The sequence below is a fragment of the Moschus berezovskii genome, chromosome 11 (assembly GCF_049115385.1).
Source record: "Moschus berezovskii isolate FMDL1 chromosome 11, NW_MosBer_1.0, whole genome shotgun sequence".
Classification (NCBI taxonomy): Eukaryota; Metazoa; Chordata; class Mammalia; order Artiodactyla; family Moschidae; genus Moschus; species Moschus berezovskii.
In genome coordinates, this window is record NC_142470.1 from 106,999,208 (window position 1) to 107,128,714 (window position 129,507).

General features: G+C 46.0%; 3 protein-coding genes across 8 annotated transcripts; all 3 read right to left on the bottom strand.

The window, feature by feature from the left end:
* Positions 1-11,378: 11,378 nt before the first annotated feature.
* On the bottom strand, positions 11,379-41,485 carry MALL (mal, T cell differentiation protein like). Of its 4 annotated transcripts, XR_008682456.2 has the most exons (5): positions 41,154-41,443; positions 18,544-18,711; positions 14,288-14,410; positions 13,347-13,521; positions 11,457-11,590 (listed from the first exon to the last, which is right to left on the bottom strand). XR_008682456.2 is itself a non-coding variant. In XM_055400093.2 (4 exons), exons 1-4 carry the CDS (start codon positions 41,256-41,258, stop codon positions 11,528-11,530), a joined length of 459 nt encoding a protein of 152 aa, XP_055256068.1. In that variant the 5' UTR covers positions 41,259-41,426; the 3' UTR covers positions 11,379-11,527. The 4 variants fall into 4 exon arrangements, 3 of the variants coding, with proteins under 3 accessions (XP_055256068.1, XP_088697809.1, XP_088697808.1); XM_055400093.2 differs by lacking the exon at positions 13,347-13,521 and having other exon boundaries at positions 11,379-11,590; positions 41,154-41,426; XM_088841683.1 differs by lacking the exons at positions 13,347-13,521; positions 18,544-18,711 and having other exon boundaries at positions 11,379-11,590; positions 41,154-41,473.
* Positions 41,486-55,069: 13,584 nt separating this feature from the next.
* NPHP1 (nephrocystin 1) lies at positions 55,070-121,493 on the bottom strand. 3 transcript variants are annotated; one of them, XM_055400426.2, is made up of 20 exons: positions 121,382-121,493; positions 117,516-117,589; positions 113,021-113,081; positions 111,920-112,044; positions 104,286-104,514; positions 103,858-103,959; positions 100,142-100,242; positions 99,772-99,814; positions 98,644-98,728; positions 96,747-96,841; positions 96,522-96,650; positions 80,920-80,994; positions 77,772-77,882; positions 76,344-76,426; positions 73,977-74,053; positions 72,679-72,778; positions 61,285-61,397; positions 59,215-59,288; positions 58,050-58,094; positions 55,070-56,012 (listed from the first exon to the last, which is right to left on the bottom strand). In XM_055400426.2, exons 1-20 carry the CDS (start codon positions 121,448-121,450, stop codon positions 55,740-55,742), a joined length of 2,064 nt encoding a protein of 687 aa, XP_055256401.2. In that variant the 5' UTR covers positions 121,451-121,493; the 3' UTR covers positions 55,070-55,739. The 3 variants fall into 3 exon arrangements, with proteins under 3 accessions (XP_055256401.2, XP_088697810.1, XP_055256399.2); XM_055400424.2 differs by having other exon boundaries at positions 55,072-56,012; positions 98,644-98,731; XM_088841684.1 differs by lacking the exon at positions 103,858-103,959 and having other exon boundaries at positions 98,644-98,731.
* Positions 121,494-127,321: 5,828 nt separating this feature from the next.
* On the bottom strand, positions 127,322-128,331 carry MTLN (mitoregulin). Its single transcript, XM_088841763.1, has 2 exons — positions 128,003-128,331; positions 127,322-127,415 (listed from the first exon to the last, which is right to left on the bottom strand). Exon 1 carries the CDS (start codon positions 128,308-128,310, stop codon positions 128,140-128,142), a length of 171 nt encoding a protein of 56 aa, XP_088697889.1. The 5' UTR covers positions 128,311-128,331; the 3' UTR covers positions 127,322-127,415; positions 128,003-128,139.
* Positions 128,332-129,507: the final 1,176 nt, after the last annotated feature.

Below are 129,507 nucleotides of genomic sequence, written 5' to 3' on the forward strand. Positions count from 1 at the left end.
TTAGTTAAAGAAACATCTTCTGGCATTGAAAACTGCGTTTATAAGTTTAACAGATGTGTTTTCCTTAAGTATTTCAATGGTCTGATAACAAAGTCATTTTGAATGAATTTGGAATATGAGGAAACTTATATTCTCTTAAATGTTCCAGCACTGTTTATAAACTTAGATTTCAGCCTAAGCCACAAATTTAAAGCAGCTACACACCAGAGTGTGAGTCCCCAGTCTCTACTTGCAAAAAAAATTCCAGACATGAGATCCCTTCTTGACACCCAGACCTTAATACTGAACCATTTCTGAATTCATGCCTAGTCCTTCTGATCTGAGTATCTGGGTGCCTGCTGGGAAGAACAGTTCCTGCCCCAGTTACCTCCAAACCTTGGGGGCAAATGCACTCACTCAACTGAGGAATCAATTAACAGCCTAGATCAGGAGCTGATTGTAGCCAGTTCAAACAAACAAGCTTACCCCGCAAAGCATGTACATAAACGCAAGAGCAAGTTTTTTTTGGAAAACATATTTTGATGTTTCATACCAATTCCACACTTTATATCTCCTCCAAACTTTTAGATTTATCTTTATCATAATTGTTTATAAAGATAACATAATGAATTTTTTCCACTAAGCCCTATATAGTTATTCAGTTTATCCCAATGTGCAAAAAGTTGATTATTTTCTGTGTTCCGTGATGTGGAAAAGACTGGGAAGCGGGACTCCCTGGTGGTCCAGTGTTTAGGACCTCACCTTCTAAGGCGGGAAAAGTGGTTTTAATCTCTAGTGGGGAAGCTAAGGCCCAACGTGCCTCTGGGCCAAAAAACCAAAACATAAGACAGAAGCAATATTGTAACAAATTCAATAGAGACTGTACAATTGGTTCACATCAAAAAGTCTTTAAAAAAACGATTGGGAAGTAAAATGTAAGGAGGTTCTGATATGTGCCTGTCTGTCAACTCCATGTTACCTTGCTTCTCACCTGACAGCTGAACACCTGGCTGTCAATAAACCTTTGCTAAGGAAGGAATGACCCTTGTCTGTCATTTACACTTTCAGCCAGCCAGGTCAGTCCCCAGTCGTGTCTGACTCTTTTCAACCCCTGGACTGCAGCACGCCAGGCTTCCCTGTCCATCATCAATTCCCGAAGCTTGCTCAAACTCATTCCACAAGTCAGTGATGCCATCCAACCATCTCATCCTCTGCCATCCCCTTCTCCTCCTGCTTTCATCCTGCTTCTTTCAATCTTTCCCAGCTTCAGGGTCTTTTCTAATGAGTCAGTTCTTCACATCAGGTGGCCAAAGTATTGGAGTTTCAGCTTCAACATCAGTCCTTCAAATGAATATTCAGGACTGATTTCCTTTAGGATGGCCTAGTTGGATCTCCTTGCAGTCCAAGGGACTCTCAAGAGTCTTCTCCAACACCACAGTTCAAAAGCATCAATTCTTCAGTGCTCAGCTTTCTTTAGTGTGAATTTATTTATAAGGTGGTATTTCACTTCTTGGTGGGACAGGAAAGGCAAAGGTTTTGTTTACACTGCACCAGTAAGAGATGCCTATGGGGCTGACTGGTTTCAATCAGGCAAGTGTTTAGCTTAGACCCAGAGCTGCAGAATACTCTGAACTGATTCAGCACCAAATACAGAAAGTTTGTCGATTTTGGGCGGATGACTCCACCTGCCTTGGGACTCATGACTGCATTTCAGGCCAGAAGGGAACCAGCAGCTCTGTGTGGGAAGTCCAGCGCTTTGCAGACAAGGTTGCTCCTCCCTCGCTTTTTCCCCCTTTCTTTTTTTCTTTAATTGAAGTATAGTTGATTTATAATATTATATTAGTTTCAGGTGTACAGCACAGTGATTCAGCACTTTATAGATTTTGTGTCATTAAAAGTTATTATAATAAATGCATATTATATAACATAATATATACAGAAGAACTATACAAAATAGATCTTCATGACCCAGATAACCAAGAGGAGATAAGAAGCCTTCCTCAGTTATCAATGCAAAGAAATAGAGGAAAACAACAGAATGGGAAAGACTAGAGATCTCTTCAAGAAAATTAGAGATAACAAGGGAACATTTCATGCAAAGACGGGCTCAATAAAGGTCAGAAATGGTATGGACCTAACAGAAGCAGAAGATGTTAAGGAGATGTGGCAAGAATACACAGAACTATACAAAAAATATCTTCATGACCCAGATAACTATGATGGTGTGATCACTCACCTAGGACCAGACAACTGGAATGCAATGTCAAGCGGGCCTTAGGAAGCATCACTATGAACAAAGCTAGTGGAGGTGATGGAATTTCAGTTGAGCTATTTCAAATCCTAAAAGATGATGCTGTGAAAGTGCTGCACTCAATATGCCAACACATTTGGAAAATTCAACAGAGGCCGCAGAACTGGAAATGGTCAGTTTTCATTCCAATCCCAAAGAAAGGCAATGCCAAAGAATGCTCAAACTTATGCACAACTGCACTCATCTCACATGCTTGCAAAGTAATGCTCAAAATTCTCCAAGCCAGGCTTCAACAGGACTTGAACCGTGAACTTCCACAGTCAGCTCCTGGTCTTGTTTTTGCTGACTGTATAGAACTTCTCCATCTTTGGCTGCAAAGAATATAATCAATCTGACGTCAGTATTGACCATCTGGTGATGTCCATATGTAGAGTCTTCTCTTGTGTTGTTGGAAGGTGTTTGCTATGACCAGTGCATTGTCTTGGCAAAACTCTGTTAGCCTTTGCCCTGCTTTATTTTGTACTCCATGACCAAACTTGCCTGTTACTCCAGGTATCTCTTGACTTCCTACTTTTGTATTCCAGCCCCCTATAATAAAAAGGACATTTTTTTTTTGGGTGTTAGTTCTCGAAGGTCTTATAGGTCTTCGTAGAACTGTTCAACTTCAGCTTCTTCGGCATTAGCGTTTGGGGCATAGGCTTGGATTACTGTGCTATTGAATGGTTTGCCTTGGAAACGAACAGAGATCATTCTGTCGTTTTTGAGATTGCACCCAAGTACTGCATTTCGGACTCTTCTGTTGACTATGATGGCTACTCCATTTCTTCTAAGGGATTCTTGCCCACAGCAATGGAAGGGGATGACAGAGGATGAGATAGTTGGATGGCACGACCGACTCGACGGACATGAGTTTGAGCAATCTTCGGGAGTTGTAATGGACAGGGAAGGCTGGCTTCCTGCAGTCCATGGGGTCACAAAGAGTTGGACATGACTGACCGACTGAACTGAACTGAACTGAATCCCATACCGCTAGTCTGTCCCTCCTCACTCCCTTCTCCCACTGGTAACCACTAGTTTATTTTCTATTTCTGTGAGTCCATTTCTGTTTTGCTAAATACATCCTTTTTTTTCTTTTTTAAAAATGTGGACCATTTTTAAAGTCTTTATTGAATTTGTTCCAATCCTGCTTTTGTTTTATGTTTGGGTTTTTGGTCCTGAGGCATGTGGGGATCTTAGCTCACCTGCATCTCCTGCATTGGAAAATGAAGTCCTACCACTAGACCCCCAGGGAAGTTCGTGCATTTGTTTTAATTTTTAGATTCTACATCAACACGTGGGGACTAAACAACATGCTGCTAAAAATCCCAGTGGGTTAATGGAGAAACCAAAGCGGAAATCAGGAAACACCCTGAGACAATTGAACATGGGCACACAGCTTTTAAAAAATCTAAAACCTATGAACCTCAGCAAAAGCAATTCACAGAGGGAAGCTTATAGTGATACAGGCTGGACTCAAGAAACAAGGAGCCTCGCAAGCAGACACCATAACCACGACGCCCTGCTCTCTCTTGCCTTTTTGGGATGTACGCGAGGGGCCACTAGCCTGTCTCTCACATAAGCCGTCTGAGGTTAGTGGAGGAGTCCTGCACCTCTCCACCTTCCCTTCAACTGTATAAGCCTGGGTGCAGGGTGGCTGCGCTGGTCAGATCCAGGCCTGAACCCCGTGGCCCCACTGGTCACAGGTTGTGGGCTGGCCGTGTCCCTGTCCCTCCTCCCACTCATCCAGGAGGGAAGCGGGCAGGGCACACCTTTAAAGAATGACATAGCCATAGGGCGTGACACAGACAACAGGTCCACGATGGTGCAAGACACAATTTCCAGTGAGCCCTGAGCTTCAGCAAACGCTCATTGTAAAGCATTACCATCTAAATGACTCACCCACAGGTGCCAACACAGTTCTGAAGCCAACCATCAGAGGCCAAAAAGTGGGCAGTGGCCCAATTCCTGGAACTCCCCACCCCTTCCTGAAATAGTTGGAATAACCCTACCACTCATTAACTGTGAAATTACCCAGCCCATAAAAACTAGTCGCCCCACCTTCTGAGATGGCCCACGCTTTGTCTGTGGAGTGTGTTTCTCTCTAGATAAATCCACTTCTTACCTATCACTTTGTCTCTCACTGAATTCTTTCTGTGATGAGACATCAAGAAACTGAGCATCATTAAGTTCTGAGACCACGTGTGATCTCAATTAAAAGACAGTGGGTTCAAGTCCCAGAGTTAGGTGGTTTTACTACCACCCATGGGGCTTCCTAGGTGGCGCTAGTGATAAAGATCAGCCTGCCAATGCAGGAGACATGAGAGGCTCAAGTTGGATCCCTGGGTCAGGAAGATCCCTGCGGGAGGGCATGGCAACTCACTCTAATATTCTTGCCTGGACGGAGGAGCCTGGTGGGCCAGTGTCCATGGGGTTGTAAAGAGTCGGACACGACTGAAGTGACTTAGCACACACGCACACCACCCATGAGCCCTCAGCGCAAACCGAGTGAGGCCGACCTCCATTCCAGCGAGATGGGCGGCTGACTCCCAGGGCTCCCGCCGGTGTCCTGGGAACACGGCCACGTGGAGCAGGGCTGTGCTGGGGGCCGCCCCGTCCTTTTCGACGTTCTTCCATGTTGCGCTGCTCCTCACCTGGCCCACCCGGCCCCTCCCTCTCGAACACATGCCGCTGCAGGTGGAAGCCCCTGCAGGTGTCCCCTGCAGGTTCCAGCCGGTCCCCGCAACACAGCACTGGGTAACAGCTCTTCTTTGCCTGGGGGCCTTTGCTCAGGGGCCGAACGGAGGAAGAAAGGTAGTTGGTGTCCGCAAATGCAAGTTCAGGCTCAGAGATCTCTCTGTGGGCAGCACCCCATGCTGAGGGTGTGTGTGTGTGTGCAGGTGTGTATTTGTGTGCAAGTGTGTGGGCGTCCCAGATGGCACAGTGGTAAAGAATCCGCCTGCCAATGTAGGAGACACAGGAGACATGGGTTTGATCCCTGGGTCAAGAAGGTCCCCGGCAGGAGCAAACGCCAACTCACTGCAGTATTCCTACCTGGAAAATTCCATGGACAGAGGAGCCCGGCGAGCTATAGTCCATGGGGTCGCAAAGAACTAGACACAACTGAGCGACTGAGCACGCATGCACACACATGTATCTGTGCAGGGGTGTGTGTGTGTGTGTGTGTGGGTATGTGTGAGCTATGCAGGTTGTAATTTCCAAAACTAAAGTGGACTTTTTCCTTCTTGGCACATTCTTTTAGATGAAAAAATTTTACAGAAGCATAAAAATGAAATCACATTCAGCTACAGTTCCAGTGGATTGCCTCTGAAAAAAAAGAAGAAAAAATTACCTTCCATGAAATTAGGGCTCTTCTAAGAAACTCCAAGATTCACAGCAGTAAAGATACCAGCTAAAGACAAACTCTGCCGACGGTCAAACGGCTGGAATGGTCACAGGGCTCACTGTGGTCCAGAGCATGCTGGTCGGGGGAAGCTTCCGCCTTGGTGCCCTCCTCAGAGCAAGCCCCCAGCTCCTTGCTCAGTGTCTTTTCCCTGGTTTCTGAGTCTGTGAGCTCCTCAATAGCAGAGGCTGTTTCTTATTCATCTCAGCATCCAGTGCCCAGACTGGATGCCGTAGGTGCCCCAAAATTGTCTAAGAGCATCTGAGACAGGATCCTGGGTTGGTTGGAACACAGATGGCCCTGACTCAGTGCTTTGACCTTCCTGAGATTCAAACTCTTCTCACTCTGCTCCTTCACATCCCCAATTACTTCCAATCAGAGCCTGATGAGAAGAACTGACTCATTAGAAAAGACCCTGATGCTGGGAAAGATGGACGGCAAGAGGAGAAGGGGACAGCAGAGGATGAGATGGCTGGATGGCATCACCAACTCAAAGGACATGAATTTGCGCAAACTCCAGGAGATGGTGAAGGACAGGGATGCCTGATGTGCTGTGGTCCATGGGTCACAGAGTCAGATACTACTGAGTGACTGAACAGTACCAAGGCCTCCCAGCTTCCTTGGAGACTCGGGCTCCAGGTGGACTTGGGAGAGGGCCATATTCGGAGCAACCCCCAACCCCCTTCTGAGCTGAAGCCTCCTAGGAACTCCGATGTGGGGGTGCATCTGAGGGCCTTGGTGGTATGGCCCTGGCGTGAGCCCTCACCCCTGCCTGGAAGCCCCGGGCAGAAGACAGGACTTCCCACTCACTTACAGTGAGGGTGGCACTTAATACCTGTCAGGTCTCCTCACAAGTAGACACTCCCATGGCCAAGGGAAAGGAGGCCGTGTGAGGGCTTGGGTCTATCAGCTTCTATGACAGTGTTGGCCATTATTCTTAATTACTGATAAAAATGACCAATTTATTGCTAGTATGAAGAGTGTGATCTTCCTTATAGTTGTACCATGATGGGGAATCCATGGTAGTAGTAGTGTTTTGTTTTTGAAAAATTCAAAGATACAGATTATTATTTTGTTTTGGTCACACCTTGCAGCTTGTGGGATCTTAGTTCCCTGCCCAAGATTGAACCCAGGCCCTTGGCAGTGAAAGTGTGACGTCCTTACCACTGGACTGCAAGGGAATTGCCAAGGATGTTGTTTAGTCGCTAAGTCGTGCCTGACTCTGCGACCCCATGGGCTGCAGCCCACAGGCTCCTCTATCCATGAGATTTCCGAGGTTAGAACACTGGAGTGGGTTGCCATGCCCTTCTCCAGGGGAGCTTCCTGACCCAGGGATCGAACCTGCATCTCCTGCACTGGCAGGCAGATTCTTTACCACAGAGCCACCAGGGAGCTCCATTCCCGAGGATATATATTCTTAATGAAGACACGTCTCCAAAGATGCTCTGGTTGCCTCTCGAGAGGGTGGCCAGTGTGGACACAAGGATCTGCACTCTGTGCTTAACCCCCAACTCTCCCCCCAGCTCCTCATCTCATCAGGAGAATAAAGGTCACAGCTAATATCTGCAAGCCCAGGTGCTATCACAGTCACCCTGGCCTGGCTGCTGTTGGCTCCTGAACCATGGCCGCTGTTGGACTCAGAGCCCTTCCTTACACTGTTGCCTATCCCGACTGCCCTCCCCACCTCAGACTGCATATCCCCTTTAGACCCCCAGCCTGTGACTCCAGGCAGGGGAAGGGCAGGTGGCTGATGGTTCTGATAACTTCCTGGAGGTCCCATTTCCTGGGAGGCCTTTTGTAAATCCCTCCCTGCTTCTTCCAGTTTGGGTCAGTGCCCCATGGCCCTAAGAAACGAGCCCTCTCCCCGTAACACACCCCACTCCCTGTCCTTGAGAGCAGAGCCCCGCCCAGACACAGAGCAGATGCTCAGCAAACACTCAGGCGACAGAACCAAACCTGTGAGATGCACTTTTGGCAAATACGGAGGCTGCCCTGCAGAAGGCAGGTGCCCTGGCCTGAGGATCTCCACCACACCCACCGGTATTTGCTGCGTCTGCACCAGAGAAGCCTGGCTAGGAGGGGTCCCCCGGGTTTGACTTGAGCTTCACGATCTGCCCTCCCACTGCACAAAAGTGGCCTGGGATCTCCCTCTTTGATTTTCTCCTCCGCCTTCCTTATCTCTCTAGGAGGAAGCAGTGACCCCAGAGGGTCGTCGAGGGCATCTTTGCCACAGAGAAGCAGGTCAAGGCCCAAAGAGAAGGCAGACGCCCAGGGTTGTTGGGTGTTAGCACACTCTGGGGGCCCCTCTTTGGACCCAGCTGTAGAATTTCGACAAAGGTGGGGCTACATAGCAGGTGTGTGTGTGTGTGTGTTCGTCACTCAGTCGTGTCCGACTCCTTTGCAACCCCATGGACTGCAGCCCACCAGGCTCCTCTGTCCACGGAATTTTCCAGGCAAGAATACTGGAGTGGGTTGCCATTTCCTTCTCCAGGGGATCTTCCCGACCTAAGGATCAAACACACTGGGGCCCAAAACCCCTACATAAAGGTTTGTGGTGCTGGAGGAAGCTGCGGCGCTGGGTGGGCAGGGTCAGGGGTGCCCCTGAAAGCTTCTGGAAACCTAGGCATATACCTGATAGGCAGAAGCTGACGAAAGGAAAGGCTGGGTGTTAACACTGTGCCTTAGCCTGGGATCCCCCACGCTCTGCCGCACTCCCTCGGCGGTCCCTGGGAGCAGCCTCGGGTCAGCTCGGGCCAGCGTGTGCCCCTCCCCAGCACAGGCGCATCACTCCAGGCCCGGGAGTCCGAGCGTCCCGGTGAACACGGCCGGGCACAGAGGGTGCGGTGGGCAGTGACGGCTGGAGGGGGATCAGACAGATCGCGCCCGCGCCCCCACGCCGCAGGCGGAGCAGACCTGTCCGCGGCTCGGGCGCAGCCATCACCCGGCCACAGCGAAGGCGGATGGGCCGGGGGCCCCCGTGTGGCACCCGCGCCGCACCTTCAGCCTCAACGCAGCAGGTCAACTGCCAAGGCAGGGCCCCGGGCCTCTTTCTGCACGTGGGAGACAGGGAGCACCCCTGTCTCCCCCCGCGGCAGGCGCAGCCTTCTCTGGCAAAGTCCCCAAGGACGCCCCGGGGTCGATCGGGATCTTGGCCTCCTGCGCCCTGACCACCGCCCGCCGCTGCGAAGGCCCTCGGCTTCCGCACCGGAGGGGAGCCCGCGCGCCGCCCGGTGGAGGGCCTGGGGACCTGCACCGACCGCTTCAGTCCGTTTCCCGCCTCTGTCTGGCTCCTTCAGCACCTTCTCTTAAAGGGCGTCTTGGGCTGCCCTGGTGGCTCAGCTGGTAAAGAATCTGCCTGCAGCGCAGGAGACCCGGGTTCGATCGTGAGTTGGGAAGATCCCCTGGAGAAGGGAACGGCAACCCACTCCAGTATCATTTCCTGGGAAATCCCATGGACAGAGGAGCCTGGTGGCTACAGTCCATGGGGCTGCAAGAGTGGGACACGACTGACTAAACCACCACCACCACAAAAGGTGTCTTCACACTGAAAAGAGAAATAATTTCACAGCCTTAATGGTGGTGGAGTCATCTCCTGTGCTTGCGGAAGAGAAGGACCTTAACTCAAGGGGGCCGTGGTGCGTTCCTGCCGAGTTTGATGAGGCAAGTCTCTAATGACCCCACTTACAGGGATCGCAGGTTCCATCCTGCTGCTGCCGCTGTGAATGCAGGCGCCCCAGAGCTGAGCGACACCTTGCAGTAACTTGCCGTAAGTGCTCCTGAACACAAGGGCGTCTTGGTGTAACTCCTCTTAACCCGCCAGCACCTTGACATAGCACCTCTTGTCATATCTGAGTCTCGCATAACTGCATCTTGACGTGACGCCCCTAACGTAACCCCAGTTCCGCGTAGTTATGGCCTAGCCCACCCGTGTGTGTGTCAGTCACTCAGTCGTGTCCGACTCTGCGACCCCATGGACTCTAGCCCACCCGGCTCCTCTGTCCATGAGATTTCCCGGATAAGAATACTGGAGTGGGTTGCCATGCCCTCCTCCAAGGGATCTTGGATCAACCCAGGGATTGAACCTGTGTCTCCTGCACTGGCAGACAGGTTCTTTACCGCTGAGCCACCAGGGAAGCCATTCTTACTGAAGTGGAAATGATGCCACAAACCCAAGCGCTGGAGCCAGATGTGGCATCTCGGGGCAGCTGCCTGTGAAGCAAGGCTGGGTGGGCTGGGCCTTGGACCCCTCCACGGGTTGGGAGTGTGGGAGTCTCGGTACAGCTGCTGTTGGGACCTGTGCCATGGTGGCCAGCCCCAGTGGTGAGGCCACAGAAGAGGTGAGCTCCAGGCGTTACACTGAAGAAACCACTTTTATTTGGATGTGACTGCTCAGGAAATACTGAACATCCCAGACAGATGACAGGCCGAAAAGTCACAGATGCATGGTGGCTTTTCAAGCTATAGGGTGATTAGAAGGTGAGCCGCCAAGGCATGAAGCCAATTTTCTCTCTGGTGATCTCCCCGCCTTCCTGACCCGCTCTCCCCCAGGAGCAGAAAAAAGTCGATCCAAAACTGTAAGCCCTCGAACCGGGTCAGACAAATCACTCCCACGTAATAACTTATTGTGTTTCACAATGGCAGCATGTTCATGCAGCTGCGGGCTGAGTGCTGACTCCCCTCAGAGACTGAGGCGGACAGATGCCTGGACGCCCGGAACAGGGCCAGAACTGTCAGGCAGCACAGCCTTCCTTGGAGACGATTCATTTGGGAATCCAGCACCAAGGTTTTACATTTCTCTGGGCCTTTTCTTTGAGAATGCCCTGGAGCACAAATGCCTTTGCCCTTCCTGGCCCCCTGGAAGCCCTTCACTGCAGAAGGCTGGCTGGACAGTCCAGGCCCCACCCAGCTGGACCACTGTGGGAGGAGGCTCGCAAAAGAGCAGGGACCCTGGGATGGGGTCCTTTCCAGGCTCCTTGATATCCTCTGTGTGACCAGAGCCCAGAGGAGAATCCTGGCATGTAATGTCTTCTTGCTTCCTTGATGGTCTTTTCTGAGGGACAAGGAGTGGGGTCTGGAGAGCTGACCCAGGCGTCCTGCAGCCCTGAAGTTCTCTGAGCAGCCTGACTTATTGAGAATGGAAAAATGGGTTACAGCCTTCCTTGTCCGACCCCTCCTCCCCTCCCTGGTCTTGGTATACAACAATTTTGCGGTCAGTCCCTTATTTTCCCCACAAATCTACCCTCAGATTTCCCTTGGCTCCTAAAACTGTAGAGGAAAGAGGAAGGGGACATGAATTGGAGTCAGGCAGTGTGGGAGGGGGTAGTGGGTTTGTACCACCGCTGCAGTGAAAAGGCAGGATCCCGGGACAGGAGTAAGGTCTGTGGTTCTTCAGAACTGAAGGCGTCGACAGCACCGTTTTGATTTTAAGAAAATAATGAAGGTTCTCATCAGTCAGCTGTGGGGAAGCTCGTTGCTGAGGCCGATACCAAAACAGGCAAGATGGTGGTAGACCTGGAATTTTCCGTGTAAGATGTTAGTTTTCTAGAAGAGCGAGGGTCATTGTCAGATAATCCCAAGAGACAGTTACTTTCCCTGGGCAAAACAAAACAAAATGAAACAGCAACAAAGTCCTCCCCCCACCAGCCTTTTCATATTCATCACAATGAATTAAAACGTCCAAACAGATCTGCCAGCGTATGATTTCATCGCTCAGTCTGAAAAGATGGTCTGTGGATCCCGTGATGTCATCGTTGGTGAGCTGTTTATCATCCAGATGGCGAAGGTTGAAAACCAGTTTTGGGAGCTGACAGTCCTGGTTTTGAAAGAGCATCTTCCTCGTGGCCTGGTCCCCTGCTTCTTCAGTGGTAATAGATGCTGAAGGCATGCAGGATGTAGAGCAGGGTGGTGATGAAGGCAAAGAACTGGAAGAGCTGGGGAGTTACTGCCTTAGAGATGCTGGCAATCACGACCCCCTCCCAACCCCACGCAGGCCCACGGCAGCCTGGATGGCCCCTGTTTTGACCCTGCTTCATCCGCTGTCTGCCTGAGCCCTGCCTGGCCTGAGGGCAACAGCCACTGGGCAGCCCCTCCATCCTCCCGAAGCACTCCATCCCCTGTCCCACTGTGACTGTGCAGCATCACTCACCTGCAGACCTGGGCCCTCTGCCTGCCGTACAGTGGGCCCGGCTCCAGGCCTGCCCTGGGCGCCCTCACCTCTTCCTGGGCCCTCTCCCCCTCCTCCACCTTCAGCCACAGTCTGCTCAAATGACAGTTTCACTCACAGGTCCAGAACTCGATTCTACGTGCCCACCTTTAGATCTTCAGAGGCTCAGAGGCCCCACAAGCTCTCTGGTCAAACTGAACTCCTGAGATTCCCTCAAAAGCCCAGTTGATCCCAGGATCCTCATCTCGTCCAGCTGCTGCTGCTGCTGCTAAGTCACTTCAGTCGTGTCCGACTCTGTGTGACCCCACAGACGGCAGCCCACCAGGCTCCCCCGTCCCTGGGATTCTCCAGGCAAGAACACTGGAGTGGGTTGCCATTTCCTTCTCCAATGTGTGAAAGTGAAAAGTGAAAGTGAAGTTGCTCAGTCATGTCATAGCGACCCCATGGACTGCAGCCCACCAGGCTCCTCCATCTACCCAAGCCCAAAACCTGTGCTCCCCCCGCCTCCCCCACGGCCATGTCCAAAGCCATTCCCAAAGATACCCGGCTATACTGTCTACTGATCTCTCGGCCCAACAGAGGACTTCGTCTTCCCTCTGCCCAACTCTGTCCAATCACACTCTGTTTCATTCACTCATTCAACACATGTCTTGTAAGCACCTGCTAGGGGCTTCCTTGGTGGCTCAGTGGTAAAGAACCTGCCTGCCATGTAGGAGACACAAGAGAAGCTGAAGACACAGTTCAGTCCCTGGGTCGGAAGATCCCCTGGAGGAGGGCATAGCTACCCACTCGAGTATTCTTGCCAGGAGAATCCCATGGCCAGAGGAGCCTGGCGGGCTAGGGTCCGTGGGGTCACAAATTGTCAAACGAGACTGAAGCGACTTAGCATGAGCACAACATGAACATGCATGCCTCAAGCAGAACCGTGGATCTAATGGTGAGCAAAAATTCAAGCATTCCTATCTCATGGTACTTGCGTTTTAGTGGCACATGCAGAAAAGACCCAAGATAAACCCAGAGAGAAGCAGGAGCTACTGCTCTGAGTGGGGCTGAGTGGCGGCCTCACCGGGAGGCGACAAGTGAGAAAAGAACAGAAGGAGGCGAGGGAGCCGGGAGCCGAGGCCCCGGTAACAGGGTCCAGGGACAGCAAGGAGGCTGGTGTGACAGGGCCCTGAGCGGGGCGAGCCGCACCCCGAGCGGTGGGAGGCAGAGTGGTGCTGGGCTGGGCACAAGGAGGCAGCCAGGCAGGAACGGCATCCTGGAGGGTCGCCGCGTCGGCCTGGCATCTTTCTGACAAGGGGACAGCACCCCATATCACACCCCCTCCTGCTGCTGCCTGATCCCTGGGGAGCCCGACTGACACAGGGCTTTTCTGGCCACAGAGACTGGAGCTGATGGGCTGGGAGCCAGCCTGGGCCTTAGATCTTCCTGAGAAGGAGTAAGGAGGGTTAGGAGCTCTTGCGGGCACACACACACACACACTGGAGGAACCCACCACCTGCCATGTGAGCCACCTGCCACTTGAGGGCGCCATCCCCCCAAGAGAGGGAAGCGGCCACACTCAGGGCCTGGAAAGGCTGTCCGGCGGGCAACCAGTGAACCCGAGGTCCAGAAGTCCTGATCGGCCCACAACTCGTCTGGACCACCTTGCGTTGGGTTCCATCAGCCAGTGTGTAACCCCGTGGATGTCTGTCAATGAAACAGAAGGACACGGGAACTTGAGCTGTGATGAGGAGCTGAGCTCCATTCCACCAGCAAAGGGAGCCACTGAAGGATTTTCTTTCTTCATTTTTTAAATAAATTTTTATGTGGACCATTTTGAAAAATCTTTAGTTAATTTGTTACAATATTGCTTCTATTGTTTATGTTCTGGTTTTGGGGCCATGAGGCATGGTCTTAGCTCCCAGACCTTGGAAGGTGAAGTCTTAACCACTGGATTGCCAGGGAAGTCCTAAGGATTTTCAATAAGAGATGTACGTTTTGGAAAATTTATGTTTTGGAAAAACATATTCTGAGGGCAGTGAAGTTGGTGTGAGTGAACTGTTAGTCCCTCGGTCATGTCCAACTCTTTGCGACTCCATGGACTGCCAGGCTCCTCTGTCCTGGAATTCTCATGGCAAGAATACTGGAGTGGGTAGACATGCCCTTCTCCAGGGCGTCTTCCCAACCCAGGGATTGAACCCCGGTCTCCCTGCATTGAAGGCAGATTCTTTACTGTCTGAGCCACCAGGAGGAGAGATGACACCTAAACGTGGGCTTGGCACCCTGTGAGCTTGGGCACACCTGACTGCCAGTGCACCTGCGTGCACGCACGCACGCTCACACACACACCCCTCCCATCCCGCAAGACTCCTTCACTCTGAGGATGTAGGGTCGTCTGTTCCAGAGGAGACAGAATTGAGCCCCTGGCTTTCCCTCTCTGGTGGAGCCTGCCGTGTTCTCGCCCAGCACTCACCGAGGCCGCGGTGTTTATGTAGTAGTTTTTCAGGTCCTGGGTCTCCGACAGGATGGTGGCATGCACTTGTAACACGGCGGCACTCATGTACAGGATGCCTGTGGTCCCGTGATACAGGCTGTCCTGGAAAGATGCAGCAGAGGCCACGGCCACTGTCACACGGGCACACAAGCAGGCAATACCTTCCCCTTGACTCAGCCGCTGGGCAGAGGGGGCCAAAGAGACAGCCTGCTCCCGAAACTCCTGCTTTTTTCTTTCAGTGTTTCTAGTGAAATTTCTATGTTGTGAGCGATAGTGGATTAAATAAATGGCAATACCTGTATGAACCAAGATTTATTAAATGCTTTTCCCGGTCAAACTGTAGGCTAAATCTTTTCCTTATTTATCCCATTTAACCTCGTGAACTATGGGGTCGGTTCTGTTTATCGTTAATGCCATTTTGAGGCAATAGAAGACCAAGGGTAAAGTCAGTGAGTACAGGCTGAGCCAGGATTTGAAACCAGGCCACATTAACACCAAGCTTGTGCTCCCCGACTGTTAGTGCTATGAAGGCCTGCTGTTTGCTAGGTGCTTTCCTAACTGTGTACACTGTGTCATTTCATCTTCACAGCTAATTTCATAAGGCAGCTACTATTAACATGCCCACTTTAAGGATGAGAAAACCGAGGCTTAGCTGACACGTGGCAGAGTCGGGCTACTCTGACTCTAGATTTCCATCCATCTTTGAACCTTTGTGCTAAACTCTCAGCAGTGTTCTTTAACAGCATAAGAATACCACAGTATTCTGGAAGGAATGTCGTAATAGGCAAATTGGCATTTTGCGACCGCTAAAGAATATTCGTCAGAAGATGAAAGAGGACACTGGAGAAAAGAGTGATGGGGGAAGGTTGTCACAGGGAAAGAAGGACCACCAGTCACCATGTGTGATGTGACCTGAAGACACTTATGACGCATCCTTGCCAGAAAGGTTTAACCCATTTCAGTTCAGCCTTTAGATGCTAACTTCTGGCTTACAGAAAATTCAGGAACTAGAGGAGCAAATCACACCAGGAAGAAGCAAACAAACCAAAACGTGGGACCTTCTGCAGCAGTGGTCCCCAGCCTTTTCAGCACCAGGGACCAGTTTTGTGGAAGACAATTTTTTTTCATGGACCATGGCTGGGGGTTGGTTTCAGGATGATTTAAATGCATTGTATTTACTGTTCACTTTATCTCTATTATTATTACATCAGCTCCACCTCAGATCATCAGACATTAGATCCCGGAGGTGGGGGACCCCTGGTCTACAGCACAGCTGACCACCCAGTTTTTTCAGCAAGTCACCGGCAGGGAGAATCATGATCCTGAGAGGGGAACAGGCAGGAAGGCCAGGGGTCTCCAAACGGAGGAAATAGGCTGCAAGTGTCAGACAGTTTTTATCTCTCTCTTAAGCAGCAGGAGGAAACAAGTGTTAGATTTTTTTCCCCTTCTCTATACAAATTTAAAAAGAGGTTTCTCTTAAAATTCTCTGCTGCCATGAAGACACCTGGCTCCACCTGAACTTAACTTTTCTCAAACCTGGAGCTATGCAATGAGGTTTTTCTCAGGGAAATGTTTGTCTTAAGCTATGTTAATGAGCTATGTCTTTACCCTAGACTCTGTCTTCAAGTCCGTTCTGCCTAAGACTCAGAACCGACTTGACAAACCAGTATGTTTTTACTCATGCAAATGTTCTCTTAAGCTATGTTAATGAGACTGTTTTTGCTTGGAAACCTGCCTTTCTTCAAGATTCATGTCAATCATTTTATGGCCTGGTGAGGGGCCTGGCGCCACTGTCTGAGTTTTGAGACATCTCCTTTCTCTAATTAACAGCTTGTTGATAGGTATATAACGTACCACTTAAAGTCTAGCAGGGGCACTCTTTCTGCCCCCTTCTGATGTCTATGTCAGAAGGTTTCTCTATCTCTTTTATACTTTAATAAAGCTTTATTACACAAAAGTTCTGAGCCATCAAGCCTCGTCACCAGCCCCAGATTGAGTTCTCCTCCTCCAGAGGCCAAGAATCCCAGTGTCTTTCGTGGTTCGGCAACCACCTATTGAAAAATAGATTAGAGGTACTCAAGAATCTCCACTACCAAGTGCAGGTGGGCCTGGTAAGGACCCTGATTCAAACAGGCCGACTGCAGAAACATACTTCAGTTATAATGGGAAAGAAAGTGAAGTCGCTCAGTCGTGTCCAACTCTGCGCAGCTCCATGGACTGTAGCCTACCAGGGGCCTCCGTCCATGGGATTTTCCCAGGCAAGAGTACTGGAGTGTGTTGCCATTTCCTTCTCCAGGGAATCTTCCCGACCCAGGGGTCCACCTGGGGTCTCCAGCATTGTAGGCAGATGCTTTTACCATCTGAGCCACCAGGGAAGTGACTGTGTTATAATGGGGGACAGGTATAATTTTCCAGGACTGTGACCTGTGCCTCTGATGATAACGAGGAATTATCATTAACTTTATGTAAGCTTGATAATGTAAGAAAGCTTGTGTATTTTTTGGAGGTATTCTGAAGTGAGGTGTGTAGAATGGAATGACATGGTGTTGGGGATTTACTTTAAGATTCTGTAGGGGAAAAGAAAGCTAGGTGAAGCAAATGTGATAGTCTTAAAAATGCCGGAATCTGGGTTATGGTTACACGAGGATCCATAACATCAGTACAGTCCTCCCTACTTCTGTTTGGAATTGTTCAATAGAGAAATATCTCCAGTGGTTATCAGGACGGTGTGATGACATGAAAAATATTTAATGATGGCATAATAATAAATGAAAGACTCTACATCTAAAATGATTGGTTCAGTGAGATTTAAACGTTTTGGATAAAATTTGCCAGGAATAGGGAAGAATGAATTGTGATGGGTGATTTTGGTAAGACCTTGAGATCGGGGTTATTCTTTTCCTACTATATTTCTTTCAATACTGCTCCAATTATTTTGCCATAAATTAAAATTAGAGGGAAAATGCATGAGGATGTGCTTGCTACGGGAGAAGCTGGGCTGTGCGTATATACCTAAAAAGGGAGGCAGTGGAGGGGAATACAAAGCAGTATGGATTCCGGCAGAGGAATGCTTTTATTCCCATCTAATTGTTGCTGTTGTTTAGTAGCTAAGTCGTGTCTAACTCTGTGACCCCGTGGACTGTACTCCACCAGGCTCCTCTGTCCATGGGATTTCCCAGGCAGGAATCCTGGAGTGGGCTGCCATTTCCTTCTCCAGGGATCAAACCCCTTGTCTCCTGCAGGCTCCGCCGTCCCTGGGATTCTCCAGGCAAGAACACTGGAGTGGGTTGCCATTTCCTTCTCCAATGCATGAGAGTGAAAAGCGAAGGTTAAGTCGCTCAGTCGTGTCCGACAACTAGCAGGCCCAATCTAATACTTGTCGTTGTTCAGTCGCTAAGTCACGTCTGCCTCCTTGGACTGCAGCATGCCAGGCTCCTCTGTACCTTGCAGTCACTTGGAGTTTGCTCAAACTCATGTCCATTTGAAGGAGGAAACAGACAGAACAGGCTCCATCTTGAAAGCAGGACTCCATCTTGGGCAGAACTGTGGACTGTGAGCTATATGCCCAGTATTGATGGAAACGACATACCAATGGGAAACCAGACCCCCCAGATGAAGGAGCCTCAGGACTTGTACCTAGACTCTCTAAAAGAGTATGGTAATTGTCTCTGTAACAGAACAAGGTCATAAACCCCATTATGCTTATGGGGTATCACCACAGGCCTATTGATAAAAGTCTACTGTTTAACTATCTAGGCTTATGACACATGAATCATGGGTTAACTTTGACCATATCTCTCTTTTATCTTGTCCAGACTAGTTTCAGAGAATTTGGGGAGGTGGGTTTGAGCATGTACGCTTAGGGTATATAAGGTTTCACAAAACTGGCCGGGGTCCTTGGCTAAGAGGAGACTCTGCCTCGGGCCCGCCGGTGTAATGAACTGCACTCCACTGTCTGCATTGTCCTTCGGAGTGAGTTTGTTTCCCAGAACGCGTGGCTACAACACATTGAGTCGATGATGCCATCCTCCTGTCTCATCTTCTGTTGCCCACTTCTCTTCCTGTCCCCAGTCTTCCCCAGCATCACGATCTGATAGTAAACACATTCAGATAAAATGTCGAGATTCTCTAGGGGCCCAGCCCAGGAAGCTTCTCTGGTTCCTCCCCCTACCCTGCACCCAGGACGTTGGTCTGGGAGAAGCCTCAGGCCCTGGGTCTCTCTCCCTGATTCTTACCAGAATTTTCCAGGACTCATATCTTTTGTAAAATCCAAACACGTAAGACAACAGGAGCATCAGGGAGATGAGGAAAGAGGTGAGCGAGACGTACATCACCCATCCTTGAAGCAGCGGGCTTGCTACCTGCGTGGCTGCCACCAGGATCCATACCCAGACCCCAAATATCTGTAAGAGAAAAGCACAGAAGAAGGCGCTTTATTGGCTGGTGTTGAGTGTGACGCGCTTTGCATATTTCCCATCTCTGTCCTCCTCTGGCTTAGGTGAAGCACTCTTCAGGGACTTTCCTGGTGGCTCAGATGGTAAAGAATCCGCCTGCAGTTTGGGAGACCTGGGTTCCATCCCTGGATTGGGATGATCCCTTGGAGAAAGGAGTGGCTACCCACTCCAGTATTCTTGCCTGGAGCATCCTATGAACAGCGGAGCTGGTGGGGTCACTACGAGTGGAACACGACTGAGTGACCAGCACGTTCACTTTCATTTTGGGTCTTCTACAGTTTCTGCAGTGGTGATACAGTGTGTTGAGGTGTGGATATCTTTTTATTAAATATGCTTGTATTCATTTTATGTTCACTCTGATGACACCATTGTCTTGGTCTTGAGAGACTGATTCTGTAGCTTGTGGCTTCTGTTAATGCTCATTCCTGTTCCCATTTTCCCTCCTGTATTTGTTGAAGCTTGATTGTGATCACGACTGTAGGCTTAGCTCAGTTCTAAATGATTCTCTTAGAGACTTTCTGTATAAAGGGCTCCACTTACTTCTGTCTAGCTCGGATGAAAGATATACAACTTTCAGGTCCTGGGACTAGCAGCTCTTATCTTACAAATAAAACACATATCTTACACATAGACACAGATATGGGCTTCCCAGGTGGCTCAGATGGTAAAGAATCTGCCCATAATGTAAGAGACCTGGCTTTGGTCCCTGGGTCAAGAAGATTCCCCAGAAAAGGGAATAACTAATGACTCCTGTATTCTTGCCTGGGAAATCTCATGGACAGAGGAGCCTGGCAGGCTACAGTCCATGGGTTGCAAAAGAGTGGGACTCGACTGAGCGACTAACACTTTCACTTTCAGACATAAATAAGTCACCCCATCCCTTATGGGGCTCCCACTGCTGTTGTCCTGGAGGTAAAAGCACTTTTGAATTTATGGAGAATTCTCAGGCTCTTCCGAAGAGAAAGGCAACAGGAGGAAAAGCCAGGGAGTGTAACACAAGGCAGAGTGTCTTAGCCTCTTGCAGGGTTGGGAACATCCCTGGAAGCCTGGCTGCCTCTGACAGCACACTGCCCCAGGCCTCAACAAACGATCTCCAGGTGAATTGTGGAAGTCCTAGGCTGGACCCGGGACTACCCATGAGCAAGCCGGGGCCGCCTCATTCCAAGCAGGAAGAATAGAGGAACAAGAGTTGCTGTCCTCCTTAGCTGGGCTCTTGCGTGTTGATTACAGTGACCAGGTGGCTGATGCTGAGGGAGGTGCCAGGGCATGGCTTGGGGACACCTGCCAAGCACCTTCCCCACAAAGCCATGAGAAATGCCTGAAGATGCTGGCCCACTGCCAGTACCCAGACAATGCTGGTTGTTAGCAGCAGTGGCATTCAGAACTTAGTGACTGTGGAATCTATAAAATTTTACACTCACATGAGACCTCTGAGGGCAGAGAATGGTCTGTGCCATTCACCGATGTATTCCTGGTGCCCAGCCCAGGGCCTGGAGAAAAGCAGGTAGGGAGGGTGTCAAAGAGCATTCTTTGGAATGACTCAATGATATAAACCCATGGGCTTCCCTGTTGGTAAAGAGTCCACCTGACGCAGGAGACCCAGGTTCAATCCATGGGTGGGAAGATCCCCCTGGAGAAGGAAATGGAAACCCACTCCAGTATTCTTGCTTGGAGAATTCCATGGACACAGAAGCCTAATGGACTACAGTCCATGGGGTCGCAAAGAGTCGGACACATCTTAGCATCTAACCACCACAGTTATAAACCCGCCATCACTACCTCTCTTTCACGAGGGGCTTAAGTTTATAAAGTGCATTCACAGAGGTGCATGCACCACTGGTGGTCCAGTGGTTAAGAAGCCAGCTGGGTATTCAGGGGACATGGGTTCCATCCCTGGTCCAGGAAGACCCCACCCACATGTCTGTGTACTACAACTGCCGAGCCCCATCTTTAGACCCGCACTCCGCAACAAGTGTAGCCCCTACTCGTTGAAGCTGGAGGAAGCCCGCACACAGCAATGAAGACCCAGCACCAAACAAACTGATCTATAAATGAAATGCATTCCCTCAGATGGCCTCATTTTGTCTGTACAGGAATTCAAACTCCCATGGGCTTTCTACAGAGAGCTGCCACTTGGTACCTGCCGCCTCTTACTGCCAGCTTCCCTGCCTCAGCCCTGCCAGGCCCATCAGTGCTGGCAAAGGGTCTCCCCACCCCAGCTCCCGCCATCAGAGGCCGCCCAGGGCAGACACTACCACACGCGCACCATCTGTGTGTCCGCACTTCATTCTCACAGTGTGTGAGACGCTGCCCTCCTGGGGAGCATCTGGAGCAGGAAATGGAAGGAGGGACTGGGGTCTGAGGCCACGTGGGACGCAGAGCAGCGCCGGTGGGTCTCTCCTCCTAACTAGGTTTCACGCCCCAAAGGCGGGGCCCCTGAGCATTTGGGAGAATCTACTCAAACTGCCCACTTCTTCTTGGCATAAAGGTTGCACAATCAGCTTTACGCAAAGGAATGTTATTTACTTTTTATTTCCACACCCTCTATCTTCTGAACATTAGAAGGGAACAAGACCAAGGCCAAACTCCAGGTGAATTAAAACCAGTGGCGTTTGCTATCTGTTTCTGTCTCAAGCAGCCTTGGTTGGATTCATTACAGGGAAAACAATTTTGAATATTTGTCTTGACTCTTTTTTCTAAACTTATATTTAGCTTTCCAAATTTGCTTGGCAACCTAAATCATTCTCTCCTTTTAACCCTCATTTTTTGATATCTCAAGAGCTGGAGACAGTTTTAGATGTTGGGGGCTGGCCTTCAACGTGGAAGAAGATTGTATTAAAGGCAGATATTTCAAGCAAGTGTATTTCAAGTATGATTTTGGCAGTCTGTTTCTTAAGAACAAACACAGATTACTCACCTGTGCGTTTTCTAAAGGTTGAACTGAAACTGGAAGGGATCACTTAAGGGAAGGTGGAGCTTAACAGTAAGTTTATTTATTACTCATTCTTCTCTAAAACATGGAGAATAGGCCCCTCACATTTAGAGAGCTGGTTAAAGAGCTAGAGGATGAGAACTGGGGTAACAGCACCCGGATGCAGTCAGGAGCAATGGCCAGTTCCAGATCAGTGCTGGGGAAGCTGACATATCATCAGAGCAGACAGCAAAATATTTTCAAAGGCTCTTGGGGTTAGGTCAGAAGGATTCAGAAGGCTACCGCTGACCAAAGATGGGGCAATTTGACCTTCAAATAAATATAATAACTCCTGTGGATTGCGCCTAGTCGCTCAGTCTTGTCCAACTCTTTGTGACCTCATAGACTGTAGCCCGCTAGGCTCCTCTGTCCATGGGATTCCCCAGGCAAGAATACTAGAGTGGGTTGCCATTTCCCTCTCCAGGGGATCTTCCCAACCCAGGAATCGAACCCGTGTCTCTTGCATTGGCAGGCAAATTCTTTACCACTGCACCACCAGTGGATTGGACTATATCAACCAAGCTGAAGTCCAGGAGTTGAAAATGATGCTTTTTAAAAGCCCTACTTTGGTCACTTTTGGAGGATACTTATTATTTTGGAAGGCAACCATGTTCACCACTATACTGCCAATAATTATTATTTTGAAAAATGCTCAATAAAGGAAAAGAATTATGCCAAAAGTGTGGCATAAGGGTAAGGAGCTTCTAAAATACATAAATTCCTGAACTTTAACCCTCAGAGCCACACCCTGAGTCCTGCTGCTCCTGGGACCATCCGGGGACTTTGAGGATGCCCCAAGGTCTGGATGTTGCCCCCGAGATGATGAGGGAGGCTGCATTGTTAAAATTTTCCCAGATGAAGCAGTGAAGACTGAGGAGCCCCAGGGCCCATCTTGTTGCTTCCAGGCTCTTCCACTCCAGCTCATGCACAAGCAGTACTGATGCTTCTGGGTTCAAATCCTAGCTCTGCTAAAGGGGCAGATTGTTTAACTCATCTCTGCATCCATGTCCAGGTTCATCAAGCAGAGGAGGTGGGGAGGACTCCTCTCTCCTGGTTCCTGTGAGCATTAGATGAGTCTGTCATGCACAGGGTGAGTGTTGAGCAACCATTGTTGGCCGTGTTATTGGTTATAAGGACTTGGGAGGGACTCTTCCCCGAGAAAGACCCAGGAGAGGGAAAGTCCACGGCCAGTCTTCCTGAGGAATAGGAGGTTCACTTCTGGAAGAGCTGGAACACCAATCGGCGAGGAGATGTGATAGCACTGAGGGGCACAGACCCTTCTAAGGAGCTGATGAAAGCTTTGGTCACCTAGAAAAATGCCCCTGTGTACATGCGTGATTTTATCTACAGATGTGGGGACTCACAGTCCCTCCAAGCCCACCTGCAGCTCCCAGGTTGAAGTCCGTTAACATTTCCAGGATAGATAATGGTGCCATCAGCCAGTCTACTATTTTGATGATGTTGATCAAGATATTAGATGCATAGACTCTTCGACCCAGCAATTTCACCTTGGGAATTTGTCCTACAGACAACGCACATGCACAAAATGGTGAATGCACAATGTTGTTACTGAAGCCTGCTGGTTATAGAAAGATAAAGAAGCGTCCCAAGTGTTTCATCCAGTGTGAGGCGGGGGTGGGGGTGGGGGGTGGATCTTGAAAGCAATTATGTCATACAGTGGAAAACTCAGCAGCCTTCAAAGAGAATGAAAAACTGTATATCAGAATAGAACAAACCCTAGAACTGTACAAGGCAGAGAGCAGCCTGCCCAGTGTGCTATGATTTACATAGAAGAAGAAGATATGTATGTGTATATGTGCATTGGTTTGAATATTTCTGGAATGAGACCCAATAAGCCAATCATGCCCTGGCCTCCCAGGAGGAGAATTTCTTGACTCACAGACAAGATCTTTTAAATGAATCCAAATCACCAACATACACATTGAAAAAGAAGGAAGAAAGACAGTGGGCTGGGTGATGGGGGCTCCCTTCAAAAGTCAAGGTTATGCAGCGAAAGGAATGGACCTAGAGACCGGCAAGCTGAGTGAGGCAAGTCAGAGCAACATGAATACCATGATACCACCTATATGCGGACTCTGAAAAAATGGCACAAACAAACTCATTTACAAAATAGAAATAGAGTCACAGACGTAGAAAAGAAACCTATGGTTACGAAGGGAGAAGGGGGAGAGGGAGAAGTAACTTGGGAGGTTGGGGCTGACACATACGTACTACCACATATGGACAGCTAGCCTGGCGGGCTGCAGTCCACAGGGGCGCGGAGAGGCGGACACGACTGAGCGACAGAGCACGCGTAGTACAGGGAGCGCTACCCAGTACTCTGTAATGACCTGTACGGGAGAGCGATCTGAAAGAGTGCATCTACGCTGCGTATGACTGATACACTTGGCTGGACCCCTGAAGCAAAGACAACACTGAAGATCAACTCTGCTTCAACAAGGATTTTTAAAAAGATTTTGAGTGGGAGTGACAAGAAGAGGATTGCCTTTCCTTTGGGGAGCGTGAACTGTCCTGAGAGGACGGCGCAGGAGGAGAGCCAGGGGGCCTCCGAGGGGCTGGGTGCAGGGGCTGGGTGCACTGCCCCAGGGCAGCGAGCTCCACACTGATCGCCTGTGAAGACAGAGCTGCCCTCGCAATGACCCCGCGTGAAGGGGAGGAGGGGCAGAGAGACACCAGGCTCAGGGCTCCTGGGCACTGCTGGGAGGCGTGGTCCCGGTGGGGCCAGTCATGGGGTTGAGAACAGGAGGAGACGCTGGCCATACGATACTCCGGGTGATACCAGTGGCAGGTTTTTCTGCATAGCTGGGAGTTATTTCAGCCTGGCTGGTCCACTCACCACTGACACTGCATTCCTTTCCTTTCCACTTGGCTCAATCTTTAGGAAGCCTTGGCGGCCCCTCCTCCCCTTCACTAGGACTCAGGTGAACACAGCTGCAGGAAAGAGCCAGACCCCCGGGGCTTCCCTGGAGGTCCAGTTGTTAAGAATCCACCTTGCAGTGCAGGGGACGAGGGTTCAATCCCTGGCCAGGGAGCTAAGATCCCACATGCTGCAGAGCAACTAAGCCCGCACACGGCAACTACTGAAGCTGCACACGCTGGAGAACTGCAGCTACTGAACCTGTGTGCTGCAACAGAAGACCAACGAGTTCAAATAGATAGATAGACATTCAAAAAGCAGAAAAGAAAAGGCCAGACTCGAGACAGGGAGGCCCAGGACGTCAGTGGGGGGCTCCTGCTCCCTCTGCTGGCCCGGGAAGAGCTAGCTAAATGAAGGACGAGGTCCGGTTTGTCCATGATGGGAACCAGGACCATTTCGGGGCCCCTTCTGATGCTGAGATGTTTCAAGATGAAGAAAACTATTGTCCCACACATTCAAGTAGCCACAGCCCATATTCTGTGAGTCCAAGTCCCTTGGCCATTGTTTACCTTCCCAAAATTGTGATAAAACACACTGAACAAAGTGTGCCATTTTAACTGCTTTTAAATGTATAGCTCAGTGGCTTCCCTAAGGGCTCACACTGTAAAGAATCTGCCTCCAATGCAGGAGACCTGGGTTCAATACCTGGGTCGGGAAGATCCCCTGCAGAAAGGAATGGCTACCCACTCCAGTATTCTTGCATGGAGAATTCCTTGGACAAAGGACCCTGGACAAAGGACGCTGGTGAGCTACAGTCCATATGGTCACAAAGAGTTGGACACAACTGAATGCTTACCTTATTCAGGGGTATTAAGAGCACCCACAAGGTTGTGTACCATCTCCACCATCCATCCATCTCCAGGACATTTTTCATCTGGCAAAACTGAAACTCTGTCCCATTCAACACTAACTCACCATACCCCGCTCCTCCAGCCCTTGACAACCACCATTCCTCTGTCCCTAAAAATTTGACTATTCTACTTTGTATGAATGGAATCATAGAGTATTTGTTCTTTTGTTTCTAGCTTATTGCACTCAGAGTATTATCCTCAAGCTTCAATCATGCTGTCAGAATTTCCTTCCTTTTAAAAGCTGAATAATATTCCATCATGGGGGCTGCTCAGATGGCTCAGTGGTAAATATATATATATATATCTGCCTGCTGATGCAGGAAACACAGGAGACTTGGATTCCATCCCTGGGTCGGGAAGATTCCCTGGAGAAGGAAATGGCAACCCACTCCACTATTTTTGCCTGGAAAATTCCATGGACAGAAGAGTCTGGCGGGCTACAGTCCATAGGGTCACAAAGAGTCAGACACAACTCAGTGACTGAGCATGGCAACATTCCATTATATGAATATACCACATATCTATTGAATTTTATTTGTAATATACTTATTTACTTACTTATTTTTGGCTGTGCCAGGTCTTAGCTCAGGCATTCAGGCTCTGGAGTGTAGGCTTAGTTGTCCCACGGCATGTGGGGTCTTAATTCCCCAACCGGGGATGGAACCTGTGTCCCCTGTTTTGGAAGGCAGATTCTTAACCACCGGACGACCAGGGGAGTCCCCTCATGTCTATTTTATTTATTTATCCTTTGATGGACACATGGGCTGCTTCTGCCTTTCAGCTACTGGGGGTAGTGCTGCTGTGAACACGAATGTGCAACTATATGTTTGATGCACATCCTTTAGAAGGGAAAATAAGACGAGCCCCGTGCAGGAGCTGTTGTTTGGAGCCCATCTGGCAGTTCTGGTGCAAAATGCCCAGAGAGTCACAGCCCCTTCAAACAGAGCATCCCCGTTCGTGTCACCGAGGCCAGCACAGGCATCCCTCAGGACTTTGGTACCGCCCACTCAGAATGCCTCAACCCCAGGGTGATTTAATGGTTTAAATGGCACAACAGGAATTAGATCTGTGTTTTATTCTGATCGTGCATCATGTGGAGTCTTAGTTCCTAGACCAGGGATCAAACCCGTGTCCACTTTAATGGAAGCTTGGAGTCAAGACCACCAGGGAAGTCCCTAGATCTGTTAATCATTTTTTCAATCCTAAGATTTTAAATCGATTGTAAAAATAAGGTTAATGTTATCAGCAGAGGAATTCTGTATTATGTTATGTTCCTTTTGGGACCAAGTGCTGGTTGCAGATTGTGGGGAACATACATTTTGTATTCAGTTTTTTTTTGTATTTTTCCATTTTGCTACATGTCTTAATGATATAGTCGATTCTTGTTGTTCTAGGTAGTTCTGTCAAGTTGCCCTGAACACTGGCATGTTTAGGTGTGAATCGTGAATCATTGTTCCTTGGGAAATACAGACTACGTTCCTACAAGCTTGTGGTCAAAATATCGTCATCAACTGATCAACATATAACTTTGTTTTATGTGTCTTTCTGTTTAAAGACACATTATTCAATATAGTTAATATGTAATGTTAATTCATTAATATCGATCTGTCACCAACAGCTCTATAACTATATGCTGATGGACAGGGAGGCCTGGCGTGCTGTGATTCATGGGGTCGCGGAGAGTCGGACACGACTGAGCGACTGAACTGAACTGAACTGAACTGAACCTAACACTTACTTTCTATGTAAGTCAAGTCACTGCCTTGCCAAACTTAGGAACAGTAGACATAACTTCAGCAGTGTACTTGGGCTATTTTGAATACTAAAATCACCAAAAACGAGCACAAAAATTATCAAGATGGGGCATTAAACAAACTTGGGAAAGGACCCTGTTAACACTATGAGCTGTAAGAAGCAAGGGCTTCCCCGCTGGCTCAGTGGGTAAAGAATCCACCTGTGATGCAGGAGACGTAGGTGCTACGGATTGAATCCCTGGGTTTGGAAGATCCTCTGGAGGAGGAAATGACAACCCACTCCAGTATTCTTGCCTGCAAAATCCCATGGTCAGAGGAGCCTGGCAGACTATAGCCCAAAGGGTCAAAAAGAGGCGGACATGACTGAACAACCAAGCATGCATTTAAGAAGGCAGGCATTGACCTCAGGTTGAAATGTGTGTGTCTCCGATTTGTGACTCGAATGTTTTTCCGCTCTGCCTCGAATGACGCATGTCCTCAAATCTGCGTGACAACACTTCAAGTATTGATGTGGGGTTCCAGATAAAGTCTGGTGAGCAAGGGAGCTTGGAGACGCAGAGCCGGTGAGCAGTGAGGCCCGCCTGCACTCTCACGGCCACCGTTACTTTCCATCGTGCTGGTGAAACTTCCTGTAGTCTGTGAGACCCCAGCGCAAAGGGGGTGGCTGTTTCTCGCTCTTCCCTGTTATGGATGATGCCGCAGCAGGTAACGCCGCAAAGAGAGTTGTCTCTTTTTAATTCTTTCCCTGGGGCTTCCCTGGTGGCTCAGTGGTAAAGAACCCGCATGCCAAAGAAGGAGACACGCGTTTGATCCCTGATCCGGGAGGATCCCACATGCTGCGGAGCAACTAAGCCCATGCACCGCTACTGAGTCTGCGCTGCAGAGCCCGGGAGCCGCAACCGCTGAGCTCACGTGCTGCGTCCACTGCAGCCCGCCCGCAGCCCGCGCTCCACAGCAAAAGAAGGCCAGAGGGAGGACAAGGGGAGGAGGGAGGTGGGAGGGGGGTTCGGGAGGGGGAACTCACGTACACCCGGGGCGGACTCATGGCAATGTATGGCAAAACCAACCAATATAATATTGTAAAATAATTATCCTCCAATAAAAATTAAAAAAAAAAAAGAAGGCCCTGCAAAGAGAAGCCTGAGCACCACAACTAGAGGGTAGCCCTGCTTGCTGCAACTAGAGAAAAACCTGAGGAGCGATAAGATAAATAATTAAATCCTTCCTATGGAATAAACTGCCCATTGGGTGTACTGGCAGGCAGTGAGGTGGGGGTGGGGGGTAGGAGATGTAGCAGGTGACTTTCCAGCATCCGTTAGGCTCAACATATCTCTTGGCTGGGACACACACATGACCACCCTGGACAACGAGATGCAAGGCTTCTGGGTCCTGGCAAGGTTTCTTCCTGCCTCGAGGATGAGACAGTTCTGCCCTTGCTTTGGCCATGGCTTGTCTGGGTTTAGGCCTGGAGCTATGATGAGGAAGAGGAGAGAGACGGGAAGAGGCTGGGTTGGATGACACAATTGTGCTGCCAAAGAACCAGCCCAGGCAGAGCCCGCCAGCTCCTCCAGGCTTCCGGGGATGTGAGGTCTTCCACTTCCCTTCTGTTCCAGCCGTTCTGAGCCAGTGGCAGCCCTCATCACAGCACTGCTAAGGACCTGGGATGACAGTCTACTTACATGACCTAGGCCCTTCCCACCTCTTAGAATCCCCCAATTGGCTTCCCGGAATCCCCAGGCCAAACTCAGCCAGCACCCAGCAGTCTCCTGAGCCTGTGCAGTGGCCCCAACGCCACTTGAAAAAAACAGGTAAGTAGACTAGTGAAGAAAATACAGTGCACTGTTCATAGGAAAGGGAAATACTGTTTCCTGAATCTTTTAATTAGTCACACAGACACACACACACAAAGTTGCCACGGAAACACACTTTTTCCGTGCATCATGGCCAGGAGTGGACCCCTAGCTCCAGTCTGCCTTTTTCTGTCTGAGAGCCTCAGTCTAGGCTGGTGTGGGCCCCCTGCCGCCCACATTTCCCCTGTACCCTCCCTGGCGTCAGCTCACAGCTGTGGTGGCTACGGCAGCGGGAGCCTCAGCCCTGGTCCCGGGGGATCACGCTGAGGTCTGTGTGGCAAGCGTGAGCCTCTGAGAGGAAGCGAGAAGGGACCAGGGGCTGTCAGACACTCAGAGGAGTTCCTGGAATGTCCTCCATCTGCGGTGATGGAACTTGACATAAAGGCACCAGGGCCTCCACAGCTGGAGGGTAGGGGCCCAGCCTCTTTCAGGCCCTCCCGGAGGTGGGGGGAGGCACCCGTGAAGTCCTCACCTGGCTGAGGCCCTCCCTGTGGGTGGCGCAGGCACCCCAGCGCCCATGTAGGTTCTGACTACCACCATCTCTGCAGCCTGTGAAGCTCTTTGGGCTGGCATGTCACCTCCTTTGATGGGGGAGGTAGCTGGTTCTGAGAGATCAAGCAACTTCTCGTAAGTACCCATGAGCAGGGGGCATGTGGCAGGCCTGGGCTGCGATCCGGGACTCCCAAACCACCGGCTTTATGTGGAAGCTCTAGGTGCCATAATTCAACCCAGGATCCTTCCTGACTCTTGCAGTGAGAATTTTCTCTCTGTGGCTTTAAGGGTAACAGGAAATTGCCTGCCCAGGCCCCTTGAACTCCCACGAGGACCCTGGTCTTATCCGGTCCACTCCAGAAACAATGGTGCAGGCCAAAGCTCCGTCCACCCGCCCCCTGCAGAACGAGCCATATTAGGAGCTCCTGGTACCCTCAAGGGCTCTCAGGCCTGGGCTGGCCCTGCGCCAGAGAAATCAGTGACTGCCCTGGGGTGTGAGCCCGGGAGGGGCAGGATGCCGTCAGGAGGGGCTGGTGAGTCAGTGGCCAGGCCTCCTTTGCTTTCCTCCCCTCCCTCCATCGCTTCCCCTAGGACCGCACCCACCCATTCAGACCGCCCTGCCCCCGCTCCCACTGGCCCAACTTCTCATTGACTCAACAGCACAGATTTATAATGTAACATAAACTAGGATAATAAAAACATTCTTATTCCTCCAAAGTCTAAAGGGCTTTTCCTTCCAGTCTCAAAAAAAAAAAAACAACTAAACGTTTTGGGGAAGACATTCTCCCCCACTTTTAAAAAAAAGCTTGTGTACCTTGGAAAAGTTAGGAAGACGTAAAGAAGCAGTATACATGCATACTGCTCCCCACAGTAGCCTCATAGACAGAATTCCCCATTCCCCAGCCCCACCATCTCCCTTCTTTGCTCCACTATGCTTATTAACCTTGTGACTCTTCACATTGTCCCCAGGAAGTCCCCCGATGAGCCCCTGGGCTCAGGGGAGGTCCCCACCTCCTCCTTCCCCCAGGATCTGCAGACATCTTGTGACCAGTGGCCGTGTTCCTGCCCTCCGTCGGGCACCGAGGACCCAAGGATGTCAGCGTTCACTCTAGTCCCCGGGGACTCCTGCCCAGCTTGCTCCTTCCCTGCTAGTCTAAGACCAGATCCTCAAAAACAGGTACTGGACCAATGTCACCTCCTCCAGGAAGCTGCTCTTGTTTACTCCTCCCTAGGTCCTGGATGGAGGACTCTGCCCTGTGGTCTTCGAGTCCTTGGTGTGGGGCAGGGAGCCTGGCATGACGCACAGGTGCCCAGCATGTGCTGTTGGTCGCCTTGAGCAGGAGGCAGGAGATATAGTCTGCTAGACTCTCCACTCTCTGGCAGCTCAGGCTCGCCTTTGCGGGCCTGATGCCCACCCAGGTGGCTGCCCCCGACGCCTTATGGGCCAGCCACTGGCCCAGACATGGACAGGCATTTCTGCCAGGTTGATGTTGTTTAGTCGTTAAGTCATGTCTGACTCTTGCGACACCATGGACTATAGCCCGCCAGGCTCCTCTGTCAATGGGCTTTCCCAGGCAAGAATAATGGAGTGGGTTGCCATGGGGATCTTCCTGACCCAAGGGGGGAACCTGGGTTTCCTGCCCATTTCTGCCAGGAGCTGGGGCCAAATGGGAACGAACACACATCTGTTTTATCTTCACCCATACCCTCACACACAGGAAGGACTAGCCAAGAACATGCTGTCAAAGAGGACAGTGTTCAGGGAATCCCTTGGCGGTCCAGTGGCTAAGACTCTGAGCTTCCAATGCAGGGCACCTGGGCTTGCTCCCCGTCAGGGAACTAGATCCAACATGCCGCAACTAAGACCCAGTGCAGCCAAATAAATTGAAAAAAAAAGAGAGAGAGGGGCGGATGTTCAAATAAACACGCCACTCCTCCCACCCAGCGTCACCTCCCACCCAGCGTCATGTGGGCAGAGAGAGTCAGATGGGCAAGTAGGGGCAGAGAATCCCTCCAAGGGACGGGGCTGGGGGAGGGGGCGTGTGCGACCTCTTTGAAACAGATCAGAGGACTCCGGAGCCCCACACCTGTGTTATCTGGCCCCCTGGGTGGGAGTCCACGGAGACCCTACCCTGGGCTGCACTCTGGGTCCAGCCTGAGGCAGGAGTGACGGAGCTGGGCGCCCGAGGAGCTGTGGGCCTGTGGCCTGCCGCAGTAGAGCTGGCCGAGACAGAGAACTTCTGACTAGGTGGCGGCAGCTGAAGCAGGGAAGGGCTGGTGAGACCAGTGAAGGACAGGGAACCCGCGTGGGGCCCCTGCGTCCCGCCCCGCTCTGTTCTCCTCCCTGCCCCTGCCGGTCCTGACGACACTCGAGAAGCCTCTCCTCGCCCCGGGGAAAGTTCTCCAGGCAGAGCACCCCTGGTAGGGCGCTGGCTGCAGGTGGGGCCTGCTTATCTCTGAGACTTCTTATCTGGGGCTCCACGGTCCAGGGGGACACAGCGTGCCAGGTCACCCGGCTGTTTCCTTCAGGGCACCTGCTGTGAGAGGAATTCTCCTGGGGACTGGCCTTCCAGCAGCAGGCTTGGCGACCTGTCTTGTCCGAACCAAGAGAGGCCACCAGCTCAGGGAAGGCTGCATGTGGTTCCGCCGAATTCTTGGAGGAAGAACAGGGCCTGCAGGAGGGGAGTGTGCAGTGACGGCGTGGGTGTTAGTTCCGAGGGTCCCTCAGCTCAGACCTGTCCTGCTGTGGTCTGCTCTGCCGGGCGGGCTGGACTCTGCCAGCCACGGCTCCCAGCTCCCTTCAAAGCTGGATTCTTTTTCCGTTTGTTTCTTTTAACCTGCACCAGGTCATAGTTAGGGGCTTCCCAGGTGGCACAGTGGTAAAGAATCTGGCGGCCAGTGCAGGAGACGAAAGAGAGGCTGGCTCGATCCCTGCGTCAGGAAGACCCCCTGGAGTAGGAAATGGCAACTTGCACCAGTACTGTTGCCCGGGAAATCCCACGGACAGAGGAGCCCGGCAACTTACAGTCCATGGGGCCACGAAGAGTCGGTCATGACTGAGCATGCACGCACCCAATTTGACTAGGTCCTTAGTTGTGGCGTTTGGGATCTAACTCCCTGACCAGGGATCGAACCTGAGCCCACTACACTGGGAGCATGGAGTCAGCCACGGACCATCAGGCAAGTCTGGAACCTGGATTATTGCGTGGTTCTGGCACTGGGAGGAGTTGACGGCGTTCCTGTCACCATCACTCCTTGGGGTTTTCTCCAATAAGGTCCCTGTGCCTCTGCTCTGGAGAGACCACTGGCCTCAGTACACCCCCTCCCCACAAGGCCCACAGCCCGCTGGGCGGGGCCCCCTCTCAAGTGACTCCCGGATGCATGGCAGTCGCTTTGTGTACTCACCAGCATCTGGGGCTTCAGCGTCTTCTCTCTGCCCTTTCAGCCTTGCAGCAATGGTGCAAACAATCCCCTATGCTGCATCCTATCTGTGGGCAGAACTTCCTGAGCATTCCATTCTCTCCCAAACATGATGGGCACCACTGACTGTCCTTCCCACCTAGTCTCCATCTGCCCCCATCAGGCATCAAACTCCCCAAGGCGGGGGCCATGTCTGTCTTCTGCCTCTTTACAGTCCTGTGGTTGCCATGGGGTAGGGGCTCAATAAATATTTGTTGAGAGAATACATGGGATTTAAGTGGGATCGTCTTCCTCTTTCCTTGAAGTCTGAGTGTGCACGTTTGTATCCATTTCCTTACAGTCTGAGTGTACACATGCCTCTGAGTCCTGGGAAGCCCTGGTCTGAATAAGCAAATATCTAATCCCTTAATCTAAACCCTGGAAAGAATACCAAATTCTCACCCTGAGCAAGCTTGTCCTGACAGCGTCTCTAAACTCCAGGAGCCTTTAACAAGTGAGGCTGTGCACCCTTACTTTTCCCTGTCTTGGGGTGCTCTTTAATGTTCATGCGTCGCCCCTTTAAGACAGGATCCAGACTTACCATCTCCCTTTTATTATTGTCTTTTCATTCTTGTAACCCCCTGAAAGCAAAGCATGGGTCTAGAATAATAGTCACACCTCAGTAAATATTTCTTGGTTTGCAGCTGAAATTAGTTCATGAGAGACTCACACTTTCTAAAACATTGTATCTATTTATTTAACTGTGCGAGGTCTTTAGTTGTGGCATACAAACTTAGCTGTGGTGTGCGGGATCTAGTTCCCTGACTGGAGATTGAACGTGGGCCCCCTACACTGGGAGTAAGGAGTATTAGCCATTGGACTATCAGGGAAGCCCGAAGACCCACGCTTTTTAGTAAGAGGTTTAGACAACCACCAACAATAACGTGGTGTGGGCTCACATTTCTTGTGCGGATGCTTCCAGGAAAGTCCTTACTACAAACCCAGAGTTGTCTTAGGAGATCTTTGCTGATGCTGCCCTGTCGTTGAGGCTCAGAATGGTTAAGTCACCTGCCCAGGGTCTCACAGCCAGTAGGCAAGAGAGCCAGGCTTATCCCTCTCAACCGACTCTGAGTGACTGAACCTGAACACATCAGGAGCCTCCGAGGGTAAGGGCTGGGCCTGGGGCCAGGCCGCTGGGGCGGCTGGAATCTGGGTCCTTCTTACACGGCCCCTCTCTGCTCCTGCTCCGCTCCTCCGTCGTTCTTCTCAGAGGCCTTGCTGTCTCCCAGCCTCACACTTTTTCTTCCCTGTTCTCCCTGTCACAGTTTCCCAGGGCCTCCATGGGCATCATTTTGTTGGGTCTCGGTGGTACCTGGCCATGGAGGCCTTTGATCCCCTGGTCCTGCAGGGCTGGGCGAGCTCAGAGGTGGGGAGGCTGGGGATCAGGTATGGAATGAAGGGAAGGAGCAAACTGAGTTTACTTTCGCTGCTTCCCAGAAGTACAGAGAATTGAAAGCGGAGCAGAAGGGAGCAAGAGAAACGATTTTTCCTTTAGGAAAACTCAGCTTCTAAAGAAGTGCTGTAACAAAGAGGAAGGAGCCTGCTTGTCCGAAGCCAGGCCTGAGATGAGCCCTACCTCCCTCTCTCAGCCCCACGCAGTTGACAGGTGGCTCCAGGGTTCAGTAAGTTCCCAAACAGGATTTTACATACAGTCTTGCCTTACGTGTTTGCTCTGTCGTGTCCAACTCTTTGTGACCCAGGAACTGTAGCCTCCAGCTTCTCTGTCCTTGGGATTTCCCAGGCAGGAATACTGGAGTGGGTTGCCATTTACTCCTGCAGGGGTTCTTCTAGACCCAGGGATCCAACCACATCTCCTGCATCGCAGGCAGATTCTCGACCACTGACAGCCACTAGGGAAGCCCATTTACAAATAGAGTAGAAAAAGAAACCGGCTGGACTGCAGGTGAGACTGGGGTGTGGATAAGAGCAAGGTGAGCGTCCCAGCTGGAAGGTTCTGGAGTGAGCTTCTGGGGGAGCGGGAGGGGGAGCATGCGTTGGGAGAGGGGGTGGGGGGGTCAGAATATTTCCTTCTGACCATTGTGCAGGCAAGTTAAAAAGCTGAAGACATTGAACACCGAACAGAGTGTTCAAATCATCTTTCCTTTTAATCAGCTGACTCTCTCGAAACCTTCTCAGCTTTATAATTAGTCAAGTATCTAATGAATAAGTGAACTAGTGAAAACATTGAACGACTTCCTTGGACTCTTATTCATAAAACTCTCCCTCAGTTGTAGTCTCTGGGGTTAGTTCTCTGTTCACCCTTTCATCTTGTTAAAAAAAAGCTGATGAGCCACCTTAGAGCAGGCAGGGACTCAGGGGGTCACGTGCTCCCTGCCCCAGGCTGGACACCCGCACAGTGTTTGCTCTTAAGAGCCAGGGATCGAGACTGTGAGTCACCTGGTCCCCTGCCCACCCAGCGCTGGCACCAGCAGACTCCCACACTCACAGAGAGATGGAGAGAGGAAATAAACAACGTCTGCTCTCACCTTAAAATGCACTGATTCAAAGCCTCCTCAAGCTTCGAACTTAGGTTTTGAAATTAATACTGTTTTCAGATGAGAAATCTGATTTTCAACCGTAAACCAAACAAAATGCAAACTTAAACATTAAACTCTCTAAAGGGTCATTTGTTGTCCGTGGAAATGTAAAATGGTCCAGCCACTCAGGAAAACAGATTGTCCATTTCTTAATAAAAAATGAAGCAGACACTTACAGAAATCATACTCACTCTGGCATTTACCCAGAAAAATGAAAATTACATCCACTTAAAAGCCTGTATGTGAACACTCATAGCAGCTTTGTCAGAATAGCTAAAAATTGCAAAAGACCAAAATGTTTCTCACTGCGTCAGCAGTTAGACAAACTGTGGTAAAGCCACACTGTAGAATATTACACAGCAATGAAAAGGGACACACTACTGAAATGCACAGAATATGGATGGACCTCAAAGGCATTACGGGGCTTCCCAGGTGGCACAGTGGTAAAGAATCCACCTACTGATGTAGGAGATGCAGGGAACTTGGGTTTGATCCCTGGGTCAGGAAAATACCCTGGAGGAGGAGATGGCAACCCACCCCAGTATTCTTGCCTGGAGAATCCCATGGACAGAGGAGCCTTGTGGGCTACAGTCCATGGGGTCACAGAGAGTTGGACACCACTGGGTGACTGAAGCATTCATGCAGACATTATGGTGAGTGGAAGAAGCTAATCGTTGAAGACCATGTACTGTATGATCCTATTCATTTCTGTGACTTTCTTGAAATAAGAAATTTACAGAGATGGAATTAGTGGTTTCCAAGGGTGAGGAAGGGTGGTGAGAGAGGATAGGGTAGGGTGACCATAATATGGAAGCAAGGGTTTCCCTGTTGGTCCGGTGGTTAAGACTCTATGCTTCCACGTCAGGGGGCCCGGGTTCAATCCCTGGGCAGGGAACTAAGATCCTGCATGCCACCCAGCATGGCCAACAAAATTTAAAACCGAAGCAGGAGGGAGGTCTTCATGGTGACGGAATGGGTCTGTGTCCTGATGGTACTGGTTACATGAATCTACACATGTGAGAAAAGGGCATGGAACATAGACATGGCCTGCGGACAGCAGTCACCTGGTCGATATTGCATTAAATGGTAGAGAGGTATTATGAAAGCTGTGACTTCTGGGGGGAGCCATGGGGAAGGGTGTGGGAGACCCCTCTGAAATGTCTTTGCATCTGCCTATTAATCCATAATCATGACAAAAGTTTTAAAATGTGCATTTTAGTGTGAAAGACTCTAAAATAAAGTTATTTGGGCACAGATCTGTAAGAGCAGTCTTCGGGAGCAGAGCTAGCCGGGAACATGCAGACCCCCGGCGTCCACGCTGTCCCAGTCTGTCATCATCACTGATACAAAAGAGATTCTTGGCAACAGAGGTGGTGCGAGGACTCAAGGACCCTTGTTGAATTCTGCATGCCTAGAGGTTTTGGTCCCTCGCTCCATGGGAAGACCCTCGCTGTCTTGGGGTACAGCGGCTGGATGGAAGTACGCCTGCAGTCCCCACGAGTGTACAAACCTTGCCAACCCATTATGGACTGCCTGTGAATCCAGGTCACGGATTTTGCCTTCTCTGCCCCTTTGCCTGTCCTGAGCTCCCAGTTTTGGAATCCACTCTCTGGAAAAATCCGCTCTCTGCCTTAGAAAAGCACATGCCTGTCTGTGATGCCTGAGGTCCACAGACTGAGAATCTGGGACCCCAAGGCCTGGGCTCTGTGGCCAGTTCTGCAGGTAGAAGTGGCCAGCATGCTCAGGAGGCCCAGGAAAAGGGACTTCTGCTCGGACGGCTCTGCTGTCACCCCTCTAGCCCAGCGCATCTGCTCACGGTGATCAGAATCAACCACCAAGGACTTCCCCAACCATCCAGTGGTTAAGAGTCCAAGCTTCCACTACAGGGGGCTCAGGTTCGATCCCTGGCCGGGGAACTAAGATCCTGCGAGCTGCTTGGCATGGTCAAAACAAAACAGAAACAATCACCAGCCGGAATTCTCCCCTCCTCTCCTGTTTAGCTCTCCATCCGCGCCCCAGATACAATGCATGCTTAGTCTTATACTCCATGCTAGGAGCACTCATTTAAGGAGCAAGCAGATGCAAAAGAGCATGTACAGAATCAATCCATTAAATACACACATATGTGTATAAATGGGCTTCCCTGGTGGCTCAGCTGGTAAAGAATCTGCCTGCAATGCAGGAGACCCTGGTTCGGGAAGCTCCCCTGGAGGAGGGCATAGCAACCCACTCCAGTATTCTTGGACTTTCCTGGTGACTCAGATGGTAAAGTATCCACTGGCAATGTGGGAAACATGGGTTCAGTCCCTGGGTTGGGAAGATCCTCTGGAGGAGGGCATAGCAAACCACTCCTGTATTCTTGCCCGGAGAATCCCATGGACAGAAGAGTCTGGTGGGCTACAGTCCATGGGGTCACAAAGAGTCACACATGACTGAGTACACATGCATACATGCATGTATATGGATTATATTTCTTTCTGTAATCTTCTAAGTGTTCAATAATGAATAAGGAGGATTCCTTGAGAATTAAAACTAAATTTTTGATGAGGAAACATCAGACAAGGCTAAATGGAGCGACATGGTACACAATAATTGATCAGTATTCTTCAAAATACTCAAGACAAAGATGGTGGGAACTGGCCCAGATTAAAGTAGATGAGGGGCTTCCCTGGTGGTCCAGCGGTTAAGACTTCACCTTCCAATGCAGGGGGTGCAGGTTCAATCCCAGGGAGATTGAGTCCACATGACTCGCGGCCAAAAAGCCAAAACATAAAACAGAAGCTATACTGTGACAAATTCAATAAAGACTTTAAAAATGCTCCACATCAAAAAAAAAAAATCTTAAAAAAAAAGTATTGAAATGGTCACGTACACACGGCCATATTTAAAGAGAATAACCACACAGACCTATCGTGCAGTGCTCGTAACTCTGCTCAGTGTTGTATGGCAGCCTGGACGGGAAGGGGGCTCGGGAGAGAATGCACACACGTATATGTATGGCTGAGTCCCTTATAGCTTGTATATGGCTATACCCCAATACAAAACAAAAAGTTTTTTTTTTAAAATGAAATGTAACCAGAAAATCAAGTTAAAATTAAATCTAGTTAATAATAAAAAAAGAGTAGATGAAGGAATTATGGCCATCAAATGAAACTCGGAATTCTGAGCTGGATCCTGGATCAGGAAGAAGACATTTGTGGGGAGTTCAGGACAATCTGAACAACTGATAGTCTAATATTGATGCCAATTGCCTGATTTTGACAGTTGTACTATGTAAGATGTGGCCCTGAAGGGAAGCTAAGTACGGAGTACCTGGGAGCACTCTTACTATTATTGCCAGCGTTGCTGTAAATCTAAAATTATTTCAAAAGAAAAATAAATGAATGAAATGCAATCAGAGACAGTACCCCACCCCCTAAGATGCCTAAAGCCCTAGAGCCCAGCACAATCATGCACTTTTCTCTCCCCAGAAATTCCATCTGCAGGAGCCACTACCCTGGGGGTGACTGATCAGATGGCCCTGCATTCCTTACTCTGGAAATCCCTTCCCTCCAGCCTTCTGCCAGCTGGTCTCTCCTGGAGTCTAGGCCTTCCCCTGTCCTTCCCCGCAACCTGGAGACTCAGCCTGTCTTTTGAGGTCTAACTGCAAAGTTGCCTCCCAGGTGATAGGCCAGGACTCCTCCCTGACTTGACAAGGTTGGATGGCCTCTTCTTGCTTGTACCCAGCCCAGGACAGTGGCTAGCTCCCAGGCATTGACTGACTGTATTGTGGAAGCGCTCATGGGCCTTCCTCAGCAGATGGGGACGCTGGCAGGGTAGTGGTCCTGTCACCAGTGGCTGGTGTGATTGGCATGGAGCACGTGCTCCAAATAAGTGTGGGAGTCCACCACCACCCCAGCCATTCTTGTGGTTGTTCCAAGGCGAGGGGCACACCCGGTCCAGAGAACTCTCGGGAGCATAAAGATGCATTAGTCTGGTAGGACGCCCTCCCTTGTACACCCAGGCCTGGCAGAAACCTATTCTTGGCTGTGGTTTCAGCTGGAGCCACCCAAATGCCGGACCCACTCCGCCTGGCTTTCCTTTCTTATTGCCACCAATGGGCGTCCTTTAGCTGGCTAAGGTGCTCAATCAGGCTGGCCTTCTGGGCAGACGACAGGACGAGAGGACCTTCCTGTTCCTTGGATGCTGGAACCACCCTTTGTCTTTTCCTCCCTGCCTAAGGCCAGTGCTGCCAGTTCAGAGCAGCACCACAGAGGTATGGGGAGAGTAACACGGCAACAGACATTACCACAGGTAAAATAGATAGCCAGTGGGAACTCATATCAGCCACAACCTACGGGGCAGGATGCGGAGGCAAGTGGGAAGGATGTTCAAGTAAGAGGGGACACGGGTAAACCTGTGACTGATTCATGTTGGAGTTTGGCAGAAACCAACACAGTACTGTAAAGCGATTATCCTTCAATTAAAAATAAATAAACTTGAAGAAAGAAAGAAAATACCTCCCACAAGCTCGATATTTCAGAAGGTGTTCAAAGAGTGAAATAAACTCCTCTGCCCTAAATCGTTCCGGAGAAGGCAATGGCAAGCCACTCCAGTACTATTGCCTAGAAAATCCCATGGATGGAGGAGCCTGGTAGGCTGCAGTCCGTGGGGTCGCTCAGGGTTGGACACGACTGAGCAACTTCACTTTCACTTTTCACTTTCCACTTTCACACATTGGAGAAGGAAATGGCAACCCACTCCAGTGTTCTTGCCTGGAGAATCCCAGGGACGGGGGAGCCTGGTGGGCTTCCGTCTATGGGGTCACACAGAGTCGGACACGACTGAAGTGACTTAGCAGCAGCAGCAGCAGCCCTAAATCGTTCACCAGGCTTGTGTCCCCGTCAGTGAAAAGGACATGGTGACAACGGGCTCAGAGTGGACTCAGGTTCTGATGAACATTCTGGACTCGGCAGGGGTTGGGGCCAATTTGGCCATAGAGAACCGGAAAGGAAGGCAGTGAGAGGTCGCTGAGAGCACCCAGGGTGTCTCACTGTTTTATGGCCCATGTCGTCATAAGCAACCTCCCCTGGGGAGTCCACACAAATCAAAGTTCAGTGTCAATTAGGAAAATACTGGAAGGGTTACTCTCAGAAAGACAGACAGAGTGCCCCTCCCTGTTTTGAACTTCACAAAAGTACAGAAGGCAAGTAGTTGGGGGAAAGAAACCACAGAATAGAAGTCTATCCCTAACACCTTCTTGAGGATCCAGGACGCTTTAGCGATCCCTTTAGGTCACCAGGTGTCCTGCCCAGTACCCAAGCTGGTTTCGTTTTGAGAGGAGCAGATCCACTCACTCTGCAGAAGCCCAGAGGCGCTCTGGGAGGGACTAGGGGACCCCGGGCCCTGAGCTCCACGGGAGACGAGAGGCCACGGCAGCTCTGGACCCGGGGCTCCTTCCCCAGGGACCTGCTTCCAGCTCCAGGCCAGCCCCTCCTTGCTCCCTCCCACCCCTCACCCGGCCACACTTTGTGCAGGTGGCCCCCGTGGCTGCACTCACCAGCTCGGGCAAGAAGAAGGCGTACGGGATGGTGAGAAACAGCGAGACCCCGGAGGGCACGTCAGGGGGGGCATGGCTGGTGGCGGGCGGGTCCCGGGAGGCCATGCTCTCACCCTCTGCCTGGCGCCCTGGCTTGGCAGCCCGTGCCCGCAGCCCTTCAAATATCACCTCCTGCCCGACACACCCATCAGACGTCGCCTGGAAGGGAAAAAAAAGTTCCAGCCAAGCAGGTCCTTCCACTGGCTGCAGCCAAGAGAATCCTCAGTGAAATGCGGTTTGTGCATCAGACGAGCCCTCTACCAGCTGCGGCAGAGCCGCTCAGGAAGGCGAGCAGGAGCCTCTTCCTAGACTTTTTCCTCCAAGGAAGTTCTGAGTCCCAGGCATGCTATTCCAGGGGAGGCCAGGGGCAGCAGCCGCTTCCACCTGGTGCCCAGGACGGGCTGAGCTGCCCGCTGTGACAAGGACCGTTTCCTGAGGCCCCACTGTGAGCTGTGCTCAGTCGTCTCTGACTCTGCCACCCCAGGGACTGCAGCCTGCCAGGCTCCTCTGTCCATGGAATTTCCCAGTATACCGGAGTGGGCTGCCATGCCCTTCTCCAGGACATCTTCCCAACGCGGGGATCGAACCAGGTCTCCCGCATTGTAGGCAGATTCTTTATTGTCTGAGCCACTAGGGAAGCCCCGAGGACCTCCTAGGAACCACGAAAACTTCAGACACCTCTGGGACTCCCTACAGCCCAACTCATGGCTGCTTTACTTCTTTTCCAAGCAAGGAGACCCAGACTCTGCCTGGTCAAGTCAAGGCCACAGCTTGCTCCGTTTGCCCTGCTCCACCTTGAGGACCCCACGCCAGGGCAACCACAGCCCGGCCCCGGCAACGTGGCGCTTCCTCCTCTGTCTGCACTCTCTGCCGCCATCCGTCTTCTGGTTTTCTCACCCAGTAGATGGAGGCCTCTGTCTCTGGGGTGAATCCACCCCAGTGGGCACAGAGCCCTCTTCCCCTCCCTGCCCTGGCCCCCCGGCCGAGCCGGTGCCCGGGAGCTGGGCTTGGAGCTGGGCCAGTTCCTTCCTGTCTCCTGCCTGCCTGCCTGCCTCCAGGGCTGTGACCCAGCTGGGAGGAGCCAGGAGGCGCCTTTCCCACTAAAGACAGGGCCTCGAGATGCGGGCCCTTCGTCTGTCTGCTTCCACTCGGCCACCCTGGAGAAGGCCTAGTGCCCCAGAGTCCGATGGGGGTGCTAAGGGTTGGGGTGGGGGGTTCCTTCTCGCTGGAGTGGAGGGGATGTGAGAGGACTGGCCTGAGTGCTGGGGTCAGGAGACGTCCACCATGAAAGGCCAGTTCCTGAGCAAGGACAGTGCCTGCCAGGATCTGCCTCCCCCCACCTCCCCTGGGTGGGGGAGAGCTGGGAAAGAACCAGGGAACAGAGGAGATGGGACACATGAGCCTACAGCAAAGGCACCGCAAAGAAAGGCAAAGTGTTCGTGGAGCAAACGTTGAACAAGTCTGGTTGTGCCCTCCTCCAGGCCAGCGGGGATCTGGCAAAGGGAGTGAGGCCTTGATCCCACCTTCCTTCCAGCCCCAGCTCGTCTGCAGGTGGATGCAGCACACAGTGCTAGGACTCCCACCTCTTGCCACTTCTCCTGACTGCTATAATTCACCCGTGGCCACTGTCTTGGGCTGTAGTATACCTTGTACTTGGCCAGCGACAACGCAGCATTCATGGGAACAGCTCAGGCAAGGCAAGGAGGACAAGAATCTTTCTCCAGCTCATTTCTCATCTGCAAAGCGAAGCTGATGCTTGAGGCTGGAGCTCCTGAGAGGCTGACAGAGCCTGAGCCACTTCTACCTCTGAGACAATTCATATATTAAGAAGTGAAGATGTGACAATGCAAAGTTGTAAACAAATTGGCATATTTTAAATATTCTACAGGGCTTCCCTGATGGATCAGTGGTAAAGAATCTGCCTGCCAATGTGGGAGACGCAGGTTAGATCCTAAGGTCGGGAAGATCCCCTGGAGAAGGAAATGGCAACCCACTCCAGTATTCTTGCCTGAAAAATTCCACGGACAGAGGAGCCTGGCGGGGCTACAGTCCATGTGGTTGCAAAGAGCTGAACATGACTTAGTGACTAAACTACCACCCACAAACATTTTATATTTAGCCAAGTCATGTTTTATTATATGCAACAAAGTATGGCATACTCACTGGGATTATATGTATTATAGATGCATATGTTGAAAATCACATCAGATAATGTTATGATTTTTGCTTTCAACCATCATACATATTTTAAGAGAAAAAAGTTAATATGTTTACATAGATATTTACCATTTCTGCTGCTCTTCCTTCATTCCAGATGTCCCAAGCTTTCCTCTGGTGTCTTTCCCCTTCTGCCCAAAGAACTTTATTTATTAATAGCATTTGTTTCAGAGCAAGTCTGTTGACAATAAATTCCCTTAGCTTTCCTTCATCTGAAAATGCCTTTATTCCATCTTTGTTCCTAAACAGTATTATTGTAGAATATAGAATTCTGGGGTGTCAGTTTTATGTTTTCTTTCAGCACTTAAAAAATGTTCTACTACCTTCTGACTTCTGGTTTCTGATGCAAAATTCTCAGTAATTCAAATTGTTGTTCCCTGTATTGAAAGCACTGTTTTTCTTTGGTTGCCTTCAAGACTGTTTTTCCTTTGTCTTTCATTTTATGCTTTGATTCTGTTACAACTGGGCATGGCTTTCTCTGAGATTATCTTGTTTTGGTATTCACTAACCTTCTTTATTGGTCTTCCCTGGTGGCTCAGAGGTTAAAGCGTCTGCCTCCAATGCGGGAGACCCGGGTTCGATCCCTGGGTCGGGAAGATCCCCTGGAGAAGGAAACGGTAACCCACTCCAGTATTCTTGCCTGGAGAATCCCATGGATGGAGAAGCCTGGTAGGCTACAGTCCACGGGGTCGCAAAGAGTCGGACACGACTGAGCGACGGAACGAACGAACGAACCTTCTTTATCAACCATTCAGTATCACAGTAATCCAGGCCTATGCCCCAACCAGTAATGCTGAAGAAGCCGAAGTTGAACGGTTCTATGAAGACCTACAAGACCTTTTAGAACTAACACCCAAAAAAGATGTCCTTTTCATTATAGGGGACTGGAATGCAAAAGTAGGAAGTCAAGAAACACCTGGAGTAACAGGCAAATTTGGCCTTGGAGCACGGAATGGAACAGGGCAGAGGCTAATCGAGTTTTGCCAAGAGAACGCACTGGTCATAGCAAACACCCTCTTCCAACAACACAAGAGAAGACTCTACACATGGACATCACCAGATGGTCAACACCGAAATCAGATTGATTATATTCTTTGCAGCCAAAGATGGAGAAGCTCTATACAGTCAGCAAAAACAAGACCAGGAGCTGACTGTGGCTCAGATCATTAATTCCTTATTGCCAAATTCAGACTTAAATTGAAGAAAGTAGGGAAAACTACTAGACCACTCAGATAAGACCTAAATCAAATCCCTTATGATTATACAGTGGAAGTGAGAAATAGATTTAAGGGACTAGATCTGATAGAGTGCCTGATGAACTCTGGACGGAGGTTCGTGACATTGTACAGGAGACAGGGACCAAGACCATCCCCATGGAAAAGAAATGCAAAAAAGCAAAATGGCTGTCTGAGGAGGCCTTACAAATAGCTGTGAAAAGAAGCGAAGCGAAAAGCAAAGGAGGAAAGGAAAGATATAAGCATCTGAATGCAGAGTTCCAAAGAATAGCAAGGAGAGATAAGAAAGCCTTCCTCGGCGATCAATGCAAAGAAATAGAGGAAAACAACAGAATAGGAAAGACAAGAGATCTCTTCAAGAAAATTAGAGATACCAAGAGAACATTTCATGCAAAGATGGGCTCGATAAAGGACAGAAATGGTATGGACATAACAGAAGCAGAAGATATTAAGAAGAGGTGGCAAGAATGCACAGAAGAACTGTACAAAAAAGATCTTCACGACCAAGAGAATCACGATCGTGTGATCACTCACCTAGAGCCAGACATCCTGGAATGTGAAGTCAAGTGGGCCTTAGAAAGCATCACTATGAACAAAGCTAGTGGAGGTGATGGAATTCCAATTGAGCTATTTCAAATCCTAAAAGATAATGCTGTGAAAGTGCTGCACTCAATATGCCAGCAAATTTGGAAAACTCAGCAGTGGCCACAGGACTGGAAAAGGTCAGTTTTCATTCCAATCCCAAAGAAAGGCAATGCCAAAGAATACTCAAACTATCACACATTTGCACTCATCTCACACACTAGTAAAGTCATGCTCAAAATTCTCCAAGCCAAGCTTCAGCAATATGTGAACTGTGAACTTCCAGATGTTCAAGCTGGTTTTAGAAAAGGCAGAGGAACCAGAGATCAAATTGCCAACATCCACTGGATCATGGAAAAAGCAAGAGAGTTCCAGAAAAACATCTATTTCTGCTTCATTGACTATGCCAAAGCCTTTGACTGTGTGGATCACAATAAACTGTGGAACATTCTGAAAGAGATGGGAATACCAGACAATCTGACCTGCCTCTTGAGAAACCTGTATGCAGGTCAGGAAACAACAGTTAGAACTGGACATGGAACACCAGACTGGTTCCAAATAGGAAAAGGAGTATGTCAAGGCTGTATATTGTCACCCTGCTTCTTTAACTTCTATGCAGAGTACATCATGAGAAACACTGAAAAATTGTGTTTTTCACTGGAAGAAGCACAAGCTGGAATCAAGATTGCTGGGAGAAATATCAATAACCTCAGATATGCAGATGACACCACCCTTATGGCAGAAAGTGAAGAGGAACTCAAAAGCCTCTTGATGAAAGTGAAAGAGGAGAGTGAAAAATTTGGCTTGAAGCTCGACATTCAGAAAACTAAGATCATGGCATCTGGTCCCATCACTTCATGGGAAATAGATGGGGAAACAGTGTCAGACTTTATTTTGGGGGCTCCAAAATCACTGCGGATGCTGATTGCAGCCATGAAATTAAAAGACGCTTACTCCTTGGAAGGAAAGTTATGACCAACCTAGATAGCATATTAAAAAGCAGAGACATTGTTTTGCCAACCAAAGTCCATCTAGTCAAGGCTATGGTTTTTCCCGTGGTCATGTATGGATGTGAGAGTTGGACAGTGAAGAAAGCTGATTGCTGAAGAATTGATGCTTTTGAACTGTGGTGCTGGAGAAGACTCTGGAGAGTCCCTTGGACTGCAAGGAGATCCAACCAGTCCATTCTAAAGGAGATCAATCCTGGGTGTTCATTGGAAGGACTGATGCTAAAGCTGAAACTCCAATACTTTGGCCACCTCATGGGAAGAGTTGACTCACTGGAAAAGACTCTGATGCTAGGAGGGATTGGGGGCAGGAGGAGAGGGGATGACAGAGAATGAGATGGCTGGATGGCATCACCAACTCGATGGACATGAGTTTGAGTGAACTCCGGGAGTTGGTGATGGACAGGGTAAGCCTGGCATGCTGTGATTCATGGGGTCGCAAAGAGTCAGACACGACTGAGTGACTGAACTGAACTGAACTGAATTGAACCTTCTTTAATCCATAACCCTAAGTCTTTTACCAAATTTAAAAGTTTTCAGCCATTATTTCTTCAAAAAAATTTTTTTTTCTGTACCAGAATCTGTCCTTCTACCGAGACTCTGGTGATGAGAATGTTAGATCTTTTGGAATTGTCCCACAGATACTTAAAGATCTGTTTATTTTTTCAGTCTATTTCCTTTCTTTTGTTCAATTGGACAATTTGTATTGATCTGTCTATACTGATTTATATTGATCTATTGAACTATAAGTTTACTAAATTTGTTTTATCGTCTCCATTCTGTTGTTGACCCCATCCAAATTAATTTTTTCATTTTGGTTTCATTTTCTATTTCTAAAACTTCAGTTTGGTTCTTTTCGTATCAAATGTTTCTCCAGTGAGACTGTCTATCCATCTATTCATTTTGAGGGGTTTTGTGCTGACTTCTTGGTGCACGATTGTAAGTAGCTACTTCAGTGTCTCAATCCGACTGTGTCATCTGAGTTGTTGTTTCTTACTTCTTGTTTCTTCCCTTTGAAAGATATGGAGATTTCCTAGGTCTTCAAATATCAAGTCACTGTGGATTGTGTCCTGGAGAATTTGAATATTATGTTATGGGATTATGGGTCTTCTTTAAATTCTGTTGGAAATGTTGGGACTTCTCTGGTGGTCCAGTGCTTAAGAATCCACCTGCCAATGCAGGGGATGTGGCTTTGATCCCTGGAATGGGAAGATGCCACATGCCACAGGGCGGCTAAGTTCATGTGCCACAACTTCTGAGCCTGCGCTCCACGAGAAAAACACCACAATGAGAAGAACTCGCACTCCAACCAGAGAACAGCCCCCACTCGCCTCAACTAGAAAAAGCCCGTGCACATTGATGAAGACCCAGTGCAGCCAAAAATTCATTAATTTTAAATATATTGTTTTGTTCATTTTAGCAGCAGTGGGCCTGATTAACGCAGGCTGCAGGTCCCTGCCTACCTTCTCCGGTGTGAAACCTCCTGAGCGATGTCAGTTCATCTTTTAAGGTTGTACAGCGCCTTTCAGATCCGTTTGGTGTGTGTGCTCGTGTTGGGCCTGGGGTCGGTCTGAGACCATGCTGCTCAGCTACACAGCCCTCCAGTGTGCTGTTTAGGGGCAGCTATGCTTCCCTGGTTGCTCAGCTGGTAAGGAATTTGCCTGCAACACAGGCCCACAAGCAGCGAGGTATGTTTATACAGAAGGAAATCGAGAGTGACAGAAAGAGGGCTTTGCCGCCATGCTGTTAGGACCACAGCCCCTCCGGGCAGAGAGAAGGCTCTCCTCCCCAACGTTTACACACCTGTCTGGCTGCCACTGCCCAACACTCACTAGACTGCCTAGGGTTGAGGGCAGGAAAAAAGTACAAATGAACAGAGGCTTTCTATACTTTGTCCAGTGGTGGTGGTGGTTTTGTGGCTAAGTCATGTCTGACTCTTTATGACCCCATGGCTTCTCTGTCCATGGAATTTCCCAGGCAAGAACGCTGGAGTGGGTTTCCATTCCCTTCTCCAGGGGATCTTACTGACTCAGGGATCAAACCTGGGTTTCTTTCATCACAAGCAGATTCTTCATGATGAGCCACCAGGGAAGCCCCCATCTGACCAGTACAGGCTCTCTTTCCCAGTCCTCAGCCCAAAGATGGAGCACTTTTTGAAGATGTGTTTTGTCTGTATCCCACGCATGTTTTGGACTTCATGTTGTTCTGAGCCCAGGCCTGGAGATACTAGAGCGGGGGAAAAATGGGAAACCCACCACTAGTTTGGTAGTACTTGGAGTTCTGTTTTCTTTCCCAAATCTTCCACTTCTACTTATTTTCAGAGTTCTCAGAAAGCTGTTCTGTGCATTGTGCCTAGGACTTCTGTCACATTCAGTGGGAAGAAAACGCTGAAATACCCATGGCTATTTGACCAGAACCCAAACTCCACCAACCTATTTTGATTCTCTGTATAGCACTTACTCAAAATTTTTAAAAAATTTATGCCTTTATTTATTTGGCTGCATCGTTGCAGCATGGAGAATCTAGCTCCCTGATCAGGGATAGAACCCAAGCCGCCTGCATTGGGGGCTTGGAGTCTTAGCCCCTGGACAACCAGGGAAGTCCCACTCCCTCATATTTTTGTTTCTTGATTCATTTGCCTATTGCTTATCTCCCACCCCGCCCCTTCTTAAGATGTTAGCTTCAGAGCAGCTGTGACTTTATTCATATTGAATATTTCTGGGCACAAAGCAAGCACTCAATAAAGGCTTTCAAATGACTGACTCTACCTTCTTGGTCAGAAAGTCTTTGAAGACTACTGCTTCTCTCTCTCTTTTTTTCTCTTTTCTTCCTTAAACTGTCTCCTCTTGAGTAAGTTACCTTCTGCATTTTTCAGAAAAGATCTATTGGTTGCCCAACAGATAAGGGGCAGGTCAGGAGAAAGCCAGAGATGCTTGGGGAAAGAACAGACACTGTACCCATTCCTCCTACTACAAATGTTAGAATAACCCATGCCAATTGGTTTTAACAACCAAGGAGACTTATTACCTTGGGTAGGTGAGAAGTTGAGGAAATGTTGGCTTCAGGTGAGGCTTGATCCAGTGGCTAAACAAAGCTACAAAGGACCTAGATCTTCTCTGTCTGTCAACCCTGCCTGTTGCTGTCACACTGTTGGTTTTTTTCTCAACCTCACTTGGCACACCTCCCATGCACACAGCTCTAGGCTCTGGATTTCTAAAAGTGAAATTGCTAAGGGACACTCATGTCCCACAGGCTCTGGCCTGTTCACTCAGACACAGTTGCATTGCAGTTACTCTCTCAACCAATCAAGGTCACTTCAACCTTCAAATGAGGGAGTTAGGATACACATGCCCAAAGGACCAGGCTTGGGAGGAGGCTGTGGTTAATGCTGTGTCTGGGGCCATCTGGTTCCCAGTGCCCTTGCGGTCTGGGCAGGCACAGAATTCTTCAAGGTCAGAGAGCAGCTGGCAGGAAGAGGACAGACTCATGGGACAATTTTGGGGTCACCCAGAGAGCCCTGCCCAGTGAATAGCTCAGAAAGCCTCGAGTCCTTTTTGTTATCGCCCCAAATGGCCTCTTCAAAAGGACAAAGTTCTGCAAAGTTAATCTTTGTTGGCAAAGTCAGACGCAAACGAGATTAAGGTTCAGTCTGCCTCCAGAGCATGAGAAATGGACTGCACGTTAGCCATGTTTCCAAAGTCCCGAGTTCAAACTGTCTTCCCCCCGTGATTTCTGATCCCCACCTCACCCCCACATGCTCTCATTCAGGGTCAGCCGCTGAGGCATAAAATCCGAGGCTTCCATTGGCCTACCCGACACAGCACAGCCCTTCACTCACCATTCATTTATCACTCCTCCCATTCCTCCCCGTCCAAATCTGAATGATTACTCAATTATTGCCTTCAAATATCAGAATTTCAGAGGATGAGATGTCTGGATGGCATCACCAACTCAACGGACATGAGTCAGAGCAAACTCGGGGAGAGTGAAGGACAGGGAAGCCTGGTGTGCTGCTGCAGTCCATGGGGTCGCAGAGTCAGATACAACTTAGTGACTAACAACAACAATCAGAGAATTTAAACCAGCAAGTCTGGCTCCTGAGGGAGCCACATGTTATTAAATCCACGTATTCGTGAATTTCAGACAGCGAATGGTGGGAGTTCAGAGAGCAAGGGCTTCATTCAAACTGAGCAGATGGTGGTCCCCAACATGGGATGGTGGTGTTTGGAGAGTGACACTGCAGTTTAGAAGGATCACCTATGCTGACCCTTACTTAGCGCCTGTTGCAGGGCTCTTAATAACCAGCTACAGGACTGTTGGGATTTAAATACGTCAGCAACAACAGAAAGACACAGCGGGAGGCCCTTCTGGCGGTCTGTGCCCTTCTTCACGTTCTCATGCACGATCACTTCCACACTGTGCATCGTGAAGTCAGAACAGGGATCCCAGTGGGGGCTGCTCCCACCAGGTCCTCAAAGCCAAATGCTGTGCCTGGAGGGTAGTGTGCGCTGGGCCATTTCAGTCGTGTCCGACTCTCTGCAACCCATGCACTGCAGATCCCTGGCTCCTCTGTCCATGGGGTTCTCCAGGCAAGAATACTGGAGCGGGTTGCCAGTCTCTTCTCCAGGGGCTCTTCCAGACCCAGGGACTGAACCCAGGTCTCCTGCATTGCAGGCAGCTAGTAGTTGCTCAGCAAACACGGAGGGAATGAGTGAATGAACAAGTGAACACACGGGCGATTGTAAACCTCAGACACAAGGCGTCCTGAGTCAGTAGGGTTCTGCCTCGGATTCTCTGCTTCGAAGAAACAGAACACAAAGCAGCTAGGTGACAGCCAGCTCTAGTCACCTCCACGGCCCGAATAAGCCTCTCAACTTGGAATGCTTCATACCAGAGGAAGTGAGCGAGTCCACAGTGAAGGATATCCTGTAGAACCGTGGACTGACAAAGCCCTGGGCTGGCAGCCGACAGCTCCAGTGCCCACCCGGTTCCCTTGCGGTTACCCAGATGCTGACTGCACTGGCAAGTCAAACCTGCTCCGTTTGTATGTGGTGTCACGCATTTCAACCAGCCCCTTGTGAGTTGTCCTGGCCTCAATCTGAGACCATAAAACCCACTGGACTGAGGTGGCACCTGCTCTGAGGTGCCCCACCCATCACCGTGCAGCCCAGGCCGGGGAATTGCAGTGTTTTCCACCTCCAGCAGACCCACTGGATGTGACACCCCATCTATTGTATGAGGCTGGAGGTGGGGGCGGTGGGGCGCATCGTCTACAGTTTAGAACCCTGCTCCCCCACATCGGTTCTGATGTGGGGACTCCCCTCACAGGGGCACCCCGCACTGGGTGTCCCCCACCACTCCCCGACCTGAGTTCACAGTTAAGCCACTGTGTTGCCCAGTCACACTCTTGGACACAAACTGCCCCCCGCTCCCCGCGCCAGGACTCGCTTCCAGAATGTCTTTGGCTCCTTGACAACCTCTTCCTGTTTTGGAAGCTAAAAAGTGGCACTGAAAAGTCAGAGAGGTTTCATTGTTTTGTTCTCTTTCTTAAAAAATCCTCTGCTGACTGAAGCGAGAACTTCCGTTTCTTGCTGGCACAGCCGCCCTGGCCCCTGCGGAGCCGGCAGCTCCGTGCGGGCTGACCGCCTTTGCGTCTCGCTTCTGGGCCCAAGCCTTACTGAAGCTGTTTGCTCTCCTCTGTTTCTCTTATGTGTCAGAAACACTAAAGTTGGCTACATTCGTCAGCCATGACACATCTCAGTCTGTGAAAACACCCTCTAAAGGGAGTCCCCTCTCTACACTGTGCATTCACTGAAAGGAATCGCCGGCCACCATTTCTTTCATAGAACGCCCCACCTTTGACTGGACGCTAAGAATAACCTAAATGATTAGAAAAATGAAAAGGTGGCTGTTAGGAATGAAAGATTCTACAGAAAAATGACCTTCACGGTGGGCAGTGACGGGGTTTCGTGTTCTTGCATATAATACAACAGCGGCCTAAGCTGAGACGACCCTGACAGAATGGGAAAACTCTGTACACCACCTCCATTTGCAAAGGTGGGAGCCCCTTCTTGTCACAGGAGCTGGGGACAGTCAGAGTCTCAGAGGAGGGCAGGCATAGCCTAGGGAACTGGAGAGGCAGCTCGTTATGTTAGACAAATGAGTGGTGCCTGGACATGCTGCTTCCCACACACTACCGAGGGTGGGGCTGGGGGCAGAGACATAGTGAAATCTCTTTTCCAAGGCCACATTCTCGTGACATATGTGCCCCTCTCACACGTGAACATCTGAGATGAAGGCCCAAATTGTTTCCCTTAAGGGTTTAGCAGAAGCTAACTGAGATGTTAGCTTCCGAAATCACTGCAGACGGTGACTGCAGCCATGAAATTAAAAGACCCTTGCTCCCGGAAGAAAAGCTATGACCAATCTAGACAGCATATTAAAAAACAGAGACGTTACTTTCCTGACAAAGGTCCATCTAGTTAAAGTTAGTCATGTATGGGTGTGAGAGTTGGACCATAAAGAAAGTTGAATTGATGCTTTGGAACTGTGGTGTTGAAGAAGACTCTTGACAGTCCCTTGGACTGCAAGTAGATCAAACAAGTCAATTGCAAAGGATATCAACCCTGAATATTCATTGGAAGGACAGATGCTGAAGCTAAAGCTCCAATATTTTGGCCCCCTGATGGGAAGAACTGACTCATTGGAAAAGACCCTGATTCTGGGAAAGACTGAAGGCAGAAGAAGGGGACGACAGAGGATGAGATGGTTAGATGATATCACCGACTCAATGGACTTGGGTTTAGGTAGACTCCGGCAGTTGGGAGGCCTGGCGTGCTGCAGTCCATGGGGTCACAAAGAGTTGGACACGACTGAGTGACTGAACTGAAGTGAGATGCAGCCCAGGAGTTTCATAATACAATGGAGCTCTAAAAGGAACCCCCTCCTAGAACACTGCCCTGGTAGTTCAGGGGTTAAGACCTATGAGGGGGACCTGAGTTCTATCCCTGGCCAGGGAACTAAGGTCTCACATGCTGCGTGGTGCAGCCAAATAAAATAAAATAAAGTAAATTCCTCCTTAAAGGCAGTACGTTTCAAGACAAGTTCCTCAGTCAGCACTCTGATAATTTAGATTAAACTCTAATTTGATTGTATTTTTCTTCCAACAGACTTCTCATGTTATATTTTCATGTACAATTTTTAAATGTCTCCACTGAGGAGGGGAACGTCTTCGGTTGTAGAAAGTTATTCTTGACGTCTCTTACTACCTCTGACCTTAGGAGAATTACCAACTTTGCTTGGCCTGTCTCTTCAGCAGCAGTATTGATAACACTGGAAAACCCAGTGCTGGCCTCCTATAGCACTTGTGAGCTGGAAGTGTTTTTTGTTTGTTTGTTCTTTAATGAGCACTAATTATACAGACTTGAAAAAGCAAAACTGGATTTGTTTAGAATAAACCTGGGCTTCCCAGGTGGCTCAGGGGTAAAGAATCTGCCTGCCAAAGCAGGAGATTCGGGTTTGGTCCCTGGGTGGGGAAGATCCCCTGGAGGAGGAAATGGCAACCCACTCCAGTATTCTTGACTGAAAAATCTCGTGAACAGAGGTGCCTAAAGGGTTACAGACCAGAGGGTCGCAGAAGAGTCGGACATGACTGAGCGACTGAGCAAAAGAGAGAGCACGTGCACATGTTAGACTGAAATGAGTGATCAATAACACAGTTTTCTCAAATAGATTATCCCGATTTCCTCTTCATTTCACAACATAAACTTTATTAGCAAAAATCACGCGTGCATGCGTGCTCAGTCACTTCTGTTGTGTCCAACTCTTTGCAACTTCATGGACTGCGGCCTTCCAGGCTCCTCTGTCCATGGGATTTTTCAAGCAAGAATACTGGAGTGAGTTGCCATGCCCTCCTCCGGGGGATCTTCCCAATTCAGGGGTCAAACCATGTCTCCTGCATTGCAGGTAGATTCTTTATCACTGAGCCACTGGGGAATCCCCATTCTGGATTCTAGACACTTATCAGATATATTATTTGTAAATATCTTCTAATATTCTGTGAATTATATTTTCACTTTCTTGAGTAATCATAAATTGGACTTTTGATAAAATCTTGCTTTTATAAAAATGTATAAATATAGTCAACTTAAATGTTAGTTGCTGTTACATATAGAAGGGCTTCCCTGCTGGCTCAGTGGTAAAGAATCTGCCTGCCAACGCAGGAGATGCAGGTTCAATCCCTGGGTCAGGAAGATCCCCTGGAGAAGGAAATGGCAACCCACTCCAGTATTCTTGCCTGAGAAATCCCATGGACAGAGGAGCCTGGTAGGTTACAGTCTGTCAGTTCAGTTCAGTTCAGTTCAGTCACTCAGTCGTGTCTGACTCTTTACGACCCCATGAATCACAGCACGCCAGGCCTCCCTGTCCATCACCAACTCCTGGAGTTCACCCAAACTCATGTGCGTCGAGTTGGTGATGCCATCTAGCCATCTCATCCTCTGTTGTCCCCTTCTCCTCCTGCCCCTAATCCCTCCCAGGGTCTTTTCCAATGAGTCAACTCTTTGCATCAGGTGGCCAAAGTATTGGAGTTTCAGTCTGTAGGGTCGCAAAAAGTCAGACATGACTTAGTGACTAAATAACAACAAATTACATATAGAATGGATGGACAACAGGTCCTACAGTATAGCACAAGGAGCTACATCCAATATCCTATGATAAACTGTAAGGGAAAGAGTATTAAAAAAGAATGTATATACGTATGTGTAACTGAGTCACTTTGCTCTACAGAAGAAATTAACACAACATTGAAATCAATTATACTTCCATTAAAAGAAAGCAGCAGACACAGAGAAAAGACGTGTTACCAGTGGGGAGAGGAGAAAGGGGATGGGAAAGACAGGGGTGGGGGTTAAGAGATAAAGCTATTGAGGATAAAACAAGCATAGTGCACGGATATACTATGCAACACAAGGGATTTGGCCAGTATTTTATAAAGCTTTAAATAGAACATAATTGTTAAAATTGTTAGCCACTATGCTGTATACCTGAAACTTTCATATCTCACATCAACATGTTGCTGTTGCTCTGCCACTAAGTCGTGCTCGACACTCTATCACCCCACGGGCGGCAGCACGCCAGGCCTCCCTGTCCTTCAGTGTCTCCCAGAGTTTGCTCAGACTCATGTCCATTCAGTCAGCGATGCTATCTGACCCTCTCACCCTAAGTATACTATACTCAATTATACTCAGTTTTAAAAGAAATGTAGCAGTTGTTTTCTGAAAAAAAAAAAAAAGAAAAAAATCTCTTTAAACTTATACAATATTACTTACAAAAACTTGTTTTACTGTACTGACACATATTCAAATTGTCAGATAAATGCTTCCTATAGAATGTGGCCCGTACAGAAAAGTGACGGGGCCGTCAGTTCTGGTTTGGCCATGTGACGCGGGGCGTCGTGGAGGGTCTGTCCGGCTCAGTGGGGAGCGGAGGGTCGAAGGCCACTGCTGTCAGGCTGCGTTCTTCCTTCTTTCACCCAAGAAGTCATAGGTCTGCTCGGAGATGTCGAAAGGTTCATGGACCCCTTCTGGCGACAGCAGAACCTGGAGGGCGCCCTCATTTTCCTGGTTTTGCTTGAGGAAGTCGGCGATGACCTTCCACCGGGCAGCCTCAGTCTCTTCCTCTGCCCATCTAGACGGGGGCAGGAGCGCAGAGTGCAGCAGGGGCAGCGCACAGTCGTGGTAAACCAGCAGGAACACCGCCTTCAGGAGCTCCCTGTCTCCCTGGGAGAACACCCGCAACGGCAGTCAGTGTGAGCGGACCGGGGCTCAAGTGTTACTTCTCAAGTGTTACATTCTAGGGACTCTGCTAACTAGAAGCTGTGGAGGGAGGGGTGGGATGGAGGCGCCGGGGTGCCTGCCAGGTGACGGGCTCTGAACCGCTGTTCAATCAGGACACGGGCAGCAGGAGTCACCTCGGGGGCAAGCGACAGGCGGTCTCTGAGGGTCTGAGAGGGGCTCCTTGAAGCCAGGGCGCCCACCGAGCTCCACGGAGGATCTCGCACGTCCCATCAAGGAGACTGGGGCCCTGAGTCTAATTCTGGGGACAAGGGTGCGGTTCCAGGTGAATGGAACTAAGAAGACAGTGCGAAGCCAGCTGGGTCACTGGCTTAGCTCAAGGTGTTACAGGAGAAGGGCAGCAAGGGCCCTGCCTGAAATCCAGAGGAAGAGCCCGAGGAGTAAAGGATGAGCCGTCAACCCCAGCTCCCCCAGAACAGGAGCCGGGTGACATCCCAAGGGCAGGTAATCCAGCTCCACAGCTCAGCTGGGCACTGCAGGGGTGCAGGCGGTTTGCAGTGAGACACGACCCCTCCAGGGGGAGCTGGAGAGGCCGCTTTTACAGGCCCGAGGCCCGGCACCTGTCCACTACTGAGCAAGAACCTGCCAATTGGGGTCGAATGGAAGCTCAAATAAGGATACAATATATACACCCATTTTTTTCCTTTCAGTTTTTAGTGTCTTTCTTTGTTCTTCCATGTTCCTTTAGGATAATTAAAAGTTCAGATTAAAAGTCCAAAACCATGGACCATGGGCCCCATGCAGCCCACCTCCATCTCTTTTTATAAGCAGTGTCATAGAACCAGCCCTACTGAGGTGTTTAATACCGCCTGTAGCTGCCTTGCATTACAAAGGCAGAGCTGGGTCTTTGAGACAGAGAGCATGTGGCCCACAAAGCCAAAAATATTTACTCTCTGGCCCTTTACCAAAACAGTTTGTCAGTCTTGGACTAGAGTAGTCACGCCACTGCACGCTGACGGCTGCAAGTCTGTTTGGTGATGGCACGCGCTGGGCCACGGACACACAGTCACGCGTGCTCACGGGTAAGCTGCAGCTTATGCCAAGTCTCCTCTCACTTCTCTGTGCCGGATGTGGACTTCGAGAGCTAGGGATTTTCTTTTTTTAAATGAGAGAAATCTGATAGGCAGCTGGAACATTTTGGCCTAGAAACTTCCCCTCAATTCAATAAAACTCAGTGGTCTGACTCTCGATAAATGTCACATTGCACTTGAAAATAGGTGGGTTATTTTCAAAGGTTTTTGGTATTGATTTCTAACATAATCCAACAGTTAGCAAGAGAGAACAGAGAACAGACTCTGATGGTTTCAGTGCCTTTAGACCATCAAATGTTTGTACTTGTTCTATGTCTCTGGGTATGTTCCAGTGTCTCCTATAGTCTATGGGAAGCTGAATAGGACTTGGAGCCTACTGTTGTGTGAAAACTGTGTACATATTAATTATGCTGAATTGGTTCATGGTGTTTTTCAGGTCTACTATATCCTTCTCCTTTCCTGCATATTCATTCTATTAATTTTTGAGAGCTTGATATTGAAATACCAACTAAAAATCTTAATTTATCTACTTAAAAAAATAACTGTAATATACAGTGGAATTGCATGTAACTTTGCTCTATATTTCCAAGTTTCCTGTAAATGTGTTATCATGCTTTCATAATTTAAAAAATAAAAAAGAAACTGAAAAAAAAAAACCTCCCCAAGGAACATGGGAAAGATAAAGACACTAAAAATGGAAGGAAAAAAAAAAAAGCGTGTCTGAAATGACTGTGCTGATCAAGCGTTTTTTAAATGCTTAGAGTCGTTCAGCCGCGCCCTCTTCGAAGGCGCCTCTGGAACCGTAACGACACGGCTGCACTGTCAGCAGGGCTGGTGAGCACGGCTGCTCCAGCCTAAGCAGGTGTGTGATCGGGCCGTGCAGTGAGCACTGAGCACAGAACATGACGCTCGGGACGGGCCGCCACGTTACCTTCTCTGATCTTTTTAATGTACTCTCTTTCTCAGCCCAGGAACTCTAAAAAGCAAACAGAAACACAAGATTGAGTATTCGCAAGTCTTTGCCACATCTCTGCAACTTCACTCTGTAAGTAAGCTTGCAGACAGCTAAAAACCATGTATAGAACCGGCACATGTAAGAAGTGGATCTCTAGTTAGGCATCAAGTCCTAAGGACCCAGAACCAGACGAAGTAGGCGGAATGTATCAGCAAGCGATTCTTCACAAGCTACAAGTCAGAACTAATTTAACAGGTTTCCCTGGTGGCTCAGTGATAAAGAATACGCCTGCTAACACAGGAGTGCAGGAGACATGGGTTCAATCCCTGCTCCGGGAAGATCCCATGTGCCATGGATCAACTAAGCCTGTGCACCACGCCTATTGAGACTGTGCTCTAGAGCCCAGGAGCCACATCTACTGGAACCACACACTCCAGAGCCTGTGCTCTGCAGCAAGAGAAGCCACTGCCATGAGAAGCTCAGGTATTAGAGAATACTGCTGCTCACTGTAACTAGAGAAAAGCCCATGCAAGCACCCTGCCCAACCAAAAATAAATAAATACATAAAAATTAAAAAAAGCTAATTGAAGAACAGAATCAGTGAAACACTAACATATCCATACAAGCTACACCAACATAGCACTTGAACAGTAAGGTATCATTAAGCTTTTAAGGTAAGACAGTCATGAAAACAGAAAACTCTGCCAAATACCATACTTCTGTACAATTGTATCTGCTGAGGTGAGGAAATGGTCAGGGAGAGACAGAATGAAGTGCAGGTTTCCCTGGTGGCTCAGACAATAAAGAATCCCCCTGCAGTGCAGGAGACCGGGGTTCGATCACTGGGTTGGAAAGATCCCCTGGAGAAGGGAATGGCTACTCACTCCAGTATTCTTGCCTGGAGAATTCCACGGACAGAGGAGCCTGGAGGGCTACAGTCCACCGGGTCTCAGAGTTGGACACGGCTGAGTGACTAACATTTTCACTTTCACTTGCAAGTAAATATTTCTAATTTGTGCACAAGGTTTCAGAAAAGCTTCTTTAAAGAAATAAACACCCAGAGTTCAATTAGCGCCATGAAAGGATGAATTGAAGACCTTCTGGGGCCCAGCAGGCCTCCATCATGACACATACTACCCACCCTGAGTGCATCCATTATGTCTGACTCCTCTAAGAGCTTGGGGAAGGTAGCCAGCACCGGATTACTAATTAAATCTGAAATACAAAAGAACAGGAAGGATTTTATATAAGCTTCATCCAACGTAACTTATGGCAATAGACATACAAATTCATTCGGATTGAAATTACTGTGCCACATGATTTGCTGATTACACACTCCACCCACTTCAACCTCTTGTGGGGCTGGAAGCTGTGCTCCCCTCATCCCCACCTGTCTCCATATCCACACTCTGGGGGTTCCAAAATGAGTCTGGTATCAAGTAGAGCTTTCAGGATGAGAGTAAGGTGGCTCTGAACAGAGTAAGACTGGAAAATCCTGATTTTCTTTCTGTGTTTTTTTTCCTACCTCCCTTTCCTCCTCATGACTAAAGTGTGGTGTGGTAAGAGGCATCTTCCAATTATAAGGCACTCATGCTCTTGGAAGGCTGAGCGGGAACCAGCAGGCGCCAAGGGAAAGGAGGCAGAGGGCGGGCGGGTCAGGCCTGACTCCAGTTTCCCGTTGCTCGGGAAGGACCTCAGCCTGGGGCCAACAGATGGTGGTGGTGACGTTGAAAGGACTCAGGAGATGGCCATGTGCCTACATACTATGCAGGAGAATACTGATATTTCACAATGAATAAGGGTACGTGCCAAGATGCACACCAGGAAGGACACTCCACAAATGGCAAGGGCAGTGACGTCTACGATCTTGTGCTCTCAGTTGAGAAAAATCCTTCCTCTAGGTCTTACTAGGCTCATTCAGATGCTCAGATCCAAATAAACTCAATAGTTTTGAGTAGCCTTCTTACTTATAAAAAACCTAATAAGCCTTACCCTCTTTAAGGCGTCATGTCATTCAGGAAGTTTTTCTAGAGTCACCGAAACAAATTCAAAGGCGTGTGATGACTGAAAGGCTTAAAGTGTGCCTCCTTTAGAGCTGTGATTATTCCTTGAGGAATGCTGGTGCTTCTCTGAGTTCCGTTTCTCCTTGCCTACTCAGGTAGTGCGTCTCCGGGAGAGAATGTGTGGCTAACGCGAACTCCGCTTGTCCACGAGTGCTAAGCCACCCTGGGGTTCTCTCTCCTTCCTCGACTCCGGCCACACGGCCTGCTTTCACTGTCCATTCGGCCAGTGCACTCAGCACTCTCTTGCCTTGGGTCTTCAGACATGCCGGTCCTTCTAGCCAGAAGGGATCCAAGCCCACCCGTCTCCCCTGTATGTCTCACTCCTGTCTCAGGCCTTGTCTTACACACCCCTTGCTTGGAAAAGCCTTCCTTCATCCTTCAGGTTAATGCAGGTTTTCCTAGTGTACGCTCTTATTGTGCATTTCCCTTCAGAACATTTCAGGTTAAAAAGGATTACTCACATAATTTTGGGTTTGAAGTTTGTGGCTCCACCAGGAAAAGGATGACAGTGCCTGTCTCATTTGTGACAGGGCCCTGGTGTATAGTACCCACTCAATAAAGAATATCCAACAAAATGAAACTTTTCTAGAGGTAATTCTTACAACACATGCCAATCTCTGGCCAAGTTCAATCATGGGTGACAACTTGCTGATTTTTTTAAAGTTACTTTTTAACATTTTACTCGGGAAAAGTTTCAAGCTGATGAAAAAGCTGCAATATAGAGCCCTTGAATACCTCTCACTTGGTCTCACCAATTTTATTGATGTTCAAACCTCTTGCATTAAAAGTTATCTGGGGGTAATTTGTTCTCTTCCCAAAAAGAGGATATGTATACCAAACAGCCAGTAAAAACATTATTAAAGACATTAAGGGAAAAACATGATTAGATATGAAATTTGGATCTCAAGTCTCCAGAATTTAACATGTGGAAAGTGTATTCGGTAAAGAACAGAACACATATTGAACTCATACAGGACGCACACTGAGCACAAGACTTCGCACAGGAAGTCTCTGATGGCCACTGACGCTCTTCTAAATAGTTTATTCCAGCTGTCACCATCAGAAGCAGAAGATACAGGCTGGCAGAGGTTACATTTACTCAAAGCATGGGACACTGTTACAAGTAAGGAACTACAAAGATGTCTCACCTGCACTGTTCAGGCTCATCCTGTCTTTCAGGAGAACATCTCCAAGAATCTGGCGATAAAATACCAACAAATGAACGCAGCACATGCTTCCGATTAATGTTTCCGGTAATAGACTATTAAAGAAGAAAGAATACACTGTTTAACGTATTCATTAAACAACCCCCTATGATCCAACCTATGGTGCTGAAGCTGAAGCTCCAATACTTTGGCCACCTGATGCAAAGAACTGACTCATTGGAGAAGACCCTGATGCTGGGAAAGATTGAAGGCAGGAGGAGAAGGGGACGACAGAGGATGAGATGGTTGGAGGCATCACCAGGTCGATGGACATGAATTTGAGCAGGCTCTGAGAGTTGGTGATGGACAGGGAAGCTGGATGTGCTGCAGTCCATGGGGTCGCAAAGAGTCGGACATGACTGAGCGACTGAACTGACTGAACTGAACTGATTGTGCTTTTTAAATGTATACTCATCACTCTAATGAAGAGTTCTGAGTTTTGCTTAATTATTGAAAAGAATGTTAAGGAAAATTTCCTTAATGTTAAGTATGTTATATAACTATAAGTTAACTATAACATTAACTATACGTTGGCCATTTTAAACTTCAAAAACTTTTATTTTTATGTATATACTTTTAAGTCACAACTTTGAGTTACAATTTCCACGTTTGCATATACATCCATGTCAAATGTCAAATAAAAAATAAAAGTCGTCAATTATAAAGAACGGGACTAGGATTAGAGAGCTAAATGTAAGGCCAGATACTATAAAACTCCTAGAGGAGAACGTAGGCAAAACACTCTCTGACATAAATCACAGCAGGATCCTCCAAGACCCACCTCCCAGAATATTGGAAATAAAAGCAAAAATAAACAAATGGGACCTAATTAAAATCAAAAGCTTCTGCACAGCAAAAGAAACTCTAAGCAAGGTGAAAAGACAGCCTTCAGAATGGGAGAAAATAATAGCAAATGAAGCAACTGATAAAGGATTAATCTCCAAAATATACAAGCAGCTCCTGCAGCTCAATTCCAGAAAACTAAGTGACCCAATCAAAAAATGGGCCAAAGAACTAAACAGACATTTCTCCAAAGAAGACATTAAGATGGCTAACAAACACATGAAAAAATGCTCAACATCCCTCATAATCAGAGAAATGCAAATCAAAACCACAATGAGATACCATTTCACACCAGTCAGAATGGCTGCTATCCAAAAGTCTACATGCAATAAATGCTGGAGAGGGTGTGGAGAGAAAGGAACCCTCTTACACTGTTGGTGGGAATGCAAACTAGTACAGCCACTTTGGAGAACAGTGTGGAGATTCCTCAAAAAACTGGAAATAGAACTGCCATATGATCCAGCAATTGCACTCCTGGGCATACACACCGAGGAAACCAGAATTGAAAGAGACACATGTACGCCAATGTTCATTGCAGCACTGTTTATAATAGCCAGGGCATGGAAGCAACCTAGATGTCCATCTGCAGATGAATGGATAAGAAAGCTTTGGTACATATACACAATGGAGTATTTTTCAGCCATCAAGAAAAATGCATTTGAATCAGTTTTAATGAGGTGGATGAAATTGGAGCCAATTATACAGAGTGAAGTAAGCCAGAAAGAAAAACATCAATATAGTATACTGACGCATATATATGGAATTTAGAAAGATGGAAACCTGAAACCTGTGTACGAGACTGCAAAAGAGACATAGACATATAGAACAGTCTTTGGGACTCTGTGGGAGAGGGTGAAGGTGGGATGATTGGGGAGAATGGCATTGTAGCATGTATATTAGCATATGTGACCAGTCCAGGTTCGACGCATGATGCAGGATGCCTGGGGCTGGTGCACGGGAATGACATGGGGGGAGGATATGGGGAGGAGGGAGGTGGGAGGGGGGTTCGGGAGGGAGAGCACATGTACACCCGGGGCGGATTCATGTCAATGTATCGCAAAACCAACCAATATATTAATGAAAGGTAATTTGCCTCCAATAAAATAAATTAAAATTAAAAAAAAAAAAAAAGAACGGGACTAGTCAGCTGCAAGTGTTAACAAAGCCATGTTGCACCCCCACCCGATGTGACAAATGCAGAGGAAATATGAGTTCAAGCTTTTCACAGTGCTGGATGGAACATGGGAGGGTGTGACAGATCAAACTGAATTCTGACTTTGCTACTTCCAAGCTATGTGCTTTGGAGTTAATTTTATCCTTGAGTTTTGGTTTCTTCATTTGTAGAACACAGATAGTCATACCTGCATTTCAGGTTACTAAAAAGATTAAAATGAGGTAAATGTGGAAAGTTTAAGGGAATGCCTGGTACATAGTAAATGTTCGAGAACAAAAAAATTTCAATATTGAAGGTAAGTTGATATCAGTTTAAAATAGACTAAGAACTTTAGGATGTTGAATGTAATTTTCATGGTAACCACAAAGAAAACAAATCTATACACAAAAAGTAATGAAAAGGGAATCAAAACGGATCACTGTGAAAAAGTCAATTAAAAACAAAAGATGCCAGTAAGGAAGGAAATAAGGGACAAGAAAAATAAACTTAAGATGTACAGAAAATGGATAACAAAAGACAATTGAGTGCTTCCCCATTAGCAATTACTTTAAATGTAAGTGGATTAAGCTCCTCAGTCCAAAGACATAGATTGGCAGAATAGATTTTTTTAAAAACAAGATCCAACTGTATTCTATCTACAAGAGACCCACTTTAGATGTAAGGATGTTCAAAGGTTGAAAATAAAAGGATAGTTAAAGATACTCCATGCAAATAGTAAACAAAGAGAGAAGATATACTACTCAGATATACTGATATCAAACAAAACAGACTTTAAAGCCAAAAAGCTGTTCAGTTCAGTCACTCAGTCATGTCCAACTCTTTGCGACCCCATGAATCACAGCACGCCAGGCCTCCCTGTCCATCACCAACTCCCAGAGTTCACTCAAACTCATGTCCACAGAGTCGGTGATGCCATCCAGCCATCTCATTCTCTGTTGTCCCCTTCTCCTCCTGCCCCCAATCCCTCCCAGCATCAGAGTCTTTTCCAGTGAGTCAGCTCGTCGCATGAGGTGGCCAAAGTATTGGAGTTTCAGCTTTAGCATCAGTCCTTCCAATGAACACCCAGGATTGATCTCCTCTAGAATGGAGTGGTTACAAGAGACAATGAAAGATGTTATATAATGACAAGAGGGCCAATTCATTAAGAAAACATAACAATTACAAACGTATACAATAAACATCACAGCTCATATGAGGTAAGCACTGACAGAAGTGAAGAGAGAAAAAGACCTACAGTCACAGGAGGAGACCTCAACCCTCCACCTCCAATAAGGGACAGAACAACCAGCGTGCACGCCACGTTGCTGCAGTCGTGTCTGACTCCGTGGGGCCTTCTGGACTGCAGCCTGCCAGGCTTCTCTTGCCTGGAGGACAACCAGACAGATCAGTAAGGAAAGAGAACCTGAACTACGCTGTAGACCCACTGTAGCTGACAGACATATACAGAACACTGCTCATCAGTAGAATATACATTTTTCTCAAGTGATTAAGGAACACTCTCCAAGATAGCCATATGTTGGGCACAAAATAAGTCCGAACAATTTAAAAGACAAATTGTATAAAGTATGCTTTCTCTTTTTCCCCCAAAGCATCTTTTCTGATCACAATGGAATGAAGCTAGAAATCAACAGCAGAAGGAAAACTGGAAAATTCACAGCTGTGTGGATATTAAACCTGAAGCCTGGGGCTTCTCTGGTGGTCCAGTGATTGAGAGTCTGCCTTGCAATGTAGGGAATGTGGGTTCAATCCCTGGTCGGGGAACCAAGACCCCCGCATGCTGAGGAGCAACTAAGCCCGCGTGCCACAACTGCTGAGGCCTGTGTCACAACTGGAGCATGCACAGAGACCCCAAATGACAATGAGATGCCTCAGCCGAGGCGCGGCACAGCCCAAGCGACAACGGGGAAGCCAGACGCCTGGCGCGCACTAAGCACTCAGTGGGGATACTGAGCCCTGAGGTCAACCTTAGCAGGTACTCAAGAAAAGCTCCTGTATCATTCCAAACATACATTTTCTGAGTGTTATTTTTAGAAACACACAAACCTGTCACTAGGCATGAAAAATGACTATAGAAGAAATCTCAAAAACCTGGCAAACAATGTACTCTTATCAAAGGGGAAGATGTCTTTGAGCTAAGAAAAACCACCTCACGTTACAAAGGAGATCTTAATTTCAGAAATTAATCCTTTATTCTAATTTCTAGGATGAGAATTTTAGAAGGGAAAGTTAATCACACAGGTAACATCCAGGCTTCCAGCCAGTGGGAAGAGAACAGAATTAATGCGACCCCCGTGGGGAGTTTCACATAATTTAGGTAAGAAACGTTGACCACTCCATAACCCTTGCATTTCTAGAAATGTCAAACATGCAAGGTAGATTCTCTTACCACACTTAAATTCATACACCACATTTGGTACACAGAGTCAGAAATCATCTTTTTCCAACCCTGCTAAAATTCTGATCTTGCATATACCTGACCTAGGTTTCAAGGACTGGCTGCAGAGGAACATGGCAGCTGCCTTGATGCCACCACATGCCTTCTTGTTTTTACGCTGTGATTCCCAAGGCTTGTCCTACCTCCCACCCTCTGCTCTGTGGCTCATGTGGGCAGTGTTTCAGATGCTGCCCAAACTCGTCTCATGCTGAAAAACAGCCATTAATTCTGTGAGGGGAAGGGGTGGAACCTTCCTTCCATTCTCCCCTCCCCTTCTCTGAGACCAGCCTGCTCCATCTGGCAGGCATGACGGCCAGCCTGCAGGAGAGGCCTTCAGCGCCCACTGTGTGGGCACTCCTTTCCTTCTGGCACCTCACCGTAACACAAAGCAATGTTGCTGGCTCTTTATCAGAGTTTCCTTTAGGGAAATTCTTTGATTTTCCCAAACCCAAGATGGCCAGAAAGCTCTAAGCTGAAGAATTAAAGATATACCTTTCTGACCTCACAGACAGACCAGCAGAAGTACAATAAACATGATAACAGGCCCCAGGCAAGTAACTTCCTGGTGCTTCCTTGGTGGCTTAGATGGTAAAGAATCTGCCTGCAATGCAGGAGACCTGGGTTTGATCCCTGAGTCAGGAAGATCTGCTGGAGAAGGGAATGGCAACCCACTCCAGTGTTCTTGCCTGGAGAATTCCATGGACAGAGGAGCCTGGCAGGCGACGGTCCATAGGGTTGCAAATAGTTGGACACGACTGAGCAACTAACACACACAAATAACACTACTATTTCCTTTATTTTTAGCAACAATACAACGGAAGTAAAGGAGAAAAAAAGATGAGATACATCGCAAAGGCAAAGGAAAATAAATTTATAGCAAATTTATACCCAGGCATATAGTCTACTCCCATAGACCAGTGTTTCTCAGGATTCAGAACGCATGCACTGGGAGCCTGGGTCTAAATTTAGGGCTTCCCTCATCAGGAGTTTAAAAACATGCCTTTGGTTTAGGATTTGACATGTACACATGGCTATGTTTAAAACAGATAACCAACAAGGACTTGCTGTAAAAAAAAACAGAAATTAAAAAATAATTTAAAAAATTAAAAGTCATAAAGCAGAGAGAGAGAGAGAAAAGCATGCATTTGGTCAAATCACATCAAGTTACAGCCCATCCAAAAACAGCTCCAAAATCAGAAAGCCAAGTCTTGGTGAAAGGTAAGGACCTATTTGCTCCCTGTTTTGTCTCGGCAGAGGTGCACACAATCACAGTTGTGTCTGTAGAAGGAGATCCAGGCCCAGGATTCCAGTGCCGCTTCTCTAGTCAAGAAAATGAGTCCAGGGCGTCTCCGGTGGCTCAGTGGTGAAGACTCTGCCTGCCAATGCAGCTGACATGGGTTCCGGGAGGATCCCACTTGCAGCAGGGCAACTAAGCCTGGACGCCACTACTGAGCCTGTGCTCTAGAGCCCCGGAACCACATCTGTTGAGCCCACACCCCAGAGCCCTTGCTCTGCAACAAGAAAAGCCATAGCAATGAGAAGCCCATGCACTGCAACTAGAGAGTAGCCCCCATTTGCTGCAACTAGAGAATAGAAAGCCCGTGTGCAGCAACAAACAGCCAGTGCAGCCAAAAATAAATAAATAAAAAGAAGACGAGTACACATTGATTCACCTGCTCCTGACAGCCTAGGAGACACACAGGGAACGCTGCTGGCTTGTGAGAGGGCAGGATGAAGCTGGCCAGCAAGGATACTGGGGAAACTGGGCACTGATGGAGATTATAACTGGGCTTCCTGCCCTTGGCTCTACCCACATTGGTGTATGGCGCTTGGCGTAACAAAAAAGAGCCCCTGTCCTTTCTGTTCCAGGCAGAGAAATTTGGCTAAACAAAGTGAAGCTGTTTTTTTTTTTTTTTTTTGCAGCATGTGGGACTAGTTCCCTGACCAAAGATCAAACCTGTGCCTCCTGCAGTGGAAGTGTGGTGTCTTAACCACAGGACTGCCAGGGAAGTCTCAAAAGATGAACTTTTTAAGCACTGGGGAGTGGGGACAGAGGTGGGGTAGACTTTTGGAGCAGAGGAGGAGGCTGGCTATAGGTAGCATTGTGTGTGTGTGTCTGTGTCTCTGTGTGTGTGTGTGCTCAGTGATGTTCGACTCTTTGCCTGGACTCCATCAGGCTCCTCTGTTCATGGAATTTTCCAGGCAAGAATACTGGAGCGGGTTGCCATGCCCTCCTCTAGCGGATCTTCCCGACACAGGGATAGAATCCAAATCTCCAGCATCTCCTGCATGGCAGGCAGATTCTTTACCACTGAGCCACTGGGGAAGCCCTGTTGGTAGCATTAATGCCTTCTTTTTCCACCCACTATGAGAGGCAGGTCAGGGAGAGGAGACTGAGCAGGGTTAGTTCCACCTCAAGGTCCACCTCCAGGGCACACCTGAACCCAGCCTCTCACCTTGAACCCACAGCACAGCCATTGCACCATAGCCCAGGACTGATCTCCTTTAGGATGGACTGGTTGGATCTCCTTGCGGTCCAAGGGACTCTCACAGTTCAAAAGCATCAATTTTTCAGCACTCAGCTTTCTTTACAATCCAACTCTCACATCCAACTATACATGACCACTGGAAAAACCATAGCCTTGACTAGACGGACCTTTGTTGGCAAAGTAATGTCTCTGCTTTTTAAAATGCTGTCTAGGTTGGTCATAACTTTCCTTCCAAGGAGTAAGCGTCTTTTAATTTCATGGCTGCAATCACCATCTGCAGTGATTTTGGAGCCCAAAAAAGTAAAGTCTGACACTGCTTCCATTGTTTCTCCATCTATTTACCATGAAGTGATGGGACCAGATGCCATGATCTTAGTTTTCTGAATGTTAAGTTTTAAGCCAACGTTTTCACTCTCTTTCACCTTCATCAAGAGGCTCTTTAGTTCCTCTTCACTTTCTGCCAAAAGGGTGGTGTCATCTGCATACCTGAGGTTATTGATATTTCTCCTGGCAATCTTGATTACAGCTTGTGCTTCTTCCAGCCCAGCGTTCCTCATGATGTACTCTGCATATAAGTTAAATAAGCAGGGTGATAATATACAACCTTGACGTACTCCTTTTCCTGTCTGGAACCAGTCTGTCATTCCATGTCCTGTTCTAACTGTTGCTTCCTGATCTGCATATAGATTTCTCAAGAGACAGGTCAGTGGGTCTGGTATTCCCATCTCTTTCAGAATTTTCCACAGTTTATTGTGATCCACACAATCAAAGGCTTTGGCATAGTCAATAAAGCAGAAATAGATGTTTTTCTGGAACTCTCTTGCTTTTTCCATGATCCAGCAGATATTGGCAATTTGATCTCTGGCTCCTCTGCCTTTTCTGAAACCAGCTTGAACATCTGGAAGTTCACAGTTCACGTATTGCTGAAGCCTGGCTTGGAGAATTCTGAGTATTACTTGCTAGTGGGTGAGATGAGTGCAACTGTGTGGTAGTTTGAGCATTCTTTGACATTGTCTTTCTTTGGGATTAGAATGAAAACTGACCTTTTCCAGTCCTGTGGCCACTGCTGAGTTTTCCAAATTTGCTGGCATATTGAGTGCAGCACTTTCACAGCATTATCTTTCAGGATTTGAAATAGCTCAACTGGAATTCCATCACCTCCACTAGCTTTGTTCATAGTGATGCTTCCTAAGGCCCACTTGACTTCACATTCCAGGATGTCTGGCTCTAGGTGAGTGATCACACGATCGTGATTCTCTTGGTTGTGAAGATCTTTTTTGTACGGTTCTTCTGTGTATTCTTGCCACCTGTTCTTAGTATCTTCTGCTTCTGTTAGGTCCCTACCATTTCTGTCCTTTATTGAGCACGTCTTTGAATGAAGTGTTCCTCTGGTATCTCTGAACCCTTGGTGTCCCTTGGATCCTCAAAGTGGAGCCCAATTTCACAATGGCCCTCAGGGCTCTCTCTGGGTTCTGGGAGGAGAGTCACGTGCAAACAGAGACAAGACAAGGGAGGCCAGGGTCCACAGACGGCAGGGCAGAGGTTTTACACTGGCAGGAAGAGCTCTACCTTGAAATCACTTCACAATCATTTTTCAGGTGCCTACTATGTGCTGTAACCAACAAGGGCCTCTATTCCTGAGGTCGGGGCTGACAGCTGGGGGCCCTTCTTTGAGAACCCAGTACGCAGAAGAACATTCGTGGCTTTGGGAGAATGGGTCCATCGATCTGACCACTGCTCACCCAGTCAGATTGATCTCTAGATTGTAAAGCATATCTCCAAGCCAGTATTTGAAGCCAAAGAAACACTATTAAAAGCTGTACTTGAAAGATAAACTTGGAAGTGTTTTAGACTCTGGAAAGTTTATCAACCAGAGAAGCAGCAGGTGGTTGAAGAAGTAGGAAGAATGAGGCCGAACAGGATTCTAGCTTTCCTTTTACAAAGACCGCTCCTGTGCTGCTGCTTCTTTTTTTATCTTGAAAAATAAAAATTGTCCAAGAAAAGATTGGCCAAAAAGCGGGAGTTTATAGGCTCTATGGACATCCGGGGTGGCGGGCAGGGCGGGGCGGGGGGGAGCCAAGAGGGAATACTACCCATGAGTACACAATTAATGGTTGTTGAAAGATTGAACTGTTAACACTATCATTATAAAACACATTTCAGTACTAGTGATAAGAGCCAGGGATAGATATTTAAACCAGGAGCATGATCTCAAGTGAGGAAAGCAACCACTCATAGAGTGCTCCAAGTCTTCCTGAGACCTGAGCATCCGCCAGCAGTCAGCAGGTCCCGGCGGGGCTGCTCCGCTGCCTCCACCTCTGTTCACCAGCCACGCCCTCCCGTCCGCCCTCCCGCGTCCTGTGTTCCCCACAGCCCCACATCGTCGCATGGCACCTCTTTCAAAACTTCAAAGCCTGATTTGAATTTCTCTTATCTTACCAGCTACATAGCACATCCTCACTTGAACAAACTTTATGACAGCACTGCTATCTGCTATTATATTTACATTTATCTACACATATGACAATACTAGGGCTTCCCTGGTGGCTCAAACAGTAAAGCAGTGCAGGAGACCCGGGTTCGATTCCTGGGTCAGGAAGATCCCCTGGAGCAGGAAATGGCAACCCACTCCAGTAGTCTTGCTTGGGAAATCCCATGGACAGAGGAGCCTGGCGGGCTATACAGTTCACAGGGTCACAAAGAGTTGGACATGATTGATCCACTGAGTACACATGCACACATACGATAATAATAGTAATAATTATTGTGATACTTCTTACCTATCACTGTGAGGCATGCACCATAAATACTAGGCAAGTGCTTTATTTATTTTCATTTCCTTAAACCTCATTAGAGCTTGACGGGCTTGATATTATCATGTCCATTTTAAAGACATTGACCTTGAGACCCTGAGAAAGATGGCAAACGGCTTGTCCAAGAGACTGCTGAGTTGGAAACATATAGACCTGGAATGCTACCCATGTAACAGCTCCCTGAAGAAGATGCAAGCCAGAGCCACCATGAGGTACCACTAGTCACTTATTAAAACAGGCAAAACAGGAAAAAATCAATCATGTCAAATGCTGTCAAGAATACTGGAGTAACTGGAACTCTCACACATTGCTGGAGAGAGTACAGAACAGCCTGGTCATATTGGAAAACAGTTTGGCAATTTCTGATAAAGTTAAGCAAAGGCCAGATGATCCAGTAATCTCACAAGAGAGGAAGACATAAGTCCACACACAAAAAAAACCTCTTCTTTGTTCATGATTGCCCAAACCTAGAAACAACCCAAATGTCTCCGAACTGGTGAATAAACAAACACATTGTGCATATCGACCAAATGAAATACTAGTTAGAACAAAAAGGAAGAAACCACTAACACATGGGGCTTCCCAGGTGGCTCAGTGGTAAAGAATCCTCCTGTCAATGCAGGAGACACAGGAGACTTGGGTTCGATCCCTGGGTTGGGAAGATCCCCTGGAGAAGGCTATGGCAACCCTCTCCAGTATTCTCGCCTGGAAAATCCCATGGACGGAGGAGCCTGGTGGGCTACAGTCCCTGGGTTGCAAAGAGTGGGACACGACTGAGCGGCTGCGCGCAGGCAGGCAGACAGTAACACATGCAACTGCAGGGACACACCTCAGTTACGCCACGCTAGACGAAGGAAGCAGGCTCAAGAGGCCATACACTGTGTGGCTCGATTCACAGACCGTTCTGGAAACGGTAGACCGGAAAAAGAAAACCGATCAACTGTCGCCTGAGACCAGAGCCACAGATCTGATTACAAAGGGCATGAGATCACTCTTCAGAGTGACAGAAATATCCTTTATCTTGGCTGTGTGGTAGCTACATGACTGTATACACTTGTCAAAACTCAAAGAACTGAAAGTAAAAGGGGTACATTTTACTTGTGTATAAATTATACCTCAATAAACCTGACATTTTAAGAAGTTCCCCAGGGAATTTCCTGGCAATCCAGTGGTTAGGACTTGAGCTCGCACTGCTGAGGTCACGAGTTCAATCCCTGGTCTGGGAACTAAGATCCCACAAGCCATGTGGTGTGGCCAAAAAAAAATTCATGATGTTTTTTTTAAAAAGTTCCCCAAAGTTCCCTAAGGGAAGGATCATGGAAGATAAGCCCGGCTTAGTCAAAAGTATCTATACTACTTTTGACCACATCTATCATTTGTACTAACTGGTAAACTGAAGAGTAAGTTAATCTGAAATGTATTATTATTCCATTTCCCTACCGATCCTTGGCTGAAGAATCAGTGAGGAAAAAAAAAAAAAAACTAACAAATGGTGACTGAGCAGGAAGAGAAGCTGGAAGCAGAGACGGTCCATAAATGCTGAATGAGCCCAAGTTCACCAGACAGGAAATGGCACGCACTAACCTTAGCGTGCTCCGTGATCTTCTGTTCAAAGATCTCAGTTTGACTAGAAGTTGAGGCTGCCTCCTCATTGTCATCAACTGATGGAAAACACTACCATGTGCTTTTAAAAATGAGAAAATAAATATCAAAACAGTGCTAAGGCAATGAATGTGATAAAACAGCATTTTGCATAAAATTTTATAATAGAAATAAGACAAAGTGTTTTCAGCACCAGGAGTGCTGAATTGTATGAAAGGCAGCAGCTGCCCATACACCCTTAATGAACTAATGAAGTACGATATGCCCTAAAGACCTTCAGAGGTCTTCCCTGATAGCTCAGGTGGTAAAGAATCTGCCTGCAATGCAGGAGACCCCAGTTCGATTCCTGGGTTGGGAAGATCCCCTGGAGAAGGGCTAGGCTACCCACTCCAGTATTCTTGGGCTCCCCTTGTGGCTCAGCTGGTAAAGAATCTGCCCGCAATGTGGGAGACCTGGGTTTGATCCCTGGGTTGGAAAGATCCCCTGGAGAAGGGAATGGCTACCCTCTCCAGAATTCTGGCCTGGAGAATACTGGACTGTATAGTCCATGGGGTTGCAAAGAGTGGGAAATGACTGAGCGACTTTCACTTTCATTTTCAAAGACCCTCAGAAGGTTCCCAACTGGCCCACCCCTGGAACTGCCACTATAGCACATTCTTAGACAGCATCACCGCTGCTAGATTACAGAGGAAAGGGGAGTTTAAAAAGCATCTTTGACTTCAAGTGGAACTAACTGTATCCCGGACGCCAGGACCTTCCTGTTCCAAGATGGTGGGGCTGGCATTGCTGCATGTCTTAAATCATGAAACAAGGAGACAGCTGTCTGAGGAGCCAGAGGGGAGTTTCAGATCTGTCAGGCTCTGAGATCCGAGAGGCAAGTACCATAAATGTTTGCCCGACTCTCCATGTTCCCATTATCTAGCACAGCACCTGGTCAATGGACACCTCAAAAGATGCTCCGTTTTTCCAGAGGGCAGCCTGGCATGTATCCCAGTGACCAAGCAATCGGAGATCACTGAATTGGCCTGTTCTGTCAGTTCTGAGGCCCTGTGCTCAATGAAAAGGAGCCAATACAGAGTCCCTACGCTTCCTAATTTCCCAAGGAAATGTTCACTTAGATGAAAGTGATTAAGATTTTAATATCAAATGGCACACTTTTAAAAATGTGAATTCGGGTGAAAAGTGTTAGGCTTCTTAGACTAGAGCTGTCTTCTGTGGTGCATCTTCTGCTTGTTTAAGCTTTAAGGCAAGGGAAGAAAGCAACAGAGAGAAAGTGGTACCTCTTCTGGATACTGAAGGGTCCACTTCAACACCTTTCTCATAAGGGGTGCCTCCATTCAAGAAGAGCTTGTAAGTCCTACAAAAGAAAAGTACGTTTCCTACAAAAGAAAAGCACACAGTGTACACGTGACGCTGTGTACAGTGGAGTCGGCAGTAGAACATTATTTTAGCACAAGCACATTCACAGACATTTTATTTATGTCTCATTCATTGGTAAATGAGAATGAAAGTTGTTATCCTTCCCTAGGGTTAGCCTCTCAGTAAACTGAGTCTCCTTCTTAACTATGAACTATAGAAAATACATTTTCTACATTAAAGTGAGAAAGATTAACTGATGTCATTTTGAGACTTTAATGACTTGTGCCATTTAAATGTCTTTTTCAAAAGTTTTGAATCATCATTGAAAATAAAGCTATTATGAATTTACACTACTTTTAAAATGCAAAAGTCACATGTAGATTGTTGTAAAAACTTCAGATGACATAGAAACGATCAGTATAAACCCGAAAACTTCCTCCCTGTCCTTTCCCCCCTGGTCTGGTAAGCCCCTTGTCCTATCGTTTTCTGTACAAATTATTTTGAAACAAATTCATACATACAATAAATCTCAAACTGACACACGTTTCCTTTTAAAGTTTCCTCTTTAACCCTGTGGCACTGCCTCCCCAATTCTGCTCCCCAGAGACAACCTCCAGGAACAGTTTACACAGGCACACGAGCACAGTCCTCCATGAAATGAAGGGGCGTCAGCACACACGTGATTCTGCACCTTGCTGGTTTCATCTAATAACACACACTGGAGATGTTTCTGTATCAATACACAGGCCTCCATCTGTTTTAAAATAGCTTAAGACTTTAAGAAAGATTGGCTAGACACACTTTTCCCTCCTAGTAAGCACAACTAAAAACCCTGAACATTATTAAAAACAAAACAGAAAAACAAAAAACCCACAAGAAGCCTGGGATTCTACATCTACAGGCAGTATTGGGATGAGGGGGTTGGGGTGATAGGTGCCCGCCCCTCCCACCAGAGTGCCAGGAGGACTTTTACCTCTGTTCTGTGCTAAGGTCACACCCACCCCTGTGTCAGTAGAGGTGGAAGGGGGCAGCATTATCTGAATTAAACCTTAGGGAACTATTATAATCCCATTTTAAAGATGGGGGAAATTGAGGCTTGGAGACATTAAAGAACTCGTTGACAGTTACACAGACAGAGTCCAGGCTGTGGCCCTCAATTCTACCATTCCAAATCTAGGGTCTCCATCATCATCCTACTGACTGCCCATCTGCATCCCTTCTGTGAGTTTCTTGTTTATATCCTAGCCTTATATCTGTGTATGTGCACCCACTTTCAAATTTGGATTCTCTTCTTAGTTTTTAAGAGCTCTTCTTATATTAAAGATAATAATCTTGTGACTGTTAGATACTGGATATATTAGAAATACATTACAAACATCTGCTTTTGGTCTTAAATTTTTAATTTGTTTACAGTGGCTGCCACTACAATTTCCACGCACAACCTATAGAAGAGAGCTGGGGTCACAGAGACCTGGGGACCCTTCACCGAGCTTTCCCACTCTTTGGTGAGAATTAGGCTCTATTTTGGGCTTCCCTGGTGGCTCAGCGGTAAAGAATTCACCTGCAATGAAGGAGACTTGGGTTCAAACCCTCAGCCAGGAAGAGGCTCTGGAGGAGGACAGGAGGGGACAATCCACTCCAGTATTCTTGCCTGGAGAATCCATGGACAGAGGAGCCTGGTGGGCCATAGTCCATGGGGTCACACAAAGCTGGACATGACTGACGTGGACGGAGCACGTATACACACAGGCTCTGTTTCAGCACTGTGAAGTGTGCTAACACCCCAGGAAACTACTGAAAGAATACTCTCCGCAGACAACTGGGGCAACCATATTTTAAGATACCTTTGCTATCTGTGTCATTTCTCCCCTGCTAGGATTAGATCACATATCTGTTTCATATACTACCTTAAAAGAGTTTAAGGTGAAAGTCAAAGTGTTAGTCGCTCAGTCATGTTTGACTCTTTTGCAACACCATGGACTGCAGCCTGCCAGGCTCCTCTGTCCAGGAGATTTCCCAGGCAATAATACTGGAGTGGGTAGCCATGCCCTCCTCCAGTGGATCTTCTTGACCCAGGGATTGAATCTGGGTCTCCTGCATTGCAAGTAGATTCTTTACCATTTGAGCCACCAGGGAAGCCCCCAAAGAACATTAAAATCAACATTAAAAAGCCCTCTCCCCTCAAGTTACTGAAATGTGAAACCTCTGGAAACTTGAGGTGTCTAGATTCTAAAAAATGAATTTCCACAAAATTACCCGCTTGGAGGGACTATATAAACCCAACTTACTTGGCTGGAATAGGAATTCCAGAGGCGTCAAAAAGTTTCAGAAACACCCAGCCACAGCTCAGCTCTCCTCTTTCACCTGTGGACTAGAAAATAAAACTGGGTATGAACCTTCATGTCTGAATCAGTCAAATCTATAAGCACATACCAAGTTCTTCTAAAAGGAATAAAACTAGTATTTGCCTTTAGAACTAGAAAGTTCTTCACAAGAAAACAAAGTGAAAGCCAGGGGAGGCCCACTGGACTTGCAGGCAGATGGCAGGGTAAAGGCAGAATGTCAAGTGAAAATCTTACCTTCTTAAGTTGCTCCTGAAAAAAACCCTAAGCCTGATGCTAGGACAACTGTTGCTGTTGTTTCTTGAGTGATATAAATATGCTGGGAAATGATCCCAGATCACATCAATGCTGCTTACATCAGTGCGAGAAGGAGGCTTTGGGTCTCAGTGAGAAATGCAATGAGTCAATTAAGTCACTGAAGGGGGTCCCTGCTCAAAACTTCACCCCCTGCCCCCGTCAATCGTCAGAGGCCAGTGCATTCACCTGGGGGTCCGGCTCCTCGCTCCTGTCCTACACAGCAACACACACGGATTAACGTGCCTTAAAGAAATGCGAGGGCAGGACTTCCCTGGTGGCGCAGTGAGAACCCGTCTGCCAACGCGGGGGACATGGGCTTGATCCCTGGTCCGGGAAGATTCCATATGCCACGGAGCAGCTGAGCCCATGTGCCCCCACCGCTGAGCCCGCGCTCCGCAGCAAGAGGAGCCGCCGCAGTGAGAGGCCCGGCACCAAAGGAACAGCAGCCCCGCCCGCAGCACCGGAGACCCAGTGCAGCCAGAAATAAACAATGGATGAGTAAGTTTTTAAACAAGAAATGAAAGGACAGCACAACACCATTAATGGAATTTAACAGCCGGCTCTCTGGGTTACCATGAAGCCAAGCACACACACCACACCTGTAAAGCTATTATTAAAATATGGAAACATATATTACCACAGACCCACATCCCTGATTCAAGAGTTTATATGATGTAAGTTTCTGATGTTCCCTTAATAAAAATGACCACTCTGCCAGGTCCCTTCATTAGAACCCCCATTTACAAGGTTAATGGGACAGAGGTACAGCTCTGTGCTGGAAAGCCACTGAACATCTTCTATCACTTCCTGTAAAGTCCCATCTTTTTCAAATCTTCATTCTTATAAAGCACTGGAGTTCGCTCCAGCTATAAATACAAAGAAAAAGACTTGCTTTAAATGCTGCTGAAAAAGCAGCATCTTAAAAAAAAAAATTAGAATCACTGTCATTCCCATTCCTCAAGAGGTTAATATTCTATTACATAGAAAAATCTCAATTATTGTTACTAAGAACAGCCATTTAGAAAAAACTTCCCTTTTAACTGATAATCAGAAAGCTTTATCTTTCAACTGACATACATTACGAATATAAGAAATTCCAAGTTCAAATAATATTCCAAGATCTGGAGATGAAGAATTGGACCTGATGAAACAGTCTCCATCAAGCAGGCAGGGCAAGATGCCAGTAACCTGAAACAGTGCAGAAAATGGAAGTTACTAACAAACACGGAAGACGGAGGGAGGGAAAACCATGAGGTCCTACTGTGGGACAGGGAGCCAGAGTCGCTGCCCTGTGATGAACCGTAATGGGCAAGAGAATGAGGAGACTGAATACACACGCGTGACCTCAGCACTTTGTTGTGCGGCAGTAACTAGCACACACTGTGAATCAACCACACGTCAATAAAGTAAACGTTTTTAAAATGGCAGGACAGTTCAGCTCTATCATCGGCATCATAATAAAGGTCTTTTTTCTTTTAAGATTTTAAAAAATGTAGACCACTCCAGTACTGTTGCCTGGAAAATCCCATGGACGGAGGAGCCTGGTAGGCTGCAGTCCATGGGGTCGCTGAGGGTCGGACACGACTGAGCGACTTCACGTTCACTTTTCACTTTCATGCATTGGAGAAGGAAATGGCAACCCACTCCAGTGTTCTTGCCTGGAGAATCCCAGCGACGGGGGAGCCTGGTGGGCTGCCGTCTATGGGGTCGCACAGAGTCGGACACGACTGAAGTGACTTAGCAGCAGCAGCAGCAGACCACTTTTAAAGTCTTCATTGAATTGGTTACAATACTGCTTCTGTTTTATGCTTTGCTTTTCTGGTTGCGACACCTGTGGGATCCTAGCTCCCTGACCAGGGATTGAACCCACAGCCCCCGCATTGCAAGGCCAAATCTCAACCACTGGACCATCAGTGAAGTCCTCAAGGTCTTTCAAAGGAAACAAAAAGCAGATGGATTAGACTCGTCTATACCAATGGTTTGAAATTTTAACATGTAATTTTTGTGCTAAAGAAAACTACCTTTACGATCACTTACTCTTTGCTTAGAGAAGAAGCTAATGCAAAACAAGCACTGTACCGAGGTCTTCAGAGGTATGACAAACATAGTTTGATATATGATAAGATTTTTGGAGGGGAGGGGGCATACTGCATGGCACACGGGATCTTAGACCCCCGACCAGGGGTCAAACCTGTGCCCCTTGCAGTAGGAGCTTGGAGTTCTAACCACTGGACCACCAGGTAAGTTCTTGATGAGACATTTATATTAACCACTGTCCTTTGCAGACAGGGCTAAAACTATAACCTGCGTACACACTTGCCCAGCTTCCCTGAGGCAGGCACTGGAAATTTTCCTTTCCTTTCACTCTCCCTGGACCACAGCATCCCTCTTCCTTGCCTATAAAATCCCACACACCCTTCAAGATCAGTTTCTCTTCTATAAACCTGCTTCTTTATGGCTCCACAGTACCAAGAGCCCCACAACCATTACTCTGCCTGCGTCACAGTGGCCCATAGCACCCACTGCACAGGGTGAAACTCTGAGGGTTCGGAGAGAAGACACACTTAGCGGCCTGCCTCGGTGCCCAGCGCACAGCCCGAGCGCCATGCACAGCGGAAATCAGCGCTATGTATGTGTCTGTCTCTTGTGCACCAACACAGAAGCTCCCACCGTGTCCAGGAAGCATGCCTCACACCTAAAGGACGGATGGCTAATTTCTCTCACAGAGGAACTTACACGTACTAGTTATCCCTTTCATCAGTTCATCTTTATATCCAGGAGAACATTAGAAAAGTTGTTGGGCCAAAATGAAAGCAGAAGGATGCTTAAAGACCAAACTGGAGGACTTCTCTGGTGGTCCAGAGGGTTAAGACTTCACCTTCCCATGCAGGGGTGCGGGTTTAATCCTGGGTCGGGGAGCTCAGACCCACATGCCTCTCGACGAGAAACCAAAACAAAAAACAGAAGCAATGTTGTCACAAATTCAATAAAGACTTTAAAAGTGGTTCACATAAAAAAAAATTGTAAAGAAAAAAGATCACACTGGACTTGGAGGGGCGGTGCCGTGGACAAGTGTGGGCCTGTGCAGCCCACAGGCGAGGTGGCCAGGCTCCTCCTCGTGCTGCGCCCACGTGGTGAGCCTCTACCTTGCTGTGAGATCGCCTGACGCGACAGAAGTCTAACGAAGGGTTCTTGGGGCAGTGACACAGGGAGTGAACCGTGGGAAGGAAGCAATGAAACTGGAGGCAGAAAAAAGTAAACAGAACTATAGACAACTAATACTATTACGAGAACAGAAAGACATCTTCATCTCCCCTGGCATCTAAGTGACACTGACTCAGGGGCTCGAAGCCACCTAACCTCATTCCTGTCTTTGTTTCTCTCAATCTTGACAGTCCCTGGACGTCAAGGGATGATCGGCTCCTTAGGCGTCACCCATGAGTTTATCTGAAGAAAGCACAGCTCTCCTGAGCACAGCTGGAGACGGCAGTTTTTTAAAAAAGCACTTCTTAAGAAGTGTTAAGATTCTCTTTTAAGGTTTCTCTTTTTGTTTTCATTTTCCATCAGACAGAAGTTTCTAAAATTGAACTTTGTGGTTCATTGAATAAGATGATTCATAGGCATGGTAACTTTGGTGAGGCAGAAACATGAGTGATTTTTATCAAAGTCCTCAGAGAACATTAAATAATCTAAAGGTTCAAACCCGACCCCATATACTCTGTCTTAGACAGGAATACGTTACTTCAGGAATTTGTTGTTCTTGTTCAGTCGCTCAGTTGTGTCCTACTCTTTGCAACCCCATGAACGGCAGCATGCCAGGTGTCCCCGTTCTTCACTATCTCCCAGAGTTTGCTCAAACTCATGTCCACTGAGTCAATGATGCCATGCAACCATCTTATCCTCTGTCACCTCCTTCTCCTCCTGCCTTCAGCATCAGGGTCTTTTCCAAAGAGTCAGCTCTTCGCATCAGGTGGCCAAAGTACTAGAGCTTCAATTTCAGCATCAGTCCTTTCAATGAATATTCAGTGTTGATTTCCTTTAGGATTGACTGGTTTGACCTCCTTGCTATCCAAGAGACTCTCAAGAGTCTTCTCCAGCAACACCAAATACACCAAAGTGTATTACCAAATACATTGTGATAATCTTACCTTAGAAACTGATTGCATATTACTTAATGTGTAAAAGAAACTCATGTTTCACTCAATTCACTCAGCAGATTCCTTACCTGGGGAGAAAAGGTCCATGTTTTGGGCTTCTTAGGTTGCCACGTGGCCCTGACTGTGTGAATGTTGCTCAGAACCTGAAATGAGATTTTCCCATTTGGAATCATACTGTTGAAAGCTCTCAGGAATGTCACCACCTCCATGCTCCAAACAGTGAACAGCAGAGCAGAGGGAGAGGCGGGTATCTTTCTTCTTTGGGTGATTCTGTATTTCTTTTTTTTTCTTTTTACACCAACTACATACATAACTTTTAAAATGATTAACAAAAGGGAACATGTGAATGCTCATGGAATGGGATGGGGTGCGGGTGGGTCCGTGGGGCCTTGGGTAACCGGCAAGCTGAAGTGTGGCCCCACGGGCTGTGCCCTAAGTATCCCATCGCTGAGACAATCCCACATCTTCAGGAAGAGGAATATGTTGGGCTAAAGGGCTGGGTGACTAGGCGGGGCAGAGGCTCAGTGGAGGGAAAAGGTGAGCCTGGCAGGGCATCCTTGAGGAACAAGCTACTATTAGTCACTCGATCATGTCTGACTCTTTGCAACCCCATGGACTGTAGCCCAGGAGGCTCCTCTGTCCATGGGATTCTTCAGGCAAGAAGACTGGAGTGGGTTGCCATTTCCTTCTCCAGCAGATCTTCCCGACCCAGGGATCAAACCCAGGTCTCCTGCACTGCAGGCGGATTCTTTACTGTCTGAGCCTCCAGGGAAGCCCTTGAGGAACAAATCAAAGTGAAGTGAAAGTCGCTCGGTCGTGTCTGACTCTCTGCGACCCCATGAACCATACAGTCCGTGGAATCCTCCAGGCCAGAACACTGGAGAGGGTAGCCATTCCCTTCTCCAGGCGGTCTTCCCAACCCAGGGATCAAACCCAGGTCTCCTGCACTGCAGGCGGATTCTTTACCAGCTGAGCCACCAGGGAGGCCCAAGAATATTGGACTGGGTAGCCTATCTCTTCTCCAGTGGATCCTCCTGACCCAGGAATCAAACTGGGGTCTCCTGCATTGCAGGCAGATTCTTTACCAGCTAAACGAACTAAGCCAACAGTAAATCATACTGATCCTCTGCACACCTTGTTACATTAATAGTGCTATTTCAAACATACCCTTATACATAAACATATATATGCAGCCTCGTGAGCGGTCCCCTGTCTGCTGCAAGCTTCACTATAATCCTTGGGCACTTCATTATCCCTTTGAAATACCCATTTGTTTGTTCATGCAATATATAATTGAGATAATTTTGTAAACCAGTACTGTTCTAGGCACTGGAAATATACAGCAGTGAACACAACAGGCAATGAGAAATAACCAGACAGACTCATGAAAAGCGAACAAATCTGCCTGGCGCTGATGAGCGCCGTAAAGTAAAAGCTGAGGAGGAGGGTAAGAAGCGGGCTCGGGGGTAGGGGAACAGCGATTAACAAAGCCAAGTGTTACAGCACTTACAAAACAACAAAAGAACTGATCAATGAATTCAGACTCTCTGCACTAATAATAAACTGTACTAAGTGAAATACTTAATATTTGAGAGAGATTAACCAGAAAATTAGGAGAAATTTTAGGTACAACTGACTTTTTAAGAAATAAGGCCCACAGGAGCATTTTATGTGCAATGATAACAAGATGGGGCAGTAGGAAGTTAAAGCATGTGAGTATCTTGGTGTGTTAAGGTGGAAGATAGAAATATAGAGTGATTTTAGATTTATGAGAATAATCTACTGCTAAGTAGGAAGCCTAGAAATTTACATACTACAAACTGAGAGGCTTCAAAAGAACTAAGTGACAAGGTCATGGATAGCTATTTTTTTTTTCTGCATGTTTCTATGTATTTGAAATAGTTCCTAATTCAACAAATATTGTTAATTTCAATAACAGTCAGACTGTAAATACATGTAAAAGGAAAAAGAATAAGCAAATTGGAAGATTATAATGTTCAAAGATAAGAGTCTAAACGTGAGATTTAGATTTGTTTTTTATTTCTCTTATTATTGGCAAAATAGGTATCTAGTTTGTTGATGTATTATTTCTTACTGAGTTCTTAAGGCTTTTTAATCACTGTTTAAGGATGAAACACACAATTATGGCTGATTATAAAATGTGTCAAATATGCCAGACAAGTTAAAAGAAACTTACAGTACACCCTAAGCTTATCACCTAGATCCTGCGGTCAACATTTTACTACACTTGCTTTATCACATATACCATCTAGCCATCCATCAGTTCGTCTTATTTTTTGATACACTACAAACTTGCAGACATAAGTAAACTTTTCTCTAAATATGTTAACATGCATAGCATAAAGTCCATTATTTGTTCACAGTTCTTTTTTTGATGGAAAATTTAATACAATGAAATTCTGAAACCTTATTTTTATCCTCTTGTAATGTCAACAGTGGGGAAAGGAAGTGGGTTGGCTAGGGATCACAGGTCCTAAGGAATGACATGGCAAGTGCTGTCACTAGAGGCCTACAGAGGAGCCTGAACCTCATCAGGGTCCCAAAGTAAGGAGACACGCCTTTCCCCAGAGGTGTGTGCAGAGGCCAGGAGGGGAAGCGGGCCTCGTTCTCACCTGGCAGGAATGGCGTCAACGTGTGTGCTACAATAGGAGCAAAACTTATCAAGATCCAGACTCCCCACTCTCAAATGTCTAGGATACAATTTTTAAAGAAAAAATCATTCCTTATACCAAATACCAGGAAAATCTCAACTTAAGTGAGAAAAGAATCAAAAGATAACAACACTAACTCTGCTCAGTGTTATGTGGCAGCCTGCGTGGGAGGGGAGTTTGGGGGAGCATGGACACATGTATATGTATGGCTGAGTCCCTCTGCTGTCCACCTGAAACCATCGAAACACTGTCAATCAGCTATATCCCAATATAAAGTTAAAAGTTAAAAAAAAAAGATACAAACACTAAGATGACAGATGTTGGAATTATTTGAAAAGCAACTTAAAGCAGTCATCTGAAAATGCTTCAATAAACAACTATGGAGAAGCTTAAAATAAATTTAAAATATAGAAGGAAATACGGAGTCTCAAGAAAGAAATAAGGAAATTTTAACAACAAAGAAAGAGAAAGAGGACCCTAATGGAAATTCTAGAACTGAAAAATACAACGAAAGTGAAAGTGTTAGTCACTCAGCCCGCCAGGCTCCTCTGTCCATGGCATTTCCCAAACAAGAACACTGGAGTGCGTTGCCATTTTCTTCTCCAGGGATCTTCCTGACCCAGGGATTGGACCGGTCTCCTGTATTGCAGGTCCATTCTTAACCCTCTGAGCCACCAGAGAACCCCAAGTTTGAAAACAGACACATACACACACCTACACAAGTCACTGAATAGACTCAACCACAGATCAGAAAAGAGACAAGAATCAGTGAGCTTGAAGAGAGGCAAACAGAAATTACACAGTCTGAACGACTGAACAGACTAGATGGAAAGTAAATGGTCACAGCCTCAGGAACCTATGAGATTATGACAAAAGATCTAATGCTCACGCTATCTGAGTCCCAGAAGGGAAGGCAGTTTAGAGGTGGAAAAGTATTTGAGAAAATAATGGCTGAAAAATCCCCAAATCTGGCAAAAGACATAAGTCTACAGTTTAAGAAGCTGAGAAAACCCTAAACAGCATAAATCCAAGAAGCCCATGGCAACATATATAAACTTCTAAAAACTAAACACGATATCCTGAAAGCAGAGAGAGAGGAACGCCGCCTAGATTCACCCCTAGGGCAAAACCAATCCCAGTGAAGCGGAACGTTATTTGCTGAGTGCCTAAAGAAGAGAACTGCCAACCTAGAGTTCTGTACCTAGAGAAGATGCCCACCGTGAATACAGGGAGAGCAGGCACTCTCAGATAAAGAGAGACCGAGAGAGTCTATAGCCAGCAGACCTACCCTAAAAGAGTGGTTATAAACGAGTTCTCTAAATAGAAAGGAGCATGACAAAAGAGGAAATCTCTGAGTATCAGGAAGGAAGGAAGAAAGAACAATGGAAAGAGTGAAAACAAGGGCAGGGCTTCCCTAGTGGCTCAGCAGGAAAGAATCCGCCTGCCAATGTGGGAGACACGGGTTCAATCCCAATCCCGGAAGATCCCACATGCCCTGGAGCGACTAAGCCCACATGCCACAACTACTAAGCCTGAGCTTTAGAGGCCAGGGGCTGAGACTACTGAGCCCATGTGCAGAAACTGCTGAGGTCCCCGCAGCCTAGAGGCAGTGCTCTGCAACAAGAGAAGCCCCTGTGATGAGAAGCCCGCACATGGCAACTAGAGGAGCCCCTGCTCTCTGCAACTGGAGAAAAGCTTAATGGTTGAGGCAAAATTATCATACCGTGTGATGTGGTTCTCAATGTACGTAGAGGAAATTCTTAAGATAATTATAAAGCAGTGAGACGTAAAGTTTCTACTGATCACTTGAATTGGGATGTTGACAAGCAGACTGGGGAAAGTTATGCAGGTATAAAATAATACCTACTTATTTTAGTTCAACTACTGAAAAAGCTGTACAAAGAGAGCCACTCAATAACATGGCAGGCACTTCAGAATGGAGTTCTAAAACAAATGTTTAAGTAATACACAGGAAGACAGAAAAAAGAAAATAGAGGGATGAAAAAGAGAGGGAAGGAAGGGAAAAAAATAAAACAGCAGACTCAAGAGTTAAGACTCCCCTCCAGGATCCACCTGCTTTGGGACGCTTGCCAGAGACTTGAGGGAGTGGCTTTTTGTATATTACTCAAAATTTACAGCTGTTATCCCTAGGCTAGTTATTTGAAGAGGAGCTTATTCAGTCATTATTGGAAGCAGTGTCTTATTAATTAGTTTTAGTAATTTGTGACTTGGCTTAAATTTACTAAATAAGTATTCTTAAGTAAATAGATTCTCCAGGCAAGAATACTGAAGTGGGTAGCCATTCCCTTCTTCAGGGGATCTTCCCAACCCAGGGATCAAACCTGGGTCTCCCACATTGGAGGCAAATTATTTACCAGCTGCCAGGAAAGCCCAAATAAATAGAATGAGCATGTAATTATTAAATACATTCTATAACTCCATGATTTGGAAAATTTGACATAAATTTGCTTCATAAACTAACCTCTATTATTTTTATATAAAATAACTTCTATGATTTTGATGTATTATTCAGAATAAAATTCCAATCTTTATTTTATGTTGTCATGTATGAGAACGGCAAGATAGAGCAGAAAGTATAGACCTTTAGAAGAAGGCAGTTCTCTCTCCTTGAACACTGATGACACCTAGCGGTTCACTCATGGCAGTGGTTTTGTCCGGTTCAGATGAGACAAAGGCGCTTTCCTCGTGCTGTGAGTGAGAAGTGTACTCTAGCTGAGGTGTGTGCGCTTGTGTCTGACTCTTTGAAGCCCCTTGGACTGGGGCCCACCAGGCTCCTCTGTCCATGGGATTCTGGAGTAAGAATTCTGGAGTGGGCTGCTATGCCCTACTCCAGGGGATTTTCCACACCAAGGGATCCAACCCACATCTCCTGAGTCTCCTGCATTGACAGGTGGATGTTTTACCACTGCGTTGCCTAGGAAGCCCAATAAATGCTGGAGAAGGTGTGGAGAGAAGGGAGCCTCCTGCACAGTTGAGGGGATGTAAACTGGTGCAGCCGCTATGGAGGACAGTATGGAGGTCCCTTAAAACTGAAACAGAGCTACCACACGACCCTGCAACCCCACCCTTGGGAGATATCCAGAGAAAAACATGCTCTGAAAACACACGTGCACCCCAGGGTTCACTGCAGCACTGGTTACAACAGCCAGGACATGGAAGCAACCAACATGTCCATGACAGTGCTCAGCCCTGCAGTTACATCCTGCTGCTTGTAACCCCGTGGACTGTAGCCCACCAGGCTCCTCTGTCCATGGGATCTTCCTGGCAAGAATATTAGAGTGGGTGGCCATGCCCTTCTCCAGGGGGTCTTCCAAACCGGGGACTGAACCCAGTCCTGCATTTCCTGTATTGCGGGCAGATTATTTACCGGTGAGCCACAGGGAAAGCCCCACCAACAGAGGACTAGATAAAGAAGGTGTGATACATACACACAACGGAATATTACTCAACCATCAAAAAGAATGAAATAATGCCATTTGCCGCAACATGGATGGACCTAGAGAGTGTCATAGTGAGTGAAGTAAGTCAGAGAAGGAGAAATGTTGTATGACATCCACCCTATGTGGAATGTGGAAAGAATCACACAGATGAACTTACAAAACAGAAACAGACTCACAGACTTTGAGAACGAGCTATGGTTGCTGGGGGGAAGGACCAGGGAGGGGAGAGTTAGGGAGTTTGGAATGGACACGTGCACACTGCTGTATTTAGAATGGATCACCAACAAGGACCTTCTGAACAGCACAGGGAGCTCTGCTCAGTGTTCCGTGGCAGACTGGATGGGAGGGGGTTTGGGGAGAATGGACACATGTTTGTGTATGGCTGAGTCCTTTCGCTGTTCACCTAGAACTATCACAGCATTGTGTGTTAATCGGCTATACCACAATACAAAATAAAAAAGTTTTTTTTTTAATAAGCATACTCAGCAGGGACCAAGATAAACTCCTCCACACCTGATCTATCAGTGCTCTCTGCCTCATGGCGGGTCCCCACCATCCACCCAGACATGGGAGTCAGAGACCCGGCTTCATGTCTGATGCCCCGCTCCCCGCACTCCCCACACTCAGCCCACGACCAACCAAGCCTCCTGAATCTCCCTCCAGTCACAGCTCTCCTCTCCACTTCTCTCATCAAGTTACCATCATCACTCTCCTCAAGTTACCATCACAGTCTTACGATGTTCCATGTATTGGTGTAAGTGCTTTGTTGTTGGGTTGTTCAGTTGCTAAGTCGTGTCTGACTCTTCGACTCCATGAACTGTAGCACGCCAGACTCCCTGTCCATCACTATCTCCCAGAGTTTGCTCAGGTTCATGTCCATTGAGTTGGTGATGCTATCTAACCATCTCATTCTCTGCCATTCCCTTCTCCTCCTGCCCTCAATCTTTCCCAGCATCATGGTTTTTTCCAATGAGTCAGCTCTTCACATCAGGTGGCCAAAGTATTGGAGCTTCAGCATCAGTTCTTCAAATGAATATTAAGGGTTGGTTTCCTTTAGGATGGACTGGTTGGATCTCCTTGCAGTCCAAGGGTATCTTAAAAATCTTCTCCAACACCACAGTTCAAAAGCATCAGTTCTTCGGCGCTCAGCTTTCTTTATAATCCAACTCTCACATCCATACATCACTACTGGAAAAACCATAGCCTTGACTAGATGGACCTTTGTCAGCAAAGTGATGCCTCTGTTTTTTGATATGCTGTCTAGGCTTGTCACAGGCTTTCTTCCAAGGAGCAAATGTCTTAATTTCATGACTGCAGTCACTGCAGTGATTTTGGAGCCCATGAAAATGAGATCTGCCACTGCTCCCACTTTTTCTCCTTCTATTTGCCATGCAGTGATGGGACCAGATGCCATGATCTTAGTTTTTTAAATGTTGACTTTTAAGCCAGCTTTTTCACCCTCCTTTTCACCTCTATCAAGAGCTCTTTAGTTTCTCTTCACTTTCTGCCTTTAGAGTAGTATCATGTGTATATCTGAGGTTGTTGATATTTCTCCCAGCAATCTTGATTCCAACCTGTGAGTCAACAAGCCCAGCATTTCACATGATGTACTCTGCATATAAGTTAAATAAGCAGGGTGACAATATACAGCCTTGACATACTCCTTTCCCAATTTGGGACCAGTCCGCTGTTCCATGTCTGGTTCTAACTGTTGCTTACTGACCCGCACACAGGTTTCTCAGGAGAGGTAAGGTGGTCTGGTACTCCCATCTCTTTAAGAATTTTCCACAGTTTGTTGTGATCCACACAATCAAAGGCTTTAGCACAGTCAATGAAGCAGATGTTTTTCTGGAATTCCCTTGCTTTCTCTACGATCCAACGAATGTTGGCAATTTGATCTGTGGTTCCTCTGTCTTCTCTAAATCCAGCTTGTACATCTGGAAGTTCTTGATTCACGTACTGCTGAAGCCTACCTTGAAGGACCTTGAGCATAACCTTGCTAGCACAGTTCTGAAATAAGCACAATTCTGTGATAGTCTGAACATTCTTCAGCATTGTCCTTCTTTGGGAATGGAATGAAAACTGACCTTTTCCAGTTGTGTGGCCACTGCTGAGTTTTCCAAATGTGCTGACATATTGAGTGCAACACTTTCACCGCATCATATTTCAGGATTTGAAATAGCTCAGCTGGAACTCCATCACCTCCACTAGCTTAGCACTTAACTTCACACTCCAGGATGTCTAGCTTTAAGTGCTTTACTTACACTAACTTATCTAGTCTTCACATTGACCCTAAGGAAGGCACCCCAGAGAGAGCAAGGTAGAGTCATTTGGTCGGCATCCCACATTCAGCTGGTGGAGCCTGGGTTTAATTCCAGGCACAATGGCTCCAGATTTCAGATTTCATTTTCTTGGAGGCATGGATACTTGCTGCCTTTTGACTATCACATTGTGACACAGCTTCCAAATGGTCTACTGGGGTCCCTCTGGCTGCCCCTCTAATCCATTTCCAGGGAGGAGCCAGAAATCACCCTCAGATGCACAGCTAAGTCATGTCCCTCCCTGCCAAGCTTGCGGCTTACAAGCCTCTTACGCAGCGTCCCCCACTCGCCCCAGCCTGCACTTCCTCGCTCCCTCGGCTCAGCCACACCAGCGCCCCTTCCACACCTTTCCTCTCAAGGCCCTGCCTGTGCTCCTATTCAGTCAGGAGCACGCCGCCCGTCTCCTTAGAGTCTATGCACCCCTCAGATCTCATGGCAAGCATCACCCCCTCAAGAGTTTAGATTATGGAAGCGAGAACTCTTTTCTAGTGTGACAAATTTCCCTCTAAGCAACGCTTTTCTTAACTCATTGATTATTTAGAAATCTGTTGCATAATTTCCCAAGGATGTTTTCCTGTTCTCTTTCTGTTTTTGGTTTCTAATTCAACTCCATGTGATCAAAACCCTACACTGCATGATTTCAAAATCTGTTCAGGACCATCTATTTTGGTGAATGTTCCCTATTCACTAAAAAGAATGCAATTGGGGGGTGAAGTATTTTACAAATGTTAATTTGATCCAGTTTGTTCGTGGTGTTATTCTGTTCTTTTATAATCTTACTAATCTTCTGTTTGTTTTACAGTATTGTAGAGAGAAGTATTAAAATCTGTAATTATAAGTATGGCTTTGCCCATTTCTCCCTTCAGTTGTATCCATTTCTACTGCATGTATCTTGAAGCTCTGATGTTGGGTGTATACACACTGAGGACTGTTACATCTTCTTGCTGAATGGTCCATCCTATCACATAATGTACCACTTTATTCCTAAGTATACTTTGACTGATGTTAATATCTTTTGAATGGTGTGTCTCTCTGCTCTTCACCTTTTAACCTGCCTGTGTTACTATGCTTAAGGTGGTTCTTAGTCTAGAGTTGGATCTCTTTCACTCTGGTTTTCATTTGCATTTCACAGATGACTCACTATGTGCTCAGTATCTTTTTATATGCCAGTTGGCCTGTCATATTTTCTTTTTTCAAGTGCCAGCTCAAGTCTTTTGTCAATTAAAAAAAACCTAAGCTATCTTCTTATTATTTGGGTATCTGGATTGTCACTGACCATGGCGGACAGTGTTCAGTCTTTACATGAGGTATGATGGTACAAGCTTCACTTTAGTTTTCTCTTGTTGCCCTTCAACTGAGATGACCACTGCCTCTACTACTGTGGGCAGGAATCCCTTAGGAGAAATGGAGTGGCCCTCATAGTCAAGAAGAGTCCAGAATGCAGTACTTGGAGGCAGTCTCAAAAATGACAGAATGATCTCTACTCCTTTCCAAGGCAAACCATTTAGTATCACGGTAATCCACCTCTATACCCCAACCAGTAACACTGAAGAAGCTGAAGTTGAATGGTTCTATGAAGACCTACAAGACCTTCTAGAACTAACACCCAAAAAAGATGTCTTTTTCATTACAGGGGACAGGAATACAAAAGTAGTAAGTCAAGAGATACCTGGAGTAACAGGCAAATTTGGCCTTGGAGTATGGAATGAAGCAGGGCAGAGGCTAACAGAGTTCTTTCAAGAGAACGCACTGATCATAGCAAACACCCTCTTCCAACAAAACAAGAGATGACTCTACACATGGACATCATCAGATGGCCAACACCGAAATCAGACTGATTATATTCTTTTCAGCCAAAGATGGAGAAGCTCTATATAGTTAGCAAAAACAAGACCGGGAGCTGACTGTGGCTTAGATCATGAACTCCTTATTGCCAAGTTCAGACTTAAATTGTGGAAAGTAGGGAAAACCACTAGATCATTCAGGTACGACCTACATCAAATCCCTTACGATTATACAGTGGAAGTGACAAATAGATTCAAGGGCCTAGATCTGATAGACAGAGTGGCTGAAGAACTATGGACGGAGGTTTGTGACATTGTACAGGAGACAGGGATCGAGACCATCCCCAAGAAAAATAAATGCAAAAAGGCAAAATGGTTGTCTGAGGAGGCCTTATAAATAGCTGAAAAAGAAGTGAAATGCAAAGGAGAAAAGGAAAGACATACCCATTTAAATGCAGAGTTCCAAAGAATAGCAAAGAGAGATAAGAAAGCCTTCCTCAGTGATCAGTGCAAAGAAATAGAGGAAAACAACAGAATGGGAAAGACTAGAGATCTCTTCAAGAAAATTAGAGATAACAAGGGAACATTTCATGCAAAGATGGGCTCGATAAAGGACAGAAATGGTATGGACCTAACAGAAGCAGAAGATGTTAAGAGGTGGTAAGAATACACAGAAGAACTGTACAAAAAATATCTTCATGACCCAGATAACCATGATGGTGTGATCACTCAACTAGAACCAGACAGCCGGAATGCAATGTCAAATGGGCCTTAGGAAGCACTACTATAAACAAAGCTAGTGGAGGTGATGGAATTCCAGTTGAGCTATTTCAAATCCTGAAAGATGATGCTGTGAAAGTGCTGCACTCAATATGCCAACACATTTGGAAAACTCAGCAGTGGCCACAGGACTGGAAAAGGTCAGTCTGCATTCCAATCCCAAAGAAAGGCAATGCCAAAGAATGCTCAAACTACCGCTCAATTGCACTCATCTCACACACTAGCAAAGTAATGCTCAAAATTCTCCAAGCCAGGCTTCAACAGGACGTGAACTGTGAACTTCCAGGCATTCACACTGGATTTAGAAAAGGGAGAGGAACCAGAGATCAAATTGCCAATATCTGCTGGATCACTGAAAAAGCAAAAGAGTTCCAGAAAAATATCTACTTCTGCCTTACTGACTATGTCAAAGCCTTTGACTGTGTGGATCACAACAAACTGTGGAAAATTCTGAAAGAGATGGGAATACCAGATCCCCTTACCTGCCTCTTGAGAAATCTGTATGCAGGTCGGGAAACAACAGAACTGGACATGGAACAACAGACTGGTTCCAAATCTGTATTTGGAAATGCTGTATAGTGTCACCCTGCTTATTTAACTTATATACAGAGTACATCATGAGAAATGCTGGGCTGGATGAAGCACAAGCTGAAATCAAGTTTGCCAGGAGAAATATCAATAACCTCATATTCGCAGATGACACCACTCTTATGGCAGAAAGCGAAGAAAAACTAAAGAACATTTTGATGAAAGTGAAAGAGGAGAGTGAAAAAGCTGGCTTAAAACTCAACATTCAGAAAACTAAGGTCATGGCATCCGGTCCCATCACTTCATGGCAAATAGATGGGGAAACAATGGAAACAGTGAGAGACTTTATTTTCTTGGGCTCCAAAATCACTGCAGATGATGACTGCAGCCATGAAATTAAAAGACTCTTGCTCTTTGGAAGAAAAGCTATGACCAACCTAGATAGCATGTTAAAAAGCAGAGACATTACTTTGCCAACAAAGTTCCATCTGGTCAAGGCTACTCTTTCCAGTAGTGATGGGTGTGAGAGTTGGACTGTGAAGAAAGCTGAGCGCTGAAGAATTGATGCTTTTGAACTGGGGCGTTGGAGAAGACTCTTGAGAGTTCCTTGGATTTCAAGGAGATCCAACCAGGCCATCCTAAAGGAAATCAGTCCTGAATTCATTGACAGGACTGATGCTGAAGCTGAAACTCCAATACTTTGGCCACCTGATGCAAAGAACTGAGTCATTTGAAAAGGCCCTGGTATTGGGAAAGATTGAAGGTGGGAAGATAAGGGGATGACAGAGGATGAGATGGTTGGATGGCATCACCGACTCAATGGACATGAGTTTGAGGAAGCTCTGGGAATTGGTGATGAACAGGGAGGCCTGGTGTGCTGCAGTCCATGGGATCACACAGTCGGACAGGACTGAGCAACTGAACTGAACAGTTGCCCTTTACCAACCTGAAGTTCCCTTCTGTTCTCAATTTGATGAGAACTTTTTAAAGAATCGTAAATGGGTGTTAGTGTTAGTTGCTCAGTCGTGCCTGACTCTTTGCGACCCCAAGGACTGCAGCCCACCAGGCTCCTCTGTCCATGAGATTTTCCAGGCAAGGATACTGAAGGGGGTCGTCATTTCCTTCTCCAGGGGATCTTCCCAACCCGGGGATCGAACCCAGGTCTCCTGCACTGCAGGCAGATTCTTTACCAACTGAGCTACAAGGGAAGTTAATGTTTGTCAAATGTTTTTTCCGCGTCTATTGAATGATCACATGTTTTTTTTCTTCTTTAGTTATGTTAATATGGCAATTACAATGATCTATTCTCAAATGTTAAATCCTGGCTACACAGGAGGGTACCTTTGAAGTCCTGGAATAACCCCAATTAATCATGATACATTGTCCTTTTTCATCTTCCCAGGTGGTGCAGTGGCTCAGAATCCTCCTGCCAATGCGGGAGGTGCAAGAGACATATGTTCAGTCTCTGGGCTGGGAAGATCCCCTGAGTAGGACATGGCAACCCTTTCCGGTATTCTTGCCTGGAAAATCCCAAGGACAGAAAAGCCTGGCAGGGTACAGTCCTTGGGGTCGCTAAGAGTCTCAGCACATGTGCCTGTACTTCAAGGGAGAGCTGCATGCTAACGATGCCAGCTAATGTCAACAGAGGAGCAGATAAGTTAAGAGCAGTATAGATTTGAGCTGGATAATCATCAATCAGGGTCAATTCACTCATATTTTGTTTAGGATTTTAGTTCATTATATTCATGAGGAGTACTGGTCTTGTCATTTTTCTTTTTGTAATGTGTTGTCTTATTTTGGTAGCATGTTTTTCCTGGCCTCATGAAACGAGATGGGAAGCATTCCTTCTTCATCTGTTCTCTGGAAGGGTTTGTGTACTAGTGGTATTATTTCTTCCTTAAATGTTCAGCGGAAACCACCAGTGAAACCATCTGGGTTTTGGAGTTTCCTCAACTGGAAGAGTTTTAATTTCAGTTTCAATATCTTTAACAGGGGTTATTCAAATTGTTCTAGTTCTTTTCAGGTCAGTTTCATTAAATTATGGTTTTTGAAGAATTCCTCTGTTTATCGATATTATCAAATTTATTGCCATAAAGTTATTTATAATACCCCCGTTCTCTTCTTTCCGGTTTCCCAGGTGGCACTAGCGGTAAAGAACCCACTTGCCAATGCAGGAGACACAAGAGACACAGGTTTGATCCCTGGGTGGGTAAGACCCCCTGGAGGAGGGCATGGCAACCCGCTTCAGTCTTCTTGCCTGGAGAATCCCATGGACAGAAGAGTCTAGAGGGCTGCAGTGCACGAGCTGGCCACGCCGTGCTCCTTTAACACTGTAAGACTTCTCACTTCCCCTCTTGACTACCTCACCTCTAGGGTGGGACACACAGTTCTGAAGGCCTTCACCAGCTGTGGAGCCCTTTGCCTGGCAAAGCAATAAAAGCTACTCTTTTCTACTTCACCCAAAACTCTGTCTCCGCGTTTCTGTTCCGCACCAGTGAACAGAGGCTGAGTTTTGGCAACAATCATTTGTTTTCTTTCTTTCTCTCTTTTTAAAATTTATTTTAAAAAATTATTTATTTATTTTTGGTCCCACTAAGACATGTGGGATCCTGGTTCCCCGACTAGAGACCAAACCTCTGCCCCCCACATTGGAAGGTGAAGCCTTAACCAATGGACCACCAGGGCAGTCTCTCTTTTCAAAATTTTTGATCAGTCTCACTAGGCATCTCTCAGTGTTATTAATCTTGTTAAAGAACAAACTTTGCCTTTTCTGACTTTCTCTCTTGCTTCTATTTCACTAGTTTCTACTCTTTACTAGTTCCTCCAGTCTACTTTCTTCAGGTCTCACTCACTCTTCTCTTCTAGACTCTCGAGTTCGAGCTTAGATCACTGATTTAAAATCTTTCTTCTTGCCTAGTATATTCAGTCATAAATTTCCATCTCAGCACTGTTTTGGCTGTATGTCCTAAACAAATCAATTAACTAAGAGTCATTCAAATTCTTTGGTTGGTAGTGGGTGGAAAATATTCTCTGAGGAATTAGAGAGGAAAGGGGTGGAAAAGGACACAAGGAAACTTTGTCAGGTGATGGTAATGCTCCACAGCTTGACTGGAATGGTGGTTACACAGGTGTGTACACCATCAAAAATGCAATGCCGGTGGTCCAGTGGTTAACAGTCCACCTGCCACTACAGGGGACACGAATGTGATCCCTGCTCCAGGAAGATTCCACATGCTGCAGAGGCGCTAAGCCAGAGGGCCACAACTACTGATGCCCTTGGGCTCGAGCCCATGCTCTGCAACGAGATAAGCCACTGCAAGGAAAAGCCCGCACACTGCAACCAGAGAGCAGCCCCCACTGGCCGCAACTAGAGAAAGCCCACGTGCAGCAACAGAAGTCCAGCACAGCCATAAATAAATAAACGTTTTAAAACGCAATACTCTATACTGAAAACCTGAACTGTATAGAGTACTAGGAGGTAGGCATCGCTACCTTTTTGTAAGTGAAAAATCTATGGCTCACGGGAGCTATCTGTGATATATAAATGTCAAACATTTAGCCAGAAAAAAAGTCTGGAGTTAATAAACCTATATCATCAGAACCCTTGCTGTTTGCATGCTACCATACGTTATTTGGGGCTTCCCCAGTAGCTCAGATGATAAAGAATCCGCCTACAGTGCAGGAGACCTGGGTCTGATTGCTATGTCAGGAAGATCCCCTGGAGAAAGCAATGGCAACCCACACTAATATTCTTGCCTGGGAAATCCCATGGATAGAGGAGCCTGGAGGGCTACAGTCCATGATGTCGCAAAGAGTCAGACACAACTGAGCAGCTGACGCTACACATTATTTTATCTAGATACTTATACACGCACAGAGATTGAGAGACAGAAAGAGACAGACCCTACGCAGCATGCATTTAATATGTGGTGGGGAGGGAGGGGGGTTCGCAGGAGAATAGGTACATGTATATGTACGGCTGAGTCCCCTCACCGTTCATCTGAAACTGTCACAACATTGTTAATCAGCTATACCCCACTACGAAATGCTTTTGGTGTTAAAAAAAAAATTAAATTAAAAAAATGCATGTGGTGGGAACTAGTTGGACTCCCCAGCAAGCTCACCTCATTGCCGTCAAACAGACAGAGGCGCACGTGTCTGCTCAGAACTTGGATGCTCACCCCTGGAAGAGGAATCACCTTGCAGCTCCAGAGAGTCAAAATCAAGGAGACACGGCTTGGTCTTGACCTGATCTGCAAGAACAATCAGTTACGAGGAAGGTCTGCTTTTATGACTCATGAGACAAATTCAGTTTCTGAGCACGTTTTATAAAGAGTCACCACACTTACGGAGCCGGTTTTTGCATCCCACATTAGATCTCTGAAGGCCAACTGGGAAGGTGTAAGCTCTGGCTGTAAGAAGTAACTTGCTCGAAATTGATTCCCTGCAAAAATAATTTTTGCTTTATATTCTTAACAAAGAATGAACGAAATTCAAAACCCTAAATCCATGATGTTACAGTACAAACTTAGGAAACAGACATCGAAAATACCATGCATGCTGTTTGCTAGAAACTTGCTTCCTAAGACAGACATACCAACAGAGATCAGAACAACAGGAGGAAACGAAAAGATGGAAGCACATAAGAGTTGATCTTAAAGCAGTTTTAGGAAAGACCTTAAAGACTGTCATGCAGGTAACATGCCCCGTGATGAAGATGACCCATTCAAATATTTCTGTAAAATGCAGAAAATCTGAAACCACTTTCTGAACATTCTAGAAAAAGTGTATCATCATTAATTTTACTTCTTTTTATATAAAAGTATTTTAATTTAGTCATGAATACTTGTTACAAAATTTATTCCTGAAAGAGTCCCTTAATGGCAAGGAGATCAAACCAGTCCATCCTAAAGGAAATCAACCCTGAATATTCACTGGAAGAACTGATGCTGAAGCTGAAGCCGCAACACGTTGGCCAACTGACACGAAGAGCTGATTCACTGAAAAAGACCCTGATGCTGGGAAAGACTGAAGGCAGGAGAAGGGAGTGACAGAGGACGAGATGGCTGGATGGCATCACCCACCAACTCAATGGACACGAATCTGAGCAAATTCCAGGACACAGGGACGCACAGGAAAGCCTTGGCGTGTTGCAGTCCAGGGGATCACAAAGAGTCGGACATGACTTAGTAACCGAACAACAACAACAAATCTGCTATGTTAGGAACTGGAAACACAAAAGTGAATCAGAGAAATATGTCCCCTGCCCCCATGAGCTTACAGCTCAGTGGGCGAAAATCATTAAGAAAAATAAATAGGCAAAAGACTACATAAAATAATTATAAGCTGACTTAGACCTATAAAGGGTACTCACATGGGGGAGAGTAGGAGAACCCACAAGGAAGGTGTCTCGGGAAAGTGTGTTTTATCCTGAGATAGAAGCATGAGCAGGAAGTGGGTGTTTAGGGGCTGCTGAGAAGAGCCTCCCAACAGAGGAGCCTCAAAGCAGTCCCTACATAGATAACAACTCAGAGAATACAGCTGAGCCTCTCCCCAAAATCGCTGCTCTTTAAAATGAGCTAAGACTCCAAATTCCCAATGCAGGGAGTCTGGTCAATCCCTGGTCAGGCAACTAGACCCTGCATGCTGCTACTGAACGTCTCACGTGTCGAAACGAAAAAGATCTTGCATGTTGTAATGAAGATCAAAGATCCTGTATGCTGCAACTAAGACCTGGTACAGCCAAATAAATGAATAACTAATTAAAAATAAAATAAAATGAGCTTATGAACAAACGGTGCCAAGTACAGGGCAATCCAAGAATGAATAAGAAAATAGAAACAGTGAATAGAGATAACTCTTGGGAAAAGTCTTGATGTGAAGAAAAGCAGAGAAAGGGAGGCTTCAGCTCGAGTGGGATAGGGCTGAGGGTGGCTGGTTCACAGAGGTGTTGCCAGGACTATTGATGAGACAACGAGCCGGTGGGGCGGGGAGAGCAGGCAGCAGATACAGGAAAGGGGTGATCAGTGAGAGTCCCATTTCTGAAATAAATGAAAGGGTGCTTGGCTTCCGATAGGATCAGGGCTCCCTCCTCCTGTCACAGGCAAGATGAGGGGCAAGATGAGCATCCAAGAGACGTGAGATCCAACATCTTTATCAACAACCTTCTCTGGCTGTGCCAGAAAAGTTAGATGTAAACCATGATGGCTTCACTAAAAGTCTGTGCTGGCTGATGCACACCCGTACCTTCCTCCAGGAGCTGGAAGAGGGTGGAAGGCCTGAACCCGGCAGGAATAGCTCCCATCGTGGTCAGCACGTCGACGGTGTTTATCTGCTGAAGAGAGTAAAACAAAACGGACTTGCTTGCTCCCATTCAGGTTTTCTCACCTCTAGAACACTCTATCACTGTAGCAACTACAACTCCCAAAACAAAACTACAAATGCCCAGACTTCAGTGGAAGAATACAGCAGTTCAACCCCCAGTTATGAGACGATGCCATTGCTGACACTGGCTTTTCCCAATGAGTGGCTGCTTCTGCATGGTCAAAACGGCCTGTCCTGCCCCACAAGGGAGTGTGTCGTGTCACAGATGAGCTGACAGCATGAGCTGACGTGCACTGAAGAGTGACCGGCTGTGTGTGTGCACGCGCGTGTGTGTAACATACATGCACCTGCACCCATGCCCATAAACAATAAATAAAGTAAAAAGCCCAGAAAGGATACCCTTACTCAACGTTTAGTGGTGATTACTTACGCAAGGAGTGGCGCTTCATTTCATTATGTAACTTTTTAAATGATAGGATTATGGGTAGTTTCTTACTTTTCTGAGCTTTTTCGAGTTTTTAAATGTTACAAAACTAAAACTTAACAGTTGTTTTTACCCAAATAACAGAAAATTCAAGCAGAATCAAAGTGAGACATTTCCAAGCCCTCAAATCTACTCTTCTAAACAGAAAAGACCTAATAGGAAATGTTACTCAGAGTACAGACTTACTAAACCAGAGGTACGTTTTAATGTTCTGTGCATTTCAGGCCCTGTACCCGCTTAAGATCCAATGCTTTCATTTAAAGTTGTTTTGAATCTGAACTCTTACCAGAACTATTAGGTAACAAAATGAAACGTTATTAATAAGCTGAAGTGAAAAGGGCAAGTGTCAGTCTCTCCGTCGTGTCCGACTCTATCACCCCATGGACTGCAGTCCACCAGGCTCCTCTGTCCATGGGGTTCTCCAGGCAAGAATACTGGAGTGGGCTGCTATGCCCTTCTCCAGAGGATCATCCCAACCCAGGGAGAGAACACACGTCTCCGGCATTGCAGGCAGATTACCACTGAGCCACCAGGGAAGCCCCACTAATAAGACAGGAGATACCAACCTCTGAGATGGCTTTCCGGACAGCACTCCAGTGAGAGTCGGTCCTAGGGAAACAGAGTAGCTAGGTGAGTGCACGGAAAGTTTATGCCTGTTCACTCAGTCAGAGAACTTCATTAATCAAAGAACAAAGTATTTCATTATATCTTCTGACAATCTAACACTGCCTACATGAAACTAAGAATAATATCACCTGCTAAAAGTAACCACAAAGTTAAAGTTGCAATGACCTTTAAAAAGCAAATGGTAATGAGAAAAGCTCCCAAAATATAAGTTGTTTCCATTTCAAGAAATCTTCCATTATTTATAATAGTAAAGATAAACAAATAAAACACTTCGTGAACCTACTTTTATGTCCCCTCACACCATTTTACCTTTGCTTGACTTCTGCTCCTTCTGCTGTTTCATCCCCTACCTCTGTATCTTCTTCACTGCCTTCTTCACTTGATTCTTGGCCTTCTTCTTTATTATAGGGCTGAAAAATAATATGAAATATGAAGTGCCTTTTACCTACTGGGAAAATCAACCAATAAACGTACTTTCAGAAAGATTTGAGTGTAGGTAGGGATTTAGTATAGGACAGACATATCAAAAATCAGTGGATAAAAGCTCAAATAATGATGTCCTTTGAAAAAAGGGTAAGGATAAAGGTAGAGAACAAGTTTAATCAACATAAGTGCCAGATGGAACTGATTCAAATGTAAAAAAAGAAGAAAAGATATAAATAAAAGAACTACAGAAGTGTTAGAAGAAAATAATCTTGAGATGGGGGAATCCTTTCCACTCATGATAGCAAAACCAAAAATCATAAATGGAACACTGACAGATTTAGCTACCTAAAAGTAAATCTGGTTGAAAGTCAACAAAGAGGATATCTGCCTCAAGTTTTCAAGGCTTAATATCCTTATTATTAAGATAATACAAAAACTCTTCCATAGCAATACAATTTTTAAAAATCCCTTTGAAGAACGAATTAAAAAGGCAATTTCCAAAGAATAAATAAAAATAGAAATAAATAAAGCAAATGAAATGACACTCAACCTCACTAGCAATACAATAAATTCAAGTAAAAAACAATAATGAGCCCTTTTTTTGGTCATCACTTTGGCAAAAGACTGATGACAACCATCAGTGGCAAGTGTGCAGACAAACAAATATTCTCAGCTGCTGGGGATGGGAGTCCAAATAAGAATAACTTTCCTAATTTGCAAAATGGCGAATTCCACCAAAATAACAAGGTGTAAACCCTTTGCAGCAGCAATGAGCATCTAGGAACTTATTTAAGGGGAATAATGGGACAAGGTTATGTGCAGACTGATCACAATGCAGGTTCTTCTTTTCCAAGAGTACCTGATTATAGCAATGAGTCAAGCTAAAAGGGGCTTCCCAGGTGGCTCAGTGGTAAAGAATCCTCCTGCCAATCCAGGAGAGACGTAGGTTTGATCTCTGGGTTGGAAAGATCCCCTGGAGAACGAAATGGCAACCCACTTTAGTATCCTTGCCTGGGAAAGCCCACAGACAGGGAGCTTGATAGGTTACAGTCCATGGAGCTGCAAAGATTCGGACATAAATGAGCACGCACGCAACCTAAGAAAACTACCTTTTCCAAGCCCTCCTCACAGGTAGGTGATGTCAAAGAACTAAATGCTGGTCCAGGAGATAGAACTGGAAGCTTTTTGTGTAACTTCCAGGAAACCTTCTATAAAAGACCATAGCTCTTGCCTTTTGACTTCTACCTCATTTCTCCTCTCTCTCTGCTTGGAATTGTTAAAAGATACAGCTGCCAACCTAAAGAGATAACAACCCAAGGGACAGCTGATGGCACCTAACCACAGAGTAAAATATTGCTTTTGTTGTTGCTTAATCGCTGTCATGTAAGACTGTTTTGCGACACTATGGACTGTAGCCCACCAGGCTCCTCTGTCCATGGGATTTTCCAGGTAAGAAAATCCCATGGACAGAGTGAGTGGCCATTTCCTTCTCCAGGGAATCTTCCCAACCCAGGGATCGAACCTGTGTTTCCTGCATTGGCAGGTGGATTCTTTACCACTGAGCTACCAGGGGAGCTCTGAGTAAAATATGAGATAGGACCTTGCCATGCCTTGACTGCCCATCTCCACACTTCCTCCACACACAAGAGAAATGTGCGTCTACCTTATCTGAGCCACGATTTCGGTGATCTTTAGCTCATAATGGAAGCTAACCCAAGCTCCCATGCATGTCACTTGTAGGTGTAGATTGCTGCTGCTGCTCTGCTCAGTTGCATCTAACTCTGCAACCTCATGAAGGAGCCTGCCAGGCTCCTCTGTCCAGTTCAGTTCAGTTCAGTCGCTCAGTCACGTCCGACTCTTTGCGACCCCATGAATCATAGCACGCCAGGCCTCCCTGTCCATCACCAACTCCCGGAGTCCACTCAAACTCACGTCCATCGAGTCGGTGATGCCATCCAGCCATCTCATTCTCTGTCGTCCCCTTCTCCTCCTGCCCCCCATCCCTCCCAGCATCAGAGTCTTTTCCAGTGAGTCAACTCTTCCCATGAGGTGACCAAAGTATTGGAGTTTCAGCTTTAGCATCAGTCCTTCCAGTGAACACCCAGGACTGATTTCCTTTAGAATGGACTGTTTGGATCTCCTTGTAGTCCAAGAGACTCTCAAGAGCCATCTCCAACACAACAGTTCAAAAGCATCAATTCTTCGGCACTCAGCTTTCTTCACAGTCCAACTCTCACATCCATACATGACCACTGGAAAAACCATAGCCTTGACTAGATGGACCTTTGTTGGCAAAGTAATGTCTCTGCTTTTTAATATGCTATCTACAATTTTTAAAATATTTTATTTACTGATTGATTCACTGATTGACTGAATTTTGGCTGTGCTGAATCTTCACTGTGAGTGGGGGCTAATCTCTACTTGCAGTGTATGAGCTTCTCACTGGTGGGTTCTCTCGCTGCAGAGCACGGGCACTCAATAGGTCCGGTTTTCAGGATCATGAGAGTGGGTTAAGTAGTTGTGGTATACTTTACATATAAGTTATATATAACTTAAATATAAGTTAAGGCTTAGCTTGAACCTGCATCCTCTGCATTGGCAGGCAGACTCTTAACCACTGGACCACCAGGGAAGTCCCCAAAGTGGAACAGTCTTGCAGGACTGCACCCTTATCTTGTGGGGTCTGTGCTAAGTCCAGGAGTTAGTGCCAGAATTGAACTGCATTGTTGGACACCTGGTTGGCTTCAAAGAAACAGTGTGAAAAACAACATGTATTTGGTGTAAAAAAAAAAAAAACCCACACATCTAGTGTCAGAAGTGGCATGAGGAAAAACAAGACATCTCAGTGTGGTTACTAGAAAATTTTAAATTACATTTGTGGTTTGCATTATACTTCTACTGAACAGCACTGATCTATGTTATTGGATAGCAAATGACCGTGCCATATTATGAAATATGAAAGAACTAGGCAATCGACATGCATATATACTATGTTCACATCTTAGTAAAGGATCACGTATTTGTAGAAGGTAAGACAAAGTTAACTGCAGTTTTCTTTCACAACAAAAAATAAATGTCTATTCATTTTTATGATCAACATAAACCCACAGAGCATCTTCACTGTGCCACAACACACTAGAGCTCACCTGCATAAGAGCAGACCACTGTGCTTACTGCTCAGTCACGCAGTACGCTAGAGCTCATCTGCATAAGCGCAGATCACTATAATCACTGTTTAGTCACTAAGTCGTGTCTGACTCTTTGTGACCCCATGGACTGTAGCCTGCCAGGCTCCTCTGTCCATGGGAATTCCCAGGCAAGAACACTGGAGTGGGTTGCCATTTCCTTCTCCAGGGAATCTTCCCAACCCAAGGATCAAACCCGTGTCTTCTGCATTGGCAGGCAGATTCTTTTACCACTGAGCCACCAGGGAAGCCCCAAATTTTTCTCATGCTCTGATACTCTAAAATTGAAGCAAATTCTAAATCTTAAGTCATTCACTAGCCAATTGATCAAAGAATACAACTTAGTGTTTTATTATAAATGAAAAGAAAAAGTCTTAAAGGAGAAAAAGGAAAGAATAAACAAAAAAGACTAACCTCCAAGTAGGTTTTAGGAATAAGGCCTTTGTTTCCACTGGCGTTCTTAGCCATCCACCAACCATCAGAATTTTTTTTGATTATACAGAGAATTTCCCCTTTCTTAAGGCAAAATAAAAGTAAAATGTTTTAATTAGAATTTACCCCTAAGCTCAGAATTATTAACATGAAAACTATTGTATTTTCAAAACCAGAGAAGCATCTACTCTTTTTTTTTTCCTTACCATTTTACTACCAGGTAACTTTGATAACAGAATTTTACGACTACTGCTTGTAAATCATAATTATCACTTATTTTATTTAAACACACTGAGTCTTTAAAAAGTTAGTATCAGGAATCTCTAATCCAGATATAAAGGTAGAGTTTTGTTACTCTGTTAGGTATGCAAATTTACCCTTAGGTTTGCTTCCAGTTTGTTTCTACTTACTTTAAATGTAAGGTCTCCCACTTGCTGAGCCGTAAAATCCCCAAGAGCAATGTATTCTCCACTTGTGGCCTCTGGGTGAGATTCACCTTCCTGGTTCTCTTCGTCTTCCTCTTCCGTTTCTTCATCCTCGCCCCCACTTTCTTCGCTTTCTTCGTCGTCGTCGTCTTCTTCTTCCTCATCTTCTTCAGCAGAATTCTCCTCTTCCTTTCGCTCAGTCAGTGCCCCAGTTCTGCAAAAAATAATTGATGAGGATCACCAGAAATAATGCAGAAGAACAGATCAAGTATAATTTCTATATACAGAAGAACTGGCCCATATTTATAACAGGCAAATTAAAAAAAAATAAAGGCAAAGTACAACTAACAGTTTTTACCATCTAGCAAAGAATATGTGATCTCAGAGTAAAGAAGGAGTTAAAATATCTGAGGAGTGTGTTGAGTTGTGGAGCAAGTGCTGGTCTTGAGGCCAGGAGACTTGAATTTAAGCCCTGGATTCATCCATTCAGCAAACACTGCTTGAGCGTTACTGCGCAGTGGTTAGAGCATGGGTTCTGAGATGAGATTCTGGTTCTGTCTCCTCTTCGTTGACTGGTCTTGGGTCCATTTCTTTTAGACTCTCCACTTCTCGTTGGTAAAGTAAAGATAATAACAGAACCTGCTTCATAAGGTCCTCATGAAGATTAGAGGAGTTACAAACTTGCAAAGTGCTTACAACAGTGTCTGACCACAGCTAGTTCTCAACGACAGCTGGCAGCGACGACCATCACGACGTTACCTGTCCGTTTCCATGTCAGACACAGTAGAAACAAAGGCAAATCAGACAATTCTCTGTCCTCCCGGAGAATAGCGAGGCAATCTAGCAGACGGATACTTACAATACAGTTCAGCAGATACCGCAGTAGAGGTAAGCACAGCACGCTAAGGAAACACACAAGACGGGCACCTAACCAAGGCTGCGTGGGGGGGTCAGGAAAGGCTTAGAATTAGGACTTGATGGGTGAGCTGAAATTAATCAGGTAGAGATGGGGGCTGGGCAAAAAGGTAAGGAAAGGAGAGGAGAACGAAGGCTGGAAAAGAGGGAACCTCAAGTAGCTCATGAAAGGTAGGAAGAGATCTGGGAGAAATAAGCAAGAGAGGAGGCGGAAGAGAGATGAGCAAAATGCAGCCCATGTGAATTGTATCTTTCAGATGTTCCCTAAAAATGAAGGCAGGGAAGGGTGTGATCTGACCTGCTCTGAGAAAGATGATCACACTCCATGGAGCCTGGAAGAAAGGCTAAACACAAAGATGGTTATTAAAAGTGAGGCATGAAATAGTATAAACTAAGGAAGCCTGAAGCTCAGCTTCTCTGTACATCTGTGCTGAATGGAATCCTGGAGTTCTGGTCAAAGTAGAAAAGGATAGGGCTTCCCAGGTGGCGCTAGTGGTAAAGAACCCACTTGCCAGTGCAGGAGACATAGGAGACTTGGGTTCAATCCCTGGGTCAGGAAGATCCCTTGGAGGAGGGCATGGCAACCACTCCAGTATTCTTGTCTGGAGAATTCCATGGACAGAGAAGCCTGGTGGGCTACAGTTCATAGGGTCACAAAGAGTCTGGACAGGACGGACACAATGGACAGGACAGACACAATGGACAGGACAGAGTGACTAACAATACTTTGATGCAAATAGACATTGCTAACCATAAAACTAGCCTAATGACTCTTCTTTATTACGCTAATACAGTAAATTTCAATTACTGATTTTTTCAATGTTAATCTAATCTTGCAGGAACTTCCCTGGTGGTCCCCTGGGGTGTTCCCAATGCAGGGTGCCAAGGTTTGATCTCAGCTGGGGGAACTATTAACAGATATCACCTGTGCAACTGAGAGCACACCGCAAGGAAGATCAAAGCTCCCCGAGTGCTGTAACTAAGACCCGGCACAGCCAAATAAGTAAAAATAAATACTAAATTAATCTTGCTTTCTGGAATAAATCCCATTTAGTCATGATGTAGTGTCATTTTCATGTGCCCTGGATTTTATTTCCTAACATTTTATATTGAGTTTGTACATTTGTTCATTATGGCTTTCTATTTAAAATATTTTCATCATGTCTTGATATTGAGCTTCCCTGGTGGCTCAGACGGTAAAGAATCTGCCTGTGATGCGGGAGACCCAGATTTGATCCCCGGGACAGGAAGATCTCCTGGAGAAAGGAATGGCTACCCACTCCAGTATTCTTGCCTGGGAAATCCCATGGACAGAGAAGCCTGACGGGCTACTGTCCAAGGGGTCACAAAGAGCTGGACACAACTGAGCGACTAACACTTTCACTTTTCATCATGCTCATAAAGTGATTTGGAAATGTTTCCTTTTCTATTCTCTGCAAAGATTTCATAATACTGGCACTAAGTCTTACTCAATTGTTGCAGAAATTGGTGTCAGTGAAACAACCTGAGGATTTATTCTGGGAAAGGGTTTTAATTATACATTCAACTTCTTTAGTAGATATTTTGGTAGGATTATTTTCTATTCATCTTGTGTCAATTTGAGTACATTTTATTTTTCAACTTATTTCATCTGTATTTTCAAATTTACTGGCATAAAGTTTTCCATAGCATCTTCATAGTAGCTTTTAAATTTCTGTAGGCTCTGAGTGGTTAGTTTTCATCCTTGTTTTTTGCTAGCGTTTTCCCTTTCTCTTTTCTTGATCAGTCTTGCTAGGAATTAACTCATTTAATTACTTTTTCTAAAGAACTAACTTTTGGCTTATTGATTTTATCTACTATATATATGTCAGTTTATTATTCAGTTTTCTCTCTTATTTTTATTATTTCCTTATTTCTGTTTTCCTTGGGTTTAATTTGCTGTTCTTTTTCTGGCTTCTTCAGTTGGAAACTTTAGTAGATGATTTTCAACTTTTCTTCTTTTCTAAATGTTGCACTTAAAGCCATAAATTTCCCTCTAAGCACTGCTTTAGCTGCAGCCCACAACTGCATTTTTATTATCATTCAAAATATTTAGTTTTCCACTGTAATATTTTCTTTGATCTTTAGGTTATATAGAAGTATGTGATTCTTTTTTAATTATTTATTTATATGGCTCCATTTGGTCTTAGTTTCGGTGTCTTACTCTTCGCGACCCCATGAATCGCAGCACGCCAGGCCTCCCTGTCCATCACCAACCCCCGGAGTTCACTCAAACTCATGTCCATCGAGTTGGTGATGCCATCCAGCCACCTCATTCTCTGTCGTCCCCTTCTCCTCCTGCCCCTAATGCCTCCCAGCATCAGAGTCTTTTCCAGTGAGTCAACTCAGAGGTCTTAGTTTAGGCACATGGAATACTTTGCCATGCTATATGGGACCTTTTGTTGAGGCACGTGGGCTCTGGAGCATGTGGGCTCAGTAGTTACATATGAAATCTTAGTTCCCTGACCAGGAATTAATCCCACATCCCCTGTGTTGCATGGCAGATTCTTAACCACTGAGCTACCAGGGAAGTTCCAGAAGTATGTGATTTATTTGCAAACATTTGGATATTTTTATTTCTCCGTCATTTGAGTTTTTCTTTCTTTAACTGAGACATAATTGACATTCACCATTGTATCAGTTTCGGATTGTCATTGAGTTTTAATGTAATTCCAAGTCACCAAAATTGCTGCATGATTTCAATCCTCTGACATTTGTTGACAATTGCTTTATGGTCCATTATGATTCATTTTGGTTAATATTATGTATGCACTTGGAAGAGATGTGTAGTACCTAGTGGGATAGTGTTCTACAAATAAATTTTTAATTAGGTGGTTAAGGTTTGTGGGTTATATTGTCAGCTTTCCGGTAGTGCTGACAATTTTTACTTTATATGTTGTAAAGCGGCTATTAGGTGCCTACACATTAAGGATAATTTCTTCCTATTGAATCGGTCCTTTTACTACTATAAAATGTCTTAATCTACTAAATTACTTTTGACCTTAAAGTCTATTTCACCTGATATTACTGTAACTGCATCACCTTTGTTTTGGTTAGGGTAAGCATGGAATATTTTTGTCCAATCTTTTACTTGCAACCTATTTATGCTATCTTAAATGGCCCGCAAACACAGTGCTGAAATGCTGTGTAGTTGTCCCAAGCAGAAGAAAGCTGTGATGTGCCTAATGGAGAACACTAGTGTGTTATTATTAGATTTCTTCAGGCATAAATTACAGGGCTGTTGGCTGAGTTCAATATTAATGAATCAGTAATATACATTAAACAAGGTATCTTTACACAGAAACACACAAAAAACAAGGATTTATATTACTCAGTTGACAAAAAACATTTTGTTCACTGCTTCCTAGGGACCTAGCTTCTCCTAGAAGCTACAGGGCATTATTCACTATTCAGGGCCTGCACCAATTTTGTGGGGTATAAATGCTGCAAATTGGAAGGACTTATGCTAAAGCTGAAACTCCAATACTTTGGCCACCTCATGCGACGAGTTGACTCACTGGAAAAGACTGATGCTGGGAGCGATTGGGGGTGGGAGGAGAAGGGGATGACAGAGAATGAGATGGCTGGATGGCATCACCGACTCGATGGACATGAGTTTGAGTGAACTCCGGGAGTTGGTGATGGACAGGGAGGCCTTTCGTATTGTGGTTCATGGGGTCGCTAAGAGTCGGACACGACTGAGCGACTGAACTGAACTGAACTGACTGTAAATTATAAATTCTCAAATGTACGTTTTGCTTTACACAATCAAGTGTTTTTTAAAAAGACATTTAGAGAAGAAAAACAGTCTTTTCTGTTTACCTACTTACCAGGGCTTTTCACTCCTTTTTGCAGATCCAAGTTTTCATGTGAGATTATTTCCTTCTAGCCTGAAGGACTTCCTATAGCAAATTCCTCAGTTCTTGTCTGATACACTTCCTCAGCTTTTGTTTGTCTGAAAATGTCTTCATTTCACTTTAATTTCTAAAAGATACTTTTGCTATATATAGAATTCTAGGTTGACAGATTTTTTTTCCCTTTTAATTATTTTATGTCACTGCATTATCCTCTGACCTGTATTTTTTTCTAACAAGATGTCAATTTAATTTGAATTGTTTGCCTGTACATGTTTATTTCACTGGCTGCTTTTATGATTTTCCATCATGTTGAATTTTCAGCAGTTTAACTGATGCACTTATGTGTAGTTCCTATATATTCATTGTTTGGGGTTGTCTGAAGTTCTTGGATCACTGAATCAATAACTTTAAAAAAAAAATCTCAATTAAAATTTTATTTAAATATTTCCTGTGCTCCATTCTCTCTTTCTTCCCCTTCTGGGATTTCAATTACACATGGGTTATAACTTTTGACCATGTCCTAAACCATTCTTATGTTCTGTTCTTTTCATTCTTTTTTTCTTTTTGTGCATGAGTTTGAAAGTTTTTCATTGCCCAGTCTTTGGGTTCACTAATCTTTTCCTCTACTGTATCTAGTTATCTGTCAAACCACCAATCAAAAAAAAATTTTTATATACTGTGTTTTTTAGGTTCAGAGTTTCCATTTTGGTCTGTATTAGTTTTCATTTTTCTGCTTAAGATCCTCTCTAATCAACCAATCTGCCTATCTCTCCAACAAATTCCTTAACACGTTGAAAATATTTCTTTGATAGTTCTGGTGTGCTAATTTTTACATCTGGGTCACCCAGGTTTCCACTGATTATTTTTCCTCTTTATTGTGAGACATTTTCCACCTTTTGGAAGCTGTATATTGAGTCAGACTTAGAAAGCTCTCAGCCATCACTCCATCGGGTGTTATATTCTGCAGTTATAGAATGTTCATTTGATTATTTTCTACATTTGAATTCTCTTAAAATATTCTTTTTTTTTTCATTTCATCCATCTTTTTTTCTATTTTCTTTAACATATTAATCATATTGTTTAAAAATCCCAGTCAGATTACTCTACTATCTAGTTCAGATATGGGGCTGTTTTTATTGACTGTCACTGCTTAATTATCTATTATTGATTTTCCCCTACTTTTTTTGCATTTCTAGTCATTATTTTTAATAATTACTGCACATTGTGGACAATATATTTAGAGACTCTGGATGATGTTGTCATCCTTTAATGAGTAGTGAATTTTGTCCTGTTATCTTTTTCCTGTTAAGGTCTGGTTTTAGGTTTTGTTGGGAAAGGTTTCCTCCAGTTTTGTCTGTACTCCAAGATCACAGTTTTGAACATTAGGGTGTACTGCTTACTCCTAGACATGGGTCTTACGTGCTCTCTAGCCAGATGCATGAAGCATTCACCAAGCTCTCTCTACTCTGCTGCTGCTGCTAAGTCGCTTCAGTCGTGTCCGACTCTGTGCGACCCCACAGACGGAAGCCCACCAGGCTCCCCTGTCCCTGGGATTCTCCAGGCAAGAACAGTGGAGTAGGCTGCCCTAGCTGGGTATAAACCCCAACGTTTTTCCAGGATTCTGTGACCTCCAGAACCTTTTAAGCTCTCAGTCTCCCAGCAGGTGCCTTCTGCCAGGCTTCTGGATTCAAGCTCTCTGTGGCCCAGGAGTCCCCTCAGATTTCTGGAGTTGTCTCTCTGCAAGCCTCTTCCCTCTCCCCACATGTCCCAGGGGCCTCAGCAACTCCAGAACTTTTAAGACCTTTTCTTTTTTTATGTGGATCATTTTTAAAGTCTTTATTGAAACTATTACAATATTGTTTATGTTTTATGTTTTGGATTTTTGGCCCCAAGGCACATGGGATCTCAGCTCCCTGCATTGGAAGGTAAAGTCTTAACCACTGGACCACTAGGTCCCAGCAACTCCAGAATCTGATCTCTGGAGCCCAGACAGACCACTGCTCCCTGTCTGGGATCTACCTTCCTGCATCACACAGCCCATAAACTATCGCCAGGGAGAGGGTCTGGGTGAATACAGGAGTCACCTCTTGTGTTTCTCTGTATTAAGGATATCAGTCCTGCTCAGCTGATGTTCAGACAGCTCAGACAGCCATTTTGTATATTTTGTCCAGATTCTACAGCGTTTTTTTGGTAGGAAGGTTAAGTCCAATACCAGCCACTTTGTCATTCTCAGTACTGGAAATCAATGGAAATTCTAGAAACCTTCTAATAATATATTCTTTAGTGTTTTTTTCCCCAGAATACAGTGTAAAAGTATGGGAACAGCATTTGAAGAGTCTAAATAGTTGGCTTTTCCCTTTTTATCTCCCTATGAATTGGGTTTGTTTACACTGTGAAGTTTTCTTTCCACTTTACAAAGCCTATTACTAACATCCACTCCATCAGGAAAAGAATGCATGTTTCTACTTCCATTTTTAAAAGAATATTTACAAAAGGAGGAAATAAGCAAACAGATAATTTAGATAATTTTGTTTTTTACACATCAACCCTGACATTAAAGGCATGACCCTTACTTTCTAACGTCTGTTTATTGAGCTTTTCATATCTCTATTTTGCTCCCCCAACTAGCTTATGAATTACCTGAGAGATTATAGCTTCCACTTCTTTACATCTCTCCTGGAAGCTCACACTTTGTTCTATATACAATAAGTAACTGTTGACAGATTATACTGTTACAGTTTTATCTATATGCGACTTTATTCTAAATAAAACATTTAAACTGTTGGTGATATAATATTTGAACGGAAGAAAGAAAGGAAGGGCACATACTCAGTGACATTTTCTCTGCTTATGGACACAGCAAGCTCCTGCAGTTGGTGGGTAAGCTTATCCAAAAGATTGTGCTCCTCTTCTTTCTTCTGATAATAATTTCCCACAGGTGCAGGTTCATCAGCCTAAGAGAGAAAATAAGTCTACTTCACTAAAGAAAAAAAAACTCCAATACGTGATACAAGACAAAGCAAATATCAATATGAGACTATGTCTATCTTAGATAAATAAGTTTAAAAGAAATGTAGATTATGCTGGAATGTGAATCAAACGGCATAATAAAGTTATACCTCTAATTTTGTTTTGTTTTGTTTTGTTGCTAGGTATTGCAGATCCTCTATAGTCAGTAAGGCACAGGTTCCAGGCAGAGGACTGGCTTTGGAGTTAAAAAGACAGGTGCCAAGTCCAAGTTCTGTCGCCGACTGGCAGTGAGACACTGGGAAAACTGCTTCACCTTTGCAAGCCCCAGTAGTTAGGTTTTCCAATTTAGGGCCAGTCAGTCTCCTGAATTACAGTTTTTCATCACTGGAGAAATTCGGAAGAGATGCTTAGAAACCATCTGTCTCAAATGCAGTAACAGAGACTCACACACAGGCAGGGCGATGACTCCCACACGCCTTCCCCCCTAAGTGTTCTCTGAGTCTCTGGCCCTGAACACTTTGCTGAAGCTCAGGCTAGTATTAAAAGAGGAGATCCTGATGGAATTGCCAAGAGAAAATTCTAGTTCCCCCCATTTCTGCAGTCACCGATCTCAGAACTGCTGTGTGATTCAGGAAGCTTCTCTACCTCACACCCTCTGGGCCAGATAATCTACTTCCCCACAGTGTGATTAAAATGAAAACAACTGTAAACTGTAAAACATAAAACTTACACAGTGCAATAATAAAAATAGCTTCTTCCAAGTTCTTCCAAGTCCTCAGTGCTGGGTGAGCTCATCACAGCTGAAATTTTTCTGTCAGTATTTGGAGCTCTGGTTCACACTTCCACACTTATATGAACCCAGGAACCTACCCACTCTAGGGGGTAGGAACTCCCACTTAATAAAATATTCAGGTAAAAACAGATTTTTTTCAAAAAAATGTGATCAACTGTAATACTTACTTTTTTTAATTTTTGAAGAGCATTTTTATTTTCATCTATTGCCTGTTTTAGTTGGACACATCTAAATTTTCAAAAAGAAAGAAAAATATTGAATTTTTAATTGTCATAACCAAAAATGCTATTTTATAAAATCATATGTTCAGTCTTTAAGCAGGCAAAGCAATTTCTATTGTATGAATGATGTTTAAAAACTCATACGTAAGTGTCTTTCCACTCATTAGCTTGGGTGATCCTCACAGCAAGATCTAAGGTACAAGGTATGACAACAAAAACTCAGAAGACTTAAGTGACTCTGGGCTTCAGTCTCCTAATTCTAAAATAAGGAGCGCACTGGACTTTTAAATGCTTCCATAGCTCTAAAATTCCATAAACCCAGGATTCAGCCCAGAAGACAATATGACACGCCACATCAAAGAAAGAAAAGACAAAAACCATGTGATCATCTCAACAAATGCAGAAAAAGCATTTGATAAAATTCAACATCCATTCATTATAAAAACTCTTACCAAAGCAGGTGTAGAGGGAACATATCTCAACATAGTAAAAGCAACTTATGACAAACCCATAGCCAATATAATACTCAATACTGAGAAGCTGAAAGCCATCCTGCTAAAATCTGGAACAAGACAAAGATGCCGACTCTCACCACTGCAACACAGTACCGGAAGTCCTAGTCATAGCAATCAGGTAACAAAGACAAATAAAAGGCATCCAACTTGGAAGAGAAGAGTAAGCGAATTACATGATGCTATACACAGAAACCCTAACGACTCCACACAAAAACTACTATAGCTGATAAATTCAGCAAGGTAGCAGGATACAAGATTCACATGCAGAAATTGGTTGCATTTCTTTATCCTAAAAATGAAATGTCAGAAAGAGAAAGTAAAAATAATAATTCCTTTTAAAATTGCGTCAAAAAATAAAATAAAATACTCCATGTGGAATCTAAAATACAATACAAATCAACATATCTATGATACAGAAACAGGCTCACCGATATAGAAAACAGACTTGTGGTTGACAAGGGATGAGGGGAGAGAAGGACAGGGGTCTTGCGGTTAGCAGAGGCAAACTACTCTATATAGGATGGATAAACAACAAGGCCCTACTGTATAGCACAGGGAGCTGTAGTCACTATCCTGTGACAGACCGTAACAGAAAAGAACATGTGTGTGTGTGTGACTGAGTCACTTTGCTGTAGAGAGGAAATTAACACAACAGTGTCAATCAACTATACTTCAGTAAAATTTAAAAAATAAAATACTTAGGAATAAATGACCAAGGAGGTGAAAGACATATGCTGAGAACTATAAAACACTGATATAGGAAACTAAAGATAATTCAAAGAAATGGGAAGATGATCCATGTTCTTGGACTGTGTGCATGCTCGGCTGCTCAGTTATGCCCAACTCTTTGCAACCCCATGGACTGTAGCCCACCAGAACCCATGAGATTTTTCCAGCAAAAACACTGGAGTGGGTTGCCATTTCTCCCTCCAGGGGATCTTCCTGACCCAAGGATGGAATCTGTGTCTCCTGTGACTCCTGCATTGGCAGGTGGATTCTTTACCACTGAGCCACCTGGAAATTCCTGGTTCTTGGATTAGAAGGATTATTATTATTAAAATGGCCATATTATCCAAAGCAATCTACAGATTTCATGCAATCCATATCAAATTACCCATGATATTTTTCACAGAACTAGAACCAATAATCTTAAAATTTATACAGAACCAGGTTGCCAAAGCAACCCTGAGGAAAAAGAACAAAGTTAGAGGCATAGCCCTCCCAGATTTCAGACAATAGTAAAAAACTACAATAATCAAAACAGCATGGTACTGGCACAAAAACAGGCATAGATCAATGCAACAGAATAGAGAACCTAGAAATAAATCCACACACCTAAAGTCAATTAATCTTTGACAAAGGAGGCAAGAATATACAATGAAGAAAAGACAGTCTCTTCAGCAAGTGGTGCTAGGAAAGCTGGACAGCACATGTAAATCAATGAAGTTGGAACACACCCTCACACCAAACACAAAAATCAACTCAAAATGGCTTCAGTTCAGTTCATTTCAGTCGCTCAGTCGTGTCCAACTCTTTGCAACCCCATGAATCACAGCACGCCAGGCCTGCCTGTCCATCACCAACTCCCGCAGTCCACTCAAACTCATGTCCATCGAGTCAGTGATGCCATCCAGTCATCTATTCTCTGTCATCCCCTTCTCCTCCTGCCCCCAATCCCTCCCAGCATCAGAGTCTTTTCCAGTGAGTCAACTCTTCGCATGAGGTGGCCAAAGTATTGGAGCTTCAGCTTTAGCATCAGTCCTTCCAATGAACACCCAGGACTGATTTCCGTTAGGATGGACTGGTTGGATCTCCTTGCAGTCCAAGGGACTCTCAAGATCTTCTCCAACACCACAGTTCAAAAGCAAAAGACTTAAATATGACACGACACCATAAAACTCTGAAAAAAGAATACAGGCAAAACATTCTCTGACATAAACCATAGCAATGTTTTCTTAGGTCAGTCTAACGACACCAAGGCAATAAAAATAAAAGCAAAAATAAACAAATAGAATGTAATCAAACTTATAAGCTTTGTGCACAGCAAAGGAAACCATAAACAAAATGAAAAGAACATATGAACTGGGAGAAAATATTTGCAAACAATGCAACCAAAAGGGCTTAATTTCCAAAATATACACACAGCTCATACAACTCAATAACAACAGCAACAAAACAACAACCACTCAGTCAAAAAATGGGCAGAAGACCTAAGTAGACAGTCCCCCGAAAATGACACACAGATCGCCAGCAAGGCACATGAAAAGCTGCTCAACATGGCTAGTTACCAGAGAAATGCAAATCAAAAATACAATGAGGTATCACCTCACACTGGTCAGAATGGACATCATTAAGAAGTCTGTAAGAAAACAAATGCTGGAGAGGGTGTGGAGAAAAAGGGGAGCCTCCTACACTGTTGGTAGGAATATAAATTGGTGAAGCCACAGAGGAAAACAGTATGGAGGTTCCTCAAAAAAATTAAAATTAGAGCTGGCCGATCGGTCCAGCAACCCTACTGCCGGGTATGTACCTGAAGAGAACTCGAACTTGGAAAGATACACCTTCTGCTCACAGCGGCACTATTTGCAACAGCCAAGACATGGAGACAATCTAAACATCCATTAAAGGGGGAACGGATAACGAAGATGCGGCAGATACATGTTAATAAAATGAACTACTACTCAGCCATTAGAAAGAATAAAGTAAGGCCATCTGTAGCAACACGTGCGGCCCTAGAATTATCACACTGTCTGAAGTGAGTCAGACAGAGAAGGACAAGCACTGACACAAATAAACCTCTCCAGGAGATAGAGGCAGAGTCACAGACCAAGACAACAGACCGGTGGCTGCCGGGGGGAGGCGGGGAGAGGGGGGTTGGGAGTTGGGGATTAGCAGATGGAGCCTATCATACAGAGGACGGATAAACAGCAAGGTCCCACTGCATAGCACAGGGAGCCACATCCAACATCTTGTGATAAACTATAATGGAAAAGATCCGAAAAAGAACATATATATATTTATAACTGAATCAATTTGCCTTATGCCAGAAACTAACACATCACATTAGTAAGTCAACTGTACTTAAATAAATAAATTCTGCATTTCTTGTTGGTTTTAAAACATTTTTATTGCCTTCCCACTTTGATGTTTTATAGCTGAGTAATACTGCAAGGAGATCCAACCAGTCCATTCTAAAGGAGATAAATCCTAGGTGTTCATTGGAAGGACTGATGCTAAAGCTGAAACTGCAATACTTTGGCCACCTCATGCGACGAGTTGACTCACTGGAAAAGACTGTGATGCTGGGAAAGGATTGGGGGCGGGAGGAGAAGGGGCCGACAGAGAATGAGATGGCTGGATGGCATCGCCGACTCTGTGGACATGAGTTTCAGTGAACTCCGGGAGTTGGTGATGGACAGGGAGGCCTGGCGTGCTGTGATTCCTGGGGTCACGGAGAGTCGGACACGACTGAGCAACTGAACTGAACTGAACTGAATATTAGACATATTAATTAATCACTGTAAACCTTAATTTTCACATCTATATTAATGAGTAGATCACTAACTTTAAGAGGTTATTATGAAAATTAATTAAGAAAAAATTCTTAGAGCATGGGTCACACTGTCTGGTATATACAAAAGTACAAAATAAATGTAAGCTACTTCTTTTTAACATTTGTCATCCTCTATTTAAACTTATTCCAATATTTAGGCTTGGTAGACATAGATAATTGTAAGAAATATTTCAAAATACTTTTGGAAAATTTCATTCATTATTACCTCAATATTATTCCCTATTATTACTCTGTCTTTTCAGAAACTGTATTAATTTAAAATATATAATGCCTCAATTTCTATGCTGTAAATACTGCTCACTGAAATCTAAGTACAGTCTCTACAAAGCTTCCATAACTTAGTATACTTTACCTTTGGTACATATTTCTCCTTTTACTTGCTTCTAGAGCTCCTTTCAGTCGACTCTCAAAAATCAACCCATCAACCTACAATAAATGGAGACTGTCTAAAATATCACGTTGTTAAATACCATATAACCTTAGGAAATAAAATTTTAATTTTTTCCCAAATATTTTATAATGAACACTTTGAAAAACACAGTAAAGCTGAAAGAATTGTACAGCGAACATCCATACACCCACCACCTGGATTCGACCATTAGTATTTTACTATACTTTTTTGATCCATCTACTCATCAACCCATCTAATTTTTTACGTATTACAAAGAAAATTACAATCATCAGTATATTTTCCCTTAAACAATACATCATGGGTATCACTAACTAGAGTTCAGTATTTGGTGTGAATTTTACGTACAAATGAAACACACATTTCATCTTAAGACTGTATTTGCTAAGTTCTGGCAACTGCCGTGTAATCCAAATGACTATCAACCTATAGAAAATTACTATTACTCCAGAAAGTTCCCAGAATGTACTCTTTTGTGTAATCATTTCACACAGCATGTTTCTGAGATACTTCCATATTGGAAGTATACTTCCATATACACTGCTATGTGTATCACTAGTTTATTCTTTCCTATTGCTGAGTAATAGTCCCTGTATGAATAAACCACAAGTTTTTTTCTTCCTTATCCTCATTCTTATTCTTATACTGTGAGTGAGCAATTTCCAAATACTACCTGTAACTTTGCCAACATACCCACAAAGGAAGCACATACATCTTTTGGGTTTATAGATGTGGGAAAGATAAAGTGGCTGAAAAGAGAAATAAAAATTCTCTACTCTTGCCATTTTGCAACTGTCATTTATGACACTTACACACGGTGACAGTCAGTCATCACAGGCATACCCCAGACGGGTCCTTCATAACTTGTCCCATGGATAACAGGGTGGGAGTCTGTGCCATTTTTTGCCTCAGGTGTCCTCTGTGGAGGCTTCCCTGGTGGCTCAGACAGTAAAGAATCTGGCTGCCAATGTAGGAGGTGTGGGTTCGATCCCTGGGTTGGGAAGATCCTCTGGAGAAGGAAATGGCAAAACACTCTAGTACTCTTGCCTGGAGAATTCCAAGGACAGAGGAGCCTGCTGGGCTACAGTCCACGGGATCCCAAAAAGTCAGACACGACTGAGCATGAGCAGAAGCACATCCTTTATGGGGCCAGGGAAGAAGGAGCCCACAGTATCACAGAGCCCCTCCCAGACACACAGGGTATCAAAAGGCTCAGGAGCCAACTGGGCTCCAGCTTGAATAACCCTGGTGATTGTCCTGTCCCATCTTTGTAACAATGGTTGTGGCTTACTTCTGCAACTTCTGGTTCTGTAACATCCCACTAAATTTAAAATTCAGTACAGTATAAGGCATCTGGCCAGAGCTCAGCCTAAGTCAGTGTCTCATCACCTTTTATTTCTATTTCTACCAGAAGAGTATTCTATTTTGTTGTACCACTATAGTTCCCATAGAGTTCCTAAAGAAATATTTATCCACCCAATCTTTTGCACTTTTTAAATGAAAGTCCAAAACTGGATAAAATATGACCATTCAGTACATCTTTTGTCTGCTAAAGATTACAAAATCACTTTAGTAGTGGAAATGATACTTGGTAATATTAACAGATCAAATGAGAAATAAAAAGTAAAATTAGCAAAGTGAAATAGGAATTTCAGGAAGTAAACAACCCATTCATCTCTACTAACCTTTTTCTTAAGTTTTAAAGTAGTATACAGTGTTCAAAATCACGAAAATATCAAACAATACGAAGCAGAACAACAGTCAACTAGCACTCTACTACACAGAGTTTTCATCTCGGCATTTCTTTCCATATTTTTTCTAGGTATATTGCGTATTGCTGTTGTTGTTTAGTCGATAAGTCGTGTCCGACTGTTTTCCAACTCCATGGACTGTAGCTTGCCAGGCTCCTCTATCCATGGGATTTCCGAGGCAAGAATACTGGAGTGGGTTGCCATTTCCTCCTCCAAGTGATCTTCCTGACTCAGGGATGGAACCCGTGGGCTCCTGCCATGTCTCCTGCATTGCAGATGGATTCTTTACCACTGAGACATATAAAATTTTTAAACTGAAATATTCAATTTTATATTTGTTCTAACTTGACATTTTATCACAAATATTTCCCCTAACATGTTAAAATCTCCATAAAAACATTTAATCACTGTATTATATCCCAATATAAATTACTTAAACATTCTCCTACTACTGATTATTTAAGCTGTATCCAGCCTTTTCTAAGTATACTGTGATGAATACCTCCATCCCTCAACCTCTGTCTCAATTTTTTAAAGTATGGTTCAGATCAGTTCAGCTGCTTAGTTGTGTCAGACTCTTTTCGACCCCATGAACCACAGCACACCAGGCCTCCCTGTTCATCACCAACTCCCAGAGTTTACTCAAACTCATGTCCATTGAGTTAGTGATGCCATCCAGCCATCTCATCCTCTGTCGTCCCCTTCTCCTCCTGCCCTCAATCTTTCCCAGCATCAGGGTCTTTTCAAATGAGTCAGCTCTTCACAGCAGGTAGCCAAAGTATTGGAGTTTCAGCTTCAACATCAGTCCCTCCAATGAATACCCAGGACTGATCTCCTTTAGAATGGACTGGTTGGATCTCCTTGTAGTCCAAGGGACTCTCAAGAGTCTTCTCCAACATCACAGTTCAAAAGCATCAATTCTCTGGTGCTCAGCTTTCTTCACAGTCCAACTCTCACATCCTTACATGACCACGGGAAAAACCATAGCCTTGACTAGTCGGACCTTGGTTGGCAAAGTAATGTCTCTGCTTTTTAATATGCTATCTAGGTTGGTCATAACTTTCCTTCCAAGGAGGAAGCGTCTTTTCATTGCATGGCTGCAATCACCATCTGCAGTGATTTTGGAGCCACCACCAAAATAAAGTCAGCCACTGTTTCCACTGTTTCCCCATCTATTTGCCATGAGGTGATGGGACCAGATGCCATGATCTCAGGTTTCTGAATGTTGAGCTTTAAGCCAACTTTTTCACTCTCCTCTTTGACTTTCATCAAGAGGCTCTTTAGTTCTTCTTCACTTTCTGCCATAAGGGTGGTGTCATCTGCATATCTGAGGATATTGATATTTCTCCTAGCAATCTTGATTCCAGGTTGTGCCTCCTCCTGGAAATGCAATTACACAGACTAGGAGCATAAATATCTTCTACATGTTGTCAAGGTGCTTTCCAGAAATGCTGTGCCTTATACCCTGGGGCAGTAAAAGTGCCTGTTTCATCACAGCCTCCCCAGTACTGAGCATCTAGATTTTTAAAGTGTTTGTGGTATCTTATTTCCTTTGCAATTGCTTATCTTAGCAGACAACCTTTCTCATGTTTATGTGACCAGTATGGTCTTAATATTTTTCTTATATATTATTCCTTGATGCATATTTAGCTTGGGTTCATGAGAAGCAAAAACACTCAAGAGCCTCCACTGGATGAGAGATCAAGGAAAGGAAGCATGGAGAATGGAGGAGAGTGATGTTGGGTGCGGAGATGGTTGGAATGTTATTATTTGTTTAGATTTGGAGGTGAGAAGGGATAGAAGAGTTGTTAGGTTGCAGAGGGAGCTGTTAGGTGGGGTGGAGGGACAGGAGGACAGCACTTAATCGAGGATCCCATTTCCTAGCCTCCCCGGGGTTGGGCTGGGAGCGTGAGGGGCTAGAATCAGGGTTTGGTCCCGGGACGTTGCGGGTGGGGGAGGTTACAACTTGGAAAGGTTGGGTTGGGGTTGACTCTCAGAGTTAGGGTGCGCCCCAGAGCTCGCCCGCCGCCAGAGCCCGGGCCTCTCACCAGACGGTACCTGCTGCTTCAGCTCCTGACTGCGGCGCTGCAAGGACTGCAGTGGGTCGCGCTGCCGCCTCGCCAGCATCTCCGTCGCCTGGGCGCGGAGAGCGCACCGGTCGCCAGGGAGACCTAGGGGCGGCACCGGGCCGTGACGCCATCACTACGCGCCCGCCTCGGCGCCCGGCAGCGCGCGGGGCAGCTGATTCTGGGGGCGTGTGCGGGTCATCCTCTCTTGAGGAGGCGGCTCCTTCAACCCGCAGGTCCGGAGCTCGCTGCTCAGGTTCACTGACCAGCAAGTCACTTTTTCCTGGCCAGTCCCAAAGGATTGGGGTGGAGGTGCGGGAGAATGTGCCGTTGCGTCCGAAACTACAAGTCCCATAGGACTCAGTAGTACGACATTGCTGCAGGGTTACTCGCAGTTCCCGGTGGCTCAGCGGTAAAGAACCCGCCGGCAGTGCTGAAGCCAGCAGGGTGGGGAAGATCTTCTGGAAGAGGATATGGCAACCCACTCCAGTATTCTTTCCTACAGAAACCCATGGACAGACAAGTCTGGCGGGCTACAGTTCATAGGGTCGGAAAAAGTCGGACACGACTGAAGCGACTGAGCCTGCACGCACCAATTTTGCTAAACTAATCTTGTGTTAGTTTAAACTAATCTTGCTCAAAATTCTCCAAGCCAGGCTTCAGCAATATGTGAACCGTGAACTTCCAGATGTTCAATCAGGTTTTAGAAAAGGCAGAGGCACCAGAGATCAAATTGCCAACATCCACTGGATCATGGAGAAAGCAAGAGAGTTCCAGAAAAACATCTATTTCTGCTTCATTGACTATGCCAAAGCCTTTGAGTGTGTGGATCACAAGAAACTGTGGAAAATTCTGGAAGAGATGGGAATACCAGACCACCTGACCTGCCTCTTGAGAAACCTATATGCAGGTCATGAAGCAACATTTAGAACTGGACATGAAACAACAGACTGGTTCCCAATGGGTAAAGGAGTACATCAAGGCTGTATATTGTCACCCTGCCTATTTAACTTATATACAGAGTACATCATGAGGAACGCTGGGCTGGAAGAAGCACAAGCTGGAATCAAGATTGCTGGGAGAAATATCAATAACCTCAGATATGCAGATGACACCACCCTTGTGGCAGAAAGTGAAGAGGAACTAAAAAGCCTCTTGATGAAAGTGAAAGAGGAAAGTGAAAAAGTTGGCTTGAAGCTCAACATTCAGAAAACTAAGATCATGGCATCTGGTCCCATCACTTCATGGGAAATAGATGGGGAAACCATGGAAACAGTGTCAGACTTTATTTTTGGGGGGGCTCCAAAATCGCTGCAGATGCTGATTGCAGCCATGAAATTAAAAGACGCTTACTCCTTGGAAGGAAAGTTATGACCAACCTAGATAGCATATTAAAAAGCAGAGACATTACTTTGCCAACCAAGGTCCGTCTAGTCAAGGCTATGGTTTTTCCCGTGGTCATGTATGGATGTGAGAGTTGGACTGTGAAGAAAGCTGAACGCTGAAGAATTGATGCTTTTGAACTGTGGTGCTGGAGAAGACTCTTGAGAGTCCCTTGGACTACAAGGAGATCCAACCAGTCCATTCTAAAGGAGATCAGTCCTGGGTGTTCATTGGAAGGACTGATGCTAAAGCTGAAACTCCAATACTTTGGCCACCTCATGCGAAGAGTTGACTCACTGGAAAAGACTCTGATACTGGGAGGGATTGGGGGCGGGAGGAGAAGGGGACGACAGAGAATCAGCTGGCTGGATGGCATCACCGACTAGATGGACATGAGTTTGAGTGAACTCTGGGAGTTGGTGATGGACAGAGAGGCCTGGGGTGCTGTGATTCATGGGGTCGCAAAGAGTCGGACACGACTGAGCGGCTGAACTGAACTGAATCTTGTGTTAGTCGCTCAGTCAGTTGCGTCAGATCTCATGGCTCCTCTTCTCTGTCCATGGAATTCTCCAAGCAAGAATACTGGAGTGAGTTGCCATTCCCTTCTCCAGATCTTCCCCACCGAGGCATCAAACCCAGGTCTCCTGCACTGCAGGCGGACTCTTTGCCGTCTGAGCCACCAGGGTACTTGAAGCTTCTTAATGTCTTAAATGAACTGTACAGATAGTTTTCTTACATGGCTTATACGGGATACGTGGTTCTGCTGCATACTCGCACTTCACAAAGGCAGTATTTCTTTGCTATTTAGGATATTGCTGGAGTATCACTTAATTGTAGTTTTTGCATCCTGAGTTCTATTGTCATTCTGTTCTACGAAGTCTATAAACCGTGATTATGAGCTGCATTTTACATCTCTCAGGGAGGTTGTAATAACATTTCCCCAAGTGGGACTCAGTCCTATAAATCCTGAGTTCTATGGTCATTCTGTTCTACGAAGTCTATAAACCGTGATTATGAGCTGCATTTTACATCTCTCAGGGAGGTTGTAATAACATTTCCCCAAGTGGGACTCAGTCCTATAAATCCAATTCCCAAACTCTTCCCACTACAGGGAAGCTCACTTTTTAAAAGATGAACCACATTGATACATGTTTACAAGTTAATCCCACAGGCCAAGAGCCATGCTATTTGTGTTCTTTCAACAGAAAAGTGACAAGAACCACCTCACTTAATTTTCACTTTGAGCACGGCTCCATGTAACATCAACCAGACTTGGATACTGATATCCAACATCCTAGTAGCCTTCCCTTTTTTCTAGTCCTTGCCCACTTCCACTCCTACACTAAAAGTAAACACTACCCCAACTTCTAACTGTAAAAATTTGTCTTGCTTCCTTTTGAAATGAATAATGGATTCACACAGTGTACTGGCACCTTGTCAGGCTTGTTTCACTCAACCTGTTTGTGCAATGCATCTATATCTTCGTGTAGGTTGTAGGTTGTTCCCTCTCCTTGCTTTTTGACGTTTCATTGTATGACATGTTCTGGTATACTCAACTAGTCTACTGTTGCTCTGCTTTATTCATAGCTGCTGTCTTTATTTTGAATTAACTTCTTCATTATGGCTCATGATACTTAAAATTCACTTAAATAGACAGCTTTTCCATTAAAAATCCAACAACTGAGGTAGCTATAAAGTATTTTCAGATGGACTGACAAATCAGTTCTTCTAATGATCTTATAAGAGGTAAGAAGAAAGAAAAAAAAACTGCACTAAAAACAATCTGTCAGTTAGGAAATCCTTATTTATTTTACATATATGTCTCTAAATAAGTTAGGACAACTTTCTATTTTATAGGGAGCTGCATATTTTAAATGAAAAATTACAGGGTCGTGAAGATGGTACAATTCTATGTTGGTAAAAATAAATAAACCCCTTACATATGTGTACATGTATGAGGAATGAGGAAGGGTGAAAAAAAGTGTATTACTCTTGTTTACCTCCAGTGGAAAGATGACTGATTTTATACACTTTTGTACCCTATTCAGAGCGACAAGCATTTCCTATGAGTCTCGGATTGGCATCATCATCACCTGGCAGTCTGTTAGAAACGACTATTCTCAGGCTTCAGCCCAGAACTACAGGATCAGAATCTGTACTGTAATAATACTCCATGGCTTTATGCGCATATTCAAGTTTGAGAAATACCACTTCAGTATTCACCATGCTGTAAGGAATGCGACTACTCAGCTGTGTTAACTTACATTTTTTTACTCATAACCCTCAGCACAGTCACTTTAACACTAGTCATTGCGGCTCCGTTGTCATCCCTTAATGGCATTATGAAAACCACGAGTCACGTAAGACAAGACAGTTCTGAAGTGAGGCGGCCAAAACCAAAGCAAACCACAGCATTGTCTCCCCTGAGAACAATCTGTTTCATAAAACTCATTACGATTTCTTTCCGTCAGCATTACAGTAACATCAACCTCATGTGGCTTCCTCACGGGAGTGACTAAAACAGAATTTAACTGCTTTGGAGAGGCTCGTAGTGGAGAACTAGTCCACTATGAGTCTCTAAAGCTGTTAAAATTTTACCTCTCTCAGGGAGGTTTGTAATAACATTTCCCCACGTGGGGGTCATTCCTATAAATCCAATTCCCAAACTCTTCCCCCTACACCAATGATCTGCTGCTGCTGCTAAGTCACTTCAGTCATGTCTGACTGTGTGACCCCATAGACGGCAGCCCACCAGGCTCCCCTGTCCCTGGGATTCTCCAGGCAAGAACATTGGAGTGGGTTGCCATTTCCTTCTCCCATGCATGAAAGTGAAAAGTGAAAGTGAAGTCACTCAGTCGTGTCCGACTCTTAGCGACCCCATGGACCGCAGCCTACCAGGTTCCTCCATCCATGGGATTCTCCAGGCAAGAGTACTGGATAAGCTCACTTTTAAAAAGATGAAAAAGAATTTAACAGCTTTGGGGAGGCTTGTAGTGAAGAACTAGTGGCTAACAGGGAAAAGGTAACATCTCCAAGTAAGGTAGTATTTTCAAGGAAAAAAAACCCAAACACATTTAAGTAGGGCAAGGGGTAGAGATAGAGGAGCAACAGTGAGAGGCAATGTCAGAGGTAGCTGTCCCCCACAGGGGTGGGGACACATGGGCACAGGGTAAAGATGCAGTAGGCAGAAAACAAAGGAGTGCTGTGGGGTGAGGAGTGCTGTGGGGTGAGGAGTGCTGTGGGGTGAGGAGTGCTGTGGGGTGAGGAGTGCTGTGGGGTGAGGAGTGCTGTGGGGTGAGGAGTGCTGTGGGGTGAGGAGTGCTGTGGGGTGAGGAGTGCTGTGGGGTGAGGAGTGCTGTGGGGTGAGGAGTGCTGTGGGGTGAGGAGTGCTGTGGGGTGAGGAGTGCTGTAGGGTGGCTAAAAAACCACGGAAGGACTGGACGAAACTTGGGGGTGAACAGCACAGGCACTGGGGGCAGGGATGGTGAACACTGAGGTGAGACAGGAGAGGGAGACGAGTGTGTGCAGGTGCCACACCTAAGTACTAGAAAAGGGATCAACGTTGGAAAGAACAGGTGCACCAGGAACCGGCCCAAGAACAGGCCCAGAGGAACTGGTCATAACCTAGATGCTTAACTGGGCACATACTCAAAGTCTGGAGGCACTACCAGCTTCCCAGTTCGTGCTAACGGTAAAAGAACCCACCTGCCAATGCAGGAGATGGAAGAGAGCTGGGTTCTATCCCAGGATCGGGAAGATCCCCTGGAGGAGGAAATGGCAACCCACTCCAGTATTCTTGCCTGGAGAATACCATGGACAGAAGATCCTGGTGGGCTACAGTCTATAGGGTCACAAAGAGTCAGACACGACTGAAGCGACTTAGCACATAGGGACTTGGTCACTCACTCTTGATTTTTAGACACAGTCATCCCTTGGTACCAATGGAGGACTGGTTCCAGGAGCTTCCATGGATACCAAAATCTAAGGATGCTCAAGTGCCATATTTGATCATTCCTGTCCATGTTTCCACATGCATGGACTCAACCAACCATGATAGTAAGTGGATAGTGGTTCACTTACACATAGATTATTGAAAAAAAATCTACACGTAAGTGAATGTGTGCAATTCAAACCCATGTTGTTTAAGGGTCATCTGTATTTGGGATTTATCACTAAGCTCTATTCAATGAGTTTTCTCCTTTACATGTATATTCTGTTAACGATACAAAAGAAATTTCTGTCAATAAAAACTTATACTTTGTGTTTGGAGTATGTTGTCACCCTCAGAAGTGTAAAGGTCTTACATATATTCCCTCACCTCAGGTATTTTTATACAGTTGTTTGGTTTCCGGAATAGCTTCAGCAAATCTGCTGAGCGAAGGGGCTGGTAGTGGTTCCGAGACCAACTTTACTTTGCAGTTGTACCAATGAACTAGCACAGATTCCTTAGAAAACAAGGTATGTGATCAAAAACAGTAATTATCAGTTTTGAGGCTCCAGCTCTCTTAATGCAATGATACTCCTTCCCCCTTTTAATAAAAGGTTCAAATACATTTACATTTTTTATTTTAAAAATAAAATTGATTCATAAAGTGCAAGGAGAAATTATTTCTGTCCAGTTCTCCACATCCGTCTTCAATGAGCTGTTGGAGACAGAAAAAAATAAAAATTAGAAATACGTAATGGATAACTTCAAATTATTTTTACTGTTTAGTTAAACCATGAACAATAAGACCTGGTGTTACAGATAAGAAAACTGAAATCCTGGAAGTTTGCAGAGCTCTAATGAAAAAGCCAAGACTAGATTCAAAGCTCCTGACTTCCAAGCCACTGTTCTTTCCACCTTCCCAGCCAGCCAAAAAACTAAGAATTTAGACTGGAGATGACAAAGCATGAATGCAAAGATGTACTATGGTGCTACCAAAGATATTTTTAACTATAAACTGATCAGGGAAAGAAAAGGGTGGTAGGAACACCTCCACGGTCCATCTTTTTTCTATTCTTTCGAGTGTTTTCTATTCTGAAGCTTAAGGTTATCAAGGTGCATAACTTTGCAGGTGGTTAAGGCAGTCACATTAAACACGCACAGGGAACTGAACTATGGCATTAAAGTGTGCGTTACCACGGAAAACACTGGGGCCACTCCTCTTTCTGGGGCCCTTGAAACCCTCCTGCCGCAATGTCTATCCCTAAAATCTCCCCTTAAAGCGCTGCTATAAATAATGCTCACCAACTCCAAGGCAAGCCTGGCGCTGCGGGCGGAGGGCCTGAGACGGGCCTAGCTATGGCCGAGGCCCCGCACGGGACAGGCTAGATGGTCTCGAGGTGGTCGCGCGGGAGTCGGCGGGGACCAACAGGGCGGGGATCTCAGGCCAGATCCAGCTTCTTCTGCGTCGCCGCCAGCTTGTCTTGCAGCCTCTTCTTCCTCCAGTCCAGGTAGCGCCGCCGCAGCCGGTTTGCCTGCCAGCCCACGAGCACCCCGGAGGCGAAAGCCACCAGTACAGACAACTGCAGCGTCCTCTCTGACACGTCCGCCATCGCGAACCCCGGGCGTGCAGCGCGGCTACGGCGGGGCGGCGGGGTCAAAACACCCAGCCCGTTCAGGGGCGGGGCACAGGCTGCGGCGCATCTCTTGAATCTCGCGGATGGGTAGAGAATACGCCTGCAATGCAAGAGAACGGAGTTCGATCCCGGGGCCGGCAAAATCCCCTGGAGAAGGAAATGGCATCCCCCTCCAGTATTCTTGACTGGGAAATCCCATGGACAGAGGAGCCTGTCAGGCTGGAGTCCATGGAATCGCAAGAGTCAGAGACTTAGCGACTAAGCCAGCACCCGCTGTTGAAGACTTGCTTGGCTCTCTTACATCCGCATCTTTCCCTCCTCAGAGCCCTTACCGCACGTGTTGTTTGGCGTTCAGATATTTCCTTGCATTATTACCTAACTTCAGTGGTGCCTCTTTCTAACCCCATGGGCAGTTCAACCTCTTTATATTTTCTCGAAGCAGTAGAATGTGAACCAAGTATGTGACTTTAAATTTTCTGGAAAAAAAAATTAATATTCTGGTAACTTATTAGAAATGCAAACAGACGAAATTGTTGTTAATATGTATTTTACTTAGTTTACATAGAGGAAGTTATGAGGTTTTATATTCCTTTTTTTATATTAAAAGTCTATGAAATCTGGTGTAGATGTTATAATTAACCGAACATCTCAATTTGAACAGTAAATTTTTACTGCTGATATTTGATCAGTTTCTAGAATTTGTAAAAGTTAGTTGAAAAGTTAGATTCACATACCCACATCGTTTCAAATACGTGTAAAAATTTCTCCAATGACTGAGTTGAATGTTGGTTTTTATATTAAAATTCATTAAATTGTTTTTATAGATGTATTTTATTTTATTTGGCTGCAGCAGGTCTTGGTTGCAGCATACAAGGTCTTTTCGGGTGTAGCATGGGAGCTTTTGGCCTTTCCTAGTAGCTCAGCTGGTAAAGAATCTGTCTGCAATGCAGGAGACTCTGCTGGAGAAGGGATAGGCTACTACCCGCTCCAGTACTCTGGCCTGGAGAATTACGTGGACTGTATAGTCTCTGGGATTGCAAAGAGTCAGACACGCCTGAGTGACTTTCACTTTTACTTGCGAGCTTTTCGGTGTGGCATTTGAGCTCTTAATTGCAGTGTGTGGGATCTAGTTCCCTGACCAGGTATCAGACTTGGGTTCCTTGCACTGGGAGT

Excerpts from the sequence above, each read along its gene's own strand:
- MALL (XM_055400093.2), bottom strand. The coding sequence starts at position 41,258 with ATGGCCTCCCGGGACCCGCCCGCCACCAGCCATGCCCCCCCTGACGTG. Across the intron at positions 18,712-41,153 it reads CCTTCTTCTTGCCCGAGCTG|ATATTTGGGGTCTGGGTATG; the intron begins GTGAGTGCAGCC and ends TTTCTCTTACAG. Across the intron at positions 14,411-18,543 it reads ATGAGTCCTGGAAAATTCTG|GACAGCCTGTATCACGGGAC; the intron begins GTAAGAATCAGG and ends GCATCTTTCCAG.
- NPHP1 (XM_055400424.2), bottom strand. The coding sequence starts at position 121,450 with ATGCTGGCGAGGCGGCAGCGCGACCCACTGCAGTCCTTGCAGCGCCGC. Across the intron at positions 112,045-113,020 it reads CTCTTCAAAAATTAAAAAAA|GCTGATGAACCTGCACCTGT; the intron begins GTAAGTATTACA and ends TTTCTCTCTTAG. Across the intron at positions 59,289-61,284 it reads GATGAGCCTGAACAGTGCAG|ATTTAATTAGTAATCCGGTG; the intron begins GTGAGACATCTT and ends TTTGTATTTCAG.
- MTLN (XM_088841763.1), bottom strand. The coding sequence starts at position 128,310 with ATGGCGGACGTGTCAGAGAGGACGCTGCAGTTGTCTGTACTGGTGGCT.